Source organism: Balaenoptera musculus, chromosome 18 (genome assembly GCF_009873245.2).
Source record: "Balaenoptera musculus isolate JJ_BM4_2016_0621 chromosome 18, mBalMus1.pri.v3, whole genome shotgun sequence".
Taxonomy (NCBI): domain Eukaryota; kingdom Metazoa; phylum Chordata; class Mammalia; order Artiodactyla; family Balaenopteridae; genus Balaenoptera; species Balaenoptera musculus.
The window spans coordinates 52727955-52872133 of record NC_045802.1 but is presented as its reverse complement, the minus strand read 5'-3'; the positions used below and the strand labels follow the sequence as shown (position 1 = coordinate 52872133).

General features: G+C 38.6%; 1 protein-coding gene across 1 annotated transcript; it reads right to left on the bottom strand.

Moving 5' to 3' along the window:
• Nucleotides 1–65572: 65572 nt before the first annotated feature.
• On the bottom strand, nt 65573–124612 carry NDFIP2 (Nedd4 family interacting protein 2). The gene is made up of 8 exons (XM_036831429.1): nt 124233–124612; nt 93648–93813; nt 89775–89908; nt 83622–83715; nt 75657–75781; nt 70230–70296; nt 67399–67504; nt 65573–65983 (listed from the first exon to the last, which is right to left on the bottom strand). Exons 1-7 carry the CDS (start codon nt 124551–124553, stop codon nt 67401–67403), a joined length of 1011 nt encoding a protein of 336 aa, XP_036687324.1. The 5' UTR covers nt 124554–124612; the 3' UTR covers nt 65573–65983; nt 67399–67400.
• Nucleotides 124613–144179: the final 19567 nt, after the last annotated feature.

Sequence of the window (144179 nt, the reverse complement as noted above, 5' to 3'; positions counted from 1 at the left end):
TGCCCTCCGTCTCCTATTGCTAACGATCCTTCAGCTCTACCATCTCCCACCTCCCCTCCCTCCTCCTGTCAGTAACTCTTCTTGCCTGTTCCCTCGATGCCAGCCCCTGTATGCCAGCTGTTGTACTGTACTACTGTACTTTTCAAGGTACTGTACTGTGAGACTAAAAATGTTTTCTTTATTTTTTGTGTTTGTTTTTTATGTATTATTTGTGTGAAAAGGATTATAAACCTATTACAGTACAGTACTATATAGCCGATTGTGTTAGTTGGGTACCTAGGCTAACTTTGTTGGACTTACGCATGTGCTCTCAGAACAGGACTCGTTCATATGTAGGGGACTTACTGTACTTTGATTTCCTCTGCTTTAGCAAGTAAGAAATGATTTTGATTGCCTTGTTGCGGGGAGGAACATCTTCACCCAGGAAAGCTAAACAGACATTGGGTGTCTAATGTCTAAACCCTACCCAATAGGCTATCATGCATGACAGTGAGAGAAAGAACCATTTGTATTCAGAGGGTTAATGGAACCTGATCTCTAGGTGGGTGACCAGAGAGGATAAGGGGCAACCAACCTGCATACAGTAGCTCTGGGCTGAGCGGGCAACGCCTCAGCTCTGATGCAACGACCAACCTTGACAAACCATGCTGACCCATGCCAGGAGCCAGGTGTGAAAATAAAGAAATATCAACGATGGCCTCACACGCAGTGTTCTTGGACACACCCATGGTTCTTAATTAAGGTAGCATGGAATTATATACATGCTTCACTGTAAGAAAAGTAATTACAAAAATCCCAATTCAGGAAATAAAAATGGCATCAATATTATGATATTAATGTCAAGTACCAACAAGCATCAGATATGCAGATAATGCCGATGGGATTAAGGATTTCCTTGAGGAAGGATCTATTGCTCTTTAACATTGTGTTTTAGTTGAGGACCACATCAATGAAAAATAATTTTGTTAACCCATTTTTGATAATTACTTGAAGATGTCCAGCAATTCGCCTGGGTTGACGTCGCAGGTACCAATACTGCATTCATTGTTTGCCTATTCTGAGCAAGACACGGTCAGTGTCATTCATTCTTCCTTAAATATCAGAATTCTGTTACGACCACTGTGTTAGCTCAGGAAATGTTTTCTAATAAATGTCAGAACCGTCCCCACACAAAAGATTTTATTCCCATTTTACTGGTATGAAAACTGAGGCTTAGAGAAGCTTTGAGACTAAAGTCACCCAACTAATAAGCATGAGAGCCAGACTCAAACAGTTTTTTCTCCTTCTTCAAAACTCTTCCTATTCTTGTTTCCATGTGGCAATCTTCCTGAGAGGTGGAAATATTTGAATGGGATTCTTATCAGCTATACCAGAACATATGGTATTGTGCTTCAAAGTATACTTCAGGGGGCTAGTTAGCCCCTAACCACCAGTTTCAACTTAGAACTCTTTCCTGGAAACTGCCTTCAGAGCCTGTTTACAAACTGCAGAAGATAACGAGTCTGAAGTTTATAATCATCTCTCATAAAGAGAATAAGTAGCTGCCTCCTCTGTGTGAGTTTAGGGACATGAAAAATGCCTCAATGTCTTCCCCAGATAACTCTCTCACCCACTGGGTGAAGCCTGAAATCCCCCCAATAAGAGCTTAATCCCTTTAATTTAAAAGTTTGATCCCGTGTTAAAATGGAAAACCCTGCAAGAAGAGTAACAAAGGATCTAAAAGCAAAGTGCCAAGCTGGCTCATTCTCGCTGCAATTATTCTAATTCTCTCTTATCCTATTGTGAATGCTCACTTATTCATGTTTTTTTTTTCTCACTTTTGCTCCTGAGTTTGAGAAACAAACTCGTGCTGGAATGTTAATATCTATGTTTGTAATTAATGTCTTATTTGCCCAAAGTAATTTGCATATTTTAATAGCAGTTTTCTGGAAATACATTCTTTTTTTTTTTTTTGGAAATACATTCTGATTGGTAAAATTTTCAAGCCAATAGAAACTATTTTTGCTGATGTATCATCCCATGCTGATAATCATTTTTCAATCTCTTAAATTCCATTTCTTCTAATTAGAATATGGTTTTGGAGAATCAATCAGATTTCATATGGAAACTTGTTTTACAGTCAAAAATTCCTAGGAAATTTCAGTCTATCCCAATTGTTTTCTACAAGAAGAAAAGCAGAATTACTGTGACTCTTTGTCTGGCATGAGTAGAGGTCTTTCCAAAAATAATTGATACAATGCATTTGCTATTCCTTTTAGAAACCATGCAGAATTATTTATTTTACTACCTATAACTGAAATACTGTAAAAAATCTTATTTCCAAACCACAGAATGACATTTTAGAATTTAGAACATGGATGTTTTTATCCTGTTACACGACCAAACAGAAAGTAGTAAGTCCAAGCATTCAATTTAGTAGTGCATAAAAAATCTTAAATACTCATCAGATATCGCCTTCACTTTGTGCTGCATAGAAATGCATGCAGGTATGAATAGAAGAAACACAGCCACATCTGTGTTTGTGAGAACAGGACCTCATACATCAAAACAGACCATATTACATTCCCATTTTCTTGTTTCCTCAAGTTCTGTCACTCATTTAACATTGACTTAATACTTACAAAAGATAATTGACAGAAAGTCTTTCCATCGGAAAGGCACAATTTAGGTCACATATTTTGCTTACTCTGTTTCTAAGTCTTGACGCAAGTGGCAGTGAAAAAAGTTATTCTCACACCCAGCCTGCGGTGATCAGTATGTGAAACAAAAGGGAAAAACAAATCTATAACCACCCCACTCAATCTTTAAGCTTGACTTTGTCCCTATCCAATTCTTATAACTAAGAATATTCAGAGGAATTTTTTTAGATTGGAAGGAATAAAGCAAAGACAGAGAAAGAGAAAGAGGAAAGAAAATAAAATCAGTATTCTAGAGAGAGTTACACCTACTTACAGTAAAGCAAAATAATTAAAGACAGACCCTCTTTGCTTTCCCTCCCTCAAGCACACGGTTAAATAATTTGCAAAATGCTGGGGCAAAGAATTTTTGCTTTCTTCTTGCATTCTCCGCTTTCAATGCCTCAATACCTTCAGCAAGTTTTTTTGGTTCATCAAATCCCCTCCTCCTATTCTATTTAAATGACATTAACATTTGCCCACTGGGAATAGGACTGATATTATCAACTTACTTGTAACAAAAGCTATGAAATTTGAAACAGACTGTGGGAAAATGTTGGCTCAATGGATAGTACTATATTTCTGTTTCTCTTTTCTGGGCCAGAATGTCAAAGAGATAAGTCTCTGAATTCACACAAGTTACTTTCCCTGCCCTGGTTGCACATTGCATGGCAGATGGCCGAGTGTGGACTAATGTTCTTTAGTAACTTAAGTGTGGGATGGAACCAAAGCCAAGTTATTATCTTCACTTTTTTTTTTCTCTTGATCAGAGAAACAGCTTCAAAACTCATGACCCCATTCTTAAACAGTGAAATGTCTTCTGTTAAAAAATCCTCGGTCATTTTAAGTAACAAACCAGGGAGAGACTATAGTCTATGCTTTTGTCACAAAGCTACAAGAGCAAGAGGTTTTTAATAAATAGCTATTTTCCAGGCAATATTTTTCTTTCATTGAAAAATGTTTTTATAATATACCTACCAAATAGTATATAAAACATTCTTTTGTATACATTTTATATAGAATGTATATAGAGAAATAGATGTTACCAATATAGCACACGACTCCTGGGTGCCCCTCCTTGAACACCTCTCCCTTCCCTCCAAGGGCAATCACCACCCTGAATTTATTAATCATTCCTTTCCTTTTATAGTTTTACTTTGTATATGTGGATCACTAAACAATTTGTTAGTTTTGTCAGCTTTGAGCTTTACATAAATAAAATCACGGAGTATGCACGCTTACATGATTTGCTTCTTCCACGTAATATATTTTAAGATTCATCTTTGTTAACATTGTAGCTTTCATTCATTTATATATACTGCTATATAGTATAAATACACCAGAATTTATTTATACATTCTATAGTTGGTGAACATTTAGGTTTTTTTTTTCTGGTTCTTAACTCCTCAGAATCATGTTACTATGAACATTCTTGTACATGTCTGATACTGTTGCCGTGCAGGAATTCTTCCAGGAGTTTTATCAAAGGGTCCTAAACACAAATTCTACCTTCACTGGATAGAGCTAAACTCTTTTGCAAAGAGACTCTACCAGTTAACACTCCCACCAGCAGTGGATGAGGTTTCCATTGATCCATATCCTTTCCAGCACTTGGTACTAACTTTTAATTTTTGCCAGTTTGATAAGTATTATACGGTATTTCATTGGAGTTTTATGCTTCATTTTAGTGATTACTAATAAAAGTAAACATTTTCATATGTTTATCAGCCAGTCAAGTATCCTTTTCTATAAAAGACAAGTCTATTCATGTCTTACCTACTTTACTATTGAGGAAATTTGTGTATGTCTCTCTTCTTTATTAGTAGGAACTCTTTATATATTTACAGTACTAATCCTTTGTAGTTGTAGATGTTCATAATATCTTCTCCCAGCTTTTTGCTCATCTTTTCATTTTCTTTGTAGTTATCAAAAGTTGTTCATTTTAATGTGGTAATTCATCAATTATTCCATGTATGGTTTGAATGTTTAATGTCTTAAAAAATCCTTTCTTGCACAAAGACTATAAAATCATATGAAATAAGTGATGTTCTTGTTTCCTTTACAGTTCTTTTCCTCCCTTCCTCTTCTGTCTGCCACCTAGCCCATGCTAGGACCACTTTCTTGATTATAGCCCAGTCTAGTCCTACTCCCTGGGAATAATTCTCTATAACTCCTGGCTGTGTGCTCTTGGTTCTACCCTCTGAGTCATCCTTCCTTTTCCGTAAAAATAGCCCAAGGTTACAGCAGAGTAGAATTCTAAGCTTGTTCCTGTTAGCAGTAAGTTGGAAATCCAAAGTCCTCTTTTCACTTTGTGCTGGCTCTGTGCTCTTCATTCCAAGCTAGTATATACAGATATTTAACTTACCAATATAAGATGCTAAGACAGATAGCAATAAATTAAAAGTATACTCAACACTTATATAAAGAGATAATTAAGAAAATAAGCAGTTTTAATCTCTGATGCCAGGCAGACTCTAGTCAAACACAATCGACCACTTGCTAGCTCTGTAAACATGGGCTCAGGTAAGTTCTCTTTATTTCAGTTCTATTAGCCTAAAATGTGGATAAGGAATGTAAATGAGTCAACATTTAAAATACTTTCAGGACCTGCTACATGGTGAAAACTAAATACATTTTGGTTATTGAAAAATGGTTCTTACTCCTTCCCACATAGCATTTATGTTCAGATTAACAAGAAAAAGTTGACAGTAAGCAAAGAAGAATCACAAGCTATTTAGCCATTTTAACCAAGATTTTTAAAAATATAATAAGTAGTGGTAGAATTGTTTTTGCAGTTTTATATTGTTTCATTTTATTTATTTATTTATTTATTTATTTGTGGGGGGTAAAAGCAGTATTGTTTAATGAAAAAAAGCACTGAACAGAGTTAGAAGTCTTGGCTTTTCATACAAGCTCCTCCTCTGACCAATAGCTATTTGATGTGAGTAACTCACAACCCTCTTGAGGCTTAGTTTTTATATCTGCAGAATAGGAATTCTACCCCTGCTCTGTTTTCTCACCGTGGTTATTGTCACTATCAAATCATACAATGAGGCTGTCCAAAGGAGACAGAACCATCACTGAGTTCTGTGATGTATGGTCTCCCTTTTAGACCTCTCAAATACCCTGATTTTGAGCAACTCACATATAATGAAACAGACTCAGAAAGTTTAAGCAACTTGTTTCGGCTTACTTGCTAAATAGTGGAGCTGGATTTTAATCGAGATGTGTCTCCAGCCCACACACTTTCTCACGACACTGCACTTGGAAAACGATCATCCTTTTGGCATCACGTCCTGGATCGCGTTAACCAGGAAGAATGAGGCGGACTCGGGAAGACAGGCCTGGAAGCAGGTGTGCTCACAGAGGTGAGGGTGGGGAGTGAGTGAGGCAAAGCCAGTGCTGGAAGGAGAGTCAGGGAGCCAGAGCCTAGGTGGGTAGCAGCAGCGCAGTCGGATAGGTGTAGGAAATCTAAAAGGAGGGAATGAAACACCTGGATGGAACGGCAGTCATAAGGGACCCACAGGTCAAGAGGCTTGCGATCAAGACAGATAAATTAGCTTCAGCATAAGGACACCAGCAGCAGACAGGGGAACCTCTGAGTTAGAGATCACGGGGAGGGAGAGATTTTTATCTGTTTTGCTCACTGCTGTACTCCCTATGCCTGGTAGATAGTAGGTGCTCAATAAGTAATTGTTGGATAAATTTGGGGGCTCTAAGAAGAAGACAACAGAGTTCCAGAAAGTTACTGAGACAGTGAAGCTCAGTTATCAGAACTAAAAGATCACTGCCCCCTAATCAGCAGGAATGACTTACTGCCAAGTCAAGAAACCCTGTCCTACAGGGACCTCTGATTGAAAGTCAAAAATAAACCTTGGAATTCAGGTAAGGTTAGGCCAGCAGGTGGGAGTCAAATGACTTGACTACAGGGTGGGAGAAAGGACTAGGGGAGAAAAATCAAGCCCATCTCCTTCTCAATCTTACCTCACGTTGCTTCATGAAAGTCCTGCCTGTCCTAACCCCATTCCAGCTGCCACCTCCTCCCTGGACCAGTGAGCGTGGGCATCCCGGTACACTTGTACCTGGGCTCTGAAAACATTTTCTTCAGGTAGCCAGATCCTGGTTCTCACTCAAAGCTCTCTTTGGAGGAAGAACCCTAGCTCTCAATTCCAGCTGGTTCCTGCAGAATTCAGTCTGTGTTTCTGTGGCCTCAATTCTCTGGTGGCCCTTTCGTTGATACGAAACGCAAATTCATAATGCGATTGTCTTTTGATACAGAGCATTGCCATCACTGAAAAGGAACTATCAGAATGTACCTTTAACTCTCCCTGGGAGAGGAGAACGTCCATACTGACCCCTCCCTAGAACCAGACCCAAGTCTGTCCTTGATGTGTGAACTTATGGGAAAGGACTGTGCTTCACACAGGCCCATCCTCAGTTTTCACCTTCTCCCCTCCATCCTCTCCATGTCAGTGATCTCTCTCTCCTCACTCCATCCCTAGAGCTTAGCAGGAATTGCCATCTTGTTTCATGGCCAGAACTGACTTTATGATGTGCAGGTGGTATCCTTATCTTGCTAACTGTTCCCAAATATGAGTTCTGGAAAGCTGCTATATTTTCAGAACCTCTTAACTCAGGATAAGGTATGGGTCCTACAGACTGTTAGAAAGCTTTGGACTTTGGTTTAAGGAAACTACTCATAATCTGCTCCAGTTATTGAAAATAGCAAAATAAAGGTCCCTGTGGTCTTTTAGTATATCGGTCTCCAAATACTGAGAAAATAATGTATCAGCTGAGTTGGACAAATGAGTTGTTTAACAATGTTCTGAAAGGAGATAACCCTTAACCAACATCATCCTCTGTGCAGTAGAAAAAGAAGGGCCATAATTAGCACAGAGGATTTACATTTATCTTTCTGTTATGATCTGAGCTTAATCAAAATATACACTGGTCATATTTATGTCTATCCAACACAAAATAATTGAGTAAAAGCAATCATTATCTATCTTTATTTTAACTCCTGATACAGATGCAAATACTCCTAGAATGTCTACTGAAGCTTAACAATCAAATTAATCATAGCAATTTCCCACAGCAGAATATTTAATTATATTCTAAAATGTGGATAAAGGGAAACAGTAAAAACATTGATTTGGAGACAGCATAAAAGGCAGATGTCATCAGGAAGATTACACTTGGAATTTTATTTAATGTAGGGCAAAAAAAGAAAAAAAAATGCTTTTCTCCCAACTATATTTTTTCATAGAAGACACTGGCAATTTTTGTCCTTCAGAAAATTACTGAATGGAGGAATACAAATGCTAATAAAAACCTTTTGGCTTCTTTTCAGTTCCTGACACATACTCTAGAGTTCAAGCTATGGTTATCAGGAGAAATCTATGGAAAATAAAGCTGAACAGAACTGCAGATCATCAACTGGCTTAACCTTGTCAAGTAGGGATGAGACCGGAAGTGCCAGGTGACACTGACTGACAGAAATGAAAACCCGTGAAGAAAACACACTGAGGAAAGGATAGTGAAAAACTTAATGAGATCTGTACCCTACCATGGCCAGAGATCAGAGAAAAGTGATATACGCATTATGTGTTCTAGCAAACCGGCAAGTTCCAGCAGCCTTTTTTAGCCTTTCCACAATCCTCTTTACACAGTCTTGATGATGGGCAGAGGGTCATCTGGAGAGGTAATATTTCTAATTGTATAAATTATATTCCTGATGTCCTAATACCAAGGTTATTACAGTTCAAAAATCATGCAGTGAATTATGCAAGTTCATAAATAAAAGAAAAAAGATTTGGAAACCACAGGAATTTTTAATTTCCTAGGATTTTTTATTATATTCTTTTTTTTAATTGTGGTAAAATATGCATAATATAAACTGTACCATTTTAACTATTTTAAATGTGCAGTTCAGTAGTATTACGTATAGTCACACTGATGCACAACCAATCTCCAGAACTCTTTTAATCTTGCAGAAAACTGAAACTCTATTTCTATACCCACTAAACAACAACTCCCTCCCCCGGCCCCTGACAAACACCATTCTACTCTCTATCTCCATTAATTTGACTTCTCTAGGTATTTCATATAAGTAGAATCATACAGTATTTGTCTTTTTGTGTCGGGCTTATTTCACTCAGCATCATGTCCTCAGTGTTCATCCATGTTGCATATGTGTCAGAATTTCCTTCCTTTTTCAGGCTGAATAATATTCAGTTGTAGCATGTGTCACATTTATCCATTCATCCATCGTTGGACACTTGGGCTGCTTCCACCTTTTGGCTGTTGTGAACAATACTGCTACAAACTAGTCTTTCCACTTTAAGCCTATGTTTGTGCCTCAGACCTGCAATCATGAAAAACTGCCATATCAAGTCCCTCACATTCCTGCTGAAGGGGAAGACTGACCACAAAAACGTGATGGGTCTCCTACTAAGATACTGAATTCTATTAAAGAAAGGCAGAGTTCCCAAACATATTGCACGCTCACAAATTTCTTGTTCTGTGCTATTGAGTGGGTGGGATATCAAAATCAGTAGGATAGCACTATGTCCTCTGAGACTTTTTTGAACCTATATAACCCTGCCCCATCTTTCCTCCCTTCTGATGTTTTAATGTATACGTATAAGACACTTACAAAAACCTTAGGGAAGAGGCATAACATATGAACTTTGAAAAATTATATCCCACCCGGGGAGAAGGAGGTATGTCAGAATCTGGGGCAAGGGGCCAATGTGTATGACTTGAAAAATCCTGTACTTTATCCTGACACACATAATGTCTTGAGACCTACACCAATGGGTCCCTGGCTTTAAGATTTCACTGCCCAGTTAAATGTAAAAAAAAATTCCTTAAAGAAAACATTCAAAATTAAGCAGTTTGAATTTAAGGAATTCCTTAACTGTAAAAGATTTAACTCAATGAAAAATTCACTTCTTTGCTAGAACAAATAAAAACTATCTCAAGCCCATCCCACAGGAACCGTTTCACCCATATGGTCTGTAACGTGCAATTAGGACCTCACTAGTTACAAGTCAAGTTCCTCCCTTCCTGCCACATGACCTTCACCAGGCCCAAGAGAAAGAGGAGGAGCTGTTAGATCCGTTTCGGGGGTAAGAAAACTCATGCGCTGGGTGGGGGTAAATGAGCTGCCATAGGCAACACGATCAGGAAATGGCAAAAATCAAACGTAGAACCCTAGACTGTTCTGTGGAACACAGAACTGAGAGTGTTTAGAAACCTTTATAGCAATTTACAAAGTACATTCTGTCTGTTGAATCTAAAAAATAAATAAGGGTTTGTACTTTATGTCCTGGTAGTTTTCATCTCATTTCTCATAATTAATTTCACTGTATTCTAAAAAGTATATCAGCCCACAAAACTTTGAGGGTTAAAGAAACTAATCCTTCACCACAAAGAGTCTGAGAAGCTCTGCTGGACTCAAATTCCTCTCAAAAGCAAATCAGCCCCTAATGGATGTAGGTGAAAATAAGCATGTATCAGGAATTCTATACACCATCTCAAAATACTTCATAAGTAATAGTTAAGAAATGCAAATATTCACAAAATATGAGACTTTTCTAACCAGCTTATTCAAAACGGCATACAAGGCACAAAGAGGTAAAGACTGCCCTTTAAATAGCAGATGTCAAGGACAGAATCTGAAAGTGAAGGTTAAACGTTACCGTCAAGGACAGAAGATGGTTTGACAAGGCATAGTTCCTTCTTCATGGCACATAGAAGAAACCACAGCCCAGCGCAACCACTGCCCCGTTGCTGACCTTTCCAGGGGTCTCTGGTTGTCAAGCATTCCTTAGGTCACCGAACCTCCCTGCTGGAGAGAACTCCAGTGTCTTCTCGTCACCTAGGGTCACTCCACAGGTCGGGAATAAATGGCAAAAGGGGTGTCTTTGGCACCCAGCTAAATAACCACATCATCTGCTTCGTGCAATCCTGTAGTGTTTTCTTTTTTTCTTTTAGATAATAGTTAAATTCAGGTTCAATACAATTTATAGCATTAAAACCAGATTCTTTTTTGAGGTAATAAACTATGTTCTACAGTGTCTCTCTCTGGTAAATTGGTCCTTTAAAGCCACGAAGTTTATGATAGGTCTGCCATGAACACTCTTGTAAACATGAATTGTTTCATATTCAGGTTTCTTTTCGTTGCCTTAATTTTCAGGTAATTATACTCCTTTGTTCCACCCCAAGCAGCACTTTACCTTCCTTGGTATTTATACATCCAAATAATTGCAGATGGTTATCAAAGCCTATCTTTGCTGTCGCTAAGCCAAGATGAACCTATTTAATTCCCTTACCTGTCCTCTTAAGTCAGTCCCTCCAGCCCCCTCAATCATCTTCCTGACTCCTTGTCTGAACGTTTTCCAAGAAAACGTCTACATCTTTCCTGGTCTCAGGCTCCCAGAACAAATGTGGTTTTCAGGTGCCATTTCATCAGGATCACTTCCCTACCCCGGGGTAAATCTCTTGAATTCTTCACATCCCTTTGGTCTTTTTCCCCCTTCCTATATCCAGCGTGGGTCCAAGGTATTTTGCTGCCCAAGGCAAAATGAGGCTTCTTTTCTTTTATGCCATGTAATTGGATTTATTTCAGAAAGTTTCACATTCTCTCCTCCACTCTTCCCACTCCTCCTCCTGCTCCTGAATTATAGATACACTGCTAAATTATCTGGCTGCAAAAGACCATAAACAAGTCCAAAGCCTTGTAGTATTTGGAAAGGTCAAAGGCTCTAGGAAGCAAAAGCGTGGATCTGATCATTCATTTCTAAAAGCCTCAGGGTCCCCATCTTTAAAACTGGGCAATGACAAAAATAAGAAATTGTTTGTAAAAATAAGAAAGAATATACAAAATTATTTGTAACAGGTAAGGAATTACATAAAGTAAGTTTTTTGTTCTTTTTTATAATAATTCAGGCTTTGTGGGCTTCCCTGGTGGCGCAGTGGTTGAGAATCTGCCTGCCAATGCAGGGGACACGGGTTCCAGCCCTGGTCTGGGAAGATCCCACATGCCGCGGAGCAACTGGGCCAGTGAGCCACAACTACTGAGCCTGCGTGCCTGGAGCCTGTGCTCCGCAACAAGAGAGGCCGCGATAGTGAGAGGCCCGCGCACCGCGATGAAGAGTGGCCCCCGCTCGCCACAACTAGAGAAAGCCCTCGCACAGAAACGAAGACCCAACACAGCCAAAAATTAATTAATTAATTAATTAATTAAAAAATAATAATAATAATTCAGGCTTTGCTAGAAATAATGTCACAAAATGACTTAGCAAAAGTAAATACTGCATGTGGAAGAAATGCTACCAGTAATCCAGACTTTACGCTTTCTCTCTCAAAAGTCTTCAAAGTCATGAAAGGTCTGTTGCATAAATATTATCCTGTATATTTAAGGACTATAAATATAGTCCTATCCGGGAAGGGATTTTGTGTAAGGATGAAGAGTTGGCCTGCTGGACATAAAGACTGCCTCACTGGGAGTAGGGGCAGCACAGAAAGCCCCTCCCACAGGTAGCAGTGCAATTGTTAAAACTTTCCCAAGTGGAGATCTGGGCCTCTGTACCATGCAAGGGAATGCATGCGCTGATGCCATATATCAGACATTTGGATGCATGTTGCTGGGATCAATAGATGCTTTGGGGAAAGACCATAAACTCCTGAGAGTGAGTGATCACCAATTAAAGTATAATTGTTCACGCCAGGGGCCTCCTTAAGCTGTACACAAAGAGACTCTCATCTTTTACAACCAGAAGGCAAGAAAAATTTAGGATCCAACCCCAGAATTAATTTAAGAGCAGCAGAGCTCCAGGAGAGGTTGTATTCTCAACCTTGACCCATTCACTACTCCAAGGTCAGGACTCTGATTCTGAAGTGGTGGGAACATAAGATATGGGGTGAAGATATCTGAGTTGATACATTAAAAAAATCTTAAATGCTAAGATTTTCCTGAGCCTTCTGGGCCTGCAGAAGTGGTCCACTCCTCCCTGTTAAAGGCTAGTGTCAATGCAAATTGTCACTAAACAATCTATGATAAGGAGTAGAAGAGAGTTTTGTTCGAGCCAAGTTGAGGACTATAGCCAGGGAGACAGAGATTCGAGAAGCACTCGAATTGTGTTCCACTGGACTACAAAGCAGAGGAGGCTCATCTAGGCAAAAACTGCAAAATTGCACAAACTGTTTGTCAAGAACTAGGATTGGAGCTGGCAAGAAGTAAGGGTGCTTGTTAAACAAGGATTGGTCACATAGTGACAAGGGGAGACCTCAAGACCATAAGGTTGCAGCTAGGAGCTGGTAGCAGATAACTGTTTTGAGAATAGCTGGTGGTATCCTTGAATTTGATACAGTTCAGAAAATTCAAGTTCTCAGTGATGCAGAAACATGTCTGAAACCACATCCATTATGGCCACTGGGCTCCATTTTGGATGCCTGAGCCACAGTTACTCCATTTGATTTTTAAACGATTTTAAATATGTCATCACTAGTCACAGACCTCCCTTTCTTAAAAATTATGAAGGAACTTCTGCCTTACAAGATCACACACACACACACACACACACACACACACACAGCATTCTTGATGTACTCCCACTTCCTGGCCACCAGACAATAATTAGGACTAAGTCAAAATAAAATCCTGCTGAAGAAGTATTGGATCTGCTAACAAAGCAAAGAGATTATACCTTAATATTGCCTCAGGGCCCCAAGATGTACCAGCAGAAACTGGAGGAGTACAAGACAGAATTCTGAGTACCACATCAATAGGAGCAGAACATACAACTGGACTAGAAAGAGTTTCTAGGATGGCAGCTCTCTTCTGTGATACAGAACTTCACATACTGGCAAGGATCCAGGGAGATAATACTAATACATTGCTAGGATGGCTCTGGGAAGCTTGGAGAAAGTGATAGCACTCACTAAATGAGTAGAAATGCCACAACTATCATGGTGAATAGTAAAGAAGGGGTCAAAAGACTCAGAGACGTGGGCATGCTAGAGTGGAATTTAAATGGTAAAAATGAATGCATAAATGAATAAATATCCTCCCTTACCTTGGAAAGACACATTTATACATTGCTGCAGGAATTTTCTTTCTAAAACTCAAATCTGATCACATTACTCTTCATTCTCACATACCAAACAAAATTTAATTGTTTTAGATTTATTATTTTTATTTTTATCTGTGCCTGGTATGTATTTGCCATATCAAAAAATACTTGTTGAATAAATGAAAGGACCTGCTAAGCTCTCAAGACTCAGTTCCTCCCACTACCTTCTCTTCTAAATACCTCTCATTTGAAAGGACAGACACGATGTCTTTCTCACCACTCCCCAAATACAACAACCGTTCACAGCCTGTGCCTTTATATAAGCTGATCACTCTGCCTCAAATGCTATCTGAACCTTCTTTCATCCATTCACCCAACAAATATTTACTGAGTGCTACACACACCCTCCCTGCCAACTCCAATTCACTCTTTATGACATCCTCTCTGAGAAGGGATTCCTGTCTTCCCCAAGATAAGCGGGCTTCTCTGGGCCATGGCACCTCGAACCTTCCCCTCTAGACACCTCCCCTTTGAACTGCTATTTGTCAGTTTACGTCTTTCTCTCCACTGAGTGCACTCAAAGCAGGAAAACCACCCTCTAGCTCGGACCCCAGTGAACAGGAAGATGTGTTGCAGATACCTATTTCTTTCGTCTGCCTGGTCTCATTTTCAACATTCTTGTAGCAACACTCCTGCTTCTTTGGGGAACTACTGCACTCTCCCCCTGCCCCCCACTCTGTGTGGCTCCAACAGCTAATCCCAGTTCATCAGTCATGGGTATCACACATGCCCTTAGTCACAGAGGTGGGCATGTGACCCAAGCAGGGACCTGTGTGGTCCCTGCACAGGAAGGCGCTCCCTCTTCCCAAGGGGTGGGGGGGGTCACTAACTTAAAGTAGCCTGTGGCCATGACCTCCTGCTCTCAACCACATGAAATAGGGAGAATGTGGTCAACGAGCAGAGAGAAGTAGAGCGGGGAGAGCAGACCTAACATTATTTTAGTCTCTGAAGCCCCTGAGGCCAGATGCACCCCTAGTCATTCAGGTAAATCATCCCCCAAAATTGTTGAATGAACACAAATGAAATTTTTAAAAATGCTTTCAAAACAGTGTTCATTGTCAAAACTCAATTCAAACATATTAAATTATTCCATAAATTATTATCGAGCCTCTACTGTGGGCTGGGCATTCTTTTAGATGTTAGGCTGGCACCAGCAACTTACTCTTTTCATAATATAATGCTATTTGAAATTAGCACTTACCTCAGAAAAAGGAAACAAGCCCTTAGAATTTTATTAAATATTTGTATTTTAGAGTGATAAACCCAGTCTTTTTTTTATTGTATCTATTCTTGGTTATTGGGATAATTTATGTTCTAACGTGAAAGCAGATAATAGCCCTCCAAAATGGTATAGATATTGGATCAGTCATGCGAAAGTCAGCTAAACAGTAAACATAATATATCAAATGAGGTCAGGAATAAAAATGTATATTTTACCCACAAATGTATATATTTACCCACAAAAATTAAGGTTGATTTGATTCTCAATAAGGCAAGAATGATAATGTAAGAATCGTATTACTTGTTAATGATCTAACTAACTTGCCACCTAAACGCGTTGACACATTTCCCCTGAAATAAAGTAGCATGGAGTGGAGGTACCAGATGGCATATTCAAGAGGTCAGTGTTCCTCTTGAAAAGCATGCAGCCTGAAACTTAACATCCCTAAAGATGTGATCTATCCCAAACAAAATACAGGATTCCTACCACCTGGTACTGTGAATCCTGACTGTAGAACTTTGGCATTCAAGGATTAAATACATGAGGTATAAACTCTTAGAGAATAACTCAAAACAGTGACATGTATTTTTCCCAAGGCACCAAATAACAAGGCTGGTAATTTCAAGCAAATCTCTTAGCTAGACCTATGTGTGTTTCCCAAATCTGGCTATGTCTCAGAATTACAGCTTTTTAAAACTAAAGCTATCTGGGTACTTACCTACCAGTCAGATTCTGAATCAATGGATCTAAGATAAAGCCTGAGCACCAGTATTTTTTTTTCAGTTCCCAAGATCAAAGCGATGTGAAGCCAGATTTGAGATCTAGGAAACAGCCCAGCACTCCTATCTGAATAAATCTTTCTTTTTCTCTACTAGTCATCATGCACACTCAACTTTTTTTTGATGTCCATTAAGTGAGATATAAAATTTCATCTAATATTGAAGAGATGGTTAACTTGTGTCATGAAGCTATACTTAGGAAATGTGATGTTTTTCCATATCCAAGAATTGGGGAATTCATGAAGATCTTAGAACACAACCTTCCTGAATATCAAGAGTCTACTATATCTTATAAATTTTAAGATTACAATGGCAGCTACATTATATTTAAAATCTTGAATTTTAGAACTCACATAGACTTGGGAACTCATTCAGTCTAACTCCCTCATTTTACAGAAGAGAAATCAGAGCTATTGATGTTAATGTATTAACATCATTAATGGATTTCATTCAGATGGCAAATGAACTCTGAAATGTATATTTTAGTGTAAATTTTTCAAATTCTGCTTTGGTGAACACAGCAATCTCCCAAATCACAAAAGCCTTCCAAAATACTGAAACTGATCTGTGGAGTCCATTGTGCCATTGGGTCAGCAAATTGGGAGCTGATTCCATCTGTAAAAACCTTTCAGTTGGCAACCATGACTACCTTCCACCTATTAAAATGGTCAGTTGACCTGATCATTTATAAAGCCTCTAATTTGAAAAACAAGGAAATTTCTATAAATCAAGCTGAAAAAAATGTTGACAGAGTATTGTGTTCTCAGATGGAGCATATTCTAAAATAGGGTGGATCATAACAGGTTTGTGGCTCAGGGTTACCTCCAGGAAACATTCAAGGCTTCTGAAGTTTGATTAGTGAATCTAAGCAGACCATGTAACTTTCTAATCATAACAAACATAATGTTCAAAAAGAATACTACTTACTGGTTTTCAAGAGAATTCTACCTCAAGTGAAACTGATACAACATTTCTTGTAAACATGCACAAATTGGTTCATTTGTATACAGCGCCAGCTTTTATAACATTGAGAATAAATACACTACAAAGTTCTCAAAAGTTATCTTTAGATGTTTAATACCTGTATGATTGAGGAGACTTGTGGCTTTAGGTGACTTATAGTATGTCACCATTTTATATAGCAACACTCCAAAGAAATCTCTCAAGTTTAGACTAAGTTTGTACAAGGTAAGACTCAGTGTGAAACCTATCTCAGATCACTTCAGACATTTTTAGCATACATATGAAGCTGGCCAGAGACAGAATGCCCACACCAGATCTACCGCAAGTCTGTAGCATATGTCATTGGCCAACTATGCTTCAGATCGTGGGGGAAATATTCCTGAGATGTAGGCGATTTTCTAATTTGTAATGAACAGAGACATAGAACCAGGCCCAAAAGGGTCAGAGCTTGAAGGGGGATTACTTCTTTTGTTCATTAATTTGTTTATGCAATAATCCCATGTTAGGCACATTCATTACAAATACAAACTAGCAACTTAGATCTGGAACTTTCCATTGATAAGTTAACAGGTTATATAGTATAACCTTGTCTGTTTGAGATTTACTGAACTGGAAAAAGAAAATTTATTATTTCAGTCTAAAAATTGACTTAGAGAAAGAAAAATACATACTCTCAACTAGTTATTCATACTGTAGAAATTATTGAAACAATTATTTAGGAACTCTCGCAAGACTGTGCTCTAAGATTTTCCCAATAAGGAAAATAAATCCTCCCCTGAGTCTCAAATCAAAACCAATAAGTTCAAGTACAAAGTCAACAAGTAAGGTCATCCCATCTGTGAAGATTTCTTCAAATAGTGACATAATACAAGGTGGATCCCTCCTATTACTTATTTAGTAATTTCATCTTAGCACATCTGAAATTTTAAGAAACAGTAATTTTTTTCTATGCCATCAAGTTTACTGGTTATTCATTCATGAATAATATCAGAGGTAATAGATGCTACATTTAGGAAAAACAATGTCACATGCTATACCAGGAAGTTTTTTAAAGACAAGAATGGTTTGGAAAAAATAGAACTCAACATCATATTAAAGAAATTTTTATTCTAAATATATTAGAGGAAGTATTTGGAGGGCATGGGCTCATATTTCTAGTTCAGAACTTCCTTTCAACTCTTTCTACTCAGTCAACAAGTTTCTCATTCCAAAAACACCTCTAACCTCACCTAGGCTGTATAATTTTTCTAAAAGCACTCAGTTCTCAAAGTGGCCAGTGTCCCAAACCTTCCTATTTGAAAAAAAAAAGGGCATAAGACAAAGAAGAACTCAATCTAATGATCTGAATTTCTCTTTTTTCCTATTCAAGAATGAGAAGTATTTCAAAGTAAAATGTTAGTGACATGTAGAAAAATCCTTGTGCCATAATGCACAGTATAGAAAATACTTAGGACACTTATAATACAATATTGTGTTACCTTAAAATGTTTTATTTAAGTCCCTCATCTTTCTCAAAAATAAAAAAGCTTGGAAGAACCCAACAGAAAAAGACATCTTAACAATGATTAAGAAATGAAATTATAAAATAAAAACTTAAGTATTGAGGAGAAAGCAAATATTCTAAAAACATAATTGAGAGTGAAATTTATCTGTGATCATCCTGAGAGGTAGGGATAAAATAAGAGACACAATCACCTATGTTGATCCTTTGAATGTAGAAGTGGAAGCACATCAATTTCTTGACTAAAATAGTATTATTAATATCATCTAGGATTTTATATTGTGTGGCTCAATAGCTAATGTTCTTGACAACGGTTTTCCAACAAATACAGAAGTCCTCTTTAAATGACTCTTTCTTATATAACCCCCAGCTTTCCAGAGAACACATCCTGGAGATAAAAATAGGGTCATGAGAAGAGTATTCTCCAATTCTATGCCAATTGAGAAAGTGTAACCCATGGTAAATTCCTCAACAAATGAAAAGTCCCCAAGAAGGGCCTTCTTGGCTACAATTTGGCATCCACAGTTTTCTTTCTCTCCTGTTCTATAGTGACAGCTCTGTCACTGCTGAGGCCAAAAATGGCGGCTACATCACTGTAGCTCCCAGAAGTGGCCATTACCAATGGTTGGCAAGGACATTAACGTTGTTGCTAAGAGTTGATGTCTGTCCTGAGACTGCCACCTTCCATTTGAATACACTAAGCTTGACTTTACCTTAGGGGCTTGCCCTAGCTATTCCTCTGCCTGGGAAGCTTTTTCCTCATGTCTTCATGTGGCCAACTCCCTCAGGAGCCCATGTCTCTGCTCAGATAGCCTCTGTTTCCCTGAACATGCTACCTAAAGTTATCATTATCCCCTAGTCCCTCTCTATCCCATAACCCTGTTTTATTTTGGACTTGGACCAAGTCACCAAAACAATCAATCACTCCTTCTTTCTGATTCTTCCTAGAGGACCAAAACACAAAACCAATAAAATCAAAACAAACAAACAACAAGAAAAACACTTAAAGTTGGCCAAGTTAATGGGCAGATAGTGGGATGAGTTCCTCAAAGTTGTGCAGCATCAAATAAATAAAAAGCAGTCAGTGCCCTCCTTCTATCTGGTTTTGAAATTCAGGTTTACTTCCGATGGGTCCTGATTGGACCTTGTGCAGCAATATAGCAAAATGTTAAAAGGTAGCAAATATATTTCAGGAGGTTTTTCCCAAATTAAGTATCCGCACAAGGGACTTCTCTGGTGGTCCAGTGGTAAAGAATCCGCCTTGCAATGCAAGGGATGCAGGTTCGATCCCTGGTCAGGGAACTAAGACCCCACACACCATGGGGCGACTAAGCCCGCAGTGCCTCAACTACTGAGCTCACGCACCTCAACTAGAGAGCCCACGTGCCGCAAACTACAGAGCCCACACACTCTGGAACCTGCGTGCCACAACTAGAGAGAAGCTCGCACACCGCAACGAAGAGCCCACGCGCCCCAACGAAAGATCCCACAGACCTCAATGAAGATCCCACGTGCCGCAACTAAGAGCCAACGCAGCCAAAAATAAATAAATAATTAAAATAAATAAATAATAATTCTTTTAAAAAATCTGCACAAATTAATAAGGTTAATGTACTACTAACCTCAAATTTTCCATTTGTCCCCAAAGTACAATCAATTAAACATATTTTTTTAAAAGAAAAAGTGCTGATCTCTAGAACAGAGGTGTTGGCACATGTGGTACAAATAGGAAGAATTTCGACTGAAACAAGTACATCTCTGAGAAACAGGCACTCTAAAACTTAGAGCAGTGAGGAATCCAGAAAGTTTGGTTAGGTGTGAGAGGAAGTTCTTTACTTAATGGCAAGCCAGAGCATGCGAAGATGGCAGAACTATTTCATAAGATTGCACAGTGGCTCGTTACAAACTGAAAGGATTATTTAGCCATAATCTCCGTACTTCCCAAAACAATGACACTGTGATTACAGCACATGCCCAACACTGATAAGAATAGTTTTATTACTCACCAAGTTGACTTCAAAAAGGTTCAGGATTCATTTGCAGAATTTAAGATAAGATTTAAACAAGTAAATAAGTATTTGTTTAGGTTGTCCTTTTTGAATGTTGGCATGAAATTGAGGCTGGTTATGAAATGTTAACATGCCGACTGCCATGGTGTTACCTGAACCGGATAGCCTGGCGTTGCTATTGAAGTCTCAAGGCCACAACAAGGTATATTAAACTTTAGGAAATACAGCCACAGGACACACCAGCAGAACTTGCAGAACTCTGCTGTGATATCCCAAGGACTGTTTAGTTAGTATTTATAGTTGATGTTTCCCAGCCAAGTCTCTTAGGACAAAAAAGTAGACTTGGCATTGCAAGGACTCATCTACCCTCTCAGACTTCCAGGACCAAGTATCCACGAGACTTTATGAGAGTAAACTTAATTTTTTTCCATTATAATGTCTGTTACAAAATTGGTGAGTGACTTCAGGAAAATATTTTGACCAAATCTAAAGATCATAAACAAAAAAAAGTTGGGGGGGGGATTCAAATTACACTTCTTCCTATTTCCTAAAGACAAATTTGTCCTGAGAAGTAGAATCAAACATCTTTAGTTTAAAAATAAAAACTAGGTTTAAAAAAAAAAAAAAGGAAAGATATACCATGCTCTTTGATAGAAAGGCAAAAATATCAACTTGGATTTTTCCTAAACTAGTATGTAAATTTAGCTTAATTCTAATAATCATGCACATGGATTTTTTTAATTAGATAAACTAAATGAAAAAGAAAATAAAAACTTAGAAATAAAACAGCAAAAATAACCACAAAATTTGGTGAAATAACAATAGAATATTTCTATATGGTAAAAAATATATATGCGTATATATATATATCTTAAATCAAGTCAAAATGCAAAAAACAAACTGGAAATATTATTTGCAATTCATGTACACAATGGGGAAAGGACAGTCTCTTTAACAAACTGTGTTGGGGAAACTGGACAGCCACATGCAAAGGAATGTAACTGGACCACTATCTTACATTATACACAAAAATTAACTGGAAATGGATTAAAAACTTGAACGTAAGACCTGTATCCACAAAACTTGTAAAAGAAAACATAGTCAGTAAGCTCCTTGACACAGGTTTGGATGATGATTTTCTGAATCTGACACCAAAAGCTAAAGCAACAAAAGCAGAAACAAACAAGGGGGACTACATCAAGCTAAAGAGCTTCTGCACGGCAAAGGAAACCACCAACAAAATGAAAAGGCAACCTACTGAACAAATGAATGTATTTGCAATTCATATATCCGATAAGAGGTTAATATCCAAAATATATAAAGAACTCATACAACTTTATAGGAAAAAAATTTTTTAAAGAGCAGAAGATCTGAAAAGACATTTTTCCAAAGAAGACATACAGATGGCCAACAGGCACATGAAAACATGTTCATCATTAATCATCAGGGAGATGCAAATCAAAACCACAATGCGATATCACCTCACACCTGTTAGAATGGATATTATCAAAAAGACAATAAATAACACGTTGGTGAGAATGTGGAGAAAAAGGGACTCTTGTGCACTATTGATGGGAAAGTAAATTGGTACAGCTGCAGTGGAAAACAGTATGAAGTTTCCTCAGAAAATTAAAAATAGATCTACTATATGATCCAGCAATTCCACTTCTGGGTATTTATCTGAAGAAAATGAAAAGACTAACTCAAAAAGATATATGTACCCTTGTGTTTATTGCAGCATTATTTACAATAGCCAAGATAACCTAAGTGCCCATCAAATGGATAACTGGATAAATAAAATGTGAGATATAAAATATATATATATACACACACATCACACATGCGTGCGCATGCACACACACGCACACACACACATGTGCACACAATGGAATATTACTCAGCCATAAAAAAGAAGGAAATCTTGCCATTTGCAACAACATGCATGAACCTTGAGGGCATTATACTAAGTGAAATAAGTCAGTCAGAAAATAGAAATACCGTATGATTTCTTGTATTTGTGTAATCCAAAAACAAAACAAACAAACAAAAAAAAACCCACAAAAAACAAACTCATAAATGCAAAGAACAGATTGGTGGCTGCAAGAGCAGAAACAGGGGATGGGGAATGGGTGAAATGAGTGAAGGGGTCATTAAGTAATTTTTTAAAAAAAAGAAAAGTGGCATTCTTGGAATAGGCTGCATACTCACAAGAAGTAGAGAGACAAAAACACTAGATATACTTATTTATTATGTGATGTGATACAAAATGGTTTGTGGAAAATGCTTTTGAGACACCATATCTATGGTGGTAAGGAACTAATTTTGGATCTAATCATCATTCTTTAAAAAAAATTGTAATCCAAGTTAGAGTTAAATAAATAAATAACCTTAAAACAAAACTTTTAAAAACTCAGTATGAAACCTTACGTTACAGAAACACAACTGAGATTTTATGGATGTGGGTGGTTAAACATATGTGGGCCACTGAAAGTTTAGTTAATCTGAAAACTTCCAGAATATATTTCCTTATATGTATTTGTCCATAGTAGGGTTAAAGCTTTTAATCTGCAGTCTGTCTAGTGATCAGAGAGGTAATAGTTAAGGAAAAAAAAGAAATAAATAAAATGCCCAAATCAAACTGAGAATAATATTCGCAATTCATGTCCAAAAAAGTCTAATTTCTCTAATACCAGGAGCTTCTAAATATCAATAAGACCAACAAAAAGCAAGCAAAGTTTAGAAGCAGATCAGTCCCTGAAGAGTAAATACAAACGTCTTCTAAAAATATAAAAAGATCTTCAATAAAGAGTAATTTTAAAATGCTAAACTCTACTGAAATTCCATTTTTCACCCACCAGATTAGCAAAGTTCAAAAAGTTTGATGAGGTACAGTGATGGCAAGTATATAGTGAACCAGGAATTAAATTGCTGCTGGTGTGTAAATGAGTCCAAACTTCATGGAAAGCAATTGGCAATATCTATCAAAATTTACATGCACATACTTATGGAAATTCCGCCTCTAGGAATTCATCCAGTGGAAATACTTGCACATGTGCAAAACAATATTTACATAAAGATCTTCACTGTAACATAGTTTGTATTAGCAAAAGTTTGGAAATTGCCATCAGTAGGGCATTGCTTAAATAAGTGACAAGTCATCTAAACCATGGCAGCACTCTTGCTTTTCTATATGATGATCATTCTCCAACATCTGTTGTGCTAACAGGCTGTATTTCGCTAATCCTCTCCCCAGCCCTAGGAGATTAGTCTTGAAGAGTGTAAATCGATCATGGTCATTCCATTCTCCCTGTTGGAATACAATAAAACCTCCAGACCACTGTCTCTGGAGGAAACCAGTGGCTGGGGGATAGGAACTGAAAGGAGATTTACTTTTCTCTAAATGCCTCTTTGAACTCTCTGAATTTTTCAACAAGGACAAGTATGTATGAAAAAAAATACATAAAATTTGTAAATAACATCATCTTCCATTTTTAATTAAGAAACTGAGGCCTAAAAATTATATTTTTGAAGGTTTTGAAAGTAGTAGCAGAAATGAAACCTAAGTCTATGTACTCTAGCTGTAAAGTGAGTCCCAGCAAGGCCCAGCCTATCTGGATATAAGGTCTGTTGTTATTTGCTTTAATATCATCTCTTTTCCCTGGTGAATATGCAGAATGGTTTAAAAACTGATAACCGTAAATTCAGGCAAAAGAGTTCAAATTCTGTCTCTGCCACTCCTTGAGAGCTGTATGAGTTTAAGCAGGTAATGTACTTATTTGCACCTCAGCTTATTCATCATCAAACAGGATAACAATGAAACCTCAGGGCTGTGAGTATTCAGTTACAGTTGACCCTTGAGCAACACAGGTTTGAACTGCAGTGGTCCATTTGTACGCGGATTTTTTTCAATAAATATGACAGTACTACTTACCCCTCCTTGGTTGGGTCTGCGCACGCAGAATCGTGGATGGGCCCACCTTGGGACTTAAGTAGCAGTGGCGTTTGATATCCATCGCGGTTCCTGGAACCAATCCCCCAAGATACCAAGGAAGGACTGTGGTTTAAATGAGATAAATTAGAAAAAGCTGTTAGCCTTGTGCTGGGCTTTAATGAGTGCTCTAGTGGACACTGGTTGTTGTAACATGCTCACTTAATGAAAGTAGATTCAAATGAAGTTTTGGTTCAATATTTTGGGAATTTCTCAGCCCTTCTTAAAATAATCTGAAATACCGCATCAAGGATCATAAAAGTAAGATTGGGATAACTCCTTTTAAATCAGCTAAAAGAGTATTCTGGGCAGTGTTTCTCACACTTAAGCTTTGCCTGAACATTGGAATTACTTGAAGAGTTTTTTAAACTCCTGATGCCTGAGTCCCACCTTCAGCGACTCTGATTTAATTGGTTTGGGCTGCAGTCTGGGCAGCAGAATTTTTAAAGAATTTTTAAAGGTCTAATATGCAGCCAAGGTTGAGAACCACTGGCAGAGACTCTTCATAAATCATCTGCTCTTAAGGTATAGCTATTCTCATGGTGTTGGTAGAGGTTTTGAGGGCTTATGTATTTCCCTCAAAGATTAGAAGTTTCACCAGGACAAGAATTATCTTTCTTTCTTTCTAATTCTTTTTCTTTTCAACCTCTGCTTTCTATCTTTCCTTTCATCTCATTAAGTGCCCAGTTGAATCTCTATCTTCCTCTGTTGATTGATTGGCTATTAAAGATTGCACACTCTGACAGCAGCTGGAAGCCTCGCTCCTTAAGAGTTTTCCTCCTCAGGTGGTTACCTGCTTAGTGAGAATCACATCAGGTGGGGCACATCTGCCACACTGCTAGGGCTCCTTCTACAGGCAAATATTTCAGAAATGGGTCTGGTTCCCAGCCAAAGCAGTCAAGTTCCCTGTTGTTTTTCCTTTCCTCCCATTTGTTTTCAACTTTTACTGAATTAAGTAATGATGCACATGAAACCGTGCCCGGAAGTAACTAACTATTTTGGTTTTTGCTTTCAGGTGTTCAGGGAAGGAGTGTGATACAGCAGAAGAGCACTGGATTTGAAGTCAGGGTGTGGGTTCAAGTCCTGGTCTACCACTTACGCTGAACAATCACTTTGCATCATTGCTAGGCCTCAAATTCCTAATGCATGAGATGGGTAATAATAATATAGGGTTGTTAGGATAATGAGATTAGGTGTCTGGAAAGCACTTTATAAAATATAAAGCATGTTTCAAATAATAATTATTATGATTGTGAAAGAAATAAGTGAAAACCTTAGGCAAATGATTACATCGGTTCCATGTAACAATCATTTAGCATCCCTCATTTAGAAGAGAAATAATTTCCCTTAAGTCTTTCCCTGTTTGCCAAATCTATCAGATCCTACGTCCCTGTCTAAAATTTAACGTGGTTACCCTTATTCCCAACCCTGTAAAATTTGTCATATAAACACAAAGCAAGTATGTCATTGTTGAGATATTCCTTTTCCCAGTGAACTCTTAGAAGGAAGATATGATGTAAAAAGCAAAGGGAAGGCAGCTAGTAGGCATTCGCTCATTTATTCATTCCACAGGTGTGTACTGAGAACCTGCCAGGTGTCTTGAGAGCCTGCCGGGTGGCCGGAGCTATGTGAGGAACTGTGGTGAAGTGCCAACCAGGACCAGCGGGGGAAAAGTGATAAATGTTACAACTAGGAAAGATGGCGATCATCAGCAGGAGACCTCACGGAGTCAAAAACTATAGAAGTGAAGCTTGAATTCACCGTCCAAATGGGGCTGGGCAGGATTGGTGCCCAGGCATGGAGAACAGGAAGGTCTGGGCGAGAGAGAGCACGGTTCGTTAGAATAACTGAAAGAAACTGAGTATACCTGGAGTGTGTGAGAGGGAAAGTGGTGAGAGAAGAGGCTGGAAAGGTAAACAGGAACCCTAAACCTTGGAACCCTTGTCAAGGGATTTGGATTGTATCCTAGGGGCATTGGGAAATCATTAGAAGGTTTGAAACAAGAGTGGGAGCCTCAGATTTCTAGGGGTTTTTTTGTGGGTTTTGCTCTGTTTGTTTGGTTGCAGTTTGGAGCATGCTTTTGAGAGGAAAAGGAACGAGGCAAGGAAACTGGTTGTAATACTCCAGGGGGAAAATGCTCGTGATCTAGTCTTGTGACAAATGGAATCAGAGAAAGGAAGGGAGCATTCTTCCTAAAACTCAAATCTGATGATGTCACTCCCACACTTGAAACTCTTCAAACTTTTCCCATTGTTCTTAGGATAAAATTTCAAAAACTCTTAAGACGGCTTAAAGGGCCCTTCACGTTCTGGAACCCCCTTCCTCCCCGCTTACACACCGACCCTCTCTGCTCCTTGTATGTACTAAGCTCTTTGGACCTTGAGGTCTATTACACATAAGCCGCCTAGAAACTTCATAAACTGTTTGGTTTACTGAGGAATAAATGAATGAAGTGAATGATTTAAGAGATATTATCAGTTAGGCTTGTAATTGATAAAACTTGGAGGGGAGAAGGACATCAAGGATGAAACAAATGTTTCTGGCTTGAGCAACTGGTTGGTTTAGGGAACCTCTGAAGAAGAGGCAGAGAAGATCATTCAATTTGGCTTATATTGAGCTTGAGATGGCTGCAAGTTATCCAAGAGGCAATCCTAAACAGGCTATTGGACCTCAGTACTTAACATACACCTGATTCTGTGCCAGGCACTTTCTCATCTATTATCTCCTGTAATTAACTAAAGCCAAATGTAGACGAAAAACAATTAACTATATGATCTAATTTTAAAACAGGCGCTGCACTAATTATGTTAATCCGGACTATGAGTAGCCCACATCTATTCATCTGCGGAAATGAGAAATTTATCCCTGGAGGAGTTTTAAACTATTGATTTCAATCACTTCATTTCCAAAGTATCCCTATGGCACAATTATGGGAAGACTTAAAAAACAAAAACAAGCATAGATGGGTTGGCGAATAATTTTATTCCCATGAAGCCATTTTAGCCTGTCCCAGTCTTTTGCATGAGTAATCCTGGGGCCCAGCTCATTTTAAATAAGCCCAACAGAGGTAAAGAGGAAAATGCCCTACCACCTTCAGCTCAGCCAACATTCTGCATTCCATACCACCCTCAACATCAGTCCCTGCAAGGGTTCTCCCTTCCTACTTTTGGCAAAGTATTAAAAGCCAGACCTGTGAAATATTTCTTTTACCTGGTTTATATATTTTATGTATCTTTGTTTCATCTCCAGGTACACATTAGCATTCCAGAATACATTTCTATTGCATCCTTCAAACCTGCGGACTCTAAGTTCCCCAGCAATAGAACCAAGCTCCTTGCTCCATAATATTTTAAAACAATGTTTCTCAAAATATGATCTATAGCTCAGCACACTGGAATCAACAGGGCTGATTTCTTAAAACACAGACTTGGGTCCTTACCCCCAGATCTACTGAATCATCATTTCTCAAGACAGGACCCAGGAATCTGCATTAGTAAAAAGCTACCCAGGTGTCATATATTCACACTAAAGTTTAAGAATTCGGATAATTTTTCTTAAGTAAGGTAGACAATTCTCACTACACATCTTGCTATCAGAAATAGTTATGCCTTCTCACAGAGAAGTAATATACCAGAACAATAAATACATTCAATAAGTTAATAAAAATTTGAATCCACAGGTGAAAACAAGAGACTGTTTGAACACTCTGAATTGGACTCCTTGAAAGAAAATTTTAGAAGATTTTACCCACCTACTGCTGCCACTAGAATAATTGCTGGAGAACAAATATTTTACACAGAACTACTACATACCAGGTAAGTGTTCGCTGATTACAAAAAAGTAAGCTAATTAAAGGGGGTACTTTATTTTTTTTTGAACTTTATTTCATTTTTTTATACAGCACGTTCTTATTAGTTATCTATTTTATACATATTGGTGTATATATGTCAATCCCAATCTCCCAATTCATCCCACTAAAGAGGGTACTTTATAATTAAGGTATCTTGTTGAGAGTAGGGAAGATTCACGTTACAGAGTAATTCCTGTGTTATGAGGGTTTTGTTTTTAGATTTTGTTTTGTTTTGTGCCTATTTGTTTGGTTTTTGGTAAGTGCTTTTCAAAGACGTTTTCTAAAAGGAATGGCAGAATTGACTCACTGAATTAAACCCTCAGCTATTGCCCACAAACCTTCATTCAATGTCTGTATCTTTCCCATAGAAAGATTGTGTGCGTGTGTGTTTATATATATATTTAATACTCAACCTAAATACAGATATTTCAGTGTGTTTAAAACTCTTGTTTTCCGAGACAAATAAATACTGTTATTTGAGCGATGCTGGACAAACAGAGATATGTGAGACTTAATCTCTGTGTTTCTCTGCATTTTTTAAATTTGAAAAAGAGAAGACAAAATCACTTTTGTGAACATTTTCATTCACAAAGCTGCAGTCTTTTTTTTATTATTCAGATACTGAAAGGTTAATTTTTAAGTACTTTTCGTTTGCGAAATAAATAGAAAATTCTATTATCCATCAATTAAACATAGGTAAGAAGTAACAGACTTTGAACAGAGGAGAGATACATATTATGCATGCAAGGAAAATTAAAACTCGAGATGCTGCCGGGGTGCGGGGCACGTGCTTTGATGTACAAAAGAACCATTGTTCGTGTGGGACAAAACCTCCCCAGTATGGAACAGAGATAAAAAGGCGGGAGTTTCTAGCAGATCAAGGTCAACTGAGATCTATGAATAACATAAATGCTATTAATCTAGTACCGAATGAATCACGGGAGTTCAGCAGGGTATGGTTATGTGGCAGAGTTCGTGGCAGGAGTGTTTTATGTCACTTTTGTATTAGATAATGAGCATATTCATCCAGATTCCTAAATACCATCCAAACTGGCACAGAAGAAGCCTTAAGGAGCTTGAGAGAACAAATCAAAGAACTAGATCTGAAGCTCAGAAAGGTAATAGGGATGTTCAAACAGTGCGGCAAGTTACGTTTGCAGGCATCCGTACAATCTCACCCTGCAGGAAATAGCGTGAGAAAGGATTTCTTAGTTGGATGGCTAGCAGCTTATTATGTATAATGTCGCCTCCCTCATTATGTCCTAGTTTAATACTTAGAAACGACGCAGACAGTAATACCTTAAAAGACTGGATGCTGGAAAACATGGAATTCTTTTCCTCTGATGACTAATTTAAAATACAAAATGAGCTACTTCTTTCTTCAGGGAAACGTTATAAAATCAGTAAGTATCATTCTCTTTTTTTCAGATTAGAATCTACCTAAACATTTGGGATTCCTTTCATCTAAGTCTTATTGAAATATATATTTATTTTATATATATATATATATATGTTTATTTGTTTATTTATTTATTTACATTCCACACCCATTTATATTTTTTAATTTTTTACTCTTTATTGGAGCATAGTTGATTTACAATGTTGTGTTAGTTTCTGCTGTACAGCAAAGTGAATCAGTTATACATACACATATATCCACTCTTACTTAGACTCTCTTCCCATATAGGTTATCACAGAGTATTGAGTAGAGTTCCCTGTGCTATACAGTAGGTCCTTATTAGTTACCTATTTACATATAGTAGTGTGCATATGTCATATATATGTGTTTACATATACATATATATAGTAGTGTGTATATGTCAGTGTGTATATGTATATTTTAAAAGCACAATTAAAGGAGTTGAGAAAAGGAAAAAAAGAGTTGAAAAGGAAGGAGAACTGGGCAGAAAACAGAGGACTTGTAACTGGTGCTAGTAAACTAATCCAACAGAAAATAGGAAGGAAACAAAAGAAAGAGAAATAAGAATAAAAGAAAGTAAAAGTAAGGAAATAATATAAAGATGAATTTTTTTTAAGTAGACTGCAAAGTAGTACACTTTTCACTAAGGGACTGCATTTCCATCCACCCAGTGGAGCATAAAACCTGTAGAAATACATTAAAAACTCACAAAAAGCAAGCACCATAGAAGATTGGCCCATGATGACATCTTAATTTGAACACAGCTGGCCACATGTACTGAGCTCCTACCGCTTAGACCCTGTTTCCACTTTATTCATTCTTTTTTTTTTTTATTAATTTATTTATATTTATTTTTGACTGTGTTGGGTCTTCACCTCTGTGCGAGGGCTTTCTCTAGTTGTGGCAAGCGGGGGCCACTCTTCATCGCGGTGCGCGGGCCCCTCACTATCGCGGCCCCTCCCGCTGCGGAGCACAGGCTCCAGACGCGCAGGCTCAGCAGTTGTGGCTCACGGGCCCAGCCGCTCCACGGCACGTGGGATCTTCCCAGACCAGGGCCCGAACCCGCGTCCCCTGCATTGGCAGGCGGACTCTCAACCACTGCGCCACCAGGGAAGCCCCACTTTATTCATTCTTTTATTCAGTAAATATTAAATGCCTTGAATTGGGCATTGAGGATACTGCGGTGAACAAGACATACATAATTCCTGCCTCATAAAGCTTGTTGCTTTAAGATTGATTTCGGTGGTTAAAGAGGGTTGAATAGTGCTCTCCAAAAATTCACATCTATCCAGAATCTCAGAATGTGACCAATTGGAAATAGGGTCTTTGTTAGGATTTTGAGATTAAGTCAACCTGGATTCAGAGTGGGCCCTAAGTCCAAGGACTGGTGTCCTTATAAGAGGAGCAGATGTAGAGACACAGAGAAGGTGGCAGAGGGAAGGTGGAGGCAGAGATTGAAGTGATGCATCTATAAGGCAGGGAAAGTCAAGAACTGCCAGCTGCCCCCAGGAGCTAAGAGGGCAGCACGGGATGGTTCTCCCTCAGCTTGCAGAAGGAACCAGCCCTGCTGACTCCTTGACTTCAGACTTCCTGGCCTCCAGAACTGTGAGAGAATGAATTTCTGTTGTTTTAAGCCACCCAATCTGTGGTCGTTTGTGATGGTAGCCCTAAGAAACTCAGATAGTGATGCACAGAATTAATGCAGACGTCAAAACCCAGACTACAGTACCACTGAACATGTGAACAGCCAGGGGAAACAAAAATGCAGACATCAACAAAATCCTTAATAAAGGAACCAAAGAATGAAGGTGGGCTCACCAACAGAAGGGACTTTAAGATCATCTGGTATCATCCTATTCATTTTAGAGCTGAAGAAACTGAAGGAGATCTGTCCTTTGGCTTCCTTTCTCCTTTGTCTCAAGTGAGATGTAGATGGTCTCTTCTGTGTCAGGCAGGAAATCTCTGTCTGGCTGACACCCCGAATGATTAAGCTGGATTCCCAGGGAGTGGGAAGTTCTCACCAGTAGGATGGTAACTATAAAATGCTTTTATTCTAGAGTACTTAACCTGTAGGTCACAATGGGAGAAGCAAGAAATATGGACTCCTGTCCTTTAGAAACACGTCCACAATCCCAAAGATGAGACCTGTTACATTTAAGCTATGAGTAAAGTCAAACAAGTATATTTTTGGTTCCTTGGGTTAAAACTAAAGGCTTAAAACAAGGCAGAAGAAAGGGAAAGTGTAGAATGTTTCCACCAGTGGCATTTAAAACAAGGGCAGGATGTTGCTATCTGGCTGACAGCAGACCAGTTCTATCAAACCAGAAAAGCCGGACAACACACACACACACACACACACACACATACACACACACACACACACACCCTATTTAATTATGTTGAAGGACTACGAAAGTAGCCAAAAGCTTGAGGGGGTCAAGATCCTTGGCAGAAGGAAAGTTAATTGAGAAGCTGGGGAGAAAGTGGCTGCTGAGATACAAAGAAACTGAGCACAACCGTGAACAGTCTCATGGGACAGGAGAGTCAACAACGGGAGCTCGAGACCATCAGGAGACCCGAGATGTGAGGAGCCAAGATCCCAGAGAGAAGGGAAACACGGGAAAATAAGCCGCTTTTGCTCCTGAGACGCTCCCCCGTTCGTCTGTGGTGCAGGCCAAGAGATGAGGAAGCAGATCCAGAAGGCGCTTTGCTAAGCGGCTGAAACACTGAGCAGAGCTATTGGCAGTCTTGCTGCACTGGGAGATTAAAAAAAAAAAAAAAAGAGTATGGGGGCTGCCAACGTGGAGGTGCCCAGGCAAACATTTCAGGGTTTCAAGTGAGATTTCCTACACCTTCAAGTAAGGGCAAACCCCAAGTAGAGACGCCTTAAAGATTGGAACTCGGCCCCAAATCAGCTTGTTCCCTAACTGGTTTAAGGTGATCTGCTTGTCTACCACCTGCCTTCCAGAATCTAAAGAAATTCTCTCTGAAGAAAGAGAACATCTTCGAGCCCTTGTACAGTTTTTCACATGTGAGGTCCAGCCTTCCCTGGAAGATGAGCAGACACACTCGAGAGAGAGAACTAGAAGGAAAAAAGCCATCATGGAACCAGACCCAGCTGTGATTCGGATATGGAAATGATCAGACCCAAACTTTAAAACCAGAGCAGGTTTGCACATCCCTTTACCACGGACAGTTCATAAAGCATCACAGACAAACTTGTAGTGCATGAAACTAGAATGGGACCTGGCTAAGCATCTTTGACTCAGAAATCTCTCCTCTGAAGGCTGTTGTTCTGAGGAAGAGGAGGGAACTCTGACCATTGCCCCAGAGGCTCAGTCCTGTACCCACTTAGTGGCTGAAGCCAGTATTTCCCAAAATACTGCCAACCTGGCAGTCTGCATAAGGGATATGCAGACCAAGTCCTGGCACAGGGATATCCTTGAGGTAACAGCTTCTGGGACCAAGACAAGCAGGCAGAAAGGAAAGTGAGGGGGCCCCTGGCTTTCCCCACTGGCAGCATCAGAAAGGCTCCGAACGGAGAGAGGAGCTCTGATGCCGACAGGTGCCAACCTGGGAGGGAACCACTGGCTCCACGGTACCAGGACAGGCGACGGGCTTTGCCCTGGTCACTCACGTCTGTGCTCTGGGTGTCTTTGCATGCTAAAAACCAAGGACAGGGGTTTTGCTCTCTCTCTCCCTTCCCCTAATGACTTTTAGTGGTGAAGCAGTTAAGGCAGTATTCCTCCTCTTGGCTGGGACTTTGCATTTTTTATTGGCACCGTCTTATCCCCGGAGACAATAGCAGATTGTGTGCCGTGTTCGCAGAGGGATCTTGTCCTGGCAGGCAGGCTTCCAGTCAACACGCTTCACATCCTCTGCAGAGACCGTGCCGCGTGCCTTGTTCCAACCTGACTTTCAAGTGTCTTTTATAAAGACAATCATCCTAATCACAGCGGGCAACTGCGTGAGGAACTTGCACAGAACTGAAACCAAAAATACTCCTAAGAGAGTGTGAGGGAGAAGCAAAGAGAGAGAGGATGCCCCAAAGAGTAGTAGGGAAGGGAACCTCGACTGAAATCCTGGGACCAAAATGCTCCTGACCTCCTGCCTGTTCCCTGATTAGAAAAAGCCCTTCTCTTCCTCATACCTCGGACCTGGTTAACAGCCCTAAACAGCTTTCTGTTGGGTAATTTTAACCACAGCCATCACCCAGGTGCGGAGCTTTCCTGGCAGAAAGGTAAGAAATTTCAAGATATGCAGAACTGCCAACCAGGGCCCGAGGGTCTGTGTCCCCGACCAGCAGCCACGCCCCGAAACCACAGTTCCTCCCCAACAGCCGGGAGAAAGCAGCCCACGGGTCGCCTCCAGGAAAGGCTCTCTCGGGCGACGAGAAATATGAACTAAGAGAAACAACGACTAAAGCCCTCGTATAGTAACAGTTCAGAAAGCACAAAGCATTCTGGACTTCCATATTTCAAAAACTTATGTGAAGAAGACAGAGTTTAAACATAAGGAGACAAATTCATCAAGGTAAAGCAGCTTGCCAGAGGTCACGTGGCTGGCAAATGACAAAGCTGGTTATTCAAAGAAACTTTCTGGGGGAGAAAAGACAAACCCGTCATGCAGAAAAATTCCCAAATAATTTACGGAGCTGCTCTGCCCTCAAGGAGGTGGCACATACTGCCCACTCCGTACGTGTGGGCTGAGCACCGTGACGACCTTCCAGGAGCACGGCGTGGGATCGTGAGAGTAAGTTCACCGTGGAGAAACCTGACACAGCCTCAGCCATCAGGTGGTCAATGTCAACATCAACACTGATAAGTCACAGGGATAGTATGTCCCCTTGATTGGATGTGATGAGAATGGCACTTTACCTCTGTGGTCTGCCTCCCAAAAACCCACCACCCCAGTCCAATCGTGAGAAAAACAGCGGACAAATTCCAACTGAGGGACATTCTACAAACACCTGACCAAACACCTGACCACCACCTTCTCCAAACTGTCGAGGTCAGCAAAGACATGGAAGGTCTAAGAAACTGTCTCAGCCTAGAGGAGCCTAAGGAGACATGATGATTAAATGTACTGTGGTATTCTAGACAAAATCTAGACGGGAAAAGGTCATGAGGTGAAAACTAAGGAAATCTGAATAAATTATGGACTTCAGTTAATGATAATGTATCAATAGTGGTGCATGAATGGTAACAAATATACCATGCTAATGTAAGATGTTAACAATAGGAGAAACTGTGTGCCAGGTAGATAAGAATGCTCAGTAGTATTGTCTCAATTTTTCTATAAATCTAAAACTGTTCAAAAATTAAAATTTCACTTGACTAAAATGCCTGAATATCTCTGCCTAACATCTTTCTATAACAGCACACAGTTCTGTCTCTTATTAAGCAAGCATTTTTTTGGTATGTAACTCAGTTAATTAAGTCTAGCTCCCTGACCAGACACTAGATTCTGAGAAAGCAGGGACCATGCCTGGTTTTGCTGAGCGTTTGACCCCTACCACTTTGCACAGTGGCTGGCACATAGTAGGTGCTCAATAATGCTGAATGAATGAAACTAGTTCCAAGGGTGTTTATTAACAGCTTTCTCTAAACGCATTAAATTCAAACATTCAAAGCTAGGTCAGAAAGGATGCTAAAATATTTAAAGTATCAAAACAAGAAAACAGGATCCCAGCATTGATTTCAATTAAGGTATTAATTCTGATGGTGGGGATTAACATGGACATTTAAGAACAAAGCACAAACCATATGATCCAGCAATCCCATTCCTGGGCATACATCCTGAATAGATGAAAACTCTAATTCAAAAAGATACATGCACCCCGATGTTCATAGCAGCACTGTTCACCATAGCCAAGACACAGAGACAGCCCAAGTGCCTATTGATAGATGATTGGTTTAGGATGTGGTGTATATATATACACATATATATAATGGAATATTACTCAGTCATAAAAAAAATGAAATGTTGCCATTTGCAGCAACATAGATGGACCTAGAGAATATCATACTAAGTGAAGTCAGACAGAGAAAGACAAATATCATATGATATCACTTATATGTGGAATCTAAAAAATAATACAAACAAATCTACATACAAAACAGAAGTAGATTCACAGAAATAGAAAACAAACTTATGGTTACCAAAGGAAAAAGGGAGGAGGAGAGGGATAAACCAGGAGTATGGGATTACCAAATTCAAACTACTGTACACAAAATAGATAAGCAACAAGGATTTACACAGGGAACTATATTCAATATCTTATAATAACCTATAATGGAAAATAATCTGAAAATATATATATATGTATAACTGAATCACTTTGCTGTATACCTGAAACGAATACAATATTGTAAATCAACGATATTTCAATAAAAAATAAAAATAAAAAATTTTAAAAAGAACAAAGCACAAACTAGAGCAAGGTTACAAGCATGAGTTGGAACCCACATTACAAAGAAGATGAATCAAAGAGTCAATGAACTTCAAGATACGTACAAACAATGTGGTATCACATTAAAAGTCAGTGTTATCCATGTGTACTCACAGAAATACAGCATTTGTAGGCCTGAAAGTTATCCTTTCACTTTCTTGGCTTCTTGGCTTTATTCAAAATTCTGTGTACAGTCTGAGTTTCCCTACAGAAAGAAGACAAAATATTTAAATGGTTACAGAATAGATAATCATCCCATGAAGAAAAGTTAAGAAGTTGAGAAAGGTTAGCCAGAAAAGGAAAAAGCTAATAAGTGATCAATAAAAACGACTTTATATGTAACAAGTGTCTGCAAGGAGAGACCTGACTACTTTTGTGGCTTCACAGAAACCACATAAGAGAAAAATTAGCTTAAATTGCCATGAGCCTTTTTCATCAGAAACTTCCTCTCATATCTTGGATAGCTTTAAAATTAGAATGGCCAGCCATCTGGTTGACATGGCCCTACCAAGAAAGAAGGGTGGCCTTCAGGAAAGTCTTTTAGATCCTTATCAATCTATGATTCTATTATTTGACTCTGTCTTGACTCTGCACATAACTAAAATGACGGCCACAAGGCTTTCTTCCATCACCAGCCAGACCACAATCTTCACATGGGCAGAAACCATTTCTGTTTTGTTCACCTCTCTCCTCAGCACCTAACCTTAGTGCCTGGCTTTTTGGTGTTCAATCAATATTTGTTGAACATGCACATTAATAAGTACATCAACCTTGAATCATGAAAAAATGGCCAATTATTTTCTGCTTTTTTAGACTTATGAGAACTCAAACTAGAAGAACAAGAGCAAAAGAATGTTGCTCTCGTTGATTTCTATTCAATCATCTAAAAGAACTTAAGTAGATATTCTACAGAAAAGCCTAGGAAAAGGCACTAACACAGTGCCTGACCCACTGTAGTCAGTATGGCAAATGTAATTTACAAAGATGGCCACGTTTAATGTTTAACCCATCCCACTCTTCTTACAAAGTGACACTGACACACCTCCATTAGGGTTCACATTCCCTTTCCTTGAACCCAGGCACACCTTGTAACTGTCCTAAATGTTACAAAAATGATGCAATGTTATTTCTGAGTCTAAGCTATACAAGGCAATATATGGCTTTCTCTCTTTCATTTAGAATGTTTACCCTTGTAACCCAGCTACCATGTTGGGGAGAAGCCTAGGCCACATGGAAAGGCCACAGGTGGTGACCCAACATCAAGCACTAAACATGTGAGTGAATGAGACTTCAGAAGATTCCCGCCCCCAGCCTTCAAGCCTTCCCCCTGGGGCCCCAGTTACCATGGAGCTATCTCTCCTGTGCTATGCCTGAATTTTGGACACACCAAAATCATAAAAGTTAATATATGATTATTTTTGTCTTAAACAACTGAGTTTCAGGTAATTTGTCACACAGCAATAGATAAGTAATACAGGGGTTACTCGATGTTAGTTCAATTGGTTTAACTGGCTTGAATATCCCCAGGTCAGCTGAACAAATTTGCTGAATGCCTACTCTTATATGTCTGGCACAGTTTTAGGCGCTAGGAATACATACACTTGAGTCAGACCCCTCCCTTCTACTAGCTTCCTGTAAGGGGAATAAACACAAAGCAAAAAGTTAATTTCAGAATAATACGATCTGTCTTTCTATTACTAGTGGATCCTTCCTGGCTCAAACTTGGATCCTGAAATGGGGAGCTGGTGACCCCTGTGGGCACCTCTTAAACTGATTGGCATGTGATCTCCTGGCTTTTCTTGTGATGGTGAGGACAAGAAAAGTAGCTGAAGAAGGAGGTGGAGGTTATATTTGCAGTGGGCTGGGGCTCCTGAGGAGAGGGAGAGATACAGAGCAAGGACTGGCATCATTTACACAACCCAGGCCGGATTCTGAGTCTCTTTGAGAGGGGAGTCAATTGAGAAGTGAAGAGAGTTAAGTTTTTGAAAGATCTTGTGACACCCTCAGTGCAGTCAGGGCTGTTTCAGGGGCTCAAGTGGTAAAGGCAGAGTCTGCAAGACATCAATACTGTGTTACCGTGTTGGTTATTTCTTATTAAATTAATACATTCATGGTCTGGGGTTTTTTTTAATTGTGATAAAATATATATACCATAAAATTTACCATTTTGAAGAGTACAGTTCAATGGCATTAAGTATATTCACAATATTGTGCAACCATCACCACCATTTGTCTCCAGAACTTCTTCACCATCCCAAACTCAAACTGAAGCTCCACGTCCATAATAACACCCCGCTCTCCCTCCTGCCAGCCCCTGGTAGCTTCCATTCTACTTTCTGGCTCTACAAACTTGACTATCCTAGGTACTGGTTCACAAACTCAGGAGCAGCCCAGTGAAATCTGAGACCGGCGCCTTACATGGAGGTGCAGGGAGGGACCGAGAAAGAGGCAGCCCACTCCGGGGTGGTAGGTGGCAGTTTTAACAAGCAAGGGAACTTACTTATGAGGCTTGTCTTTAGGGGCCGCAGGATGAGTGTCTGTCCGCCCTGCCCGCCAGCATCTTAACCGTTTATCCAGACGCCTTAAGGGGGTTCAGTCACGTATGCACCCGGCTGGTCTCAACACCACACTGCTCCCTCCAGCCTGCGTCCTTGAAAATGTCTCCTAGTGTGGGAATGGTGAGTGAAATATACATTCACAGCACGGGGGCGGGGGTGAGGAGCCTCCCATTGGCCGGGTCCAGTTCACGGGTGAACCAGCGGTCATGCCCTCTCAATGACCTCCTCCAACCCGCTACCCCTCACAACCTGCTCTTACAATTTTACACGCCCCTCGTTTTTCGCAATGTGCCCTGAGCGGTCAGCAAAGGGGTGTCACTAGCGTGGAGCTAGTTCATTTGGTGGCCCTCTGGCTGCACTGGAGGCCGATACCACAGCAGTGATATAGGCACGTGCAAGAGAAAAGGCAGATTAAGAAAATGATTCCCAAAATAAGTAAGAATTTTTCCATCCAGAGTTCCATCATCCAAACTTTTTTTTTTTTTTTTTTTGGAAAAAAGGTTTATTATTCAAAGGTTCTGGAAATTACACAGCACACCTCGGGCCGCACAGTGAAGTCAGGGGTAGAGAAAGGGAGGCAGCAGGCCTAGGGTTCTGCTTTTATTGGGATCAAGTATGGGGACCTAGGGTTTCAAGGGCCTTCTTTTTATTGGTGAATTTAAAACACAGAATGAGAATTTAAAATGTAGGAAGAGAATAAACAAGCAGCCCAAATGGCCAGTTATTGAAATCAATCAAGATCTCTGAAACCAGCTGTCACATCCTCTCAATGACCTCCTCCAACAGTTAAGATGGATATAAAAGAGTATTTTGGTATTATGGAATAGTTCTTTATCTGACTGTGGCAGTGTCTGTTACAATTCATAGAAATGTATATTCCCCCAAAAAAGTCAGTTTTATTATATAATAATTTTTAATGAAAAATAAAGTGCAGGCTTTGCAGACAGACTTCCTAGGTTTGAATCACGTACTAGCTCTTTATCTTGAGATATGTTACTTAATCTCCCTATTTCCTAATTTTCTCATAAAAATAATGGGAATAATAGTGACAGCACCCTCATAGGTTTGAAGTGAACATTAAATGGGGTAAAACATATAAGCATTTAGAACAACCCCTGGTATATAGTAAGTGCTCAATAAATATTAGCAATCATTATTAGTACACATATACATTATGTGGGATTGTTTTATGCTGTGTAATTTTAAAAGAGTATTTTCAACAATTCAGGTGTTCCTTATTTGATGAGTAGATAAACAAATGTGGTCTCGCAATACAATGAAATAGTATTCAGAGGTAAAAAGGAAGTAAATACTGACCCATGCTACAATATGGGCAAACCTTGAAAACATTATGCTAAGTGAAAGAAGCCAGACACGAAAGGTCACATATTATACATCCTCCAAACTTTTGAATTTTTAAGTCCCCTAGGCCAGGGGTCAGATCATTCAGAGTGTTCACTAGTGTCCTCATGTGATTTAATAAAGATGACACATGAGAAGACTCATCAGGTATGAACACACAACAGTCTGTTTGGATAATGACACAGGTGCCTCCTGCACGGCAGTAATAATGTCCAAGGCCATCCTGTTCTGGAGGACAGCTTTTCTCATTAGAGATTTCAGTATTCAGTAATGACAGGCTTTGCCAGGTATTACTTAAGTCTTGTTCCAGGCCAATGGAAGGGATGAAGATCGTGGCCAAATGATTGTACCAGTGGAAAAGGGAACATGCGCACCTGGCCTTGAGGAGAGGGGGGTTGGCAATGTTTGTTACTACGGGGTGGATTCTCTCCTGTGCCCAGGGAAAACCCAGGGCGCAGCTGCCCAGTCTCCCAGGTGGCAGCCGCAGCCACAGATGTGTACCATGTAACCACTGGGTCCCACTGGGGGTGACCCAATAAATACATGGGCATCAGCGGTGCAACAAGTCAATGCCACACCGGTCACTATCCTTTAATGTGACAGAATGACTGGACAGTTCCAGTGATATCCATCCCTTATTCCTGGTACAATTGTGTTGGTTCTATTTAAAGTGATTTTTCTATTCCCAACATAGGGGTGCCCAGGTGCTCAAATGTCTATTACCTGGGTGAGTGACATGAACGCACCCCAGGTCTGAGTATAGCTACCCATCGGTCTGGTGATGGAATTGTTAGGGCCCTGTCGGTCAGTAGGTTGATGCTTGCCTGTGTAGTTTAATTGACAGAAAAAGAATACCCATGCATATTGATAGCGTGTGTCACGGGCCAGGTGTCCGGGTGAGTATGGGTGATATCAGATGAATTAAGAGTGCTAGTCCTAGCTTGCTCTTCCTTAATGCACTGCTTTAGGGCCTTCCGATCCCCTTCCTGGGGTGGTGATGCCCACCATGGCAATCGTGACAAGCTAGAGAGGAGCAGCTGCCCACATACCCAATAGCTGGATTGGTTCCTTTGCCAGGCATTCAAGTGGGCCCGCTGAAGAAAAATATTTCCATCAGGTGCCCATTCTGTGACCAAGCACCATAAGAGCAGCAGAAGTCAAATGTTGAAAAGCCAGATATTTAGTAAGAACTTGTATGGGAAGGTCTTCCCCTTCTACAAGAGTTACGCTTGTGGCCTGACCCTTAGATGTTAAAGGGGCTGCAGCTTTAGACGCCTGACCCAGTTGTGCAGACCCTCCATGCTGGCCTGGGGAGGCAACTCTGGGAGGAGATGGCAGACGAGGACCTGCACCTTCTCCCCTCTCTCAGTGCTGCACGTGCCATTCCAGGTAGAGTGCATTTCAGCAGGTCCGGTTTGCAGCAAGACAACAGGATCCCAGTAAAAAATGAGGGCTTCCCCCTCAGCCAGGGTGCAAAGTAATCCATTCCTCCCAGTGGGACATCCCATTGCAAATTCCAGTGGATAACGCCTTTCCCAGGCATGATGGGACCTGGTGTTCTCCGCAGCTTAGCACGTTGATCCAAGGTAAGAATCAGGACGATGGTTGTTTCCCGTGACTTCCATAACTTTATAGTGTTGGGTGTTTCAGCAGGGGTCCCCAGGGCATACGCGGCAACGCTGCACTGGTTGCTCATGCGAATGTGTAAAGGCTGGGATAGTACTTTAGTCCACTAGGCCAAGGTGGTTTTACCTGTTAGCCATTTAAGCTGCTGCTTTAATATTCCTTTCTTCCTTTTCTACCAACCTTGCTGCTTGCAGGTCATAGGGGAGATGGAACCTCCCTTCAGCGTCATGTTCTTTTACTCAGTCTTGCACGTCATGACCTTTGAAATGTGACCCTCGATCACCATCAGTTTGATGAGGTTATCTGTACGTGGTATTCAGCTCCTCTAATCCCCTAATGGTGGCAGGCTGGTTTCCGTGGCAGCAGGGGAAAGCTTGGGTTAGGCCAGATGCACTGTCCACACAAAACAGGGCATATTTAGAGCCCTCACTCAGAGAGGGAGGGGGCCAACATTATCAATTTGCCAATCTGTCCCTGGTTGGAAACTCCAGTGAACGGCTTCAGACTCCTTTGGCAGTTGCCATGGGTGTTGTTTAGAATACACAGAACGTGCTGTTACCAAATTAACCAAATCACTGTCTATCAAGGGCAAGCCGGCATCCTTGGCAATATGCCATCCCGCCCAGGTGCTATGGTTGCCACTTTTTCTAAGTCCCTAAGCTGCTGTGTCTACTGAAGGATCAGTTGCTAGGGTTCATACCCAGGCGAGGGCAGCAGCTTCCTGATTGCCGGGGGGTGTCAGCACCTTATGAGCCAGGACGAGGAAGACAGTGAGGGTGTCTTTCCACACATCCTGACCCCACGAGGACTTATTCATGATCATCCACCCCTCGGCTTCCCACTGTCCAAGCCACAGGGTTAACCCCTTTAAAACAGCCCAACTATTAGTGCAAAGGGTTAACGGCCAGGGCTTCTGAGTGAGAACCAGCCAGACTGCCCTGTTCAGCCCACTGGCTGCTGCGGTTCGTTCCTGTTCCGTCCAGATGGTGTCAGTGTTGGGCTAATAGAGACTGCAGTCCGTCTGGACAGATGGCCCCAACTAGACCATCTGCACGCCAGACATCAGTGGGAGTTTCCCCCCCTCCCTCTCTAAGGGCTGCAGGGGCCGCCACAGCTATGGGGCGGGGAGGGGCATCTGGAGGATCCACATACTCCACCGGGCCTGGAAGCACCCCCGTTTCTAGAGACAGTGGGCTGGCGGACAGGGTGCTCCTGTGCTACAAACGGGTGTGTCATTTCATCAATGTGGGAGTTTAAGCCATGACAGAGGTACGTCAACAGAACATATTTTTTTTTTTTTAACCTTATTAATTATTTATTTATTTTTGGCTGTGTTGGGTCTTCGTTTCTGTGCGAGGGCTTTCTCCAGTTGCGGCGAGTGGGGGCCACTCTTCATCGCGGTGCGCGGGCCTCTCACTATCACGGCCTCTCTTGTTGCGGAGCACAGGCTCCAGAGGCGCAGGCTCAGTAGTTGTGGCTCACGGGGCTTAGTTGCTCCGCGGCATGTGGGATCTTCCCAGACTAGGGCTCGAACCCGTGTCCCCTGCATTGGCAGGCAGATTCTTAACCACTGCGCCACCAGGGAAGCCCCAACAGAACATATTTTTAACCCACCGCTTGATAGGAAGGGAAGTTCTTACCAGGATATATTGTTCCTTCACGGGAGGCTGTACCTAGAGGAGCTCTTTGTACACTGCAAGGAGCTAGTGCTCTCTGGGGGTATCAGGTTTCTGCCCTCTTCCAGAACTGAAACCAAAATCCTAGGGGTGCTCTCTTTCTGTTGTCTCTGCCTCACTGCCCAACCCATACCTTCCAGAGTCACACATGCCTCTAATTCAAATGGTAGCCTGCTTGGGAGATGCCCAGAGCTTTCATCTGCTTCACGAGTTCATTTCTGCCTGCTTGAAGGGAGCTTGCTGTTCTGATTCCCAGGCCCACACGTGCCCTTTCTTTACCAGGCGGTATAAGGGACAGAGGCACTGTGCCAGGTGGGAAAGTCCTCCCAAACCCCAGAATCCCTACAAAGGCTTGCCCTTCTTTCACCTTCTTAGGGGTTAGACAGGCTTGCACCTTATCAATCATAGCTTATGGGACACTCTGGGTCTTGCCCAACTAAACGACTCCCAAAAACTTTACAGTGGTGCCTGGGCCTTGAGTTTTCTGTGGGCTTGCCGCCCATCCTCTCCCTCACAGATGTTCCAGTAAAGTCTGCAGAAGGTCCTGCAGCAGAGGCAAGACTTCATATGTTAACATTATATCATCAGTGTAACAGGCCATTTTTCTGACGTGGGAAAGAAGAACAGGGCCAGATCTTGGGCTACCATCCCATGACATACATGGGATGTCAGGTAGCCTTGGGGAAGCACTTGTTGCCCCTCCCACACGAAAGCAAATGGATCTTATGACTAGGTGGCCAGCGGTGTACTGAAAAAAGCATTTGCTAAGTCTAGTACAGCATGGTACATTCCTAGGACAGCAGCCAAAATATCTAAGATGGTGGCAACGTTGAGCACAGCCCCATGGGTGGGAGCATTCCCTTGCTCAGTTCTCAGTGGTCCACGATCATCTGCCATGAGCCATCTGGCTTTTTTACCAGCCATACTGGGCTGTTGAGAGCACTAAGGGCAGGACATAAAATACCCAGTTCTTGGATGGTTTCTTTTATTTCCTTATGCCCCCAGGCAGTTAACATTGTTTGACAATTACCACTCTTCCCCAGGGGCAGTAGATTTACTGGTTCCCATTTGGCATACCCCTCAGCACTGGTTTGATTACCCTAGCCTGGAGGCAGAATTCACTGACAGAGGTTTGCAGAGTTTGATTTTGTAGAATATCAGTGCCCAATCTGTTCTCTGGTATTGGAGAGATAAAAACCTCATCTTCTCGTGGGGGAGAACACGCAACTTGCCGTGTCAAAGGGACCTTCGCCCTCCATAACCATTGATGGCACTAAAGGGACCAGAAAACTTCAAAGGGTGACCATGTATTAGAGTACATTTGGCTCCAGTCAACCAGAACCGTCACCTTTTGTTTATTTCTGGGGGAGTCAGTGAATAGTGAACTCAACAGGATGCCTCCGATTGCCTCCAACGGCCCTCACCTGGAGGTGATCTTGGCCTGCATCCTATACCCGGGGCATGATGGCAGGGGGCACCTTGAATAGCACTGTTATCCCTGAGGCCTCTGCTGGAGCAGGCAGGGCATCGGGGATGGTAAGGGCAGATGGGCAGGTCTGCACTGTTCAGGTTTTAAGGGTTTCCACAGGAGACCAACACTGCGTTTCAGGTGGGTCCTGGCAGCAATGAGGTCAAACCACATTTGCTTCCGCGTTACTTTTACGAGATCCTTTACAGCCGTTTGGGATAGCCTTTTGGGTTTTTGAGCTCCCTTTCTATCTTGGGTCTCTGCCGTAGCCCGTACCCGTTCCAAGGATTTGTCAGCTTCCCCCCAGATCAGCAGTGGATTGCCTAGCATCACAGATGTCTTGCCCACCAAGGGGCTCAGCATGGATATCAGTGTCCAAGCTGGGTGCTGGTGGCGGACTGGAGTATTTTAGCCTTCATTCCTGCAGTGAATGTGGCCTGATCGGGGCTTTCAAAAACAGGGGTGTGGTTGGTCTGTCTCATTCCCAGCTCCCTAAGAACTTATCGCACCTCCTCTATAGATTTCCAGGGTCCCACGTGCCTAGCGAGGCCCCGCTCGTTGGGCCAAGCCTCCCCACAGGCTAGAATAATCCAACCTGTAATGGAGTGAGGACATACTGTGACCCCGCCCAGGGGACCATGCAGGCACCACCGAAGGGCAGGGTGTGTGGCTATGTTGCTCATTTTCTCTGCCTCTTACCCAGTCATGAAAATGCCACTGTTCCCACAGCTACACTAACTTTGCCTGTTTACTTTCCCTCCCTTTCGCTAGAACTTGGCAGCTATACCAATAAGCTCAGTGGGAGAAACTTTTCTCATCATGGACGTGTCCTGACTTGGGGGCTGCCCTGTTGACTGGGGTTGTCGCTGTGCTTTTGCTTTCCTTTCTATCGGGGTCCCATGGCACCTGTGTCTTAGGGGGCATTTCATCCGTTTCACTGTCAGTCACAGCATCCTCCCCTTCACTCTCCTTACTTTCCCAGGGATTCCAGCTCTTAGCCTTCCCGATCAGCCTCTGTCACCAGCTCTCGGACCTTCATCCGTGGCAGGTTGCACCCTCCTAGGGTTTTAAAACCACACCTAAGGTCTCCAACCTCGCATCCTGCTCTCCACCATGCCTGCCTGCCCTGAGCTAGTCCTTCTCTAACCTCAGCTCTTCTTCCCGCTTTCTAACTCCAGCTTCAGCCTCTAGTTGGGCATCGATGGCCACCCAGCAGTCCGGCAGAAGCCTCCCGCCGTGCAGCCATTCGCTTCCTTCCAGCCCGCGGGGCGCCCTGCGCAGCTCCTCAAACCAGCGCGGGAAGCCAGCCGGCGCTCTCGGCTTCCCCAGACGCGCGCGGTGGTCCACGGGCATCTAAACCCAGGCCACCCCTCCCCACACGGAGGTCAACGGCCAACCTGGGATTTTCCCTACAGATGCCTCTTTCCCAAGATCCATTTCTTCGGTCTCCTGGCTGGTTCACCAACTGCGGAATCGCAAACTCCGGAGCTTCCCAGATGAAATCTGAAACTGGCCCCCATACCCAGAGGGCAAGGAGAAGCCAAAGAAAGAGGCAGCCCACTCCGGATTGGTAGGTGGCAGTTTTAACAAGCAAGGGAATTTACTTACAAGGCTTGACTTGGCGGCCACAAGACAAGTAGCTGTCCGCCCCTGCCCGCCAGCATCTTAACAGTGTGTATAGAATCCTTAACGGGGTTTAGTCAGGTATGCATCTGAATAAGCTCAACATCACATTGTTCTCAAGCCTGCATCCTTGAAAACTGCTCCCACTGTGTGAAGAGTGGGTGAAATATACACTCAAAGGACAGGGGAGGGTGTGAAGAGCCTCCAATTGCCCTGGTCCAGCTATTGGGTCAACCAGCGGTCACAACCTCTCAATGACCTCCTCCAACGCCAGATACATCATGTAAGTGAATGATACGGTATTTGTTTTGTGTGTGTCTGGCTTACTTCACTTAACATAATGTTTCCAAGTTTTATCCATGCTGTAGCATATGTTAGAATTTCATTCATTTTTAAAGCTGAATAATATTCTATTGTATGTATATACCACATTTTGTTTGTCCACTCATCCATGGATGGACACTGGATTCCTTCCACCTTTGGCTGTTGTGAATAATGCAGCTATGCACGTGGGTGTCCCTGCTTTCAGGTCTTTGGGGTATATACCCAGAAATGGAATTGCACTACATGGTGGGTCACTGGGATCCCTTTCTCAGAGTTTATCTCAATTCCCCTGCGTCTTCAATCTTTGCTCAGAGCCTCCCAAGCAAAACCCCATCCTGGGATGAATGCTGCCTTCACTGTCCTTGCTGCAGGTGGCTGGGCTGCTGGAACAACTCGTACAGCCACACAGATTGGCTGGAGTACGGCGCCCACAACACTGCCCATCAATTCTTCCATTGCTCTAGAACTCCATAGCCCATCCCCGCAGTGGCTATTCCAAGCCTTTACCACACTCCTCCAGCCCCACACCTTCCTGGGTTCTCTCCGCTCAACACCTTACTTCACCTCTTAAAGCGAGGTTCCCCAACCTCCTTCATTCACATTGCACCTTTGTGATTTTTGCTCTAATCATTTACCCTGGAACTATCATTTAGTATGTCTCTTTAAATCATTTAAATCATTTAATTTTTAATTATTTATTTATCGGCAATAACAGCCGGAAGGGTCCCAGTTGTGCTATACAAGATTTTTTTTTTTTTTTTTTTTGGCTGCGTTGGGTCTTCGTTGCTGCGCGGGCTTTTCTCTAGTTGCGGCGAGCGGGGGCTGCTCTTCGTTGCGGTGCGCGGGCTTCTCATTGCGGTGGCTTCTCTTGTTGTGGAGCACGGGCTCTAGGCAAGCAGGCTTCAGTAGTTATAGTACGCGGGCTCAATAGTTGTAGCTTGTGGGCTCCAGAGCGCAGGCTCAGTAGTTGTGGCACACGGGCTTCGTTGCTCCGTGGCATGTGGGATCTTCCCGGACCAGGGCTCGAACCCGTGTCCCCTGCATTGGCAGGCGGATTCTTAACCACTATGCCACTAGGGAAGTCCCCAAGATATTTTTTCTGTAACACAGCTATTCAAAATGTTCATTCAGACACCACTTACAATTATTACCATCAGTAAGTATACCGTAATTTGGAAAACTGTCCTCTGTGAATGAGATGAATGGCATTGAGAGCGTACCTGTTCACCCTCTACAAGCTCTCCTACATCCACACCCAGGAGATCCCACCATCTGGAATCTTAACTCCATCACCCGTTGTCCTATTAGGAAACTTGATCCATCAGGAGCCTCCTCTCTCCTCCCATATTTTGACCTCTTTCAGCCCTTCTGGTTCCCATCTCTTGTGCTAGGACTTCATCACTTGTCCCACTTAAGTCTCCACGCTCTTCTTTCATCACACCCTACGTCTCACTTCTTGCACAGAAACACTAAACTGCTTGAGTTTTTAGCACATATTGTTTTCTCTCACCTTCTTACCATTGCCCAGGGTCTTTTCTCCGTCTATAATTCCTTTCTCTACCTACCCTCCTCATTTGAAAAAAAAGATAAGAATCTATGGACTGAAAGAGGATAAGAGGTTTGATTTCTTTCTTTTTATGATCTCTATTTTAAATGGACACAGCATATGGACAAGTTATATACGTTTGCTCAGTTTTACCACCATCCCTCATTCCCAGCCACCATTCTTTTATAAAACTCTATTATAAAATTTTTAATATTTTTTCCATTCTTTACTCTGGCATCAAAAGACCTTGTGGATATATAATACTGACAATAACCCTACCAAGTCCACAAGTTCAGCTCTGAGTACAAAGTAAAAGAAATGTGTCCAAAATGTCTTTTGCCACAATATAAAGTCACTCTCAGCAGATATAACATATTTTTCTATGTAACATAAATCTTTCAACCATATCTTGTTGCTAAAATAAAAGTGCTCTCTAATTTTATCTAGATATCAGACAATATAAGTATTTAGAAAGTTTGTTATACTTAATATAATGATCTTTCTATTACCAATTAATAATTATAGAATTACTGTATATAATATAATGCTTTGGATTTGTTCAAATTATTTGACCAAGGTAATCTTTCCTAGAAGACTTCAAATGGATGAATTTTGTCATCAAGATTTTTGTTCATGTTAATATTTGTAGTAAAAAGAAAAGCTAAAATCTAAAGTCAAATTTTTAAAATAATTCAACAGTCTTTATAGGAAAAATACTCCCTTATAGAGAGAGACCTAAGCCTCTTGAAGATCTTATGAAATTTCTTCCTAAGTTTTATTTTTCCAAGGTCACAGGAGGAACAGAAATTTTAGTTTGCCACCTCAGTTTTCAAGTCTAATACCTGCAACTTTTTATTGCAACAGTAAAGCAGCAGAAATTACAAGAACTTTCTTTCTTGCTACAGACTCCCCATAAATCCTACATTCCACTGGATTCTGGACAGTGGGTACTGGATGAGGCAAATTTCAAATGCCAGTTCTTTATAGAACATGTCTACAAAAAGATTAATCCTTTTAATGTTGTTCATAGTTATCCTTGAAACCTGGTACGCTAGCAGTTAGAAAACATCCTATACTTTACGTTTCAAAGTTCTCAACCTATAAGAACATTTTTTGTTATTTCACATATCTCACATCATTTCATCTCAACCATAATCTTGGTTGTGTGGCAAGTGCCCTCTTTTCTTATTCCACTTCCTTCTGAGAGAGAATTGCCTTAGTCTGCATTTGGGGAAGCCATATGCTTCAGGGGAAGCTGGGTAATTCTGCCTCTGCTGTGATAATGAGATTGCCTTTGTCAGTGACTGGTTTGCGAATGACAAAGAAATGTGAGGGCAAATCTCTGAGGGACCTCTAGAGAGGTTTTAAAGCACACCAGGAGAACCCCTCTCTTTTCCTGTCTCTGGAAGCTGAAGCCACAGAGGAAGAAAGTGAGCCCATGAGAGGCTGTAGGCCGAAGGCCCAGGCATTAAAGGGAGTGGATGGGAGGAGACAGAGGGCAAAATACTTATAAACAATAGACAATATATATAAACGTAAAATAAATATATATAAAATATAGAAAAGTGTACAGTGGCACGCTGACATAGATCCTTAATGCAACCAAAACTCCAAAGCAGTAGCACACCTCAACAAGAGAGACTGATGCAAAAATCATCAAGGAATGAACTACAACTACATGTATCCCCTCACCATGCATCCTCTCTTATCGACTCTCTTCATCCCCCCCAACTGTAGCAACTTTATCTAGTCTTGGGGCTGGGGCGTTACCTGGATCTGTCCAATATTCTTCTATGCCTCTTGTTTGTGCCACAGGGTTATTATACTTGGGTCCTTCGGAGTTCTGATTTTTGACACTGATTTTCTTACAACTCAAAATCTTTTTATCTTCAACTACTGTCCCTGCCATGAATGTCATATGTGCATTTGAGAACATGAAACTAAAATTGACTTTTTTTATTAGTCAAGACCCTTGCTGGATAGTCCTGGCATTGCTGTTCCAATAAGCAGACGCTGAGAACACTTAGTACTACCTTCCCTGCTGCCTGGCTAGAGAACGCATGGTATGACTCACAGGCAGATCAAGGAAAGAAGTATAGGTTAATATTTTAGGTTATCATCTCATTACACTAAGGAAAAGTTTGCAATTATTTTGATATCTTATTTCAAAATAAGTATGGCAAAATGTAAGGCATTTTCCTTTAACTTATCCTAAATAAGTGAAATAGAACGTTTATTGATGATATATTGATGAACAGCAAACCTATTTGTGAAAACCCTGATTCATTTTTATTTTCAGTTTAATTTTGACATATTGTGAGGGTTCTTTGTTAAAGATATGATGTTAAGTTAAAACATTTCTTAAGTATATTTCCAATGGGACAACCTAATCCAACAAAAATCCAACGTTCCAATTTGCCCAGCCAATTTGATGTAGTCCTGCTGTGGAGGTAGATCAGGACTGCAACAGTATCACGGGCATCGGTCACAACCTTGGCTCTTTCTGCTGAAGAACATTTCCAGTTTGCACTGGGAGCTGAATATTTTGCTCTATATGGGAACAGCCCTACCCAGGCCGCCTGCCTCCAGGGTTTCAATGCAGTTTAATCCAGTCCCTCCACACAGTGTCTTTTCCTATCAGGTTATTTTCTCCTATCCTGGATTTCAGAGCCAGGTGACCTAGGTCAGCTCAGCACAATAGTGCTTCCTTATATAAGAGCTTGATGGGAAAGAATAAAGTCTACAACTTGTCAACTCATTTCTGCTTGTAGCACTGCCAAATTTGGGGGCGAATTTCGCTTCTGTTTTGCTCTACAGGCCAATGAATGGTTGGGCCATCCTTGGGGCTCCCTTATTCGTTAGTCTTCTCCTCCCATTCTGTCTGTCAAGTGAAGTTCTTTGTTCGAGACATAACACAGAAGGCACTGCCGTAAGATTACTCAGCCTGCTGTGACAGTCAGCTTGACCATTAGGGTCCCTGGAGCTGACCAAAGAACCATGATCAGAATCTTCATCCTTTTGGCTACTGTTGGAAAAAGCACTGATGTCATATTCCATACAGTTTATAGGCTGTGATTTACCACTGCCGGACAATGATTGTATTCATCGTTTAATTATTACATATAAAGCTGTCATGAACGTATTTATAAAGAATTTTTTCTTCAGTTGAATTTTTGCCACGTGATAAATTCCCATAAATGAGATTATTAAAACTATTACAAATGATAATTATGACAACTGTATAGAAATAAAATTTAGGGTAAAACCTTTTTTAGAAAAAAAGAGAACACGACTTGCCTGAAAATTCGTGGCAACTCTGCGTGGAGTCAAGACCTGGGAGGAAAGTGTCAAAATGAAAATTGTATTAAGGTCATGAGATTAGGAGTGATTTTTTTTTTCAAAAATTTATAAAATGATGTTAAATTTTGCTGGAATTTTTTTTTTTAATATTTGATTAGCACTTAGCACAAGGCCTGACACAGAATAAGCATTTAATACTTAGTTATTATTAATGATACCCCTTTTTTTTAATATTAATTAATTTATTTATTTAGGCTGTGTTGGGTCTTCGTTTCTGTGCGAGGGCTTTCTCCAGTTGCGGCAAGCGGGGGCCACTCTTCATCGCGGTGCGCGGGCCTCTCACTACCGCGGCCTCTCTTGTTGCGGAGCACAGGCTCCAGACACGCAGGCTCAGTAGTTGTGGCTCACGGGCCTAGTTGCTCCGCAGCATGTGGGATCTTCCCAGACCAGGGCTCGAATCCGTGTCCCCTGCATTGGCAGGCAGATTCTCAACCACTGCGCCACCAGGGAAGCCCTTGCTGGAATTTTTTAAAAGAGCACTGAAGTTTTCTAATTATAGGGGACATGAGTTTCTCATTGAGAAAGTATTTATTCTTATTCTCTAAAGATTATGTGGGAAAAGAGTGGGTTTTCTTCAGAACATTACAGCTTTTAATGACATAGTCAAACTATTCTGGTATTGTTTGCTGGGGTTTCAATAGATGAAAAGTATCTAAAGAACAATAACAACAACAAAAAGAATCTCAAAGTACCCTGTTTTTATTGTGCGGCTCTCTCTCATAAACATGCACGTTTGGGGAGTTGTAATAATGACTGATCTACTAATTCAACATAACTGAATAATCATTTTTTCATATTTTAGTCTTCATTCATTCAGATTTGAATTTAGTTTACATCTTGTATGTAGATTCCAGAGGAAAGACAAAGCAAACAATGAGAAGGAAAAAACACTGAGGGTTGGGTGGATTTGCTTTGTGTGAACAAGTAATAAAACATTTCCTCTATTTGTAAAATTGTCTTAAAAGATGGAGAATAGCATTAATGCCTTCTAGTAGCTTACTTTAAATCAACATTTAAACTTGAGTCTTTATTCCTTTTGCTTCTAAGTATCATTATGTATCACTTTGTCCTTACTTGGACAATTAGGTGATCTCTAGCATTTAATAGGAAGCTTTTGTTTTATGTCTAGAATGCCCACCTTCGCTAAAGTAGATACTATTTTTAAAAATTAATGTGCCTCATTCATTTCATTCTGAAATCACAGTACAGAAGTGCTGTAGACTGCTGCTGTGAATGCTGGGCGGTTTTTTTTTGGAGGGGGGAGGTTGTGTGTTTTGGTTTTGGTTTGGTTTGGCTTTTTGCTTAAGATTTTATGCTGTATGGTGCATGTGTGTGTGTATGTGTGTGATTCCCACCTTGGTAAGGTTCAGCAGGGGAAATACAAGGAAAAAGAAGTTTCAAGAAGAAAGTTTCTATCAACTCATATTTGCCAATCTGGAAGAGAGTTTTGCAAATAGGTCACTCATTAAAAGTTTATATGGTAAATTCAGGAAGGCTCATCCCGGGGAGAACAAGCGTGAAGGTTTGATAGAGCGTTCTGGGTGGGCAGAAGCGTCTGCAGAAACCACAGCTTACGTAAACCATTGCTCTTTCAAATACCCCTCTATAGAGCCCCTCCATGAACATTCAGCTACTCCTTACCCTTAAGTAAACACACTCAGGAATCAAAGGAAGACAAACTCGGTTACACAATTAAGCAAACTATTCATTCCTCATGCCCCTTTTACAGATATGTGAATGCTAAAGAATGCTGGACCTGCAGGAGAAGAGGGATGTACAATAAATTACTTAAGGAATTAGCAGTACTTTTTATTTTCTTTACTTAAGAATGTCATCTTTGGGGCTTCCCTGGTGGCGCAGTGGTTGGGAGTCTGCCTGCCGATGCAGGGGACACGGGTTCGAGCCCTGGTCTGGGGGGATCCCACATGCCACGGAGCAGCTGGGCCCGTGAGCCACAATTGCTGAGCCTGCGCGTCTGGAGCCTGTGCTCCGCAACGAGAGAGGCCGCGATGGTGAGAGGCCCGCGCACCGCGATGAAGAGTGGTCCCCACTTGCCACAACTAGAGAAAGCCCTTGCGCAGAAACGAAGACCCAACACAGTCATAAATAAATAAATAAATAAATAAAAGAACGTGAATTTCAAAAAAAAAAAAAAAAAAAGAATGTCATCTTTTCCATTTTTAAAGATTTTCAAAAGTCACCCCCAACTCTGTGGCATGATCAACAACAATATACACTAGAGATGGAAACATCTAAGATCTTTTAAAGCATTTTTAATTTTTATGGACATGGGCAACTAAATAGATGATCTGCTTCTTTAGGAAAGCATAAAACACTTCTCCAGTAAAAGCTAAACATGATTCCTACCTCCAAGAATCTTGCTAGCTTTATTTCCCAGGTATTTTTAGAAAAATTTCAGTTTATGGGCTCCATTGTACCTCTGGACTCTTTAGTCTCATAATTCAAGGTCACTACTTCATAGTTCTCTGGGTAACCTTGTTCCTAGAATTCTCCTTCCAAGCTCCCATCACCAGGGCTCTGGCTCTTATACTTTCCACACAGCATCAAGTTCAGGGCTTAATAATCATAAGGCTTTATCTGCTTCTATTAGCATTCTTGAGATACATTAAAATAAATAGCCAATGACTAAAATTGCTTGGATTTTTCTCCACTCTAAATGACTTATAAGATTACATACTTACTTGAACAGTCACATGAGAATTTCTTGACATTACTTTTCCTGGTTTAGATTTTTAGTAACTACACAATTGAAATCCCTGTTATATGACAAGAGATTTTTGAATGAAACCTGGACGTTTCACATTATGTTTTGAGACTGGATCTTAATGAATACCTTCTGTTTTAGAGGGCTTTCTCTGGCCAGGAAAAGGAGTTGCTGCCTTGTTACTGCAGGCAGAGTAGAAGCCCAGGTCTCCCACTCGGCCTGCACTGACACCCAAGGAGGGGGCCCCCTCATTACTGCTGAGGAGGGAAGGGTGTTCCAGCTCCTCACATGGTGTCCACTAACCCTGAGGAGGGGTGGCCTTGTTATCACTGGATGGCGAAAGTCCTGACTCCCCTCTAGGCCTCTTCTGACACCCAAGTGCAAGCTCCCTACTTGGCCTTCTCAGCCCAGTGGAGGGAGGGTGCCTCGTTACAGCCTGGCAAGCATGCAAGTCTAGGCTCCCCACTTTGTTGGTGAAGGTAGCAATGAAGCCATGTTTATTTTCTGTGTGTTTGGCTGCAGCAGAGTGGCTATCGTCTAACAGTTTTCTGTCTTGTTAGGTTGGCCCTTTCCTGGTCCTTTTTAGAGAGATCAGAGTTTTGCTGGGGGCTGTTTGTGTCTGTGGCCTTTAGTGTTTCCGGGTTGCTGGCTTCTTTGGCTCAATGTCTGGGATATACAAAGCAAGGAAAACTCAGGGAACTCACCCCCATGTTGTCTCCTTGGTCCCAAGGTTCCTAGCTGGTTTGCCTTCTTCCCTCCACCTAGATACAAGTCTAGCAAAATATGTGCAAGATCTATTTGTGAAAAATTACAAAACTCTGACTAATGAAATCAAAGAAGAACTGAATAAAAGGAGAGAGTTTCCATGTTCATGGATAGGTAGACTCAATATTATCAAGATGTCAGTTCTTCCCAACTAGATCTATATAGATTTAATGCAATCCTACCTAGGATAGACTTTCACCTATTTGGTCAGAACTGTTTTGAAATCAAAATATTTGGGCTTTGAAGTTAAATGAAATTTGAGTGTAAATTGTGGTCATCTCATAATGGTACAGTTTCTTCAGATTTTGTTCTAGATAAAATAAAACTGGCTAAAAGATTTCAGCTGAGGATTCCAGCTTCTAGGAAGATGGAGTAAACATACTTTCCCTATTCCTCCCACTAAATACAACTAAAAATCCTGCTTTCACTACATCTGCATCAGAATTTTGCTACAAATTTTGATAACTTGTGTTTTCATTTTCATTTAATTCAAAATATTTTTAAATTTCTCCTGAGATTTCTTCTTTGACCCCCATGTGTTATTTAGACGTGTGTTGTTTAATCTCTACATAGTTTAGGATTTTCCTGTTATCTTTCTGTTACTGATTTCTGGTTTAATTCCACTGTGGTCTGAGAACAAACATGGTATGATTTTTATCCTTTTAGATTTTTGAGGTGTACTTTGTGGCCCAGAATGTGGTCTATCTTGGTGAATGTTCCATGTGAACTTGAGAAGAATGTGTGTATTCTGCTGTTGTGGATGAAGTAGTCTATGATATCAATCATATCCAGTTGATTGGTGGTGGTGCTGAGTTCAGCTCTGTTCTTACTGATTTTCTGCCTGCTGGATCTGTCCAAAAATCCTGCCCTAAAAGACTTCAAATATAAGAATTCAGATAGTCTTGCATTTGAGGCATGTGTATTGAAGAAAGCTAATGGGACATCTAGTCAACAGCAGATCTAATGGGATGTATATTGTGAGTTTCTGAGGAACCCCAGATTTGGGCAGAATTGGGCAGAGGTACTCTCCCCAGGTAGTACTGGACCGTGGCTGGCTTCCCTGGGCAGGGGTGGAGCAGAGCATCCCTGGAGAACAGAGCACAACTGGAACTCCTGTGAACCACTAGCTGCAGAGAGGAAGAAGACAAGTTGAGCAGAGCATACCCAGGTATTTACATTTCAAATTTACCCACGAAATAAATTATTCCCCTGGGGAAGAGCTAATAAAGAGGTGGAAGAGGTCAGGAGTTACACCAATTACATTCCTTCCACACAGATGAAACATCAAAAGTGGTGACCTCCCACCCCTTCCAAGAGTACACATTAAATCTTAAAAAACAAAAAAAACAAAAAAAAAACCTCACAAACATGGACGATATTAGCATTATTGGAAACATTTTCCCAGAATTTGAGGACCCAGAGATTTGCCACCTGTAGATGAATGGCTGAAGTTAATACACAGGATGAAGCTCACATGACAAGTAATTTCTCTTGCAGAATATTTTATATTCAGCCTTTACTCTTGCCTTCAGACAATGATAAACTAGGTTTGTGTTAGCCAAGAAATGGTGAGAGAGAGAGGAGGGGGAAAGGAAGAAAGGGCAGGAAGTCAGGGAGGTAAGAACAAAGAAGAGACAGGGGGAGGGAAAGGAAGGGAAGAGGTCATCATTGTTAACAAGGAGGTGTGAACAGTCCCAGGGTTTTTCTACCCAGAGTTGAGAGTGTGGTCAGTTTCAGAATCTGGACCCTGAGCAGGCAACAGATATCTATCTCTGTAGGGCTTCTTATTGCTTTAACTTTTCTCTGGTAAAAATTATTTTTGTCTGGGGAAGAGAATTTGGGGTGGGGAAAAATGTATCTCTGATTAATATTAAGGGGGAGCATGAGGCAGCACTCAAAGCCGCAGTAATCACTGCAAACCCACTATGGGGAGGCATCTGTGCAAGGCTTTCATGGTGTGGACAACCCGTGAAGCTCAGGGTCCTTCACCTCGCACGAGACCGGAGGGCAGAACCAGGGCAGGTGAGAGTGGAGACTGTGGGTTTTCTTTAGGCCTGTATGAGCAGCAGGGTCTTTATCTAGAACCCTCCTGACTCAAAAGAAGAATCAGACTTAGTTTCATTTCTAAAAATAAAAACCAAGATCACGCATTTGGGAGCTGGATCACTGTAAAGGGGAGTGCCTATTTCATCTGGGCATTTCCATTTGCTGTTTTACCAAGCAGAGATTTGAAAATGGCACCTGCTTCCCCTGGCAAGGTTTTGTTGATGGACAGTGTGGGTAGCATTGAATGATCTTTGAGACAGTGGTTAAATTGTTGCTGTTGACATTTCCACGAAGCCCAGCTCTAGAAGCAATTGTTGAGAAGTTCATCACTCTGTGGGGCTCCCAACTGGAAAATGAAGAGAATGAAGGGGCAGAGTAAAGCAGATGTAAACCCACTGCTTTCACACTGCTGTTGCAATGACTTGATTGACAATCAATAAACCAGGTGCAAGGAGCTTGGATGGTCAGTAACCCTGTGGGCATGCAAGACTTGTAACTTCTTTTTCCTGTTGGTGGCTTCTGATGGCCTGAGCAGTTCTGTCAATTTTGGGGAAACAGATAGTTATGCCTGTGTATCAGTTTGAATTGCTCTTAAGTATCAGTAGTAAAAAACTTGACTAATAACAACCAAGCAAATAATTTATTTTTTTCATTGAGCAAAAAGTTGGAAGGTAGGTAGGTCCAGGGCTGGTGCAATGCTCAATGATGTCAGGGAACCTCACGGCTCCTCCTTCCTTACCATTCTTCATACTTAGTCTACCAACTGTTGCCTCAATGGCACAAGATAGCTGCTTAAGCTCCAGATGTCACACCTGAGCCCAAGGCAGGAAAAATTTGGGAAAAGGAAAGGAGGGGCTTTAAATATCTGTTGCTTTAGCCAGAGAACCCTGGGACACAATTTTGGTACTGAAGCAAGGAAAATTAACTTTAAACCCAGAATCATTTTGTTCTTCTCTAAACCTACCCAGGCTGGTTATCCACATCAACCCCAACCCCTTTCCACCTAATAACCTGGTTCCAGAGAATTTCTCACCAAAACAGCTGTAAGAGATCAGAAGAGAGGACATTTAAATGCTGCAAATACCTGATCCTGGAGCAGCCCAGCTCCCAAAGGCCTTGAAGCCACAAGTCACCCTTCATCTAGAGACTAAAGGACCACGGAAATAAGCCTTGGTTTCTCAGGAATAAACTACATTCGCAGGAAGAAATAATACTCTCCCCCGAGAGCTGCCTCCTGGAATATAGAGAAAAAGGCATGTTCTCTCCAACATTGTGCCCGGTAACATCTCACCTTGATGAAACTAGAAGTCATGCTGACATCACAGAACACAGGGCCATTCTAGTAAAATAATGTATGTGGAAAACGTCTGTGAGAGTATATGATAGTTAACATTGGTTACTTCTGGAGAGGGAGAGGGAGTTGGGAGATATGTGAAAAGGAGCTATCACAATTGATTCCATATATTTCTTGTACCCGTATATTTGGAGAAGAGGGTGCTTATACTATTGCTGGCTTCTGAAGTTAGTAATATGTCAAGTGGTAAAGTGAATGGCTCCAACGACAGGTGGAGAATCTCGGACTTGATTTTTTAAAGGTGTAACTGTGTGCTGGGCACACTGGACTATGAAGTCACACTGGGCCTGGATCCTACCCTCAGCGGAAGTGGCCAGGCGTGACTGCAAATTACTCCGACCTAGAGTAGAAGAGGTTCAGGTGCAGTATCATGGGAACTGGAAAGAGAATTCGTTCCTTTTGAGAAGTAGCAAAGAAGGAAGGGCATCATGTAAGAGATGGTAAAATATGAAATGTTTAAACATACTTGCACACTTCCATCTTTTCAAGATCTAGTTCCAGTGTCATCTCTGCAGTGAAGGGTGCCCTGGTTCTCTCAGAGATCAATTACTCAGACCCATGATGTTTGTTCCTATCTATCTCACGTTAGCACATTTTTCTGTTTATAAATCTGCTTCCATTAGACTCTGAGCTAAAGGGCAGAAAGCATCTTACATATCCAGGGACACACACAGATCCCGGCCCTAGCAGCTATGCCATCCACCCCATCCATCCATTCTTTCAATTTGTCAAGATCAAGTGCTAGGTGCTGGGGAGGCAAGCAAAGCTGAATAAGATAAAATATCCACCACTGGGGACAGAAACACAAAAATCAACAGTGACGGCGCAGTGTCATAAATGCCTTGACGGGAATCATAGAGGGGTCTAAGAACCAAGAGGACCAGAGTCAGGGCAGGACGATGAGAAAGGCTTCCCCAAAGAGAGAGAATTTAAGCTCGTTTTGAAGAAGGTGGGAAGAGGAATAAGGTAGGAGACGAATTTCATGTGGCGGCAACAGCGTCATCCCTTCAAGAACCATGAACAGGCACTCAAAAATATCTGACCCCAATTACCATCACGGTGGAGTCCAAGGGACTTAACTCCAATCTACGTGTTTCCCTTTCAAAGTCATAGACATTAAAAGAATAAATAAATCCAAGACTAAGAACCCATCATTCATAAGAGAAAGCTGGTGAAGTAATTTATCCTAGAATCAGAAACCACCTGCCCACCAACCTATTTTCTGTTCACTTCCCAACCAGGATTTCAGTGCACTGGCTCCCTGAGCGAAAGCAATGAGTCACCAGTGATAGAGTGACAGCATCTCATCAACTCACAGCGGAACTCCGAGGGACTGGCCTGCAGGCTTCCGAGCTTCAGCCCGGAGACCGTGTGTGCACTTCCTCTGCCCCACCAGCTGGAGCGCTTCCACTCGGGGCCCCTTAAAATCAATGGTCATCTAGGCAACTGTCGCTTTCATTCCACTTGCCACAGAGGAGATACAGGGAGCCAGCACTCGATCAACGTGATGCTACTATAATCAGCCTTTCCAAAGGGACTGGCAGATAAAACGCCCACGTCAGGCAAGGGCTTACTTCAGGTTCTGGAGGCATCTGCTAACACCAACTGGCAGCCCAGTCAGCAAACACACTGAGCCGAAAGATGTAATAATAATGTCTACCTTTTTCTTTGGCATAAATCTCACCTAATCCTCAGGTACATATTGTGCTTCCCAACAGATGGGGAAACTGAGGTGTGTCGGTTAAGCAAATTGCCTGAGCTTGCATGAGAGCTGATATTTGAGTCCGGGGGTAATCTGGCTCCAAAACCCAGTCTTTCTGTTACACGAAGCTCCCTCTCTTAATCATCCACAGGTTCCTCAAGGACAGAGAAGGGAAGAGACTAGTGGAAAAACATTATATTTTTTTGAGGCGAGAAAAATCAACTATATGGTAATTAATCCAATTCTGCTCGCTTTACGGCATTATGGAGAAAGTAACTGCCTTCTCAGCACAAACAGTTCTATTCTGTCCCAACGCTCCTACGCTGCCCTGCAGATACAGCCCTGCGGAGAGCCATGCTGTGTGTTTAAAGGCAAGAAGACCAGAAGGCTCTCAGTGAGAGAGGTCATGAAGCAAGAACTCCAGAAATGCTCATTAACCGTTTGAGATCTCTATTACGTGCCTCTTCCTTGCCCTGCGAAGTCTGACTTACGTGTTGATCCTAACACTTGTAACTTTCTATCACTTGTACACAAGGAGATAGATATAGAGAGAAACACATGATAAGAGAGGGATCACCAGGACTACTAGACCAAAATCCCACAACTTCAAACTATGGGAAGGAAACGTGCTGTCACGGGGCAGATGTATTGCACTGGAACCTCTGGAAATTGAGGCTGGGATGTTCATTTCCCCCAAATTCCCAGTTGACTATAATGCACCATATTGAATAACAATCACAGCTCTAGAGAGGTATTCAAAGAATCATTCAATCAAAAATTCATCTCTGGAGATCCTGTAGAATTAGAGAAATGGACGACCCAGCTGTCTCTTAAAAGTTCATAACTCTTCAGCTGAAAATGATATTTAAGGTGAGGGTTTCAGCCATTTTGGCGAGTTACTCAGTTTTTCTGGGTCTTTCCCACGTATACCTGTTATTAAACTTTTGTTTGATTTTATCCCGTTTGAAAAAAAAAGGTTCATAAATCTCAGTGAACTGACGCTTTCCATAGTCTCATCATTTAAAAAATCTGGATTTAGGAAGTGATATTTCACACTTTACTATATTAGGATGAGTGGTCACCAATGCTTGCTAGCAATTAAGGGTCTTTAGGTCTTCTCTCTGAATGAATAAAATGGGAATTAAAGGTTTATGGCCCAAATGCCATAGTTAGTCAAACCAAATCACTATGCAGGAATTTACAGGGCTGAGAAAACTAAGTTTGATGGAAAAGAAATAACATATTTTCACACTAGGGATTTATGCACAAGTACAGTTCTTATACCTCTGAAGAGTTCATCTTTCCAACAAGGTTATTTGTTACTTTTCACATTCTGAGTCCTCCAGATTTCTTCTGAGCTTTGGGCAAACTTTTGTTGTACTTGCTGATCTCACTATGCTTCTGGTAAAGCTAAAAAAAGAAAAGAAACTGCTTTAAGGAAGGATGGCCTGTGGCCCTTCTCGCTGTCACTAAAGGTAAAGCACTGATTTAATTAAAACAAACACGAAGGAGTAGGAAAGTAATATAAAGTGGGTTTGTTTGTTCTTTTTGTTTTGCAAGCTTGAGCAGAAAACCACCTCCAAGATTATGTGAACCAGTGTGTGATCTGGGCTTGCTATAACCTCAGCTGTTAAAGGGGCAATAACCCTATCTCTTCCCTATTTAGCTGTTAAATTTTTTTTTAATGGTTTCCATGAAAACTAAGTGGGTTTTTTAGAAGCAGGTAGCTTAATCTCTCAAAACAAAAACAAACAAAAAAAGAAAGCTAAGTTGAAAACATCAAGAAAGAAAAGTGAAAACAAGCAAACATGTTGAGTTCAAAATAAACATTTTCTTTTTAACTGCTTAACTTTTATGAAGTATGGAATGAGCTTTTTCTGTTTTTCTAAATAACTTTAGGGAAGGTTGCATTTTAGGTCATATGTCCCAAATAAGAATACACACCCGGGCTTCCCTGGTGGCGCAGTGGTTGAGAATCTGCCTGCCAATGCAGGGGACACGGGTTCGAGCCCTGGTCCGGGAAGATCCCACATGCCGCGGAGCAACTAGGCCCGTGAGCCACAACTACTGAGCCTGCGCGTCTGGAGCCTGTGCTCCGCAACAAGAGAGGCCGCGATAGTGAGAGGCCCGCGCACCGCGATGAAGAGTAGCCCCCGCTCGCAGCAACTAGAGAAAGCCCTCGCACAGAAACGAAGACCCAACACAGCCAAAAATAAATAAATTAATTAATTAATTAAAAAAAAAAAGAATACACACCCATAAGCAGGTCTGATCTATGGTGACGACTAATCTTTTGCAAAGTAGAAAGAAACATAAATTATCTTCATAAAGCTGATGCTTTTGCATTTATTAAAATTAAACTGCAATCTATCTCCCAACATACAAATTACTGTGACAAGTTAAATGATGTTCCCACACTCCAACCTAATTCCATGCCAGTTGTTTTCATGTAACATAAATTTGATCATATAAACATTTTGTGAGGCCAAGGTGGTGATAATATATTGTATCAAACTGATTTTCAAAAACATGCATGACAGGTTCACATTTCCACATTTACTGAACTTTATTAACACATATAAAACATGTTTTATATATGGGCAAGGACATTCAATAATAAATGGCACATTATCATCTAACAGTTGAACTCTATCAAGAATGAGGTTTTAGAACATAATACACTAATATTTCATGACTATTTGAAGAATTAAATAGCAAACAATTAAAATAACAATTAACAGCAGTTTAAACATACAAAAAGCTCACTGTTTACTATTTACCGTAAGCAGAATCACTCCAATACAACTTCTATTTAAAAAAAAAAAAAAAAAAAGGAAAAAAAATATAGTACTATGTGTGTTCTACAGGCCAAAAAAACGGGTGTCTAGGCAGGGCTGACTAGGTGACTAGGTGACTCCTGCCCTAATACTGCAGTTCCTTCTCTCAAAGGGCAGTGGGTTTAGGCAGTCACTTCTCAGCACAGTGTAGAGTTATACACAGGGTGATCATATAATTTCTCCTCCAAATTAGGACACTTATGAGAGAGGAGGCACTATATAAGGTGAGGAAATAGGAATAACCAGATCTGTTATGAGCAAACTCAGGATATATATGTCACTCTAGTTAAATACAGTATCAGATGCACTATCATTACCTTTGTGCTTTTGGGGACAGTATATAGACCAGTTGAAAAAAATTATATTAAATTAAGAAACCCTGAATTTTTCTCCAACTGGACTTTCTGAACTCCACTTTTCCTGTCATCAGAGGTTTTGCTGGAAATATTAGTGATTATTGTCTTAACAGGTTAAAATTTATGAACTTCAAAGGCATGGGATATAGCTTATAGACTCAGTAAAAGGCTAGAGATTAGTATTTTTTTCTATTAAAAAGAGATTTTCATTTTAACCAACCATAATAGAATTTGTCTTTTCATTTTAAATTCCTAAGATGTATCCTGAACACACTATATAGAAAATGTATTTTTACCTTAAATTCAGTTTATTTCATAAAACATAAAAATGGATTTTTCTGGCCATAACTAGCTTATTCAAACATAATAGAAATAATATAATATATTTTTTGTATTTAACTTCCGAGCTCCAGTTCACACTCATTCAAAAATTGTTTATAGATACCCTAACAAGGATTTTGATTTTCAATCTTTAAGGCAGAGTGCCAAGGCAATTAAGTATCTCCAAAACACAACAGCAGCTATTCTGTCCAAGCTCACAGGAAATGAAGGGAAGTATGTAGGATTTGATAAATCCAGAAGAGAATGTTGTTTTTTAAAATAATATTCTGATTCTCCCGATTGGATGATGAGATTTAAGACTACCAATGAATTGTACCAATTAAAGAGGATCAGGTAACATCACACTTGAATCTTACAGATTTGGGGGGAAAAAAATCAAAACAAAAAGTGAAGTTTTGACATTGGGTCAACATCCACATGCAGAAACTAAGTATTAACGCCACAGAAACAAAAATAAAATTTTAATAAATTGACGTACGATAGATGATCTAGATATTTTAACTTACTATGTATCACAGCTTAATTTCATTAAAAACTATTACAAAGAACAAAGTACAGGTCTACAGGAAAATTAATGTGCAATAAAGAGATCTAGCACGAGTTCACATTTCTTCTAAGTAAATTTTAACTTTAATTAATTTCCAAATCAGGGAACTAAATCAAATATTTTGTTTCTTTACCCCAGGCTATTGTTTTACTTCAATGGGCGTAACAGGTACTTTAACCAACAATAAAAATTCTAGCAGGGGAGGAGTATAAATGAGGGAAAACAAGAAAATAGGAGGCTCAATTAGCAAAACAAAACATGTTTTATTTATCAAAGACAATGAAATAAATCAGAAAATACAGAGAAATACAAAAAAAGTTATAAAGCATAATAAATTTTATTTTTTCAGAAATGGAAAAATGACCCTGAATAGTTTTAGATGTATCTTTTAGTAGTCAGTGTCTAATAATAAACAAGCAATCAATTTTATATGTTCTATATAGCTGTATCAACTGATTTTTAAGTTTAAAAGATAATTCCCATCATTTTTAATGTTGCATTTCAAAAGCAAAGATATAACTAAAGAGAAAACAGATGAGACATAAAATGATTTGTAAAATGTAGTAGCTTATGAATGTAAAATAGATTCCAGTTGTGATAATATTCACACACACTCTCGCAACACACTCACACCCCATATTCCACAGACACATTTCCATAACTTGAAAACAGATATTTCACATATCTCAATTCAGGAAATGATTTTTACAAGTTAATCCTACAACCGGAAAGCAAGAAGCTATTAAAAGCACAAGTTTTTATTCGCTAAATTAAACTAAACATCTAAAGGAAAAAATATTACAATGATATTGAAAGATACTTTTTATTGGCTTTTTAAAAGACAAAATGCAAATGAGAGTATCTTATTCAGAAAATTAATTTTCAAAAATGTCTTAAATGAAATAAATATAGTATCTAATACAATCTCTTCCTGCAAGAATCTCTAAGATGAACAATGCTAAAAACCAAGCTTCTCATTTGAGAAACCCTAAAACTGTCATGTCCCTTTAAAAAAAAAAAAGATTTTCTTATAAAGGACATGTGGCATACCCACATTTTCTTAAAATTTGTCCTAAAACTATCTTTAACACCCAAATTTTCTATATATATTAAGTTCACTTAATTTAAAATTAATGAAGAGATATCTAGACACAATTTCTAATAAAACAATGCAGAAAGTAATTTATGCATGGTTATTTACAGAAAGTTTTGCTAAATAATGATGTAAATATTGGTTCAACAATCTGACAAAGCCTAATAATCAGCACTGCAGGTTTCAAAAAACTTTATATATAACAAAGGATGTTTCATGTGTAGAGTTACTAGATAAATCTAAGAGCCAGAAACTAAAGTATTTGACATGGTTAATAATTTCATTTTATTACATTAAATGTCAGGTCAGAAGTCAATGGCATTTACATGCTGGAAGACTGTTTATCACTCAACTCTTTCAATTATATCAAACACTGATTAATCAAATGTGCCTGCACTTTACTGCTACAACTTTACGGTTTCTTTCAAGTATACCCAAATCTTTTAAATGGGCACATATGCAACTGTGCAAAACAAATGAAATATAAATATTTAAGAGAATGAACAGAAACGGCTTTTAAGCATAAACCACTCTGCCATTCAGTTTTGAAGCTCTACCTTTTCTTCACTAATTTGTCTTCTGTTTTTAGTAGTCTTCTATCTTATTAAAGTTGCAGGTTTACAGACGATCTGGAAATTTCACATTGATATAAGAAAGGAATGTCTGGTCGATGCAGTCTAGGGACAAAAAGAATTAGCCTTAAAATGTATTAAGTTGCAATTATCTAAACGACAGCATAATGAAAACCCATCTTATAGTAGTATTACATCAAGTATATAATATCCTTTTGGTAAGAAGGACATAAGGTAGCATATATCAAAATATATTCTAAAGTTTAGGTTTCTAACCATCTAGAAAATATTTACATTATAGTTTAAACTCTTGAAAATGCAAACAAGGTAATCACACTGAATATTCACAGAATATCATTTAAATCAGTAAAATTACTTTGCCTTTTATCTTACAGGTAATACCGACAAACTCTTAAGGTCACTGCTTGTAAAGACATTTTACCAGTTAAAGAGAAAATGTGACATCTTCTAGGGGGAAGAAGAAACCTTAGTGGAACATTTAAAGTGATATTTAAATATAATCCAGAAATGCAATTGTAATCATTGTTCTCTTTAGCAGAAATAAGTAAATCATGTTAGCTTACATAAAACTCATATAAGCATAAAATTTAAGCAACCAAATCACAAACCATACAATTTATTTATACTTAAGTCATAGCAACTTGAAACATTTTGTACTTAAAGATACATCCAGAAGTTAAGTGTTTTAGTAGACATTTTGCTTATGCAGTTCAACTACTTTAAAAGTTCAAATCAATGAAGTGTATGATACTTGCTTTAAAAGTATCAAGAGTATAGGAGTAGAGATATGAGGTCTCTTCATGTGAAGATCTACTAGCTGCACAATAAATAAATGCCTTTACTATAGACACAGCCTCCAGAAACTCACTGGATAACCAGTAAGACAACCTCTGCTCATTTCTTTATATTCCCATTTATTCAAGTTGCAGCCTTCGTTGTTGATACAAACTGGCACACATTAAGAAAATAGTAACAAAGCTCCTATTTTCTTCACACAACTTTTATTCATTGATTCAGTTTGTTAAGATCAGTGCATGGCAAATTGCTTTTCAATCACAGATTTGTTTTTTTGTTTGTTTGTTTTATCCACCAGATATCTATGTGAATTTCACACTGTTTTATGCAAAATGCCCATTCTCTCTGCGTAAGTGCTTTGTCATATTTTGTTTTCCAAGCTTTCAAATGCTGTGCTGGTGGTTACTTTCATATATATCCTGTGGTCAAGATTTAACAAGAAATTTAAAAGTCTGATTTAAAGTTTCAGTTTACTCATAATACATTTTTAAAAATTAAAATGTATGAAATTCAATTTTAAAAATGGAAGTTATCTTAAAAGTTCACAACTTCTTAAATTTCAGTAAGTGACTGTTAACAGTATAAAAATCTATTAATTATGCTAAATTTGAGTAAACAACATGAGTACACATGAAGCATTTAATATGCATCTGGTGAATTTGAATACAAAAGGAATAAACAGTTAATATATTAATATTTCTTACCTCTATAATAAGAAGAAATATCTTGTTCTATGAGCAGCTGCCATGCTTTCAGACATGTTTCTGACTTTTAGATAATTAACAAATCCTCTGAAGAAAAGAAGCAGGCCTGAGAAGGTTGAAATAATACAGATATGTTATGTTCTTAACACAGAAAGGGGACACAATGAATTTTAGATAGACAATTATAAACAAGATCCTCTTGGTCTAAGGAATTTAACATGTAGGATTACAGTCATTCCATAATATATTTTACATTATAATGACAACTCTATTGTAAGGAAATATAATAAAATTTTACTGCCACCCCCAAATTCTTTCAATTTGTTATACCTAGATGTATCTAAAGTAAAGTAAATCCAGCCATGAAAATCCAAAATTACACAAAAATACACACTTACTAAATTATTTCTTAAAAAGCAAAGCTACCTAATGCATTTAAACTGATTCAACTCATAGAAATCCCATTTTATACCAAACTTTTTAATTACTATAACTACTAAGCAAACTAAGACATATTTACTGATATATTCAAGAGAGAACATATGCACGTAATTGTTAACAATTGTGGGATAAAACCAACAATAAGCCTGTCTAGCAAGATCAGGTGCCTGTCATCTGCAAGATCTGTATTTAGCGATATGAGCATTATGCAAATAATTTACTTATTAGCTATTATTTTCAAGTAATAATAAAAGACTAATTTATAATAAAAATTAAGTTGAGAAAAATCAAGAAAGAAGACTTTGGAAGCAGCCACTCTAGTGATTTCTTAAATGATTTGAGATCTATCTTCTATCTATGATTTGAGGTCTATCTTCTATCTATCTCAGGGTTCTCCTCTGTAAAATAGTATTTTTAAATAATAAACATTTACATTAATAATCATTTATAATAATCACAGGTATCTTTAGTAATCAATAAAACAAAGCCTGTGAAATGCTTCAAAGTTTCAGATGAAAAATATTAGCTAAGTATAAAAAGCATCACCATTATTAGTAGAGTTAAGTCTTTGATATACTTAAGCATACAATTCTAAGGGCAACATTTATTAACTCCAGTAAATTTTTAACTAGGTAATGGTGGGCGGGAGGGCAGGGACCAAAAGATATGTACGCATGCAACTTTCCTCACCAGGAGGAAGAGTCTGTCAATTTAAAATGTAAAGTCTCAACTGAAATTTGTAACCCAATTCTAAGACAATAATCAAAGCACTAAAATAAGAAGCATGGTTATAATAAATTAGAAAGGAAAGATAGAAGAGATATACAAATAATGACTTAAACAAGTGGTATAAGTTTCACCTAAATCTGATCCCATCTGCTTCCCATATCCTCTTTCTACTTGTGACTCCCACACTGAATTCTACCCTCATGCCCTTCCAGATGCTGTTCAAAGATAATGATATTGTGATCCAAACGTCAAAGTATTACTGAAAAATGTAAACCAAAATTATTTGTGAAATCCCTTCTTTTGTCTATGAAGCTGCTGATTCTAAGACAAATTTTGTTCTGCTCAGGCATTTTCCAAAATAAGCCAATTCACATCTAGAAACCGATCACTCAGCAGCTATTGTTTCTCAGCATTCTATGATGTGCTCAACACTCTTCTGAGTATTATGTGAGAGCAACATTTTGATCATGAATTAAGTTTTCACATTCCCCTAAATGCTAGATTATGGCTCTGATATGGAACTGGGGCTGTCCTCTGCATTCTACTCTGTCTCACAGTTGCCTTCTGAAAACTCCTCAATCCGTTAATAATATTTATAAGCAAGTATCTCATTCAGTATGCTTAAATACCTAAAAGACTTCAATTTTTTCAGTTTTAAGGAAGAAACTCAATAATGAGCACAGAATCAGTCAGAAAACAATTAACAATACAAAAAACTGGCTAAACTTTTGTACAAGTCTGACTCCCCAACAAAATCACAACTTTAGAATAATTTCATTGTAATTATTAGAGAAACAATCTAGGATTTTTAGTGACCTTAACCGACCACTAAGATTTTGTTTCCCCAAAGATCCAAAAGATGCAACAGCAGGACTAAATAAAAACTCAAGGAGAACACTGCCACCTACTGAAATGCTATTTTCTGGTATAAATTTATGTTACTAGAGAAATGTGGGCTCTTAAACCTAAATAGAAACAAAATGTATTCTTCATGTCAGTAAATAAACTTGAAATGTGGATTAAAGGTATAATGTGATTTTAAGATTAACTTAATTATCATATATCTAAAGAGGAAAACACAAGGGATCAAAAATCGGAAATCCATAAAATTCATCAATATTAATAAAAGACATGCCTTGTAAGAAGAAAACTCAACAGAAGTACTGTGATCATTAGGCATGAAGCCCTTCCTTATGCCTGACTGATTAATGATTAATGCAGGGTACACTTCAAAAGTGTAAAGAATGTTTCAATGATCCAAAAATAAAAGAATGGACAGAATATCCAACTATCCTCCTCTCAACACCTCCTACGATCATTAAAAGAAAATTATGCATGTATATTTTCCGAAATAAATGCTGAAGGCAACTATTTTTTAATCATTTTAGGATTTTCAAGTTTTGTAGGATTGACTTATCATTCAACCACTGATTCTGTAAATTGACAGGCTCTGAATTTTAAATCAGAAATCCAGAGTGCTACATAGAATTATCTGAATAGCCAAGATGATATAAGTGTTTGGATATGAGAATTTTACAACAGGAAAAATTTTTTCCACATAAATTACAAAACAGTATATTTACATCTCACATTTGTAGGAAACATCAAAGTTAAACTAAATGCAAATTAGTCATACTGAAATGCATTAAGAATAAACTTACCAAGTACAAGAAATATCCACCAAAGCCAATACTGTCCATTGAAATATCCAGTAAAATAATCAGAAAACTGTGGAGTGAACATAAATATATTAACCGTATTTGTGTACCTAAATTTGAAAATCATAAGTCTTAGTTTCAGAATGATTTACCTCAAATAATCTTTAGCACTTAAAACAGCACAAAAAGAGAAACAGAAAAGAAAAAAAATACTTAATGACATACACATATAATTATTTGAGAAAAAATAACAGCAAACAAACTTATGCAAAATATTTTAGGAACAAAAAATAGTTTCAAACTGCTTGTAAAGAAGAAAGATAAGTGCTATATATCTGAATCCAACATTTTCTCATTAAGGAGTTCACATGTCAGTTCTTTTTTCATAATCTCTCAAAGCCACAACTACCATCCCAAACACACTACAGCAACCTGCTGCTTTAGATATTAACACCAAAAGCCACATTAGTTTAATCTTATCAGATGGGGATGTTCTGCTGACCTCTAAAAAGAAGAGCTTTTGACCTTCTGTACACCCCCTACTGTTAATCACTGCCAAGAATACTAGGCACATAAAGACCCCCAACTCATTAGAGTCTTTTTATTTTCAAACTAGATGCTCCAGCATTCATTTCCCAACAGTGAGCTGAGAACAGCTAAATGAACCTTGAAGCGGCATTTCAACAGTTCCTATTAGTGGCCGTGGTAGACAGTTTATATGCTCTGTGAAGTGAGGATATGAACAGGCAGATGGAAGGCAGGGTTTGATGATACTGGACACAGGTATCTTTTCCTTGATTAGACTCGGGACATGATGATTTATTATCTTCGAAAAGTTTTCTTTTTAAATCAGTCTAATTTTCCTGCTTATTTAATCTACTCTGTTTCCATTGGTCTCTGAACCGAATCTGATTTAACTAAAAATGAGTTTGTTAAATGCAGATTTGTCCTCAGATGTATCTATCTCCAACTTTATAGGTAATTATTTCCAACTATTCATTGGTAATTTCCATAAAAGCTTAAAAATCTTACAGGTTTGGTAATAACAAAAATGCTTACAAATTGTAATGTTACTAGTGAGGAAGCATATCCACTAAAGGTTATCTAAATCTGTTTTTAAAAGCTTTTAAATTATTCTCACAGGAAGTATTTACAATATATGAACCATGATCTAAGTTCTCAGCTTAGAGTTTTAGAAATTACAAAGATTAGAGATTTCAAAGTACCATCATAGATGCAAATCCCACATACTCCTACACCTTTAAAATATGTACAATAAAGGGAGAACTAGAAAATTGTGGAAATATAGCTTGTAAAGTAGGAAAGCACTACACTACTTTTTAATCAAATGATTAATAATTAGAAATAGAAGGTTTTCATACAGGTTTTAGAGATTTTAAGAACAAAAGGAATAAAGAACCAAAGCAATACATTTTTAACTTTCTAATTTTTAAATATATTTTAAAATACATATTTCTAATATTTAAAATATATTTAATACATAATATTACCCGACAAGAGGCAACCAGAAAAGAACAATGTCATTCTTCACCAAAAGTACTAACCTGCAGCTATTCTTTATTTATTCCCAAGTGAAGAATAGAATTACCTTCACTTTGAAGTCAAAGAGAAAAACTCACCATGTAAAAAGGATAAACTAATAAGCTTTGGGGCTCATTACTAAGTTATCAAGTGTTTCAAAATACTAAAAGTCATAGGGCTGAGCCAAGGTGTGTTTTTGGTTTTTTTAAAATAAGTAAATAACTCATGTTGACTGGTCAACCGCAGGCTGCAGAAATCAAATTTTGGAAAATAAATTAACCAACAATAAGAATTTATCTGATTTAAATTTGAAAAAAAAGAAATCATCTGATTTTATTTTATTAATATGACACCAGTATTTTATTGTTTACATCCTGTCTACTTTCTAAAAGACTTGTCAGTTTTTAATAAAATATATATGCCTTTTAAAACAAATAATAGAAACATCAAAAGCCTTAGAAATAATATCAGAATCTTGGGCTAAAGATATTTACACTAAATATGAGGTTCACAGCAGCTCAGAAACAAAAAGAAAAGCAGCAGTTAATTTATAAATTGCTTATTATCTAATAAAAGGAAACACCAGGCTTCCAGGAGAAAACCTTTCTCTCAGCACTGAACTACAAGGGAAATTTATTGCCTTGAGCATTATAATAAAAGTCAAAGTACAGTGTTACAGAGGCAGTACAGAATTAGGAGAACAGGCACTGAACTGAAATCAAGCTAGATTTAAATCCACATGCAAACTGTGGGACACTGAGCAAGTTATTAGACTTTTTATTCTTAGTTTCATCATCAATAAAATGGCTGGCTTGTCTCCAGCATCACTGATACAGACAGGGTTAAAGAATTTAGTGCCTGTAATGAATTATGCCTGGAACATAGTAAGTACTCACTGAATGGTGGCTATTGTTATTTTATAACAAAAGATTTTTTAAAATCCTTCTCTTATATCAATTCTCAATATACACTACAGGTATAATATTAACCTTAACTCAGTAAAGGTATTTTAAAAGGAAACTAAACAGTCCCGGTGATTAAACTTGACGCTCTTATGTACCTTAGAAAACTTTGAGAAACTCCAGTCTTTGAATTTAAGGTCCCCATCTTTATCACACTGACCGGAGTTGATTGCTAGACAATCTAACCCCTTCTCAACCTGGGATTCTAAGAGAGGATTAGGCCCTAATATCCTAGAGGCAAAGGTTGCATATAATGCACTAATTTCTTTTTTATGAATGTAGAATGATACTAGCAATTCAATAACTTTAGGAGAATTGAGAAAATCAAATCATTTTCTGTGTTCTGTGACTTAGACAAGAAATCTCATTTGAATAATAGTAATTAATTCTATTATTAACATAACCAATGTTGGACATTACCTAGTTCCAACTCTTTTGAGATTTTCTAGCAATAACTTCTGCAAAGGCAGGGACTGTCTCTCTATCTCTGCATGCCCCATAACACCTAACAGATTTATGCTAATGGTGGGAACCCACTCTACATTTTTTAAATGAAATTAAAACAAGTAATTGCCAGGGGGGCAGTTCTTACAATGGCTCTTCACCTTAGAAGAAGCCAGTCCATAGGTCCCACCAAGAATCAACTGTTTAATAACCAAATCCTATAATCTAGTCTGAACAGAGACAGGGTCTGAGAAGATTACTGAAACCCTGGGAAGTAATAAAATAAGTTTTAAAATAATGAAGAAACACATAAAATTCAAAGTTTTAATATTTTTTATAATGGGTAATTTTTTAATCTATTTGACAATGTAGGTGCATAATTGAAGTGTCTGAAGCACTTAATAAAAGCCGACATATTAGTATATGATTCTACTGCAAATTCCTCAGGAGGACTTGACTCATTCAACTAGAAATCAATGTTTAAATATATATGATTTGTAGAAAGTATATATTTTATTAGTTGTATATAGCATTTAAATGTGTGGGGAACTTTCAAGAAGAGTTATTAACAAAGCCACTTTCCTAGCCTTACCTAAAGAAATCAGGAGAAAAGCTTTGTAAAAAGGAGCCAAAAGGGGCCTTCAAGAGGCAAAGGAAAAGAGCTGGGGGAAGATTATGTGAACAATACTACTGCCTGTACAATGCGTACAAAAAATTATTCGGGGGCTAGAAAAGCTGTTGAGATAGGAGAAAGAAAAGGACTTCCTGTTATCTCCCTACATACTACCTTGTAAACGATACGAGATAGACAGAGGGTGATTTCCAGGAACAACAGGAAAATGAGAAGAAAGGCTTAGAAGGAATGTAAAGGAAAAAAAGATGAGTTCTCATAACCACCTCAAAGGCCTGTACTGTAATTTTTAGCTCTTAATGTTACCAAAAACGAAAAAAAGAAGAAGAAAAAGAAAAAAGAAACAGTGAGAAGATATTTAAGTCCATGATAATTTCACTAACCAATGGAAATTTTTATGTTTTAAAACTGATTTTAGGCAGACCTACGCTATATCACAATAGTGGCAGCCATGATTTACTGAGCACATATACTTGTGCAGCAACTGAGCAAGGTACTCTAAATGTGTCATGTTCATGCCTCACAAAAATACTGAATGGCAGCTATTATCAGCTTACCATGAAGAAACTAATGCTCAGAACAATTTAAAAACTTAAAGTTAGAACACTGATGTACAAAAAGATGAGATTCAAACTAAGATTTATCTGATTTCAAAGTTCTTTCCACTTACTGAGACTTCCCTGGTGGTGCAGTGGTTAAGAATCCGCCTGCCAATGCAGAGGACGCGGGTTCGAGCCCTGGTCCGGGAAGATCCCACATGCCGCGGAGCAACTAAGCCCATGCGCCACAACTACTGAGCCTGCGCTCTAGAGCCCGCGAGCCACAACTACTGAAGCCAGTGCGCCTAGAGCCCGTGTTCTGCCACAAGAGAAGCCACCGCAAGGAGAAGCCCACGCACCGCAACGAAGAGTAGCCCCCGCTCACCACAACTAGAGAAAGCCCTCAGGCAGCAACGAAGACCCAACACAGCCAAAAACAAATAAATTAATTAATTAAAAACAAACAAACAAAAAGTTCTTTCCACATACTAACAAGCTCTCATATAATACAGTCATAAAATGTCCACACCACAGAGATCACTATGACAGTTAAGTATAGAAGTTAGAATAAGTCTCAAAATAATTGAGCTCATATACACAAAATGAACATTTGTGAACTACATAGGAAATTTTATGTATTTTAATTTTAGAGACAAAAGTGATAGAGGCTATCAAGACACTCACCCTGGGGAGGGGGTAAGATGTGACAGGGTGAGAGAGTGGCATGGACATATATACACTACCAAATGTAAAACAGATAGCTAGTGGGCTATCTAGTGGGAAGCAGCCGCATAACACAGGGAGATCAGCTCGGTGCTTGGTGACCACCTAGAGGGGTGGGATAGGGAGGGTGGGAGGGAGGGAGACGCAAGAGGAAAGAGATATGGGAACATATGTATATGTATAACTGATTCACTTTGTTATAAAGCAGAAACTAACACACCATTGTAAAGCAATTATACTCCAACAGGGGCTTCCCTGGTGGCGCAGTGGTTGGGAATCTGCCTGCTAATGCAGGGGACACGGGTTCGAGCCCTGGTCTGGGAAGATCCCACATGCCGCGGAGCAACTGGGCCCGTGAGCCACAATTGCTGAGCCTGCGCGTCTGGAGCCTGTGCTCCGCAACGGGAGAGGCCGCGATAGTGAGAGGCCCGCGCACCGCGATGAAGAGTGGCCCCCGCTCGCCGCAACTAGAGAAAGCCCTCGCACAGAAACGAAGACCCAACACAGCCATAAATAAATAAATAAATAAATAAATAAATAAATAAATTATACTCCAATAAAGATGTTTAAAAAAAAAAAAGACACTCACCCTGACAATAAGGATCCATTTGATCAAGGAAAGGCCAAATCCACAGATGGCGCCATACCTTCCCGCTATGGTATTGGTGATACAGAAGGATAAACAAAATCCAAGCCAGTTGAAGATAAATGCCACTGAAAGCAAGAGAAATAATTCTTTAAAAGACCACACTTAGGAAACAAATTAACAGAGACATAATATAAACATCAATAATACTTCATGACTCAATGGAAATAGCAGTTCTTTCTCTTAATTCTGTACGAATTAAGTCTTCTTTAGAGACTATAGTTTACCTTTTGCAAGTGTATTAGTTATTTACTATACATTAACAAGTGGGTGAGCTTGGTTTCTTGTCAGTTTGGTCAACAAGAATCAATACCTTACAGCTTACCACCAAAAGGTGAAACTGCATTTTTTTTTTCTTTTATACATACATTTGTTATTGAAACTGCATTTTTAAACCGGTTAAAAATTAGGTCACAATGTAGCTCCCATGTGATCCTACCCACAAAGTCTAGTCTAAGCCACCATCAGCCAGCCAAATTAAAAAGCAAATATTAAAGATGAGCCGAGGGCTTCCCTGGTGGCGCAGTGGTTGAGAGTCTGCCTGCCAATGCAGGGGACACGGGTTCGAGCCCTGGTCTGGGAGGATCCCACATGCCGCGGAGCGGCTGGGCCCGTGAGCCACAGCTGCTGAGCCTGCGCGTCTGGAGCCTGTGCTCCGCAACGAGAGGGGCCGCGATGGTGAGGGGCCCGCGCACCGCGATGAAGAGCGGTCCCCGCACCGCGATGAAGAGTGGCCCCCACTTGCCGCAACTGGAGAAGGCCCTCGCACGAACCGAGGACCCAGCACAGCCAAAAATAAATAAATAAATAAATAAATAAATAAAAATTAAAGTAGCTATAAAAAAAAAAAAAATAAAGATGAGCCGAATAAGTTATGAATTACTGTTCCCAGAGCAGATACTGCTCATTGCCTTCTCTTCTTACCTCACAAAACCTGTTGTTCCCCTTCCCAGGAACCCACCAACCTCTAGAGCCTGTATTTTTAGGAAAGACTGGACCCCATACTTAGCCCCCAAAGGTGAGTCCTGTCTGGGAAAATCACAGAAGGCCCAAATCCCTTGCCAGTGAATTTTTTTTTAGATAGGACTTCTGAAAAACATTCTTAAAAACACAGCAAGGAGAGGGAAGATGGAATATAGGTAAAACAACAGTGGTTTTAAATTGATCATTGTTGAAGCTGGGTGATGGATACACAGATGTTCATTATTACACTCTTGTCTAGTTTGAGAATTTCTACAATGAAAGTTTTTTAAAAAGAAAAGAAGAAAAGGCCCTTCTTCCACTGGGTATCACGTTTAACTGTAATACCTGGAACTGCTGCAGGGAGCCTGCTATCAGCCTGAGGATTCAACCATCACTCCAAATAGTGGGGGAGTGAAGAAAACCGAAGCAAAGCAAAGCAGAGCCACAGCACTGATACGGTCTGTGCCTGAGGTCTGCTCATCCAGGGACTTCTTGTTTTGTGAGATAATCTCCTAACTATTTAAAACAGTTGAGTAAGCGTTTTCTATTTCTCACAGCAGAAACCATTCTGACATAGGTCCTTGAGATATAATCAGAGTACCTTATTTACGTCCAAGATAGCAACATCACCAAAATAATAATAGTAATAATAATAAAACTAAAGATCAATTTAAACCTAAATCTTGTTCAGTGCCCAGCCTCTTACCCTAAATATCTCCAACCAAGCCTCAGGGAGAATAAAGCAAATTACCTAGAGAAATTCTAGTTTTTCAGAATTCTAAAGACAAAGAGGAAACATTTTAGGATAAGTTTAAATGAAATGGCCATTTCTTCGAAGTAATGCCCCTACTTCTGTAATTTCTTCCTTCCTAACACTTCCTAGTCGCAGCTTTTTTGATCATTTATGGGAAACTGTACTATATGGTGTGACAGTCAGAAAAATCAATTTTGAAATAAGAGACTCGTGTTTGAGTCACACCGTACTCACTCACTAGATATATGACCTTGGACTCACTGCTGACTTCTGCTGAGCCACAGTCCTCTGATCTTTAAGTACCTACTTCACAAGATTGATAAGAGGATTAAGTGAGAATGTAAAGAGCTTAAGCGTAGGACAGAACCTGGCACGTGGTGACTGCTAAAAAAACGCTAGCCGTCATCACTACCCATGCAAAATGATCTCTTCACATTACAGACTAGGTCCCATCTTTCCTGCAAAAAAAGTTCAAGAGACACTACTATAAATGAAGCTTGTTTACTCTCTACCGTACTGTACAACAGAGATAGGATATTTCCATCACTGTAGAATAATCTATTGCACATAGCCACTCTGTATCAAACTGGCTAATATTTGTGTTAGCTGTAGGGAAAGCACATAACAAAAAATAATTTTATATCTATTTAAAGTAAAGAATTTATATTACCAAACAGCAGTAGAGATTCCCAACTGGTTGCTACCTATGTGTTAATGACAGGCTGAGCTATTTCTCTCCTCAGCCCTTAGGGCGGGCAGGTGAGGTCTGGGGCAGAGGACAGACCGCCACCAGTCCTGAGCACCTCACTCCTTTATCTCAGTGTGCTATAAACATTCTATCGTTTTGCCAGCATGTCATGCTGTTGAAACATAGGAGGCACTGATGGAGAAAATCCAAAACAGCAAAACATTCCAAAAGTGTATTTTCACCTTTGAGTATGTGTAGGTTTAGCTTTGGGGAAAAAATAATTTAAACACTGTCCAATTTCTTCAAAATCAGATTTACCGATATCTATTATATGTATCATTGCACCCAAATGAGAAATAAGATTCAGAAGAACAAAAAAGTAGTTAATGAGCCACCATGCTTTCTTTATGCTCTCCGCCAGCAGCATGAATTCCTATAAATTGTGCTCATGTGATATAATTTGTTATAGACTGAACTCTGTCCCCTCAAAATTCATAGATTAAAGCCCTGACCTCCAGTGTGACTGTGTTTAGAGATAGTGCCTTTAGGCAGGTAGCTAAAGTTAAATAAGGTTATAAGGGTGAAGCCCTAATACAATAGGATTGGTGTCCTTATAGGAAGAGGAATAGACACGAGAAAGCTCTCTCTCTCTGCACATACGTAGAGAAGAGGCCATGTGAGGACACCACAAGAAGACAGCCAACTGCAGGTCCAAAGAGAACCCTCACCAGAAACCAAATTTTCTGGAACCTTAATCTTGGATTTCTACCCTCCAGAACTGTGAGAAAATAAATTCTCATTGTTTAAGCCACCCAGACCGTGGTTTCTCATTATGGCAGCCTGAACAGACAAATGCATAACTTAATCATCTTTAATTGGTTTAAGCACTAGGAAAACAGAGAAGTTGTGACTACTGAAGCATAAATAGATTCACTTTTTATGGCCCTTGGCCTATAAAATAGAAGTAAAGCTGAATAGGTCTTTAAGGTACAGAAAGAGCAAAGCATTCAATTCTGGATCCTCTGTGACATGTCTGTCTCAGTTGTCAAAAAAGAGAATTTAATAAATTGTACACTAAACCTTAAGTATGTAAAATCCATAAAAGAAATAATGTGTAGTAGAGGCAGGTGAACATATACATGCCTAAGAAAGAAGACAAGAACAGGACAAGTTAAGACTTAGAACAGTTGGGCTCCACACAAAGTCACAAGGCAAGTAAGAAGCATAGCTGGGACTGGAGTATCCAAGTCTTTTATGCCTATATCCAGCGATCTTTTTATTATATATACCTCCCACCTACCCAAGGAGGTTAGCAGAATAATCTAGAAAGCCATATTGTACACTGTAGTTTATCCATTAACTAGTAAGGCTACACTTTAAAATTTTCAATAGCCACAAGATACTTATTAATAATAAAGGGGAAAAGAGTAACTTCATAGTGAAGAAAGCTGGCGGACACTACCTTAACCTGATGAGAGTTAACGTCACTAGCAATAAGACATATCTAGATCATTGCTTCTAATTTGATGTACTGGAAAGAACACATCATTTCTGTGGTATTCTTGAGGGGGGAAAAGAAAAAAAGGAAAGAAATGCAAAACCTGAATCTAATCATGAGGAAACATGAGCTAAATCCAAACTGAAAGACATTCTACAAAATAACTGACCAGTATTCTTCAGAAGAATCAAAGTTGTTATGAAACAAAGGAAGACTAAGAAACTGTTCCAGGTTGAGGCAGACTAAGGAAACACAGAAACTAATATAATGAGTAATCCTGAAATAGATGCTAGATCAAGAAAAGGACATCAGTGGGACAACTGGCAAAATCTGAATAAGGTCTACAAACTAGTTCGTAGTATTTCGTAATGTTAATTTCCTAATGTTGATGATTGGACTGAAGTTACATACGTTAACACTTGGAAAAGCTGGATGAAAGTTATATGGCAATTGTACTATTTTTGCAATGATTTCCTAAATTTAAAATTATTTCAAAATGAAAAGTTTAAAAAGTTTTAAATTAAAAAAATTTTGATACTTGCTTTGAAAATAAACAAATGAATATCATAAATGAATGAATACCAATATACTAACATTAAGCACTTATTAATATTTTTATCACAGAAAAATCCTCATTATATATAAATGCACCAGGTTTCAAACACAGTAAGTTCCCAGACAAAGAATAATCGGTTTCACTATACTTGATTCTGAACGGCATAAAGGCAAATTCCTGTCTTATCCTCATGCAATTCTCTTTGTTTAAACTATCAGCCATTGAGAAAAACATGAAGCTAACAATTTATTAATTTTACGACATTTCCACTAAAAAATGACAAAATTATTTTTCTTATAAACAGAACAAATTCAATAAAATGTTCACAAATATTATGAGTTTCTTAAGGTGTAGTTATACTTCTTAGATGTCCCCCCTTTCTGGATTCACTTATAATATGTGACCTCATCTAAAAGCTATATAAAAACAGAGCTTTACATGAACAGAATAAGTCATCAATGCATTGTTTTTCAATGTGTAGTGCCCAGATAACCCCTTTAAGAACTGTCACTTTTATGACTCATCCATGGTAGGTACTTGAAAGAATTTACTGAATAAAGATGCTCAATATCACTAATCGTTGGGGAAATGCAAATTAAACCACAAAGAGATACTACCACACAACTATTAGATTTCTAAAATTTTTAAAACTGTTAATACTAAATGCTGATGAGGATCAGAGCATTCACTGCTGGTAGGAATGCAGAACGGAACTGAAAGACAGTTTGGCAATTTCCTACAAATCAGAATTCACGTTTCAAAAACACCTTTCTAATTCTTTTTAAAGTTACGTACAAGTAACTTAATATCTTTTTAATTATGTTTCCCTCAAGTCTAAAATGGGAATAATGCTGGTGATTAATTATTACTATAGCATGCTGACGTGAAGAGTCACACACAGTACGAAAGGCTAAACCTTAGAAAAGTTTTCTAAACGGAATCCATTACATTTTTAAGCACTAGAGTTCAAGGTCATTTCCACAGAATGTCAATTATCCAACGAACCAAACCTTAATTTCTAGCTTTTAACTAACATATAACTGACTTCTATTCCATTCTTTTAGAGACAAAATCTCTTAAAAGTATGCTCAGATACAAGCACATAAGGCACATATAAGGCATTTTTCAGTGACACTTCAAGGGATTAGGAGAAGCAAAACATTATCAGGGGATACACACATTTCGTTCTTTACATTTTCTGAACATGGGCAAGCAATTATCTTACCAAATTTACGCGTAAACTTTTTTTAGGGTTACATGTGGTAAGAGACTGAATTGTAGACATTGAAAACAGAGAAGGAAAGAATTAAACCAACAAAAGGTTTTAATTGAAATATTCTTATTGATAATTGCTGCAGTTTTATTTGCACAACTTGTATAACCTGAAATGCTTAAATTGTAAACCACGTTAAAGAAAATCTATTTCCAGACCTTAGAAATAGACAATAGAACAGAACCTAGACAATAGCTACTGGATAGTTTAGAGTTTGGAAAATATAGCAAGTTGCAATTTGTAGAACAGCCACTAGATGGTAGTGACTACAAATAAATCTATGCTCATTAAAGCAAATAAACTGAAGTACTGGCCTACAGCCTACCCAAAGAAATGTTATCAGGAAATGAAGGTGAAAAATAATTTATAATCTTACTCTTATAATACTGGTACAGTATTTGTAGAATAGGAAGCATAAAGATATAAACTGTAGAAACATAATTTAGTAAAAATGTAATAAAAGGCAGGTAATTTACATTAATATATTAAATGTAAATATTTATATTCATATTAATTAATGTACCACCAGTGGCCAAAATTAAGGTCAACCAAGTGCCTAGGTTACTGTGCACTTACAACACTGGTGTATCAGTGAAATGTTGTCAGATCTAAAAAATAAAGATTGATAAGAAGATAGCATGGTTAAGTGAAATACAGAAATGGAGAGATAATAACTAAGCTCTGAGTCAAATAATTAGATGGTGTCAAATAACATGTTTTTATTCCTAAGAAACAGGTATTTATGCTAACTACAAATAACTACAATAAATTTAAATTCTTTCTTTTTCCAATGAAGATTTCTTAAAAGACATAACCATGAAAGGAATTAATGTTTACGCTACTCTTTTTGTAAAGAAAATATGTGGGAAGCCTGTTATTAATATAAAGGGTTACCAGGTTGAACTTAAACTAAGAAAAAAATTAAAGTTCACTAGACTAACAGTACAAAACAGAGTTATCTGTAGCCAAAGTGTTCATTTCCTTTTCATCATACTTAACATCATATCTAACTACAAATTATAACTAAAACCACAAGACATAAATATTGCATATACATTAGCTGATTGCCAACCTGAATATAATTTAGTAAATCTGAAGAGAAAAATGTAACTGCCTGCCCATCCACCCACACATTTCTGAGCGGTTTAACTACTTCTCTTCTTCAGTAGATGAAATGAAATAAAGAAAGGAAGCAAGAACCATTTCAAAATGGAGGAAAAGGTAAGGGAATTTTCAGACTCAAAAGTAACTCAACTTAGGAAGTATGTATTTTCTATTTTGTCTATTATTAAAGTTGAATGTGGTACTTTACATAGGTAAAACATTCCTCAGTTCTATCATCAAAATTAACTCTACAGCTGAAATAAATTAAATCAGCATTCTATCAAAGAAGGTATGAAAGCTTGGTCATTGAACCAGGTTGAGGGCAGAAACTAACCCTATCATAATCTAATAAATGTACTTAGTTGAATACTGGGTTTCCAAAAATTATTTTATCAATTTAAACAGTTTGAGTGTCATAATATTATTTACTGAGTGTACTATGTGCCATTCCTGAGGTAGGAACTGAAATAATGAAGGCTATAATGAAGTCTTTCCACAAGTAGCTTAAGTCTACTTTATAAAGTCAAATGTTAAATTAAGAATGTTGCAAAAGGTTAAAATTTACGGTTTCTGGTCTTCTAATTACTCGCCATTCCGCACAAATAAGACAAACCTTCATACTCCTGTGTCTCAAATCACATTGTTCCAGTTCCCCAGAATATCTCCTGTTCCAACCCTTCCTCCTGTTTAAAGACACTCAAGTGGAAGTCCTCTGCTCCAAAAGCAGAATTTATCATTTCATTATACACGCTCCTATAGCCCCAAATGGACATGCAGCATTTCACATATAAAAACATATTTAGCTTTAAATATGCTTATATATATATCTCTATACAGTCAGCATCTAGCATAATAACTGCAACACAAAGTTACCTGATAAGTGTTTAACAAATTCTAGGATTTGTATCATGTGATCACAGTTAGTTAAATGTCAGGAGCAATTTACATTTTAAACAAGGTAAGACACACACTGACAGTATCTGCCTTCCCTCACTGTCTATGTTACTTTAAATACATACACAACTAATATATGCAAAAAAATAGTTTGGAAATAGTTTCAGTTTTCACTTACTGAAAAACGCCAGCATGAAAATCCCATCATTACCCACTCTGAGCTGGTCTGCATCACTGAAGTCATCTCTTGTTGGACACTCTTCCTCTTGAATCTGTAAAACATAAACTATTAGAATAGCTCACTAAACTGCTGATAATTACAACTTTATTATCTTAAGTGTAAAGATAAAAATTTAAATAAAATCTAATGTCCTCAATGTATTGTATAGGCAAAATGAGATAATGAGTACAGTATCCGATACATAATAAGTACTCAAAAAACATTAGCAAGTATTAATTTTTCATGGACACCCCTGAAAAGAGTAACTTTAAAAGTAAACACAAAAAAGATAAAAATTGAATAACATCGAATTAATGAAAATGACATCACAAAAGATCGATGTGACACTGCTGCATCACTGTCAAATGGAAAGAGGATTTTTCATCATCAGTGGTGAACTCTAAATTGGTACAAACTCTATGGTTGGCAATTTGGCAATATTTATCAAAAATTAAAACGTGGGCTTCCCTGGTGGCACAGTGGTTAAGAATCTGCCTGCCAATGCAGGAGACACAGGTTCGAGCCCTGGCCCGGGAAGATCCCACATGCCGTGGAGCAATTAAGCCCATGTGCCACAACTACTGAGCCTGCACTCTAGAGCCCACGAGCCACAACTACTGAGCCCGCGTGCCACAACTACTGAAGCCTGTGTGCCTAGAGCCCGTGCTCCACAACAAGAGAAGCCAGTGCAATGAGAAGCCCGCGCACTGCAAGGAAGAGTAGCCCCCACTCGCCGCAACTAGAGAAAGCCCGCATGCAGCAACGAGGACCCAACACAGCCAAAAATAAATAAATAAATTAATTAATTAAAAAAAAAAAATTGAAACGTACACATCCTTTGACACAGTAATTCCAGCTCATGAAATATAAGAAATTATGTATTACAGATAATTCACTGCAGCAATGTTAATAAGGGCAAAAAATTAGACACAACCTAAATGCCCATCAATAGTGGGCAACTGTCAGGAGATAATTCTCTGTGAGTCTTTCATGTTTCTATATGTCTCCCAGGTAGAGGCATTGGCTACCTTTTTCCTGTATTATCTTTTCAAGGATGTTTATATAGTAGATGGCTTTGGGAGAGAGAAATAGTATCTCTCTCCAGAGCAGAGATGTAGGCATGCTTATCGGCCATTAGAAAATACTGGGTTCCCCTGAACTCAGGGTTCCACACTGCGAGCAGAGGCATCGCTTGGCCCCCTCTGAGTTGCCCTGCAGGACCTGAGGCTCAGGAAACTGCCGTGGGAAAATGCTAATACCCTGGCTACTACTATTGCTGCGAATAATAAAGCTTCTGTCTCTGACCCAGCAGTCCTGTGTCTTCTGGGAGCATCCACAAAACTGTGACAAGCTAATCAGTTAGCTTGCAAGTAGGCTAAAATCTCAGACCGTTTACAATTCTTGAGATCAATGAAACAAATTATTGTATATCTAAAACAATGAAATTCAAAAAGCAATGTAAAGATTTAGAAATAAAGTATAATCTCCAAAATATATTAAGTGAAAATCATTTATATAGTACAATACTTTTGTGTACAAAAATAATATACAAACACATTACTGTAGTTGCTTATAAATGTCGAGAAACGTCTCTGAAAGCACGTACAAAGTCTGTTATCACTAATTGCCTCTAATATTCAACAAATACTGATAGAATACCCATTCTACATAAGACTTTGCTTCCTGGTACTTGGGATATATGAATGTACGTAAAACAAAGATGCTTGCCTTTCTGAAGCCTATATCCCAGTGAGGGGAGCCGGATAATAAATAAGTTACTTATACAAAAGGTACAAATGCTCTGCAAAAAAAAAAAGTAAGGAAAGGATGTTTAGGAAAAAAAAAATGTAAGGAAAGGATGTTTAGAATGTTTAGTAAGGGCTACAGTTTTCAATATGGTGGTCGCATAAGCCTCATTAAGGTGACACTGAGCAAAGAATTAAAGGAGAGCTAAGAGAGTCAGCCATGCAGACGTCTCATAGAGGAGTGTTTTAGGCAGAGGGATAAGCCAGTGCCAAGTTCCTAAGAGAGAATCAGACCTGGCATGTTACAGAAATAGCAAGGAGGCTAACATGGTTGAAACCACAGTGAATAAGAGAGAAAACAGGAAGAAATAAAGCCAGAGTCCACTAAAGGACCTTGGATTTTACTGAGTGAACTGGGAGGTCTTACAGAGTTTTGATCAAATGATTGACATGACCTGATTTACAAACTCACTATCTCCATGTTAACATATACATAACCTTAGTTGGGTGTTAATTTTCAATTTTGTGTTAGTACACACAGAGGCTCAGAGAAGCTCAGTGCCTTGCCCAAGATCACATAATTAGTTAGGTCAAGGCAGGACTTAAATCCAGGATACCAATGTTCTTTCCATGCAGTCATGGTAGTCTCACTACATATACTGCTTTTCTGAAAGAAAAAGACTTTCAAAACCATATTGCTCATTATTTAGGCAAAAAGATCCCTTAAACTATGCAATCATATATCCTTATGGTCTTATGGTCAATTTAATAATTGGCAATGATTAAATACATATTAATGAATTTTTATATCATTTCAAGCTAATTCAAGAAATAAACATTAAAGCACAGTAGAAGGCCAAAAAAACAGTCAATATGATGGCAAGAATATAAAATTTCATACTCTTTTTGAAACACCAGTCCAAGAGATTTTATCATAGGACATCATTTTTTTTTCTTTTTTAATGTCTGAAACATTTATATTAACATATTTCCATACATATTTCCATACAAATACAAATATAAGATTTTTAGAAATTTCATGTAATGTCTGAAACATTTATATTAACATATTTCCATACAAATAACCCAATGAAAGTTTAGTATTAGTTGTTTTGTTTGTTTTTTTATACTGCAGGTTCTTATTAGGCATCAGTTTTATACACATCAGTGTATACATGTCAATCCCAATCGCCCAATTCAGCACACCACCATCCCCACCTCACCGCAGTTTTCCCCCCTTGGTGTCCATATGTCCATTCTCTACATCTGTGTCTCAACTTCAGTTTGCCCTGCAAACTGGCTCATCTGTACCATTTTTCTAGGTTCCGCATACATGCATTAATATACGATATTTGTTTTTCTCTTTCTGACTTACTTCACTCTGTATGACAGTCTCTAGATCCATCCACGTCTCAACAAATGACTCAATTTCGTTCCTTTTTATGGCTGAGTAATATTCCATTGTATATATGTACCACAGCTTCTTTATCCATTCGTCTGTTGATGGGCATTTAGGTTGCTTCCATGACCTGGCTATTGTAAATAGTGCTGCAATGAACATTCGGGTGCATGTGTCTTTTTGAATTACGGTTTTCTCTGGGTATATGCCCAGTAGTGGGATTGCTGGGTCATATGGTAATTCTATTTTTAGTTTTTTAAGGAACCTCCATATTGTTCTCCATAGTGGCTGTATCAATTTACATTCCCACCAACAGTGCAAGAGGTTTCCCTTTTCTCCACACCCTCTCCAGCATTTGTTGTTTGTAGATTTTCTGATGATGCCCATTCTAACAGGAGTGAGGTGATACCTCATTGTAGTTTTGATTTGCATTTCTCTAATAATTAGTGATGTTGAGCATCTTTTCATGTGCTTCGTGGCCGTCTGCATGTCTTCTTTGGAGAAATGTCTATTTAGGTCTTCTGCCCATTTTTGGATTGGGGTGTTTGTTTCTTTGATATTGAGCTCAATGAGCTGTTTATATATTTTGGAGATTAATCCTTTGTCCGTTGATTCATTTGCAAATATTTTCTCCCATTCTGAGGGTTGTCTTTTCGTCTTGTTTATGGTTTCCTTTGCTGTGCAAAAGCTTTGAAGTTTCATTAGGTCCCACTTGTTTATTTTTGTTTTTATTTCCATTACTCTAGGAGGTGGATCAAAAAAGATCTTGCTGTGATTTATGTCAAAGAGTGTTCTTCCTATGTTTTCCTCTAAGAGTTTTATAGTGTCCAGTCTTATATTTAGGTCTCTAATCCATTTTGAGTTTATTTTTGTGTATGGTGTTAGGGAGTATTCTAATTTCATTCTTTTACATGTAGCTGTCCAGTTTTCCCAGCACCACTTATTGAAGAGACTGCCTTTTCTCCATTGTATATCTTTGCCTCCTTTGTCATAGATTAGTTGACCATAGGTGCGTGGGTTAATCTCTGGGCTTTCTATCTTGTTCCATTGATCTATGTTTCTGTTTTTGTGCCAGTACCATATTGTCTTGATTACTGTAGCTTTGTAGTACAGTCTGAAGTCAGGGAGTCTGATTCCTCCAGCTCTGCTTTTTTCCCTCAAGACTGCTTTGGCTATTCGGGGTCTTTTGTGTCTCCATACAAATTTTAAGATGATTTGTTCTAGCTCTGTAAAAAATGCCATTGGTAACTTGATAGGGATTGCATTGAATCTGTAGATTGCTTTGGGTAGTATACTCATTTTCACAATGTTGATTCTTCCAATCCAAGAACATGGTATATCTCTCCATCTGTTGGTATCATCTTTAATTTCTTTCATCAGTGTCTTATAGTTTTCTGCATACAGGTCTTTCGTCTCCCTAGGTAGGTTTATTCCTAGGTATTTTATTCTTTTTGTTGCAATGGTAAATGGGAGTGTTTCCATAATTTCTCTTTCAGATTTTTCATCATTAGTGTATAGGAATGCAAGAGATTTCTGTGCATTAATTTTGTATCCTGCAACTTTACCATATTCATTAATTAGCTCTAGCAGTTTTCTGGTGGCAGTTTTAGGATTCTCTATGTATAGTATCATGTCATCCGCAAACAGTGACAGTTTTACTTCTTCTTTTCCAATTTGTATTCCTTTTATTTCTTTTTCTTCTCTGATTGCCGTGGCTAGGACTTCCAGAACTATGTTGAATAATAGTGGTGAGAGTGGACATCCTTGTCTCGTTCCTGATCTTAGAGGAAATGCTTTCAGTTTTTCACCATTGAGAATGATGTTTGCTGTGTTTGATGTTTCCCCTCACCTAATTCTAGCTTTCCTGTGTCATGTGATATTTCTGTGTCTTTTTCCTGAACAAAATGGGGTTAACCCAGAATTTGACATCTCTAAAGACTAAAGCAAGAAAAAAAGGTAACAAACTCTAGTCCTGCTTGCAGCCACATTAAAATGTAAATAATTTCTACCTTTTACCTGACTGAAGAATAGCATACATACATCTCATTGATTCTCCATTACTGAGACAGCCACTCCTTTTACCAGAACAGGAAATAACACACATGTATATCACTGACTCTATTACTAAGACAGGGAGATGAGGGAGAAAAAAGGGCGGTGGAATCTTTGACCATCATTCCCAAATTCTAGGGTGGCATGTGTTCAAAGGACAAAAAAAAAAAAAAAAAAAAAAAAGTGAACTGACAAACATAATTTTGTAGGCCTGGTAACTTCTTTCTTTGTGTCTTTAACCTACCTTGAGTTCATTCATAGAGTCACGAAACTGGCTATGCTAATATATAAAAAATGAAGTTGAGACACAGATGTAGAGAACAAACGTATGGACACCAAGGGGGGAAAACTGCGGTGGGGTGGGGATGGTGGTGTGCTGAATTGGGCGATTGGGATTGACATGTATACGGTGATGTGTGTAAAATTGATGACTGATTAAAAAAAAAAAAATGAATAGAAAAAAACGATCTATAATTATAGTTATGGACCACAGAATCTAAACTATATACGAAGGGAAATAAGGACACTAAAGACACTTCATTGACAGTGAAGAGGTCAATGGGGTGGGGGTAACTTGAATGAGGGAGTTGGAAGTATGGGGGGGCGAAGGTTAATGCATGAGATGCCTGAAATCAAGACTTAGGAAATGATAAATTATTGGTAAAGATTCCACCTAGGATGACCACAAGCGAAGACAGGGTGCAGGAGAAGACCAAAAGAAATCGAAATCGAAATGAGAAGGTCAAGGAATGCAGAAGGTAAATTTAAATAGGAGAGTGCCAAAAAATGATGACACAAATAAGTAGTAAATACTAACAAAACTACAAGCACAAAGAACTATTTTTGATATTACTGAATATACATATCAATTAACACAAATAATATTCTCAGAAGGAAATGGTAACATTGTCTTACTCTTTGAGATGTTTCTGCTGCTGCAGCTGCCATTGCAGCCGCTTTGGCCTTCTCAGCTTCATCATACGTAGGAAGAGAGGTAGCAACACTGTAAGGAGGTGGCACAGGATAAAACTCACTGTAAACGTCTGTATCTGAAGAAAAGGATTTTTAAAAAAGATAACCATTAAAACAAACTAATATTATGTTTATAGCCAGAACATAATTTAGTAAGTTACAGAACGCCACTAAAGACTATCACTGCTATTTGTAGTCCTATGTTATAAGCCATATAACATATAAATTACTACTACATCGTATATATTATTTTAGTCCTATATCTATTATCAAGAGAAAGAACTGATAAATATCATCTAGCGGCTGATATACCAAACAAGAACATCAAGAATGAGACTCTAAAAAGGTGGGCAACACAAGGAGGTAGGAAACTCACCATATATGAGCATCCTCTATGTTCCTACCGCTATGCTCAAAGACTTTATTTGCCCATAATCTCACAGCCAAAAAGTAAAACTATCAGGAATAATGGTAACAAACACTGAAACAGCACTAGCCATTTACTCTAACACTGCTAAATACATTAACCTTAGCAACTCTGAGGTTCAGTTAAGCGATTTGCCCAGTATCGCACAATCAAGAAGTGGCAGAAGCCAGGGATTTCCTGACTCCAAATACTTTATTATTTATTATTATTTATTATTTATTTATTCTCATATTTACTTGATAATATATAAGACGTTAATTTTTCTACACAGGTCAATTTTAACAACTCCTAAGAAAACTCAGTATTTCTCTTTGCTAAAAGATTGATGATTTTTAACTCTTTTTTTTACTCTTGTCCCTTCTCCCATTTTCCCCCCATCTACCTAGTTCTTTAGGTTTTCTTTTTTAGAAGAATTTCTCCCTCCCCAATTTTTAAGCTATTTTTGAAATATGATCTCCAGAACTATATTACAATATTAAATATAGACTGCTAATTTTTTTTAAAAACTGCATCATTTATTGCCAACTTTGGTATAAGTAAAATCATACACACAGGTCAATCAATTGATTAGACTTATGCTAGAATCACTGACATAAAAAACAGGTAGATTCTAAAAGTAGTACATACCACAATGTTTGACATCACCTCTGTGGTCTCCTCTATCATAACTACAGCATTTTTACGTCTTCTACATTGTTTACAATTTTACCTATCTTTATCAGATTTTCTTGCATTTTCCATATGAAAAAACACTGCACTCCAGCAGTATTCTTCCTGTTGCGTTTTAATGTACATAGGTTTTAAAATAAGTATTTTTAATGCTATCAATAAGAGCTAAGGATCTGAAGTTAGGCAATTTTCAATCTAATAACAGGAAGTGGTTAGTGGGAGTATAATACTGAATGTTATCCACCAAAAGTCACAAGAGCCATAAATTCTTAGAAAAGACTTATTATTAGGATGTAAAAACACCATACACCGTCAGGTAAATAGATTTCTTTAATTCTGAAGACTAGAGTAGAAGCAAAATTTAAGTAAAAACCATGATTATGAATTTAAGCAATAACATTAAAACTATACATTTTTAAAACTGGAACAATGGCATGTATTATCCAAGGACATTAAAAATAGATATGTAAGTTTCTGAAAAGTTTTAAGACCCAAGATAGAAAAAATATCTCCACCAATAACAAGTGAAAGTTGGGAAGGAGCACCTTTAATTTTCACTTGTTAATTTTACTTACTTTTCTTCTACCCTTTAAGGCAGTGGTTGGTTCTCAACCACAGAATTTAAAGTCTGGGGAGCTCCAATCCCAGCTCCTCTTCTTAGAAGTTATGTGACCTCAAGCAAATCACTTAAGCACTGTGAAGTTCCACTTTCTCATCCATAAAACTGACCCAGCGAGGCTATTACTGGCTATTATGGGATGAAATAGAAGAGTATTCAAGAGGACTCTGTAAACTGTGAAGCATTATGCAAATGTCACCTTTTATAACTCATGTTGCTCAGATCTACAAAAGCAGCCATAAAGCGACCTACTGAAGAACATAATCTCCACAGAAAACTGGCACTGCCCATGCCTAAAATATAACAACACTGACTAAGAAGCTGAAGAAAAATAATATCAACAGTTTTCATTAAACAGAAACCCAAAATTCTAGAATTACTCAGTTCTTGTGCTCAATTATAGTCAGGAATGGCCTTTTAGCACACGTGAAAAAATTAAAAAGACCAGAAATCACAGAGGAGACTGTGAGAATAACTGAACTTCTAGGTACCAGGCTCCACTTGTTTCACAGTTGAAATTTATCTAACCTTTAAAAATGTCATGCTACATTATCAAAACTATTCCCGATCATAGAAAAATGAGAAGCTTCTCAATTCACTTTATGTTGCTTCCATAATATTAATACCCAAACCAAAAAGACAGCACATAAAGTTATAGATCACACTAATAAAGCCGCAAAAACTCTAAATAAAATATTAACAAATTTAAATCCAGGAAAGATTAGAACATGAGGACAAAAAGAATTTATTCTAAGAATATAGGGATGGATTAGCTTAAAGAAGAAATCTGTTAATAATACATTTCATTACAACAAAAACTGAAGGAGAAAAACCCATGTAATTTTACAATAAGGTACCAAAAAGATGACTCCCAGGTTTCTGGCCTGCTGGAGCCATTTACTGAAATGGGGAAGACTGTCAAAGGAGAAGCTCTGGTGGTAGAGGGAAGCGGCTGTACACAGCTGTGGTGGTGATACTCCTTGAAACTCTTCCCATGAAGAGGTGGAGACTAATTCCTCAGTAATCTTGAATAGAGACTAAGTGACTCACTTCTAACAGCCTGAATGTGGCAGATGTGACACTGTGACTTTTGAGGCAATGTCACAGATTCCATTTGGCTTTCTCTCAGAATGCTTGTTCTTAGAAGCCAGCCTCCATTCAGTGAAGAGCCCAGGCCACAACAAGAGGCCACATATAGTTGTTCTGGCCAACAGCCTCAGCTGAGGCCCTAGGATCATCCAGCAAACGTGTGAGTAAGGAAGCCTGCGATTACCTCCAGTCCCAGGGTCACCATCAGACACAGTCACACGAGACCCTGGCAGAGAACTTCACAATGGAGCCCAGTTCCCCCCAGACCATGAGAATTAACAAGAATAAATGACTGCTACTTTACTCCATTAGGTTTGAGGTAGTCTGTTAAACAGCAATAGCAACAGTAGCCACAACAAAGGGACTGCAATTTCACTCTCAGCATCTTCCATCATAGAATGATTAACTTAGCATTACTGGGAAAATACAAATTGTGACCAGAGAAATAGATGAGCGTAGTTCTTGAGAATGACCTGCAAGGATGAGAGGAACAGTAGCAAGCAGTAATCACTGCCTTGTATTCAGGAAATACTACCATGTGTAGGGGGGACATTATGTGTACGCTTCACCTCCATTCACGTGTACTTACCACATTCTCACTCACATTCATCATTAATAATACCTTGATTATGACTATATAAGTAAACACACACACATATGGGTACGTTTATATATTCATGTGTGTATGCATTATATGTGTGCATGAATGTATATGTATATATGGTTATTTCTTCCAAAAGTTATATGGCTGGTCCACTGGGAAGGGATTCTAACAAGCATAAGAAAGTTTAACAAGCTACACTTTTAAATTAATTTTTAAAACAATGAGACAGGTAATCTATGAAATATTTTATAAACTATCTTTAGAAAAACCTTTTTTAAAAAAAATCATAAAACCGAAGAAGCCCCTTAACAGACTTGATAATTACACAAAACCATACTGGTAAAAACAAAACAAAAAATTGAGCTATTAAAAACATTACTAGTTGTTTCATACTGAAAACAACAATACCTGAAGTTGTAGGTACTTCCACAGTAATACTGCTGTAAGGTGGAGGAGAAGAGTCAGTCTCAAGTCCAGATGCTGAAGGAGCGGCCTGCACATTCTGTGGTGTTGGGTTTGAAGTTGACGGCTGCTCTACAGCAGATGATTCTGAATTATCCTCTTCATTGTGAAGCTAAGAGAACAAAGGAAAATGAAAACATTAATGTGCATCAAATTAAAAAAAAAAAATTTTAAAGATTGTTTCAGGCAAAGAATCATTTTTTAGCTAAAAACAAGGTAAAATAGCATTTAAAAAGATGAACAAAATTTTTAAGAGACATAATCAGTCATTAAGAAGTTTAGAATTTTTATAGTTTCTTTACAATAAGGATGAAGTTCAAATTGTTAGGATTTATAGAGGAAAAAAGTCATGATTACAAATAGATTCAAGTTCTCTCGATCCTACAATAAATATTGTCTACCACGTATCAATCACCGTGTACTGCAAAGAAAACTCTTAACACAAACACAATACCATATCTATTACACTAGTATCTAAAATAACTGGAAATGTAAAATGTATTAATGAAACAGAATAACAATATATATACATTCCAAAAATGTGGAATACTGTGAGGAGGTTTTCCCAAGTAGCAAAAGAATTACTAATAAAGCAAAATAAGTCAGTGTGCACATAAAATTCTGAAAAACGTCCATTACAACAAATTTATTGAAAGTTCAATAAATGCTATATATTGAAATCTCTATCACTTAACTCATTCAATCCTCACAACACCTGTAAGATAGACTATTAGACTGTTATCCCCATCTGACAGATTAAAAGAAAAAAAGAAAAAAAAAACCAAACCAAACCAAACCAAAACCACCCCAGACGTGTAGAGACTTAGAGTAACTTGCCAAACATCACAACAGCTAGGAAGGGTAAAGCCACGAATCACACCCAAGCAGTAGGGCTGCACACCTCTTACTTCATTTATATGGAAGGAAGGAAGGAAGGAAGGAAGGAAGGAAGGAAGGAAGGAAGGAAGGAAGGAAGGAAGGAAGGAAGGAAGGAAGGAAGGGAGGGAGGGAGGGAGGGAGGGAGGGAGGGAGGAAGGGAGGAAGGGAGGAAAGGAGGGAGGGAGGGAGGGAGGAAGGGAGGAAGGGAGGAAGGGAGGGAGGGAGGGAAAGAAATTTTGTCACAGAGCAAATCTGTGTGTTGTGATATAATGCATTTTTGGATTTTAGAAAGAATAGGTGAATTATTACTCCACTTTCTAGTAGCTTTGATAAACTTATCTTCTCTGTACCTCAGTGTCTCCATAGGTAAGTTCTGAATGCAACCAAAATCCTCAAAGAATTGTAAAATAATATTTGAAAATCATCTAGCATAATGCCTAACACACAGAAGGCATTTAACAAATACTAGTTCCACCCTTCTTCCCTTTTATTTAATATACTTTATTTTATAAACTCAAAAACAGAAATTATGTGGTACTCTGTCAGTCCAATAAGTAGTCACTCACTCGCCTCTAAAGAATTTTTTTAAATATGCCAAGTAAAACAGGAGGTCAATTTACTTCACTGCTGTTTGCATGTGTCTTGGTAAAGCGATCACAGTAGCAAAACACTTTTGGGGGTTCATAAGGGTATTATAACTTTTAACAAAACAGTATAAACAAACCTAAAATCATCTCAAGTTTAAGAAGACAACTTTGTCCATAACACTATGGACAAAACGTGTTGCCTGCCATTCCAGTAAGCAATGAATGTTGCCCACCATCAAATCATCAGCCACTGCAGCCAGCCCCACACAGTGCACCCTGAGGGGAACTCAGGGTGGGGAAAAACAGGATCCTGGCCCTACATAGTTAGGAAGCATAACTAAAGAACAATTTCAATAAGCCCAGACTCTTGCATCTCCGCATACATAGAAAAGCCCTGAAATCATTAACTTAAGATGTCTGTTTTGTGTGATCAGCAGTAATCTTCTCATGTCCTACTACTTCCCCCTACCACCCCAGCAAAAACTCCAGTGTATCCCTGTCCTCTTTGCAACAGCACCTCAGAGCTTATCTGAGAGGCTGTCTCCTGGGCTATAATCCTCAGTACGGTCCTCAAATAAAACATGTCGCAATTTTTAGGTTATGCGTTTTTCTTCAGTCGACAGCACCAAAGTTTATACAATGACATCTACTCACAGAAACTGAATTCTAAGGTCAAATAAGCATAAAGTCAACTCTGTATGAGCTTTTACATTTATTTACTTGCAGCACTTTTCCAAGTAGGCACTAAATGAGCACCCTCTTGACTAGCAACACTCTGCCCTGGTGTCACAAAGCATCTCCTATGTTTCCCATTACAAGGCACCCAGGAGAATTCCCAGTGTAGTCATCTTTGACCACACTTTTAGGAGCAAAAATGTCAGATGAACAAGTTAAGGCAAATAAAGTACAGATAAATACTTAGTATATACTTAGTAATTTAGAATATATTAGTATATTTAGTATATATAGTAATTAGTATTACTAAACAAATAATAATGAAGGTGTCAAAAAAGAGGAAGCCACTTTTCCGTATTTACTATTAATACCGCAAATGTAGATGGAATGTACTGAAGAGAAAATCCTACGTGACAAACAACTCTCCTCTAGTTCCTCACAAGAAACACCCCTACCACATCAAATATACAAATATGCTCCCCAGAATGACCAACTCTCTTCTTAAACCTGTCAAAATATATTCAAATAACTACAATAAAAAGAATAACTACAGATACTTTTACATATGATCTCAGAAGTAAAGCTTTGGAACTTATAAAACACACCAATTTATTTCAACTGCCTTACCTAACACCTCCAGTTTTGTTTTTACAAAATTATAATATAGGGGACTTCCCTGACAGTCCAGTGGTTAAGACTCCGTGCTCCCAATGCAGGGGTACAGGTTCGATCCCTGGTCAGGGAACTAAGACTAAGATCGGGCATGCCACACAGCACAGCCAAAACATATATATATATATATATATATATACATATATATATATATATATATATATATGTATATATATTACAGTGAACAGTTGCTCTGTGTTAACAGTAAAACCCAGTAACTCAGTCAACAATCTCTACCCACTGTAGCATAGAACTTCCAATTTACTTTAAATGCAACACTGTATTTTGATATCTTTGGTGTCTCCATAAATTAACCAACTGTGTGATGAGACAAAATTATTTTTAAGGAAGCACAAGAAAAATTTTAACATAAAAATTTTTCTGCCCTTTGAGGCACTACCCCCTCCCCTTTAGTGTGCATTGTGCATCTGCACTATACGTTAACTAGATCCCCTTAGAAGACGCAGGAATGCCTGCTCACTCAAAAAAATTAATTTCCATCTGGTGCCAGCAAGGTAACTCCTTAGGAGATAACATTCCTTTCTCAATTCTGTAACGAGTCACAATGACCCCACTACTCACCTTGTTGGACTATGTAAACTGTCAATATGTTACTTTGTCTCAAAAACTTATATAACTGTGCTTTGACCTCTAACCGGCAACAGCCCTAGGAGCTTTCTGAAAGACTGTCTCCCGGTTATAATCCTCAGACTGGCTCCAATAAAAATTTCCATTTTGTTCTTAGATTGACTATTGTTTAATTTTTTCGACATTTGATTGCCTTTTAACTAAGTTCTTACAAGGGTTCAAATTAAGTTACATGTTTATCAAATTAGACAATGCCAATTTGTAGAAATTTTTCCTTAATCATGCTGCTATGTTGTTAAATGGTTCTATTTTACATTCTATAACAATTACCTAAACGGCAAAAAAAAAAGGGGGGGGGGGGAGGAGTGGGGTGGGACCTACATATATTCAGTAATGAACCAGGCTCTGTGTCCCATCCACACATCACCTCAAAAGTTATCTTCCCAGGGAACTGCCTGGCGGTTTCACTGCAGCGGGAGCAGGGTTCCACCCCTGGTCGGGGAACTAGGATCCCGAAAGCCAAAAAAAAAAAAAGAAAGTTATCCTCCCAGCTTGTCCTATCTACGAGCCTCCTGGAAAAAAATGTGGGCAATAGCATGTGAAAATTAAAATATCTTTCATCTAGTGACCAGGGTGATGAAAAGTTGCACACTAAACCATAGTTTTTTAGTCCGAAGGGTAAAAGGATGACAAGAGGGCTTTGTTAAATGTATCTAGCTATCTCTAGTTTTTATAGATGTATATAAGTATTTTTAATGATAAGGAAACTGTAATCATTATGATTAGCTAGCTGGAGGTCTAGCCTTCCTGTGTATAAACTATAGTTTCTTTTACTTTAATTGGCGTGTCTCCTATACATATCCCTTTATTCTATTTTAAGGTGATAAAATATTAATGTAATAACTAGAAACTTTATTTTTGAGAAGCTAGAGATCTCACTGAATGTTTTCTAAACATACCAAGATGAGAATTATGGATGTGCAATCAAGTGTTGTTTAGTGAACAGTGCCCTGTACCAGGGCCTGGTAGGTTAGCCAGTTGTATGGTCTTTTTTTCACCTTTCTTCTCATTTCTTTTCTCTTCTTTTCTGTTTCAATTTGGGCACAGAAATTGAACTACAGGGCAGAACTGTAAGATTTTGGGGAAATAAAAAACGAGCTATCTCTAAAGTTATTTTTTTTTAAAGTTTCTAAAGAACTAATATATGTTGTATACTGCCATATTCTGACTACATTTATTACCAAAGGGCAAAACTGGGGAGAAGAGTTAGTAGTTGCAAGGAGATAAATTTTAGCTCAATAAAAAAGTTAAAAATTTTTAGTTAGAACTTTTTAATTTTTAGAGTACTAGCTTTTCTGTGGGGCAACAAATCCTTTCAGGCAGATTTTGGATGACTATCTGGCAAGACTGTTTTATAACTAGGATGACCATACAGCTGTTTTCCCCAGGACAGTCCCACTTTACACCTGTTGTGTCACAGCCCCATTCAATTTAGCATTTTCTCCACCCCGTTCATTCTCAAAAAAATTGTACGGTCTCGGTCAACTGACATATAATGGGATTCTTGCCCTTTGTACAAAATTAGTAGATGACAAAGGTTCCTTCTGACTCTAAGATAACACGATTCTAGAAAAAAACCTCTGGTAGCCTCTATCATTCAATGTTGCCTTATCTAACACCTGATTTAGAGAAGCAAACAGATATGTGTAGCAGTAAAATCAATCTGTAGAGTCAAGTTACTCATTTTAGTCACCCAAGAAGAAAGTAAGCTACCTTATCTATGCTCCTAGGGATAAGGTGCTAAGAAATTTCTACAAACAGCCCAAGTGTTAAAACCAATACCTCAGAAGACAGAGTTCCACAAAACAGTGCTGCTTAGCAAAGGGAGCTAGATTTTCTACCAACAACACTGAATTACAGCAGTCGTCCTCATACACACACATACCATTAAGCAAATGAACAGGATCTTCTTAATTTGAGGTTTACTCCCCACCAAATTTTTTCCACTAAACTTTTGCTGTCTCTGGATACCTTTCTTCTAATGAGAACTAGCCTATGATAAAGCAATGATTAGCAAATGATTCGAAAATGATACAAATGATTAGGAAAGAGTGCATAAGCAACAAGTAAACATTAAAGGAAAAATATTTACCGTGCCTAATTTTCAGCTTCTTCTTTTGAAAGTACAGAATTTTGGTTACAGTTTTATATTTCATAATATAATACAGGCATATTTCTGCTGGCAAAAACCTTTCTTGTTAGTATGAGAGAATATCATTATTTCATGGTGTTCTACAAAGAGCACAGTGGGCTTCAGATGCTCTGTCACCTGAACAAGTCTGCAAAACAACTGTTAAAAACCAAGTATCATCAGATATTTTATCAAGACACAACGAAGTGTCTTTTAAACAAAAAGGATTCTTACTTCATTTTTAAACTGTTACTGTCTGCTCATGATATGTCAACTGAAAGAAAGGTGTAAAAGACTATGTACAGTATAACTGAGTTTTTTTAAATAATAAGAGAGAGATAAACACAACACTGTAGATCAACTATACTTCAATAAAACTTTCTTTTAAAAAAGCTATTTCCTACAAATTCCAAAAAAAATAAATAAATAAGAGATTATTTGTGTAGTACATATATAGGCAATCAAAATTTCTGGAAGGATACACTAGAAACAGCAAAGAGCTGCAGGTGGGGAAGAGATTTCATCATTCTCTACTATTTGATTTTTCACCCTAAACATAAATCACTTTGAATTTTTAAATTTTTAATAAATAAAACCAAATGCAAAAGTCCTCTAATTTCTGGTTTGGCATGTCTCACAGGCAACAATGTTAAGGTAAACACTATATCCTATGATAAAAAAGCTTTTTCCACATAAAATGTAATATCATTATAATAGCTTCCCTGGGTTTACGTACATACAACTTTCTATTAAAAATGACACAATCTGAAACTGTAACCACAGGAAAAATATATGTGAAGAACGCAAATGAGGAACTGTATCTGTTTTTTTAAAGGAAAAATTGAGAGGGATAATTAATGGGGCAACAGAGTGATTAAAGAACAGAAGACCAAATTTATATTGGCACACTAGACAGTTCTTCTGAGCTTCTGACCTAGATATGCACTCATTAATTCATTTCTTAAAACAACATTAAACATAGTCACATACTAAAAAGGGGCTCTAGGCTCTTTATGTACAATTCTTTTCCTCCCATACTGCACTGCCTAGTTGACTTCTACACACAGTTCAGGTCTTAGCTTAAAATCAAGTTCTCGGACTTCCCTGGTGGTGCAGTGATTAAGAATCCGCCTGTCAACGCAGGGGGCACAGGTTCGAGCCCTGGTCTGGGAAGATCCCACATGCCACGGAGCAACTAAGCCTGTGCACCACAACTACTGAGCCTGAGCTCTAGAGCCCGCGAGCCACAACTACTGAGCCCTAGAGCCCGCGAGCCACAACTACTGAGCCCGTGTGCCACAACTACTGAAATCCGCACGTCTAGAGCCCGAGCTCCGCAACAAGAGAAGCCCCCGCTCGCCGCGACTAGAGAAAGCCCGCGCAGCAACGAAGACCCAATGCAGACATACATACATACATACATTTTTTTTAAAAAATCAAGTTCTCAAGAAAATCTTGCCTATCTCTCAAAAGTAGATTAGGATACAATCTTAAAGCACCCTGTTCTTTAGCACACTTATTACAATAGCAATTATTTATGTGACCATTCATTTACAATCTGTTTTCCCAGCTAAAGTAAGAGCTCTACAAAACTGGAGGTTATGTCTGTCTTGTTGAACACTACAAAAATAAGCTCCAAAGTATTTGGAATCAACTTTGGTTAAAATTAAAAGAACATGCAATATAGGTCACCAGTCACAACAGTATAAAATGAAAAGACTGGAGAAATAACCTTGCTATAACCCAAGTACTTTGAAGTCTCTAACAGCTAGTTATTACCTTAGTAAGTTAAAGGAGAAAGAGTTAGAGTATATTTACATCTCAATGACCTCCAAGGAACAAAGAAACCAAACAGATGGGATAAAGATCTTATATAAATTGCTATTTTCAGAAGAATTCAGCCTCCAGTTAAATTCCTTTTTATATGCTAAAACTGCAATGTAAATCGGCTAGATCCTAAGATTCTCTCTTTGAATACAAAGTGCTCTATATGGTACACTCATTAGTCGTGTTCATAGTCCTTTAATTAAATGACAAATACTTGATCTTATTCTTAAATGTTTATATCAACAGAAAGATACACTTTTCAAAATTCTATTTAGCTTACTCAGATCTTACCTAAGAAAATACATATTTACAAATCTGCCCTCTAATTATGCCTCTTTAGCAATAGGTCAATAAGATCTTAACACAGATTATCATAGTCCAAGGGAAAAAATGAGAGAAAAGAAAAAAAAGAAAGGAGAAAAAAATATTTGAGTGCTGGGCTGGCAGTTTCTCATACTTTCGTTCATCTAAGGCTGTCTGTCTACAGGGCACTGCTCCCTATCAGCCCCCATTTACCTCCTCAGTCTCCCCCTAATTTCTCAATCTAGCACACATGAATTGAGCATGAAAAGACCATCATGTATGCCATAACTGTTTATATATTTCATCATAGGAAGATGTTCTGCTTCAGCCTCACCTTTCGTGGTTTTATACCAAAATATGTGCGTTGCATAACATATTTTACGTTTACTTTTAAAAGACTGCATTCTTCAAATCTGGCCAGTACTTGGGTTTTTGTCCTCTACAACTCAAGCAGCTTTTTGAGGTGTATTTATTGATGATTACGCTGTGGTCTTAAGCAATTAAGTTATCTGTGGCAGACATGTGATTGTCTCCCTCAAATCCCTTCCATCCCTCTTTCATTACAGATTCACAGTACTGTGGGTGGGACTGCACCCACCCTGCTATCTACGCTGGTCAGGATCATTTTCTCCTTTGGCACTGCAACTGCTTCCCAGCCAGCCTGGCCCTCCTCCTGGGCTGGGTGCCTGTGTCAAAGGCGGGCAATAAAATAAGCTAAGACTGTCCACTTAGAGGACATAGAACACTGCTGTGGAAATAATGATACAGAGCAATTCCAGGGTTTAAGATTTCCTTAATTGGTTTGGGGACCATAATTTAGAAACCCCGATGGAGAAGGTGCCCCCACGCATTTTTTATAAGCAGAAGAAAATTTTAATGATAATGTTTGAATTTACAAAACTATTCAAACCCTGAGTTTTCAAAATAGCTCAATGTTCTGATTTTTATAAGCTAACATACTGGTATTTGTAAAGAAATAAATGTTCCCTGCCATTCCAGTTCTACAAGGATAAAGCCATTAGCTACTGCCCAGGGACAGTGCACCCTGAGGGGGGATTCAGGATGGTGAAAAACAGGAAACATTCTGTGCTTTGGATATACTGGCCCTTAGATAGTTAAGATACATATCCAAGAAAACATTTCAAATGACCTCAGATTCTTGCATCTTCCCATACACAGAAAAGCACCAAAATCATTCACTTCAGATGTCTTCTTTGTGCTTAGCAGTAATCTTTTTATCTTGACTACATGGTTTTCCCAGCAAATAAAGTTCATAGGCATCCTGGCTCCTCCCTTACCTCTTTGGAGCAGTTCCTCGGAGCTGAGAGGCTATCTCTCAGGCTATAGTCCTCAGTAAGGTCCCTGAATAAAACTGAACTCACAACATTTATGTCGTGTGTGTTTATTTCAGTCAACATATCCTATCCAACATAAGCAATGATAAATATAATGACAATGGCAACTTGTAATGAAAGGTTCTTTTCTGTTTCCATAATCAAATTAAATAAGAACCCTTTGACAGATTCTCCAGAAAGTTTTTTAACCTGCATGCACCAAAATAAGTCAGGAAATGTCATAACTGGTAAAGTTAAAAAGCAAAATTGGCTAAAGAGTATACTTCATAATAGAGAAGTGAATCTCAGATATTAAAGTATAGTAATAATATTAAAATAAGCCCCCTTCTAGCAATCAAAATCTGAACATTCAAGAGGTTTTAAAAGCAAAACTATTCAGGCACCAGAATAAAAAACAAGAGCTAGTAAACTCTAATTGCAACCATTTCCTTCCAGGAAACTATCAGTTCCAAGTTTGTGCTGTACTTCTTGAGGCCCTAGAAGCTTAGAGACCCTTTAATTAGATCTGGGAATATTATTACCTTCCTAGTCAGATCATAAGCATGTGAAATTTAGGAAGTATGCTTTATTCATCGTGGTATCCCCTAAAACAGGTAGCAGAGTTTAGGACACAGAATAAGCTTCACATTAAATATGCAGTCCCCTAAGCCTCGCAGAGTTTTTCTTCTACCAAAAGGCAAGAGACAGCTTGGTCAAGTAATGGATGCACTGAACATCTCAAGATCAATAATCACAACTCATATATTCTATGATTCCCATGGTATTTTTACACATAGTAGAAACCTGACATATTTAATCATTCAACTTTTGCGGGCAATCACCGTAACTTAATAAGTAAATATTTGTCCCCCAAAGCTTACTGAATTAAACTAACGGTGTTTTCCAAAAACCATAGATAACTGAATTAATACATGCTAAAGAAGAATATAAATTCCATCCCCACATCACCCAAGTTTTTAGAGTAACTACTCTAGAGACATTCTTACCACAGCTAGACAAGACAGTCAATAGTAAAGAAAGTCACAAAAATCACAAAGAGCTGTCCCCTCCCATCACAAAATCAAAGAGCTGGCAAGGCTAGGTCAATGCATAAACTACCTGAGACTCTTTACACACTGAAGAAAGAAGCGTCAGTGACTTTGAGCACAGAACAGTAATAAATGTTCATACATAGGACTTTTATCCGTCAAAAGTAGTTTACTATTAAAGAATATAGATACAAAAACCAAAAACAGGTCACAACAGGGGTGACCTTTTGACATAAGTTAATACTAATGAAGACTCTAGGAAAAACAGATTTTATTAGACAAAAGAAATGAAACAACAGCACACAGGAAGAACATAAATTATTAATTTAAAAAGTAAATATTTCTAATAATTAAAGAAGCAAAAACGGTGTGTTAGAAGCCGAACTACTGCTAGTAAGAATATATATTCATTCAACCACCTTGAAGAGCAATTTGGCAATTCCTAGTAAGGCTGAAGGTGTGTAGGACCCAATAATTCCACTTGCAAACGTCAATACTAGAAAACACTTGCACATAAAGAGGCACATACAAGAATGCTCATGGTAGTACTATTTGCAATAGCGAGACACTGATAACAACTGTCTGGTCAGCACAAAATGAATAAATATTATTCCACGATTGTAACACAATTCATTTTAAACTTATGAATTAGACCTACATGAGTCATCATAGATAAATCTTTAAAACACGGTAAGTGAATAAAGCAAGCTGAAAAAGTATAAAATAGTAAAATACTGTAACAAATACATGCTAACGTCTGTTATCTCCACAGTGGATATAGAACTATCTTTTACATCATTTTCTATACTGTCCTTTACGCTTGAAATGTTTCATAGTTTTAATATTTACATTTAAAAAAAAAAAGCTGGCTAGCCAAGTTGTCTTCCACGTATAAAGTATACATAGCATCCATGGGTCCTCGGGAAAAACTACTCCATGATGAAAACCAGGCAATCAGAAAATTAAGCAAATAAAAAGTAAATAAGGAAAAAAGCAATGAGAAAAGATATGGTGGTTAGCACTGAGTCCTTTCAAAGACAGAACTAATGCTAAACGTTGAGCTAAAGACTAAATAAATAGCCGCTGGCAAACAGACAGCAAACCTGAAAAAGCAAAAATATAAGCAACATAAAAATCAGGAACTGGGGAAAGAAAACATGAGAGAAAGTATTAGTACCACTCACCTCATCTTTCACAGCAGGGATTTAATCTCTAATATCTAAAATCAAAACATGAGGTCTTAAAAATTACTCCAATTTCTTACTGATTTTTATACTCTTAATTTTAGTGAAATCCTACAGAACCTAACAACTCTGTGGTAAAGAAACCTTTATCTAGAATTCAGCAGTTCTTTAAGGATTTTTTCCTTGCTGTTAAATTCAAACAAAATCGTATTTTGTATTCTCATTTAAAAAAATAGAATAATGGGACTTCCCTGGCAGTCCAGTGGTTAAGACTCCACGCTTCCACTGCAGGGGGCATGGGCTCAATCCCCGGTCTGGGATCTGATCCCGTATGCCATGTAGTGCAGACAAAAAAAAAAAAAGAGAGTGATAGAGAAAAAAAAAGAGTATTATCCCTTTCTTATTATATTATTCCTGTCCATAAGCACAAATGGAAATGTGTTCACCAAATGTCAACATAATTTATTTCTGGTTGGTAAGATTTGGGTGCCTAGATTGCTTCTTTTTGTACTTACACTGCCTGTATTTAAAAAAATAAGTATATATCATTTTTTATAAAAATATACTTTAGCCTAGTAATTCTCATTTTAAGACTACATCCAAAGAAACTAATCAGAAACTTAAAATAGGATTTCTTTGTAAAGCTGTTCATCCTAGTGTTATAAAAATGGAAAACTGGAAACAATCTATTCATCCAAAATAAAATAAACACACTGTATCAATATAATAGAATCCTATACGGCCATTTAAGATGGTGTTTCCAAAGGATACTTAATGAAATAGGAAATGCTCATGATACAGTGTTAAAGAAGTAACAAAATTGTGTGTGCGTGTAAATCATATATTATTCATTTATTTTAAATAAGATGAACTGTTAGCAGTTTCAAAATGACTGTTAACAGACAAATGGGTAGCATGGGTGCTTGAAAACTGTATTTTGTTGGGGTTTTTTTTTAACTTTTCTGTATTTTTTCTAAGTTCTCTAGAACAGAGATGAAAGAAAGTACGAAACAATCTTTTTTTGTTCTTAATGTAGGACATGTGATAAAGAGATTTCCATCTATGCTTATAGGAATAAGTTTCTACAAGTTAGAAAACTGACATTTATAAAATTGCTCAATGACACTAAAAATGAAAGAAAATCACCACAGACTTTATATCCATTCAATAACCTTTTATAATCATTCTTGTCTTTACAAGAAAAGAAAGGTACATAAACCTAGATAGATGATGCTTGTTATTTTCCAGCAACCAGTTAACAGTACTAACACATAAAGTAATACCAGCATGTAACCATTTGAGTGTGATGATATTCTAGTGAAACCCATTTGGAGGTCAAAATGATTCATAAAGGCTTTTTCTTTGTCTCTTTCCCACCTATAACAAGAGTTTTCTTCATGGTGCCCTTCTGTCTTAACTAGTTGTTAATCACATTATATATGTGTCTACATAATCTATTTTCACAGTCAGTAATATTATCTATTCCTTAGAACTTCAATGAGGATGGCACACCAACATTGTGAGCAACACACCACCAATGCTCCAACTGCTTTATTCTATGTCCAGCTGATAAAAAACCTCCACAAACTTTCCACAAACAACTCTGAGAAAATGCTCATTAAGCACTCAGCAGAGCAGCAGTAAGCTACTGTGGCAGTAACTGTTGTATCCGTCACCATTCTCCCACTGCAGCCCTACATATAAAGCATAGACAGTGCTTCCTCTATCCAAACTAAACTTTAGAAAGCAGATACATTCACATTATCTAACTGCTATATGGTAGGAAAGTGCAAAAATGATAGGGACTTGTCACAAGGACATACGAGCAGAGAGTCAAATCTGGGATGATCTGAGCCTCAAAATGATGATAGTATGAGATTATAATCAATAGAATAAAATTAAAATCCATGAATTCATACTAATATAAATGAATAAATAAACTGGAGGCTACAGGAGTTCTTCCTTATAGAATCCTACATAATAAATGCAGAAGAAATGACAGAATTAGGAAATCACCATTTGACAACCATCGTTATAACTCTTTCAGGTAATCATAAACAGTGAGTTCTAAAACCAATGAGTGAAAGTATAATTTTTTAAAGGACCTTTGTGGGGTATACTATAAAATAACTGATATGAATCTTTCCAAAACATTAATATAATCCATGACAAATAAGATTAAAGAATTGTTCCAGATTAAGGGAGACAAAAGACACTAAGCACAATAGCTAATCATGGACTAGATCCTAATCTAAAAATAAGTTTTTTCTTTTGCTATAAAAGACACTAGTAGGGAAACTGGTAAAATATGTTTATAGATTACAGTATTGCATAAATGTCATTGATTTTGATAACTGCACAATAGTTTGCAAAAGTATGTCGTTTTTAGAAAATATACACTGAAATATTTAGATGTAAAGGGATAACATGTCTGCCACTCATTTTCAAATGCTTCAGAAAAAAATATAGCGTATGTGTATATATACACATATATACAAAGAAAATATCACAAAGCATATGTGATAAAACGTCAACATTTGAGGAAACTGGGTGAATGGTGTACAGGAAATCTTTGTACTATTTTTTCCACACTTTTCTGTAAGTCTAAAATTAAAATTATTTTAAAATAAAGTTAAAAAAACAAAATGCTATATGGCAAGAAAATAGAAAAAAAATATGTTGTATTAACAAACAGATTAACTTAAAACTCTACAATCCCAGCTTCTAACTTCCACTCTATCACTAGAGACCTATACGATCATTAAAAACCTCTACACCTTCAGTCAGTTTACAGAATGATTTCTCTACATTCAGTCAAAATCCTAGTTTCCCTGGATGGCACTACATCCCTCAAAAGCCTCTCAAACGCGAAATGTTAATCCTCACACCATCCCCCCTTATCTGGAAACAAGAAGACAAAGAAAATGTTCTTGGATACAGCCAATGCTAGATCAAGAGCCTTTCTTGAAATTCACACTGTCTATACAGCCTGCCAGACTTTCTCTCATCCTGTTCTTAGTATTTACAAGGTCTAAATCATTCCCCAGTGAGTAAAACTTACAAGCCAGCCACCTACCTCCAATATCATCTCCTCTACCTTAATTCCTACTATGATACAAGACAGCTAAACCAACTTAACACTTCAGCTATGAAACAGGAAGCAATAATATGCGAAGTTGAATGGTCTAGTAACTCCATCGGTTCTCTACTTCTCTGACCTGAGAGTCATCTAGAACTGCTTCTACTAGAAACTATTAGATTTCTACCTCAATTCCTGGTCACAACCTCCTGGCCTTTTTCACTCCCTTACTTCCACTAAGTCTATTCCTTGGGCCCCCCATTTGCTGCCACCTGGTTTACTTTCTATCCTACGTAGCCTGGACTATAAAGTGAAAAACTTGCATGACACTCACCCTCAGTTTCCTAGTTCTCATATCCTCTGCCACAGCTACCCCACCGACACCCAATTTGGGATGAGTCTAACTGTCTACTATCTCCTGGTAGAAGGAGAGAAGCAAATCCCATAACTGTATACACGGGCGCCAAGTACAAATTTAGTTTCCAATTCCAGCAGGGCCATCAGAACTAGTCATCACCATGGCAGGCGCTTCAGCTCCACCACTCTTCTAGCCCCCCCTTCCAACCATGGAACTCTCAGTCCAAATCTTTGCCTCCTACTTCTCAGAGGAAAACAGGATTTCAAGCAAAAACTCCTTCAGTTTCTCTCCCCTGGAGCTCTAAATTTAGCGTACGACTTCCATTTATATTCTTCACTCCTAAATGCCAGATAACTGTACAGAGAAGATCCTGCCTCCCAAAGGATTATTTGTTTGTTTTTTCTTTATGATATGTCTCTCCTTTCTTTTCTCCACTAACTTCTTTCTCTCTGCCCACATGTATACTTTATTCACACCATACTTAGAAAAAACCTGCCCCAGCTAAATTTAAATTTTTATCTTGTGCTTTTGAACTATTTCCATCTCGTCCTTCTTTTCCTTCAATGACAAACATCCTAGAAGAAGAAAAAAAAAAAAATCTGTGCACTTCTAATTCCCATTTCCTACCCAATCCATTACCATCTGGCTTTCACTCAAACAGCTCTTACTAAGAAAAATGACCTTCTTTCTAATTGTTAGATCCAAAAACCTATTCATCCTATCAAAAATCTTGAATACAGTCATCCCCGGATATCCTGGTATTTATTCCAGGACCCTCCATTCCCACCCTGCAGATACTGAAGGCCCAAAGGTGCTCAGATCCCTATATAATGTGGCATAGTACAGTCTGTCCTCCATATCCACAGATTTCAGAACCCAAGAATGCAGAGGGTATGGTGTATATTCAACACAGTTGAGTGTAGTTCTAACTGGTTTTTCTTTAGCTGCCAGCGAAGTATTCCCTCTGGTTTTCCTCCTACTTTTTTTTTTTTTAAGATTTATTTTATTATTTATTTATTTAATTTATTTTCGGCTGCGTCAGGTCGTAGTTGCGGCACACGGGATCTTCGTTGCAGTGCGCGGGCTTCTCTCTAGTTGTGGCGTGAGGGTTTTCTCTCTCTAGTGGCGTGCGGGCTCCAGAGCGTGTGGGCTCTGTAGTTTGTGGCACGCAGGCTCTCTAGTTGAGGCACGCAAGCTCAGTAGTTGTGGCGCGCAGGCTTAGTTGTCCCGCGGCATGGGGGATCTTAGTTCCCTGACCAGGAACCAAAACCGCGTCCCCTACATTGTAAGGAGGATTCTTTACCACTGGACCACCAAGGAAGTCCCTGGTTTTCCTCCTACCTTTGACTATTCATTGTTTCTTTTATAGGGGTCCTTACTTTCCTCTGCCAACTTTAAAGAGTCAGCAAAAACTGAATCCAGAGCTGTGGGTACTGCCTCTTACACAGAGAGTAGACTGAAGCTCCAGTCTGTGTCATTAATTAGTTTGATTTAGTTTCATTTCCAAGGGCATAAGGCAACCAATCCCATGTAATACTGTTAAAGTTACTATCACAAGCATTCATTTGTCATTTAAAAAATTGCTATAGTGTACTGTCTAGTTTGATTTCACATTCTTTTAGATAATCAAGTAGTTGCTAAATGAACAGAAGATAGTTTGATGCCAAAAAATCTAAATTTAAGTTATAGATATACCACCTCCTGTATAACCCTGACTGAGTCTTCGAGCCTCATCGTCTTTCTGCGATTCATTCATTTTCATTCAGTCAGCCGGTTATCAGTCGCTCAACCAAATGCCTAATACAGTATGGGTGCAGGAAATAGGTGCAAATCCCAACCCATCAGTCCCTAGAACTTCTAAATTCTAACAACTAGGAGTTCTGAGGCAAGGGCATAATACAGTATGACTAGAGCAGCAACAGGGGGAATAAAGAAAATAAAAGTTTGCATATTGTATCACAGGTAAACCAGGGAGCCAACACCAGCAAGGACCAGGACTGAAATACCAACTTTCTTCAGAGTTAGTTTTGTCCTTTCCTCAGCAAACACAGAGACGCTAAGAACAGAATCCTCAAGCAAAACTAAATACAGTAATATCAATTACCAAGACATGCTGTTGTTGATTAGTCACCCAGGAAGCACAGAAAATGCCAAGATGCCATTGGCGGCAATAGTTAAAGGGTTCATCCATCAAAGTGTTACATGCCAAAGCAAACCCTCAAAAATTGGCTGATAAAAGTAAATACATAATCTGAATAATTTCATAATATCAAAAGCTAAATACACATACAAATACACACACACTCTCTCTCTCTCAAAAAGTTGACATTTATGTGCCCCTAAACTGATTTCTTTATTTCTGTATAAATACTTATTCTCATGTTACAATGATCACTATAATGCCATATTTCTAAAGGTACTTATCAATAAAAAAAAGAAAAAAAACACTGTTACACCAAGATTTTCCACAACACTTGATACGACTGACATTTTCTAGTAAAAATTTACACACACGTGAATTCATTACTGCATGGATTTGCACTAGGAGCAAAGATGCACAAGACAAAAATATGTTATAACTTGTGCCTTTGAAGAAACCAGAGCGAACATACTATCCAGAGAGAAACTGGATAGGTGGTTCTTTATGGTACTCAAATTCCAACTGTCAGCAAACCCACCTCAGCACACATAATAAAACGAATTTACCAAATACTTTTGGAGGGGGAGAAACTCTGGTAAACTAAGTTTTTAACTTTACCTTTTGAAAGATTGGATTTTCCTTTAAAGAGAAGCCTTAAATGTTTTAGCATACTAAAACATTGATAAATGTTAGTATGCTTAATGTTTTAGCATACTAAACATTGATAAAGGCGGACTTAAAAATATTTCATTATATACTACAGTAATTTTGCTTTTAATTAATAAGTCAGTGGAAAGCACTATGTAGGAATATATCATGTACCAATAAGCAAACTAACAAAATACTGGCACGAACAGTTCTGAGACTATCCTCAACCACCTACGTTGGACTAAGGATATGAAGCATACTGGTTAAGTACAAAGGCTTCGGAATCAACTTTTTAAGACTCAGATCTAGACTCCAGCACTTAACCAACTCTGTGACCTGCTTGGACCTCATTTTTATCATCTACAAAATGGAGTCTATTTTCTTACAGGGCTTTCACAAGGATTACAAAAAATAACACCTGTAAATACTTAGAATAATGCCTGACATAGTAAAGGCCCAATAAATGTTACTATAAAAAAACAAAAAGACAGCTTTTCATACACTTAATTCTCACAATAGTTCTATGAGGGAAGTACCTATACTATCCTTACTTTATAGATGAGGAAGCTATGGCAGAGAGAGGTTCAGTAATCAGCCCAAGGTTACAGTGCTTGTAAGTGAGAAGCCAAGATTTGAAACTACCAGGCTCATCCTATACCATCCTTGCTCTTCATGTCTGGCATCGCCGTCAATAAAAGAAAGTTAACTATAATGAAAGTTCTGTTTCCCAGGATCTTCTAACTCAGCTGACATGTTTACAAGTAATAGAATAAAATTTGTCCTCCAAGCTTTGCTGCATAACCTTAAGCAGAACCTCCCTCAGGCAGTCTTCTGTAAAATGAGATGGTTGAAGAAAATGATCACTAACTACTTCCACAATATCTGGAAACAATTTATTTTCCTTTTTCCATAAGTAAACCAAATAACCTACCCATGGTTAACTATCTGGCAAATGCAAGTCACCAGTCAGATGAGGAATTATGTAAAACTACCAAAATTCATCTAAACAGGTTTCTCGGCACTATTCTAAAAGCAAAGTACATACCCTAATTATGGACATGCAGAATATCAACACTGTATGGGCTGGGCAACATATTGTTACTTTTACATAAGAGAACTCTGGAAAACTGTTCACTTTATAAATATATCAGTAACCGCATGGATACACTTGAAATCATTCAGAAATGGCATTCATTTACTTCTTCAGTAAGTAATTACAAGGCACTATATAATGGGCCCAGAACTACACTGTATACTATTATAAACAAGACAGACCTAAGCCCTACCTCCCATTGAGTCCACAAAATACATACCATGGAAGAAGGACTATGATAGGGATGAGTGCACAGCGTCAAAAGAATACACTGAACTTGGTAAAAAAGGGAGGAAATGGAGACGGTGAGGGAAGGTTTTCTGGAGAAAAGAACATCTGAACAGATTTGAATAAAGAATAGAAATTCATCCTGGAGGAAGCAGAACGAAAAGAAAAGAGGGCAATCATATGTTCAAAAGCCAGAAGAGTCAGAAGGCAAGGGAGAGCATGGTCCGGAGCGGCGCCTGGAGAGGAGCAGGGAAAAGAGAACAAAAGTATTACAGTTCAAAACACCGCACGTGTGCAGGGCAGTAACAAAGTAAGCAAGGTGAGGTTAGCAGAGGCTCATGTTGTTCTCTAAGGTTACAAACAAAAACTTAAAAGGGTCTCAAGTGTTATTTCAAGCGTTAATCCTTCCCCTTGTGGGAAAATCACACAAAAAGTCATGCTGATATAAATGAATGCTCTACCCAAACGAGAACAAATGTTCTCTAAAAACTATTGCATTTCTTCAGTCTAACATCCAACAGGCTACAAGTCCTACGAGCCTCAAAATTAGTAAAGAAGTAAAACTATCCAGTTTATTTCCTTACTCTCAAAGCCTCTGCCAAATAGCACAATTTCTTTACATAATGTAATGGGTAAGTCTGGAGAAACATCATAGACAAACTAAACCACAGCACATTTCTAAACTTTTAAAATACTAAATCGCTGATATTCAAATCTTAAAAGTCAAAACCTTGAAATAATCTGATAGTAAATCTTAGACTACTTGCAGTATTTCCCAACTTGCACTTGGCATGTCTTTAACAAGAATTTTACCTACACCTTAATTCCAGCTAAGTGATCAAACTTTTGGAAGAAACCGTAACAACAACATGGCATGAAAACAGAGGATGATTTATAACCAAATGGTAGATAGGCGAGCCTTAATTACAAGGACCTTTTGAGTAAATTTACATTTAATAAGGTCAGCAGAATGTACTCCATAGTTATTTAAATTTATGTCAGGCCTACACATGTAGAATATGTATAAAATTCTAAAAAAATATATTATTAATACACATATAACCAGACAGTGTTTTAGCATGTAGGTGTGATATTAAGGAAAGAATAAAAAGAAAATAGTCTCTAAGTAGTCAATATAAAGCAGATGAGAAAAATCAAAGCAGTACCCACAACTCCACAGTCAATGAAGGTACTAAGCAGGACCACTGCACATGGCTTCATGGGTTCCTTACTGAACAACCCTATGGGGCCAATCATATATCACAAACAACCTGAGAGAGCCCAAGTCTCAGTAGCAAAAAAAAAAAGAATTCTTATAAAAATGTGTGTGTGTGTGTGTGCGTGTGTGGAGAGAGAGAGGGAGAGGGAGAAGGGGAGAAGGAAGGAGGAGACAGACACAGACACTAAGCAACATACATTAAGCTGTAAGGTAATGCAAAACACGCACGCAAACACACACACACACACAATCTGAGAGAGCCCAAGTCTCAGTAGCAAAAAAAAAAAAGAATTCTTATAAAAATAAGAGAATAAAATAACATAAGCAAGGTTTTGAGTCTATGGAATTGCTCTTGAGCTAGCACCACTCATTCAGTCATTCTTATCAAATACTTCCTAAGTGCCTACCATATGCCAGATACTGGAACATATAGCAGTGAACAAAACATACCTGTCCTCATGAAGCTTACACTCAGGGGAAAGAAGGAGGTAGGAATTAAACACGTAAAATACTTGAAAATATCAGGTGGTGATAAGTACTATGGAAAAAAATGAAGCAGGAAATGGGGCTAGGGAGTACTGTGAAGGGGGTATTGTGATTTTAAATGGCCTCAATGAGGTGACCACTCCAACAGAATGAAGATTCCATCAGACATGAGAAACTTGTCTTTGCTGTTCTCATCGGAAATTTTATACTCTAACTGGGGTCTCCACACCAATTCTAGTGATAGACCAAGTGCCTGCCTGATTACCAGGTACAAAAAGTAAGTGATGCAAAACAACCTTTACCACGTTCCTAAGGGTTTATTTCAAGACTGAGTGAAACAAAAATTTGTCAGAAGCATCCTGCAACAGGCCCAAACTTAAGGCCTTTATGAGGTGCATTCCTCTTTCATCTATACCAGGGGTGGGCAAATTACAGCTAGCAGGCCAAATCCAGCCCACCATCTGTTTCTGTAAATGAAGTTTTATTAGAACACAGCCATGTTAACTTGTTTACATATTAAGTATGGATACTTTTGCACTAAAGCAGCAGATCTGGCACACAGCTGTGACACAGACCACATGACCTGGAAAGCCTAAAATATTTACTATCTGGTCCTTTACCAGAAAGTTTGCTGACCCCTGGTCTAGATCATCACCACCACCACTACCACCGTCGTAGTGAGATTCCTTTCAGGGCCCTCTTCACGAACACATGACCAGTGCAGTCACAGGGAACCTTGCTGCAGGAGGGCCTCATGCTTGAGGTTTAATGCTCTATGGTCACCTTTAAATTCTTAATAATTTTATTGAATCCAAGTTTTATAAGTGAACTCCAATGGGACAAAAGAGCATGTGCCAGGGACTTGGTGCCTCAGCTCACAGGCAGTCTGCCTCCCCAGGAAAGATTCTCAGTCAGCTGAACGCCCTGGCTCAGCTCAACTCACCACCTCATGACTAGGAGTACGGCAAGGTGGTAGCTATCCCCATCCCAGGCTGGCGTCACCATGATACATTCACGAGCAAAGCAGTATCTAGCAAGTCCTGGCACGGAGGCTGCAATCCCTTGGGGGTGCTGTGGGCTAAGACAGCAGGCCCGTCGGAAGTGGAGACTGGCTTTCCTACCCAAGGCCAGGACCCCATGTTTTCACCTGGCAATGCACCTTGCAAGGTATGTAACCGGACTTGACTGCTTTCAACAAAACTTACAAACGAGAGTTCCATTCTTCTATCAAATCTAGCGTAAAATTGATTTCTTTGTTTTGTCCCATTCCACTGAGCCATCCCCCTTCACCTTGCTCTAGGCACACAGTTCTCTTATTTCTTAAACCAACAAGCTCATTTGCTCCATGGGCCCTTATCACACCTGAAATACTCATCAGCTAGAACATTTCAATCAAGTCTTGGCCTGAGTGTCACACCTGCAGAGTGGACAGAGTTCCCTAATAATCCTGATTCCAATCCACTGAGGAGTTAAACCCACTGGTGTGGCATACCATCTCCAAAGAGGCCACCATCAATTTTTTGCCTCCATGTATGTGCACTGCCTCTCCTTCATTGGGAAATGGAGTTTATTTCCCCTCCTTATGAACCTGGGCTGGATTTATGGCTGCTTTAACCAACAGAATGCAGCAGAAATGACATTCTGGAGTTCTAAGCTGTAGCCTTAAGAAGAATGGCAGCTTCCTCTTCCTTCCGTGATGTGAAAGGCCAAGGTCACACTGAGAGGGCACATGAAGAGGACACACAGAGGAGAACTGAAATGATCAACATTCAACAGTGCCAGCTGAGCTTCCAGTCAACAGTCATCAGCAACTGCTAGCGAAGGGAATGAGTCATCTTGGAGGTTCCAAGCCAATCAAGCCCCCAAATGGTTGGAGCCCCAGCTAACATCACGTGGAACAGAAGAACCGCTCTGCTGATCAGAGCCAAACCAAGGAATCTTGAAACATAATAAAATGCTTGTGTTTTGGGTAGTTTGTTACAAAGCAATATAAAACTAAAACACCAAGATTTGCATACCAGATCCATCACACCTAGATCCACACACATGCCTGTATATATTTAACCTCTTTATGTCTCATTTTTTTCATCTGCAAAATGAAGATCATAACATTACCTACTTCACAGAATTGTTCTAAGGAATAAATATGCTCATGTGTGTAAAGCACATAGCAGAGTTCTCAGCATATTCCTGACATAATGCAAGAAGATATTATTATTCTATTACTGCTATTTTATTATTGATAAAATGTATTATTTATACCATCATCCTACTTTACCTTCTTTAAACCATCTATTACTATCTGAAATTATGCTCACTTATTTATCTGCCTCCCCTCCACCAAAGTATGAGCCATGAGACGAGAACTTAACTGTCTTGTTCACCAGCACCTAAAACAGAATTTGACTGACAGAGATACTTTATAAATTAATATTGAATAAATGAGTTATAGGACCTCAGTTTCACAGTTAATCAATAATGATATCTAAAAACTGCTCCCATACCTTATCTTAAGTATAAATCTGACAAGAGACATTCAAAACACAAGATACACACATAAACTATCTATAATATGTTATTTTCAGGATATAATTCCAATGCATTTACTTGTTACTGCACAAATACTACACCATTATTGGATCATGTACTGCTCAAATATGCCTAAGTGATGGCTAGCATCTGACTCAGCACCGTTCAGGTGTTCTAAAGTAGCTTACTCGTTTGTGTATTTTTTTTTAAATGAACTGTACTCAATCAAACTAATGACACACTCTCAGTTACTATTGCTACATGCACAGTAACAGCCAGAGAAACTTCCACGTGGGGTCCATTCAAAACCAAATTACCCTGGCAACACAAATTAACATAATACTAATCTTCAAGCTATGGAAACTTGGTTTTAAACACATCTGAGAGTGAACTTCCTCAGTTACAGTATTTTAAAAGTTTAAAATCTATATTAAAGATGAAATAAAAATCAGACATTCACAGTACCCTGAAGCCCTCTGAGGAAAAGCAGCAGTCTAGAAGGTACACAAAGATACATGAAAACACAATTCAGTATAACAAGTTCTCTAATACTGTGATTCTCAACTTTTCCTCTGCCGTGATGTAGAGATGACAGATGCAAGAAACTCATCCTGCCTCCGTCTTCCAATTATAATTTCGTAGGAGTTTTTACATCTAGGAACAGGATTTCATAAGGCAAACAAACCACAGGGGTGTGGTACAGAACTTTAGGTGAGAAATAAACACATGTAAAGTCAGGGAAGTAAGTAAGAGAGAAGACATTATGGGTGAAGGTAATAATAAGTATGTCCTGCTGAACTCCAGCAGTTAGTACATAAAAATTAAGGCGGGCAGGGGGGTGGGGAGGAGGGGGGCGGGATTGCTAAGATGTGGCATTGTATAGGTATGGAAAGGTCCATTCAAGGAACTTGTATGTTAAGAACAGAAACTTATAATTCAAAATCCAGTAAGCCTGGGCTTCCCTGGTGGCGCAGTGGTTAAGAATCTGCCTGCCAATGCAGGGGACACGGGTTCAAGCCCTGGTCCGGGAAGATCCCACATGCCACGGAGCAACTAAGCCCGTGAGCCACAACTACTGAGCCCGTGTGCCACAACTACTGAAGCCCGTGCACCTAGAGCCCGTGCTCTGCAACAAAAGAAGCCACCGCAATGAGAGGCCCGCGCACCACAACGAAGAGTAGCCTCCGCTCGCCTCAACTAGAGAAAGCCCACGTGCAGCAACAAAGACCCAACACACCCAAAAGTAAATAAATTTATTTTAAAAAAAAATCCAATAAGCCCACCAGAATGGCTAAAATTAAAAAGTCTGAAACACCAAACTTTTGGCAAGGTGGTGAGGCAGCCAAAGCTTCCATACATTGTTGGTCTAAGTGTAAAATGGTACACTTGGAAATGGTACACAGACTTGGAAAAAAGTCTGGTGGTTTCTCATACAATTAAGCATACGCCTACCCTATTACCCAGTAATTCCACCAAAGAGAAATGAAAACGTACGCCCACAAAAAGATGTGCACAAGAATATTCCTAACCACTTTGTCCGTAATAGCCAAAAACTGGAAACAACCCAAATGTCTATCAACAGAGCAATGGATAAACAAACTGTCCTGTATTTGTACAATTTATACAATGAAATACTATTCAACAATAAAAAGGGATGCACTTTTTAACACACAATACACACAATAACAGGATCAATCTCCTAAACTTCTTGCAGAGTGAAAGAAGCTTTGTAGACTATATGCTGTATGATTCTAGAATAGGCAAAGCTCATTCGAAGTGAAAAACAAAAACAAAAACAAAACAGTATAACGATCACCTGGTGGGTAGGAATGAACAGGGAAGGGTCATGAGTGAACTTTCTAGGGTGACAGTAACGTTCTATCCCAGTGGTCAGGAAACTTTCTCTGTAAAGGGCAGAATAGCAAATATTTCAGGCTTTCTGGGCTCTGCCTCAAATACCCAATTCTGCCACTGTAAATGAATGGCATGGCTACCATAAGACTTTATTTACAAAACAAGAGTTAGAATGTAGTTTGTTGATCCCTGCTCTATATTTCAAAAGTGGTTTGGGTTACACAGATGTATGTACTTGTCAAAACTCATCTAATTGGCCATGGAAGATTTGTTCATTTCACTATATGTCAATTTCATCCTAAAGGAAAAAAAACATAAAGAAATATTGAACTCTAGGCTAATGATAAGCATGTGGTTTGCAGTGAGGTACACTGATATCTGCAACTTATTCTGAAAGCTCAAAAAATAAGATGGATTGACAGATATACGATAACACAAATGCAATAAAATGTTGGGAATTGTAGACCCTACAACTGGTATATGGTATATGGAAGTTAACTGTGCAATTCTTTCAACTTTTGTATATATTTGAAAGTTTTTTGTTTTGTTTTGTTTTTGGCTACGTTGTGCGGCTTGTGGGATCTTAATTCCCAGACCAGGGATCGAACCCGTGCTCCCTGTGGTGGAAGTGCAGAGTCCTAACCACTGGACCACCAGTGAATTCCCCAAAAGTTTTAATGTTAAAGGGGGGGGGGGGGATATTCAGTAAGAGGCCACTGAAGATTTTTAAGCAAAGAAATGAAAATCAAATTTATATTCTACAAATACATTTTATGCAGCGCAAACAATACGTAGAAGGATGGTCAGATGAAGGAAGAAAGCACTAAGCAAGCTATTACAATAGTCCATGCCATAGAAAGTATCAACATTTGAGGAGTAAGTACAAAGTGAGTTCATGCAGAGAAGGAAAAGTCAGGGGAGTAAAGAGCAGAAAGCTCCTTCATTTCAGGAATGAGGAAGGAGTTTCAAGGAGAAAGTTCACAATGTCAACATAAAGGAACTTAAGCAAGAAGAGAACTGAAAAGTACCTATTAGATTAAGCAACGGACCCTGATGATGTAAAAGAGATGTGGTAAGAATGTAAACCAGATAAAGGATATTGATAAGTTCAAAGGAAACAAACAAGTGATGATCAAAGGAATCTAGCTGGGCAAAGAGAGGAAGGGAAAACTAGAGAGCACGTAAAGTAAAAGACTGAATACTTCTTTAAAATGGAAAACAAAAGTCAACGACTGCACCTAAAAATCACCATATATTATCTCATCCAGAAAATGTACTCTCTTGGGTAAGGCAGCCTGCTATGGGCCTGAGTGTCCCTGCACATTCTTGCTAGTGTGAAAGAAGGTCAAGGTTACCACAGCACTTAACTGCCTCTCAGGGAGAGGTGAACTAGCTTGTTTGTTCTTTGCTACAATGTTTGCAGCTTGCTAAAAAAAAAAAAAAAAAAAAAAAAAAAAAAGGGCTAGACCCTGCGTCCTGAGTTCCTTAGCCGTGATCCACTCTGTGCTTCCATCTAGACCCATCACCGTCATGGGACCTGGTTACAAGGAAAACCAGCACAAATATGCTGACGTTCATGAGTCTGCAGGGCTGTGAGTAATAATGTCATTTGTTTCTGACCTGGGAGTCTCCTGTTTTTCTGCCAGCAACCATGAAACATTAACAGACTATCAGCTTGTAAACACGGTAAAATCAGATCTTAAGACTTTTCACTGCTCTTGACATGGGACAACAAAGAACTAGTTGATATTCACGTTGCTAAATAAAACAAGAGACAAAAACACAGTCACCAGCAAAAACTGAAATATATACACTATTTTATAGTTTATTTACCTTACATTATTCATAATATTTATCATGTACCAGTCTCTACACTATATTTTTTACTTATACTACGTTATATAATTCTCATAATAATCCTAATGAGGTAGGTACTAATATGAGGAAACTGAGGCTTCAAGATGCTAGGTAACTAAGCCAAGGGCTCACAAATTGTCATCAGCACAACCTAAATATAAGCCCAGATAACTTTAAAAGATGTGAGGGTTTTTGTTAACTATTAATAGTCAACCTCCTTCCCAGCTGATTTATCAAGGGCAACTCTAATTCATATATAAGAGCAAAGTATCTATATCATCACAGTATGGATAGTTCATTATTTTTATAGAAAACTAACATTTTGGAAATGTTAATATAATCAAAGTTTTCTCTAAAAATCTGTGGTCAAGGTTTAGGAAGAGCTAGGTTAAACAAGTCCAAATCACTGTCTTTACGGCAGAAGCTCTCATGGTTTAAATATGCAAATGTACGTCTTTATATGCTAATATATATTATAAATCTTCTAAGACCATCTATTATCATCATTCTGAACGATCCAGTTTGGGAAACTACTGCTACAATCCACAGTGCCAATTTAACTTATACACAGAATACCTCTGAAAGCTTAGTAGTCAGCTTGGTGGTTCACATACACAAATCCTTTAAAATGGAGAACATCAAAGTTAGAATGTGGCATAACAGCTCCAAGCCAAGTCACCTACTTCATAGTTTGGCAACACTGCCCATTTCCTACCAGACAAAATTGAATTTCCCACCAGACAAAATTGAATTTCCCATAACACAATGGAACTACCTGGCTTTTTCTGAAATTAGAAGGGTAACAAGTAAAGGCTTTTTGTATTTGTAGCTCTGTACATTGTTATCACTTAACAAAATTTGGACACTTTTAACAATGGAGGAGAGATCACAGAAAAAGTAGTTTCCACATAAAGCTTGTGAATTGGTTAATGGTAGTAAGTCATTCTGATGGTCCTAGGCATCACCGTTAACTTACCAATACGGAAAGCTAAAATTCAACTCTATGAATAAGTGGAAAATTAATATCGTATACCATTTCACCACCAAGCATGTTTTCCTATCTCCTACTTAGTCAGCTCTAAACATTCAACAACTGAACATGTTTATTGCTCCATTGTTATTAACCATTCCAGAGTTTTTTAAAAAAACCAAAACTGAGCTAAAGTCAGCCACACAGCAGTTGTGTTCATTATACAAGCCAGAGCTGTAAGCTGTAGATTGGTCCCTAGCTTACTGCAAACCAACTCAGATGCCTTTTTTTTCCTTTTGTCCTCTGCTCTGAAGGAATGCCTCCACCCATTCAAAGTCTATGTAGGACACATCTCCAGTAGTTTGGGGGGGGGGGGGCATATACCTAGGTAAAGTTACTGATCAGGCCATTCTCAACAAAACCAAGAGTTATTCTAGACAGATGAAACTACCATGTAATTACACAGGAATTGGAATCAAAATCTGAATGTAAACTGTACTAAGATTTTCAAACACTTCACTTTACAAGGAAAACAAATTGATGTCCTACCTACTTTAAGCAAGAAGTATCTTTGGAAGGACAGATTTTTGCCCTCTGCTCTGAAGGAATGCCTCCACCCATCCAAAGTCTCTGTGGGACACATCTCCAGTTTGGGGGGGGGGGGGAAAGGCAATAAAATATGATACTGTCGGGACTTCCCTGGTGGCGCAGTGGTTAAGAATCCGCCTGCCAGTGCAGGGGACAAGGATTCGAGCCCTGGTCCGGGAAGATCCCACATGCTGCGGAGCAACTAAGCCGGTGCGCCACAGCTACTGAGCCCGCGCTTTAGAGCCGGTGAGCCACAACTACTGAAGCCCACGCGCCTAGAGCCCACGCTCTGCAACAAGAGAAGCCACTGCAATGAGAAGCCCGCACACTGCAACAAAGAGCCCCGCTCGCCGCAACTAGAGAAAGCCTGCATGCAGGAACGAAGACCCAACATAGCCAAAAATAAATAAATAAATTTATTAAAAAAAGAAAAAAAAATGATACTGTCCACTTATTTTGAAAGGAGTTGTAGAGAAAAAGAAAATATCTTAACGCTGACAGCAATTTCCAACATTTTGGTGTTAGGAATTCTTAAAAGTAATAATCATAACTACTGAAAGCAAATGTGACACTATAATAAATTACTTTAAGGCACAAATACATCAATTAAAAATGTTTTGAGCAGTGATTTGTATACGTGAACATGGTGGATTCTGATAAGCAAAACCCCAAAGAGAAAGAATTCGAATCAGTTAACACCATTAAGGGAAACAAATAGCAACAGAAAAGAAAACAGATTAGAGAAAAGAAATCCCACTGGTAAATGCAATAGGTATTCAATATTTACCTATTGCATTTTATTTTTACTAACATCTGCAAAAATAGGAATGCCTTAAAAAAAAAAAAACCACCAAATGTGTATACACTAACAACTTGAAAAATGCCTTCCCAAACTGGCAGCAACATTTTCCAAATCATTCCAAAAATACTGATAAATTTTCACAGAATTCAGAATATACATCATTTGGAGATTTTACCGGATGTGAACCAGATGAAGTGGAAGCCTCCTGAGCTTTTATCTTAAAAAAAAATGCAAAATTAAATACACTGGGATTTCATCTTTCAGTAGCCTTTGCATTTGTCAAGATACACTTAATAGAAATTCTTTACTTCACAACTAAGTCTCTCCTGTGCAAACAGATCTGAAACATGAAATCTGCACTAACGTATCTATATTTGTAAATTTCACAAACAGTACTATTAATTGCATCACCGGTGCTCCATATTAACGTTTTTCTCCTCTCCCTCAGTAAATAGGTTTAACTAAATTTCCACCTCAAAGTTTACAGAATAACATGCTACCTAGCTGCAACGAAACAGTCAACTACTGCTGAGCCCATTTTTTAAATAAGGTTTACGTAGGAATCTCCAATGACACCACCAGAATTAAAATCAGAGAAAAAAAATATTTGAAAATTTGACACGGAAAACATAGAGGGGCACTTTTCACTCATTACAACATACAAAGGTTTATACGGTTAAGCTGGAAAACCTTGTATTTAAAGAAAAATTTTCAAACAAGATTAGCATTTTTTTAGTAAAACTTCCTGTTTCCCCTCCTACCAAAAAAAAAAAAAAAGTAATAGAAAACAGAATGCAATCACTTTTAATTCTAACAAAACAGAAAAGGACAAAATGACAAGGTTAACTAGAATTGAGAAACAAGTTCAGCCCCACGACTATTCTCTACAGCTGCACGATTTTTAAGCCCACATTTTTTTTTTTACCAAATCCACTTCCCACCCTACGTAGGGCTTACACCTGCCTCCTCCCCACCCACTCCATCTGTGACGGCGACCACCTTCCCAGCAGGTATGTGAACTCATTTCCAGTATACAATCCACAGGAATATCTCTGAAGTGACTGTGGGTCAGGGCAGAACGAAATGATCGAGAAAGTGAGACATAAAACAGATACAAGTTTTAAAGGGAGGGGTAGGGGTGTCTAACAGCGGAGGGATGGGGACCTCGAAGGAGACTGGGGTCTGGAAAGAAAGGTCTCAAAGGAGCCACAGGCAGGCTCCATCCGAGAGGTGTGAAGGAAGCAAGGTCCTGCCAGAAGAGGCAAAAAATAAATTAGCCAGCACGTCCACTCCGCGAATAACCCGAGGAAAGGGACTCTGGGGGCCACGGCGGGGGGCAATCCCGGGGTCCTCGGCGGAGCAGGAGGCCCGGGCTGGGGCCAGAAACTCACCACCTGGTAGCGGCCAGTCCCCGGCTGGTGATGATCCATCCTGCCCGGCTCGGGATCCGGCTTCCGAGCGGGCGAGTGCCCTCGGCGCTCAGCCCCCTCGGTCACCCGGGTCGACGACGTCGTCGCCGCAGCGACCCTTCCGCCTCTGTTTCTGCCGCCGCGGTCGCCCAGCCGGACCACCTCACTTCCCGTCACGGCCGCAGAAGCCGCCGAAACCTCCGCGTCGGCCGCAGCTCTGGGCCGAAGCTCCGGGGCGCCGCGCGCGCTACTGAGCATGCTCGGGATGGTCGCGCATGCTCGCTGGGTCCTCCGCCGTCCCATCCGCGTCGCGAGTTGGGGGGGGCCGGTTTAGCTGGGTGGGAGGAGGTGGAAAAGTCAGGCAAGTCCCAGGGAGCAATGTAGGTTGTCAGCCTGTCCGGAGTGGGCGGTGGCAAAAGGATCAGGGGAAAAAATATCACCGTCCTTGATTGGTCTTTCCGTTTGGACGGGTTTCGCGCAGGCACAGTCACAGCGCACAAACACAGATGTCGAGGAGAGCGGGGACGCATTCCTAGAACACCTGAGGACAGGTCACCCTGTTTCCCAACACTTCCTCGTATTACTCACCCAGCCTAGGACAAGGCACAGAGATCCGTCTCTAGGACCTTCCTAAAACTCTTATTCAGAATCATTAGTGAGCTAAGGGATGTCTTGTTAGCTTGTTTTGTTTGTTCCCTTCTTGGTAGTAAGAGATTTAAGAATCCAACAGGGACTCTTCAGCCATACTCATGTATCTCGCCAAGGAAAGAGGCCTCTAGCCTCTAGAGCACTAGGTTGCTGGAAGGATGTAAGAAAATAATGAAACAATATAGGACTCTTTTGTGGTCATATTCATATCAATAATTCCAAAGGGTTTAACAGTAAGGAATCACTCCGTGTGCAACATTGTCAGTTGATCTCAGTATCTGGTTAACCACACGTGACGTACTATGTGTGAGTATCTCCCACGAGGTGCAAAGCATGTTTCTTTAGCAAGTAGAAGAGTATGATGGGGCAGAGTACTCTTTAACCCAAAGACCTGCTTTCTATACCCTGAAAACTATGATCCCACGTGACCTGGCTCAGCTCTCTTTTTTACTTAACTTCCCTCCTGAATCGCCAAAGGAGATTCCTGGAATGCAGAAGGCTACTGGATGGGCCTGATCACCTAGTTAAAATAGCAAAAATACAATAAAGAGAGAAACTCATTGAGAGATCAGCTGAAAAAATGTAAGCCTTCCTCTGATTGCTTTATTCAAAGAGGTGAGCAGTTCTTCGTATTTTTGCCGTCTTGACACATTTGGTGGTTAGAGAGTATTAATTAATAGGCTAACAATGAGAGGCAATGATATTGTCATACTTAAATGTCTTTAAACTTTCTTTAGGTCTAACTTAATGTGTTTTAGACTCTAAGATAATAAACATGACATTTCATTGTGTTACTGTACAAGAGCTCACTCTCACAATTTCACCCCAAATGGTATCACCTTTCAATGATCAAAACAACCACCAGTTCAGCAAAATGAAATTAGATTCCTACACCATTTATGGTCTATATGGTTCATTTAGAACTTAATTTTATATGCAGTTGCACTTTCATTAATCATTTATATGTCCACTTGTTTTTCAAATAGACTGCTGCTCAGGACAGAGGCCATTTTTTACACCTAGCACACCCGGAACAGTAATGGGAACGTAACAGTGAAAACCAACTTCCTGACAAAAAGCAAACATCCTAAATCTTGTTAAAGTAACAGATTCTTCCAATTTTACTCTCCTCCCAAGTTTTGTGAACGTTTTGCTAATCTAGAGAGGTGACAAAATTCAACAGGAAAGGGGTTCTTCAGTGAAGAGGAGGAGGAGAAAGAGGGAAAAGAGAAGTAGAATAACAGCTGATACGTATTGAGCCCTTCCCAAGCCAGGAACTGCATGTGTTATATCATTTCATCCTCACAACAGTTCCATGATGTAGGCACGATTGTAATCCCGGTTTAACAAATCAGGAAACTAAGGCACCAAGAGCCACTTGTCCAAAGCCAAATCACTCGTAAGTGGTGACAGACTCCAGAGCCCCCACTATATTAGGCACCATGGTATAATACACCCTTAAAATGAACAAAGAAACAAACAAAACAAGTCTTGTCTCTTTCTGTCCACCACTACTGTGAAACTTCTGCAGAAGACCAAAAAAAAAAAAAATAGTGATGCATCACAAAGAGCCAATCTGACTTCCTTAAATGCCACCTCCTTGATCTGTATGAAATAAGAGATTCTCATTGTTCTCTAAAGAGCCATTCTGAGCTCCTTTTGCCCATTTCGCCACGAAGCCAGTGTGACCTGTAATGGGCCATCACAAGCAGAGGCCCTGAGTTGTCCCACTAGGAGCAACTTTTTTGGGAAGATATGGGGGTAATGATATTCTTATCATTTTAGAGGCCTTAAGCAACATTTGAGATGTTGATATTTAATCTTTTGGTGGTGACAATTTGATATTTAATCTTTTGGTGGTGACAAGTCTAGTTACCTAAGGAATTGGTGGTGGTCTACCACTATAAACTCAAGTGGGATTTTAGAATTAGAGTACACTTCACTAACACCTCTTGTTCTGGCCTAATCAATATTCATCTCCAAATACCACCAAAAATTTAACTAGTGCCACACTGCAGTGTGACAGACATGGAGATAAGATGGCTGGATTCCCTGTCATGAAAGCACACTCTGCCTAGCGCCATCCAGCTGTTAGTTTTGTTGATGTTTCCTTCGGCTTGGCTTTCTACCTTGAGGTCATGCTGTCTTCAGGGTGGCACCCTGCTGTTTACTAAACAAGGCAGTGGTCTAGCCCCACTTTTGCCTGACATTGGACCCCTTTAAGGGGCAATCTCTGCTTCAGAGTTCCCTGCTGAACTAGCTGAGATTTTGTCAGCTCTGCAGTATGTTGTGACAGCTCTCCGTGCCCAATCCTTTTTGCTCTCACAGATGTTAACTCTCCAATAAAGCTCCTGCACTCATAACTTCATATCAGCATCTGTTTCCTCGAGAGCCCAACCTAGACAAGTACCAATATTGTCGACTGAAAGAAAAACGCACAACGTTGTAGTGAGTTAAGTTTTACTCAGGGACCTTTCTGAGGACTGCAGCTCTGAGACAGCTTCTCAGATAGCTCTGAGGAACTGCTCCGAAGAGGTAAGGGAGGGGCCAGGATATCTATGAACTTTTTTTGCTGGGAAAAACATGTAGTCAAGCATAAAAAGATGACTGCTTATCACAAAGAACAGACATCTCAAGTTAAAATGACTTCAGTACTTATCTACGTATGAGAAGATGCAAGAATCTGGGGTCCTTTGAAATTTTTCCTTAGATGTGCATCTTAACTATCTAAGGGCCAGTATATCCAAAGCACAGAATGTTTTCTGCTTTTCTCCATCCTGAATCCCCCTCAGGGCCCACTGTCAGAAGACAACTGCTGTGCCTGATGGCTTGATCCTTGTAGTAGAACTGAAATGTTGGCAGGCAACTCTTTTTTTTATAAGATATAAAGTGATAGAACATGATTATCAAAATTATGTTAAATGACTACAACTGCCCTTTCACATAATTGATGTTTCGTCTCCAGAATAACCCTCAGTACCCTCCATTGTTATCATTTTCTCATGTGGACATAATGTATCTACAGCCTTCCTGTGAAGAATGACTTTGATTTTGTTCTTTAGAGTGATGCTGTCAGGCCAAGTCACAGGGACCCCTTTGCCTGGACATACTTCCCTGGGAATCGCTCTTACCTTCCCAGAAGCAGGGGCATTCCCTCCAGAGGTAAACCAATTTCTTATCCTCCCTATCCTCCTCTTACCTCTAACCAGGTATGCTAAACTGTGTATACATGTGTAGGATTTTTGTTGAGATTCCCACCAGTTAAAGAGCAGGAGACATGCCACTACCTGCAGATGACCATCTACACTGGCCTAAATCACAGGGAGGCAAATGCTCCACATTTTCCTTACTTCTTCAGTGATTTTTAGTTTTTATATCGCTTCCTCTACAACATAGAACATACAACATAGAACTGCTCTTCAAGTAGCTACTGATGGTTAGTGTGACCGTAGGTCCTAATAGTTCGTTGCATTTGGAATATGTATGATTTTGTATATTTATCTAGAGAATGATCAAAAAGAGGTAAACTCACATTCTCTATCTGAAGATTTCTATCTCTACCTAATAAAAATTCACTAGCCATTATTTTCTGTGTATTAAATTCTAAAGTAGATTTTAGAAAATACAAGAAACTATTGTCATTTTAGTAAATGAAAATAAGTATAATTATTACTGCAGTTTTATCTCTGTTACCACGTATGTGGATTTTTTTAAGCAGTTTGTAGGCTCGAACCTCAATTTAGCTTCACATGGTGTTCCTTATTTAACTGGTTCTGAGATTCCTGTCATCTGTTCAGCTCTATAATTTTAGAGAGGAAGTCTTGTAAAGCGAGCAACTTGACAATCAGGTATCTACTTCCTTTGTCTCTTTATTCTCCTCCAGTATGTTGAAAGACTCTTATTTTCTTTTTTTTTTAAATTTATTTAATTTATTTATTTATTTATTATTTTTGGCTGTGTTGGGTCTTCATTGCTGCGCGCGGGCTTTCTCTAGTTGCGGCGAGTGGGGGCTACTCTTCGTTGCGGTGCGTGGGCTTCTCATTGCGGTGGCTTCTCTTGTTGCGGAGCACAGGCTCTAGGTGCACGGGCTTCAGTAGTTGTGGCACGCGGGCTCAGTAGTTGTGGCGCACAAGCTTAGTTGCTCCTCGGCATGTGGGATCTTCCCAGACCAGGGCCCGAACCCGTGTCCCCTGCATTGGCGGGCGGATTCCTAACCACTGAGCCACCAGGGAAGCCCCATAGCTAATGTTCTCTATCAGTCAGAGTTCAACCAGAGACAGACCAAGAGCAGATAGATATGAAGAGATTGATTGCAAGGAGTTGGCTTACGCTGTTGTGGGAAACTGCTAGGCAAGTCCAAAATCCGTAACTCAGGCTACTGGAACTCTGGAAGCTGCTGTCTAACAGGCAGAACTTCTTCCTCCTCAGAGAAGCCTCAATTCTGCTCTTAAGGCCTTTCAATAGATTGAATCAGGCCCACCCAGATTATCGAGGCTAATCCCCTTTACTTAAAATCAACTTATTTTGGACTTCAATCATATCTCTAAGATACCTTCACATCATGCTTAGATTAGTGTTTGATTAAATAATTAAGACTATAGCCTAACCAAGTTGAAAAAAAAAACTGACTACCACATGTTTATTTAAATGCTACAAGCAGAAATTTTCTCTGTATAATAAAGGACGGGGGGCGGTGGGAGAACAGAAGAGAGAAAAGGAGGAAGTACCAGAGAGTTAGCTTAGAGAATTAAAATAAATTTTCATGTTAAGTTATTTCCTATCAGCTTTATTTTGTGTAAGTACTGTTGTGTATAGAGGCACCACCAGGCAACAATTAGAAAAGGTTTGAATTTCGATAAGCTACAATATTTTTATTTAGCATTTTCATTTTTCCTTTGTTTGGTCATGAGCAACAAATGTGAGCAAATCAACAGCCATTTTTCCTTAAGGATTACATATTTTAAATTGGGCTAAGTTATAAGTTATTAAAATGGTCTTTGCTTTACCTTGAATATGGAAGGCTGTTCTTTGACCATACTAAAGCAGGACATTTTTGTGTTGTTATTTGTTTCCTTTTTTTCTCTGAAAGCCTGATAATCACTTTTGTCACAGAAGAGTAGGGCTGGCACTGAGTATATTGCCTGTTATGACAGGTTTCTCTTGACTAATGTGTGATCATCGTGTAAGAAGACAAACACTATAAGTGTGTGGGAGCTGTGGGAGAGTAAAAAATACTAGGAAAGAAAAATGTCTCCTACATATCAAGGTGTTCTTAACATGTTAAAGATCATGCGCTTGCTTTCTTCATAAGAGGAACCAGGCCTTATTTGTTAAACAGCCTGCTGTCAGTATGCTGCTTCACCATTAACAACATAATACAACATTAACAAGAGGGTCGCCATATAACAAAGTTGCCTGATTTCAGTACTGAGGATAAAGGGCATTCGACATCTGAAGGGACAAAATGATGACAGTAATTACACAGAGTGACTTACCAGATGCTGCCTTTCTAGAACTAGGAAAAACTTCATAGCCATTACCTGGCCTTAAGATTCAAATCGGAGAAAAAAACTAAGGGCCTAACAGAGCCAAAGTAAGCCAAGATAATGAAAAAAGGGGGGGTGGGGTGGGAGGGGTGGAATTCCCTTTATATCTGGAAGTTATGTCCTGAAATAAATAAAATATTTATAATGTATCCCACTTCACCTGTCAATAATACGTAAAGTTCCCATGAAATATCTGTAAATTCTGCTTATAGAGAATGATCACTGAGAAATCTGGCATTATTTCCCCAATAAGGGTAAAGACATCAAGCTCAAATCTTCTTTATCTAGCGTCTTAGTCTGTTTGGGTTGCTATGACAGAATACCACAGATAAGGTGGTTTATAAACAATAAAAATTTATTTCTCACAGTTCTGGGGGCTGGAAGTCCAAAATCAGAGTGCAGCAGGATCTTGTTCTAGTGAGGGCCCCCTTCTAGGTTTTAGACTGCTGACTTCTCATTGTATTCCCACAGGGCAGCAGAGGCAGCGAGGGATCTCTCTAGGGACTCTTTTATAGGGGCGTTAATTCCATTCATGAGGGCTCCACCTCTGGACCTAATCACGTCACAAAGACCCACCTCTTAATACCATCAACTTGGGCATTAGATTTTCAACATTTGAATTTGGGTGGGACACAAATGTTCACACCACACCATCCAGATACTGACTTTTAAAAAGAAAAGCATCAATGTTACAAAAACACACACATACACATAAATACAGCGCATAGAGTAGAAAATCAAGTTTGGTTTATTTTTGGTTTGAATGGGGCAGATGATTTGGCTCACTATAGGCCCCTGAAATTTCTTTAGAATCCAATTGTTTGGAAAAGAGGGAAATGTTTGTTTTCATGGAGCCATAAAACCTTAGCATTTGAAGGGACCTTCCAGATCACCCACACTTCATCTTGAAAACAAGGAGACTGAGGCTCAGAGCGGTGAATGCAGCCTTAGAGTGCTGTCTGCGAAACCGCCACTCCACTTTCAGCTTGGTTCAAATGCAGTAACTCATAAAACAATCCAAAATACTCCATTGACTGTTCCCACCACATCCAGCGAGAAATAGCCATCCAAAACGGTACAAATAAAAATCAAAAATTTAGAACTCTGACACATCAAGAGCTCAACATGTGGGACTTATCTGGTGGTGCAGTGGTTAAGAATCCACCTGCCAATACAGGAGACACAGATTCAAGCTTTGGTCCAGGAAGATCCCACATGCCGCGGAGCAACTAAGCCCGTGCACCACAACTACTGAGCCTGCGCTTTAGAGCCTGTGAACCACAACTACTGAGCCCGTGTGCCACACCTACTGAGCCTGCTCCCTAGAGCCCGCGTGCTGCAACTACTGAAGCCCTCGCACCTAGAGCCCGTGCTCCGCAACAAGAGAAGCCACCGCAGTGAGAAGCCTGCGCACCGCAACGGAGACCCAAAGCAGCCAAAAAAAAAAAAAAAAGAACTCAACATGTCAAAATTTCTTTGGAAGAAATATTATAGTCAAATGTATTGCCACCAAAAAGGATTAATTCTGAAATAGTTGCTAATTCTCTCAGGGGTTGCTGCTTTGGAACAAGTAAAATATCTTCTTTTTAAAATACAATAAATGGACCCTCCAAAAATAGTTTTTGAAAGCTGAGTAGATACCTAACATTAGGTGTATGCATGCAAGCTTAAACACCAAACAATCCCAACCCCATACATACATACACGTCCATTCATATAAGGTTGGGATATAAAATGACCTAAACACGTAAAGTTAACCCCTGACCATGGGATTTTACCGTGATTCCTGAGACAATACAGCAGCACATACATACAGTAGCCTCTAGTTACACGTGACCATTTAAATTCAAATTAATACTATTAAAAATTTAGTTCCTCAGTGACACTAGCCACAAGTGTTTAGTGGCTACCGTGTTGGACAGTGCTGATAAAGGACATTTGCATCATCACTAAAAGTTCCATTGGACATCATTCCTCAAAGATTCTCTTACTATTCACCTTAATCGCCTTCATTTACTTCCTGAATTATCCACATAATTTTCTAATAGCTTTTGTCCCAACTATGCCATATCTTAGCAATGAGGCTCCTGAGTAAGTCACTGAACCTGCTGAGCTGGTTTACTCATCTTTAATATCAGATCCTTATCTGTCTCACAGGTTGTATTGAAGTTCAAAGGAAATGTAACCATACAAATAAAAAGGGTAATTGTTTCTGAAGACCCTTTTCCTTTCTTTCATTTTCCAGTGACTGCCAGAAAAAAAGTGATGTTTAATAACTTTTACACTTAAAATGCGGAATAAATATTACAATATAGGGAAGATAGAGACTACGTAAAAGAACACAGAAGCTGGTTAGGCCTCCCAACTAGGCCACATCTTGTTTTTTCTAGGCCAAGTGACTGGACTTACGCGCTATGTGAGTCATCATAAAATAAGTAATAGCTCCAATCTGTGTAACCATAGAAAGTACATCAGTTGTTGTTATCCAGGAATAAAACTATACCATAGTATTTTTGTCAGCCATTGTAATTATCGTAATAATGGCTAACATTTGTTGAAAGCTGCCGCCATTTTTGGTAAGTGCTTCATATATATCTCACTATATTTCACAGCAAACATATGCCGTAAGTGCTATTGTTATTACCATTTTACATATCAGGAAACTGAGACTTAGAATCTTAAGGAATTTACCAGAGGTCACAAATCAGTGAAGGAAAGGGGATTTGCTGGGTTGGGTTTTTTTTCACTTTTAACAATTTTTTTATTGAAATAAACATACATACAGAAAAGTAAAATTCCTAAGTGTACAGCACAAAGATTTTCCATATACTGAACCTATGCTACCAGTACCCATTAAGAAATGGGATATTTCCAGAACCCCAGAAAACCCCTTGGCCCACTTTCTGTCTCTACTCCCATACAAAGGGTAACCATAATCCTGACTTTTAATACTTGTATATAAACGTTTGACTTTATCTACATGGAATCATACTCTGTGTACCCTTTTGAGTCTGATTCTTTTGATTAACTTTATGTTTGTAAGATTTATTCATACCATTGAGTGTAGTTGTAATTAGTTCATTTCATTGTTGTATAGTATTCCATTGTGTGAATATACCATACTTTATTTACCTGTTTTACTGAATAAATACAGCTGATAGACATTCAGGTTGTTTCCAGTTTGGGATTTGTATTAGTTTCCTAGGGCTGTGGTAACAAAGTACCACAAACTGAGAGGCTTGAGCAGCAAAAATTTATTTTCTCACAGTTTTGGAGGCTAGAAGTCAAAGACCAAATGCAGGATTGTTTCTTTGGAGGGATGTGAGGACTAATGCATTCCATGCTTCTCCCCTAGCTTCTGGTGGCTTACTGGCAATCTTCGTTGTTCCCTGGCTTATAGAAGCATTACCCCAATCTTCCTCATCTTTACATGGCATTCTCCCTGTGTGCATGTCTGTGCAAAAATTTCCCCTTTCTGAAAGGTCTTTAGACATATTAGATTAGGGCCCCCTCCTATTTCTGTATAACCTTATCTTAACTTATTTTTTTATAAATTTATTTATTTTATTTACTTATTTTTGGCTTCGTTGGGTCTTCATTGCTGCACGTGGGTTTTCTCTAGTTTCAGTGAGCGGGGGCTGCTCTTCATTCCAGTGTGCGGGCTTCTCACCGCGGTGGCTTCTCTTGTTGTGGAGCACGGGCTCTAGGCCTGCGGACTTCAGTAGTTGTGGCTTGTGGGCCCTAGAGCACAGGCTCAGTAGTTATGGCGCACAGGCTTAGTTGCTCCGCTGCATGTGGGATCTTCCCGGACCAGGGCTGGAACCCCTGTCCCCTGCATTGGCAGGTGGATTCTTAACCACTGTGCCACCAGGGAAGCCCCCAACCTCATCTTAACTTATAACATCTACAACAACCGTATTTCCAAATAAGGACACAGTCTGAGATATTGGGGGTTAGGACTTCAACATATGAATTGGAGGGGGGACATAATTCAACCCATCACAGGGCTATTATGAACAGTACTGCAAAGAATATTTTTGCACATATTTTGGTCAACATATGTACTCATTTCTGATGTGTGTATTCCTACAAGTGGATATGCTGGATTATACAGTATGTGTATGTTCAGCTTTAGTAGATACTGCCAACCCATCCACCTATGGTCACCCAATCTATGACAAAGGAGGCCAGAATATACAATGGAGCAAAGACAGCCTCTTCAATAAGTGGTGCTGGGAAAACTGGACAGCTACATGTAAAAGAATGAAATTAGAACACTCCCTAACACCATACACAAAAATAAACTCAAAATGGATTAAAGACCTAATTGTTAAGGCCAGACACTATAAAACTCTTAGAGGAAAATACAGGCAGAACACTCTTTGACATAAATCACCTCCTTGACCCACCTCCTAGAGGAATGAGAATAAAAACAAAAATAAACAAATGGGACCTAATGAAACTTAAAAGCTTTTGCACAGCAAAGGAAACCATAAACAAGACTAAAAGACAACCCTCAGAATGGGAGAAAATATTTGCAAAAAAAGCAACTGACAAAGGATTGATCTCCAAAATATACAAACAGCTCATGCAGCTCAATATCAAAAAAACAAACAACCCAATCCAAAAAATGGGCAGAAGACCTAAATAGACATTTCTCCAAAGAAGACATACAGATGGCCAACAAACACATGAAAAAATGCTCCCCATCACTAATTATTAGAGAAATGCAAATCAAAACTACAATGAGATATCACCTCACACTGGTCAGAATGGCCATTATCACAAAACCTACAAACAATAAATGCTGGAGAGAGTGTGGAGAAAAGGGAACCCTCTTGCACTGTTGGTGGGAATGTAAAGTGATACAGCCACTATGGAGAACAGTATGGAGGTTCCTTAAAATACTAAAAATAGAATTACCATATGACCCAGCAATTCCACTACAGGGCATATACCCAGAGAAAACCGTAATTCAAAAAGATACATGCACCCCAATGTTCATTGCAGCACTATTTACAATAGCCAGGACATGGAAACAACCTAAATGTCCACCAACAGAGGAATGGCTAAAGAGGATGTGGTACATATATACAATGGAATATTACTCAGCAATTAAAAAGAACATAATTCGGTCATTTGTAGAGACATGGATGGACCTCGATACTGTCATACAGAGTAAAGTAAGTCAGAAAAAGGAAAAACAAATATCGTATATTAACGCATATATGTGGAATCTGAAAACATTGGTATAGATGATTTATTTACAAAGCAGAAATAGAAACACAGATGTAGAGAACGAACATACGGATACGAAGGGGGAAGGGGGGTGGGATGAACTGGGAGATTGGGATTGACATATATATGCTATTGATACTATGTATAAAAGAGATAACTTATAAGAACCTACTGTATAGCACAGGGAACTCTACTCAGTGCTCTGTGGTGACCTAAATGGGAAGGAAATCCAAAAAAGAGGGGATATATGTATACGTATAGCTGATTCACTTTGCTCTACAGTAGAAACTAACACAACATTGTAAAGCAGCTATACTCCAATAAAAATTTTTTTTAAAAAGTAGATACTGCCAGATGGTTTTGCAAAATGGCTATACCAATTCCCCTCCTCTTATCAATGTATGAGAATTTCAGTTGCAAAACAACCTCACAAACATTTGGCATCTTCTGTCTTTTTTATTTCAGCCATTACAATGGGACTATAGTTCCATCTCATTGTGATTTCAGTTTAGCTTTTCCTGAAGATTAATAAAGTTGAACTCCTTTTCATATCTTTATTGACCATCTGGAGATCATCTCTGCTTATCTGTTCATTTACTTATTTTTTTATTGAATTGCCTGCGTTTGTTTCGGGTTTGCAGCAACTCATTTTTCTGGGAATAATTGGTCCTTTGTCATATTTACGGATATGGATATCCTTTTTCACTCTTCTTGGTGTTAAGAACCAGGCTTCAGGCAAGTGGACAGATCTAGGTGATCTCCTTCACTTTCTGCCTCCTTCTCTTATGCATGTGTTTAAAACGCCAAAGGTGGGGACAGGGGAAATCATACTCTAAAATAGGGTCAGGAGGAATAAATTGGTGCAGAACTATCCATCATCATCTGGTCTATTTGAATATATTTTCATATCTGATCTTTAGCTTCAGGGAGTGAGAGCAAGCATGTTTGTCTCTGTGAGTGTCAGGCTGCCATCTCTCTGTCTATTCCTTTCAATGCTCCCTTCAAAAGGCTTTAGCCGTTTGGCCTGCTCACCTCTCTTTTTTACAGCTTTTTGTACTTCCCCTGCCTTCAGGCTGGCTGTAGAGGATAAGATGTGTCTACTTTCAGTACCTAACATGGGACCTTACATAAAGTAGGCCCTCATTATTGATTTATTGACTATAATTGATTGAAGCCTTCATTTCATTGCTATGTAATAGATGCACAGCATCCATTCTTAGGATGCTGTCTTATTTTTTAAAGAATTTTTTGATATCAACAAGGAAATATGCCAAAAGGTAACCAAAATATCATACTTTGTAAATGAGGTTTAGGAAATATCTAATAGTTCTCTATGAAATTTTCCCTCATTTATCCTAAGTATAAATAGAACTAGGTCTGACCACTTAAATGGCATCTCACTAATGATCTCCTTCCCACTTTCATTTATTATTATAGGTAGAGTCTTTTATGATCCTCAACCTTGTATTTGTTCTATAATGGGCTAGAACTCTGCTAAAGAGTTTTCATGAGTTACCTTTTATTGTGGTAAAATATATATAACGTAAAATTTACCATTTAACTCTTTTTAACTGTACATTTCAGTGGCATTAATACAGTCATACATTGTTGTGCTACCATCACCACCATTTATTTCCAGAACTTCTTCATAATCCCAGACTGAAACTCCCTACCCATTAAACTTTAACTTCCCTTTCCCCTCTCCCCCTAGCGTCTAGCAACCATCATTCTACTTTCTGTCTCTATGAATTTGACTATTCTGAGTACCTCATACAGGTGGAATGTACAATATTTGTCCTTTTGTGTCTGACTTATTACATTTAGCATAATTTCCTCAGGTTCATCTGTGTTGTAGTACATATCAGAATTTCATTCCTTTTTTAAGGCTGAATAATATTTCATTATATGTTATATGTATATACCACACTTTGTTTATCCATTCATCCATCAATTGATATTTGGGTTGTTTTCACCTGGGTTCTTTATTTAATCTTCACAATTACTACCCCTGGCAGACCTGAATTTGAAAGCTGGCTCTGTCACTTATATAGCAACTGACCTTGGCCATGTTGAATTTTCTCTTTGCATATCAATTTTCTCATTTGTAAAATGGAAATGAAATTACCCAGCTCACTGGAGTGGAGTAAGAATTTAATAAGATAACAAAATACCTCGTGTAGTGCCTGCCAGATAGTCAGTGTTCAGTAAATGGCAGCTGGTAGCATAATGATTCATGTTGATAGTAAGCAATTCAACAGTCTGTTCCATACATTTCAGGAGAAGTCCAGACTAGTGTGTGCAATGTAGTCCCTGCTTTATGGAAAAGTCAGCTTAGGTTGTATACATATGGCATATGCAAAAGGTATTTTTGGTTTCTAAAGTACTCAGATCAATGAAGGAAGACAAAAATCATTTGTGAAACATGTACTTTTTATTCCACCCACAATCTATTTGCCAGCCTTAGAGAGGTTAAAATGTCAGTTCAAAGAGTTCAGTCTTAAGGACTACCAATGACTTGTTTCTTCAGGGAAAAAAATGTTTCATTTTGTTTATCAGACAAATAAGTAAAAATCATATCTTTAAGGAATATGGACTTGATAACTTATTAGAAATAAAAGTATCTTCAGAGTCAACTAAGTCATTCTCAGAGTGAGCATCTGGGAAAATAAATAGCCAAAATTTTCAGGAGAATTTTTAATAAACTTTCATAACAATCTCAATTTAGAGTTCCTCTAATACCAAATATAAACATTAACCAAAAAGAAATTTTAAATATGCTTTATAATTTTAATAACTAAAGTTTTTTCATAAACATTTTTCTGTTTTTAAGATTTATTTATTATTTATTTTTATTTATTTATTATTTTATTTACTTTTTGGCTGCGTCGAGTCTTAGTTGTGGCACACAGGATCTTCACTGAGGATTGCAGAATCTTTCATTGCGGTGCGCAGGCTTCTCTAGTTGTGGCGCGTAGGCTCCAGGGTGCGTGGGCTCTGTAGTTTGTGGCACACAGGCTCTTTAGTTGAGGCACACGAGCTCAGTAGTTGTGGCACATGGGCTTAGTTGCCCCATGCCATGTGGGATCTTAGTTCCCTGACCAGGGATCAAACCCGCGTCCCCTGCATTGTAAGGCAGATTCTTTACCGCTGGACCACCAGGGAAGTCCCATAAACATTTTTCTTATTATAGAAAATTTGAACATATAAAAAAGATAGACAAGATATTTACTTCCGGTCTTTTTTCCTAAGCATAGTTTTTTATGGGGGCAAGGAGAAATAAACACCGTGAATGATTCTCTGTATTCTCTTTTTCACTTAACCTTATAATGCAATACGTTACATAGGATTTTTCCAAAGTGATGAGAACTCTTTATGAACACATTTTAACAACTAATTAATCATTCTTTCTTAATCCTTTTCTAGACACATTATTTCTGGAGAGGAACTATAGCAAAGCAATTAAGAATGTGAACTTAAGCCAAATTTCTGGGTTCAAATCCCAATCCCACAAGTTGCTGGCATCAACCTGAGTAAGTTACTTCTTCACCAAAAAAAAAAAAAAAGGAACTATTAATAGTGTCCCTACCTGTTAGGTTTGGTATAAGGATTAAATGTGTTAATCTTTAACACATTGAATACATAGAAAATTATTAGGTACATATAAAATGCCATAATAGTGCCTCACATTTGCTAAGGATTCTATAAATGTTACCTATTATTAGCTATTAAAAATCCTTGGTATGGTACACTAAAAACTATAATTGTAAAACAAGATAGATGTAATTGACTAAATTTAAAATACGTAACATTATTTGTAGATAACTTATAATGCTTTCTCAGTTTAAATTTTAACATCATCTATAAAGTATTTCAGATCAAGTATTATTAGACTTCTAATCCTCAATTTTTAATTTATGGACTAACTTTGTGATTGTTTTTCACTTGTCAAAGGCATATACATCTTCACTGACAAATATAATTTGTCAGATCTTCTAATGAAAATCACTTAAAAATATGAGTGAAAATCAATAAAATTAAAATTTTTATTCCCCAGTTGCACTAGCCACTTGGTCATACCAGCCAGCTCAATAGCTGTATGTATAGTGGCTACTATATTGGAAAAAACTGATATAGAAATTTACATCATTGCAGAAAGTTCTGTTGAACACAGCTGTATTATGTCTTTTGACAAAAGTAGCAAGTTTACATTATGTATCAATTTATGAGTAATGTGTTTTTGCCCCAATTTTATTCAATTAATTATGCAAATTTTAGTAATTAAAATTTTTTTCTAATATTATAAAAGCTTAATATCATTTGAGAACTGCACAATCATCTATGGTAAATATCAAATGCAAGAAAAGCAATATGTGAGTGTGATATACATGTTTTATTTCACTTTTTTCTTTTCTGCATTAATTGAAAGGCTACACTCACCATACTTAACAAATATTATCTTTTAAAATACTTAATTTACTAGATTAAACACAGCTTAAAATTTTTTTTTTATAATGAAAGACGACAATTTCCTCAGAAGTAGAGAGACTAATATAACAAACCTCCCCAGATCCATCACCCAGTTTCAACAATTATCAATTGATGACCTATCTTTTTTCATCTATAACCTACCTGCTCTTACCCTCCATCCTCTACTGGATCACTTTGGAGCAAATCTCAGACATTATTTCATTTTTTCTGTAAACATTTTAATAGATATCTTTAAAAGATAAGAACTCTTTTTGTTTACTTGTAATATTTTTTGTTTTTATTTTTTCAGTTTTATTGATATAATTGACCTCCAGCACCATATGAGTTTAAGGTGTACAGCTTAATGACTTGACTTACATATATTGTGAAATGATTACCACGATAAGTAAGAACTCTTTTTTAAACATAATCATAGTAACCATTATCACAGCTGAAAACAAAGAAACCTAACAGTAATTTTTAATATATTCAGATATAGTCATTAAACAAAAACAGACCAAAAAAGGCCAGTCACTTTTTCTGACTTTGAAAGCAAATTTCGAGGTTAGGAAATACATGTGATGTTGTCATCAGTTCAAGGTCACTGATCATTTGGTGTCAGAAACACTATGGGTCAATATTCAGGAAATGAGAGCAGTATGTCTTATCTGTTATTTGCTAACAACAACAAAAAAGCTTCATGCACAAACTCAAAAATAACCAGTAGAAACAAAAGTAGGCTATCCAATTATTCAAAATAGGCCAAATCATCCTAATAATAAAAACAAGTTACTACCTCACACCAATTAGGATAGCTACCATCAAAAAAACAGAAAATAAGTGTTGGTGAGGACATGAAGAAATTGGAACCCTTCTCCACCGTTGGTGAAAATGTAAAATGGTACAGCCGTTGTGGAAAGTAGCATGACATTTCTTAAAAAAATTAAAAATAGAGCTACCCTATGATCTAGCAATTCCACCTCTGGGTATATACTCAAAAGAATTGAAAGCAGAGCCTCAAAAAGATGTTTGCACATCCACGTTCATCGCAGCATTATTCAAAATAGCTAAAACATGGAAGCAACCCAAGTGTCCATGAACGAATGAAATGGATAAGCAAAATGTGGTATATACATACAATGAAATGTTATTCAGCCTTAAAAAGAAAGGAAATTCTGACGTATGCTACAACATGAGTAAACACCACAGACACTGTGCTAAGTGAAATAAGCCAGTCACAAAAAGGTAAATACTGTATGATTTCACTTATATAGGGTACTTAAAGTATTCAAAATCATAGTGACAGAAAGTAGAATGGTGGTTGCCAGGGCCTGGGGGAAGTTACAGAGTTAAGTTTTGCAAGATGAAAAGAATTCTGGAGGTGAGTGGTAGTGATGATTGCACAATAATCTGAATGGACTCAATACCACTGAACTATACACTTTAAAATGATTAAGCCGGTAAATTTTATGTTACGTGTAGTTTACCACAATAAAAAAGATTGGAAAAACACAATGCACTGTACTATGCTCTTTGTAACAGAAGACAAACTGTGCATAAAGGGTGAAACAAAATAGATTAATAAATATTTTGCACATGTGTTTGCAAATATACCATACACAAATACAGGAGTGATTCCTGTATATCTTGAAGAGGACAATATTATTCACATAGGAACTCATTTTTGCTCAGAGTTTTTATAATTTCTATATAATGTGGAGAAAATAATAGTAAAAATGTACAGAAAACATAAAAAGTTGATGATAAATGCTTGCACAGGTAGAAGGAAATAAGTTGTTTGACTCAGCTAAAACATCCTACTTATTGGCCAGAAATAAGAGACAGAAAATGGATTGTGAAACATTCAACCTGTTTGGCACAGAGATTCAGATACAGGGATGAATAGACAAGACATACTATCATTCAAACTGAGGTTACTAGCTGGATTTACTGGATGCATTGAGAAATTTGGTAGCCACTCTAGGATTTTATAATAAAGAGAAAGATAAACAAAGGAAAGGTCAAAGAATTAAGAGTACAGGAAAAACAAAACAAAATAAAACAGGGAACATAGCTGAATACAGACTTAGTTGGTTCTGATAAGATGTATGTGTAAATTGGAATTACATTTATTTTTTATTTACTTATTTTTTTACAGTATTTCTGTTAATTAATTTATTTTTTAACATCTTTATTGGAGTATAATTGCTTTACAATGTTGTGTTAGTTTCTGCTGTATAACAAGGTGAATCAGCTATATGCATACGTACATCCCCTCCCTCTTGCGTCTCCCTCCCAACCTCCTTATCCCACACCTCTAGGTGGTCGCAAAGCACTGAGCTGATCTCCCTGTGCTATGCAGCTTCTTCCCACTAGCTATCTATTTGGTAGTGTGTATATGTCAATGCTACTCTCTCACTTTGTCCCAGCTTACCCTTCCCCCTCCCTGTGTCCTCAAGCCCATTCTCTACTTCTGCGTCTTTTTTTTCTTTTTTGAATTTTTGAATTTTACTTTATTTATTTTTTTGTACAGCAGGTTCTTATTAGTTATCCATTTTATACATGTTAGTGTATATATGCCAATCCCAATATCCCAATTTATCACACCACCCCCCCATCGCTTTCCCGCATTGGTGTCCACACATTTGTTCTCTACATCTGTGTCTCTATTTCTGCCCTGCAAACTGGTTCATCTGTACCATTTTTCTAGGTTTCACATATATGCATTAATATACGATATTTGTTTTTCTCTTTCTGACTTACTTCACTCTGTATGACAGTCTCTAGATCCATCCATGTCTCTACAAATGACCCAATTTTGTTCCTTTTTATGGCTGAGTAATATTCCATTGCATATACGTACCACATCTTCTTTAGCCATTTCTCTGTCGATGGGCATTTAGGTTGTTTCCATGACCTGGCTATTGTAAACAGTGCTACAATGAACATTGGGGTACATGTGTCTTTTTGAATTATGGTTTTCTCAGGGTATATACCCAGTAGTGGGACGGCTGGGTCGCATGGTAGTTCTATTTTTAGTTTTTTAAGAAACCTCCATATTGTTCTCCATAGTGGCTGTATCAATTTACATTCCCACCAACAGTGCAAGAGGGTTCCCTTTTCTCCACACCCTCTCCAGCATTTGTTGTTTGTAGATTTTCTGATGATGCCCATTCTAACTGGTGTGAGGTGATACCTCACTGTAGTTTTGACTTGCACTTCTCTAATAATTAGTGATGTTGAGCAGCTTTTCATGTGCTTCTTGGCCATCTGTATGTCTTCTTTGGAGAAATGTCTATTTAGGTCTACTGCTCATTTTTTGATTGGGTTATTTGTTTTTTTTGATATTGAGCTGCATGAGATGCTTGTAAATTTTGGAGATTAATCCTTTGTCAGTTGCTTCATTTGCAAATATTTTCTCCCATTCTGAGGGTTGTCTTTTCGTCTTGTTTATGGTTTCATTTGCTGTGCAAAAGCTTTTAAGTTTCATTAGGTCCCATTTGTTTATTTTTGTTTTTATTTCCATTTTTCTAGGAGGTGGGTCAAAAAGGATCTTGCTGTGATTTATGTCATGGAGTATTCTTCCTATGTTTTCCTCTAAGAGTTTTATAGTGTCTGGCCTTATATTTAGGTCTTTAATCCATTTTGAGTTTATTTTTGTGTATGGTGTTAGGTAGTGTTCTAATTTCACTCTTTTACATGGAGCTGTCCAGTTTTCCCAGCACCACTTATTGAAGAGTCTGTCTTTGCTCCATTGTATATTCTTGCCTCCTTTGTCATAGATTAGGTGACCATAGGTGTGTGGGTTTATCTCTGGGCTTTCTATCCTATTCCATTGACCTATATTTCTGTTTTTGTGCCAGTACCATACTGTCTTGATTACTGTAGCTTTGTAGTATCGTCTGAAATCAGGGAGCCTGATTCCTCCAGCTCCGTTTTTCTTTCTCAAGACTGCTTTGGCTATTCAGGGTCTTTCGTGTCTCCATGCACATTTTAAGATTTTTTGTTCTAGTTCTGTAAAAAATGCCAT

Excerpts from the sequence above, each read along its gene's own strand:
- NDFIP2 (XM_036831429.1), bottom strand. The coding sequence starts at position 124,553 with ATGGGACGGCGGAGGACCCAGCGAGCATGCGCGACCATCCCGAGCATG. Across the intron at positions 83,716-89,774 it reads CAGCAGAAACATCTCAAAGA|ATTCAAGAGGAAGAGTGTCC; the intron begins GTAAGACAATGT and ends TATGTTTTACAG. Across the intron at positions 70,297-75,656 it reads AATGGATCCTTATTGTCAGG|TTTTCTGATTATTTTACTGG; the intron begins GTGAGTGTCTTT and ends TTCACTCCACAG.